Source organism: Styela clava, chromosome 11 (genome assembly GCF_964204865.1).
Source record: "Styela clava chromosome 11, kaStyClav1.hap1.2, whole genome shotgun sequence".
NCBI classification, from domain to species: Eukaryota; Metazoa; Chordata; class Ascidiacea; order Stolidobranchia; family Styelidae; genus Styela; species Styela clava.
Genome location: NC_135260.1, coordinates 16563179 through 16698389, shown reverse-complemented (window position 1 = coordinate 16698389; position 135211 = coordinate 16563179). Strand labels below are relative to the sequence as shown.

The 135211-nt window shown below is 35.0% G+C and overlaps 5 protein-coding genes and 3 long non-coding RNA genes across 12 annotated transcripts; 6 read left to right on the top strand and 2 right to left on the bottom strand.

Annotated features, from left to right (window-relative positions):
* The first annotated feature begins 8948 nt into the window (after nt 1–8948).
* On the top strand, nt 8949–19005 carry LOC120347606 (uncharacterized). Of its 2 annotated transcripts, none has more exons than XM_078118094.1 (21): nt 8949–9087; nt 9264–9502; nt 9667–9885; nt 10214–10349; nt 10471–10562; nt 11098–11263; nt 11984–12129; nt 12871–12917; nt 13086–13185; nt 13798–13950; nt 14132–14262; nt 14602–14693; nt 15054–15199; nt 15461–15516; nt 16347–16452; nt 17069–17224; nt 17541–17668; nt 17755–17846; nt 17942–18110; nt 18554–18639; nt 18760–19005. In XM_078118094.1, the coding sequence occupies exons 1-21, from the start codon at nt 9021–9023 to the stop codon at nt 18861–18863; spliced, it is 2631 nt and encodes an 876-aa protein (XP_077974220.1). In that variant the 5' UTR covers nt 8949–9020; the 3' UTR covers nt 18864–19005. The 2 variants fall into 2 exon arrangements, with proteins under 2 accessions (XP_077974220.1, XP_077974219.1); XM_078118093.1 differs by having other exon boundaries at nt 17538–17668.
* An 11823-nt stretch (nt 19006–30828) lies between these two features.
* Nucleotides 30829–49034, top strand: LOC120347880 (uncharacterized). Of its 2 annotated transcripts, XM_078118095.1 has the most exons (21): nt 30829–30969; nt 31150–31376; nt 31473–31652; nt 32038–32173; nt 33852–33943; nt 34100–34265; nt 35237–35382; nt 40379–40425; nt 40574–40673; nt 41190–41342; nt 41529–41659; nt 41958–42049; nt 43118–43266; nt 43484–43539; nt 46076–46181; nt 46936–47091; nt 47459–47589; nt 47673–47761; nt 47865–48033; nt 48454–48539; nt 48645–49034. In XM_078118095.1, the coding sequence occupies exons 1-21, from the start codon at nt 30903–30905 to the stop codon at nt 48746–48748; spliced, it is 2583 nt and encodes an 860-aa protein (XP_077974221.1). In that variant the 5' UTR covers nt 30829–30902; the 3' UTR covers nt 48749–49034. The 2 variants fall into 2 exon arrangements, with proteins under 2 accessions (XP_077974221.1, XP_077974222.1); XM_078118096.1 differs by lacking the exon at nt 31473–31652.
* A 1495-nt stretch (nt 49035–50529) lies between these two features.
* On the bottom strand, nt 50530–53175 carry LOC120347465 (uncharacterized). The gene is made up of 7 exons (XM_039417460.2): nt 52768–53175; nt 52305–52514; nt 52091–52151; nt 51913–52018; nt 51180–51501; nt 50858–50913; nt 50530–50799 (listed from the first exon to the last, which is right to left on the bottom strand). The coding sequence occupies exons 1-7, from the start codon at nt 52950–52952 to the stop codon at nt 50618–50620; spliced, it is 1122 nt and encodes a 373-aa protein (XP_039273394.2). The 5' UTR covers nt 52953–53175; the 3' UTR covers nt 50530–50617.
* Nucleotides 53176–56035: 2860 nt separating this feature from the next.
* On the bottom strand, nt 56036–65150 carry LOC120347661 (uncharacterized). Its single transcript, XM_039417717.2, has 11 exons — nt 64440–65150; nt 63659–63723; nt 63424–63525; nt 62811–62928; nt 62422–62485; nt 61113–61251; nt 60693–60804; nt 60001–60200; nt 59396–59500; nt 58729–58861; nt 56036–57376 (listed from the first exon to the last, which is right to left on the bottom strand). The coding sequence occupies exons 1-11, from the start codon at nt 64579–64581 to the stop codon at nt 57258–57260; spliced, it is 1299 nt and encodes a 432-aa protein (XP_039273651.2). The 5' UTR covers nt 64582–65150; the 3' UTR covers nt 56036–57257.
* Nucleotides 65151–66469: 1319 nt separating this feature from the next.
* Nucleotides 66470–129871, top strand: LOC144429940 (uncharacterized). 2 transcript variants are annotated; one of them, XR_013479189.1, is made up of 3 exons: nt 66470–67325; nt 128893–129048; nt 129755–129871. It is a non-coding gene; the product is annotated as an uncharacterized LOC144429940 (long non-coding RNA). The 2 variants fall into 2 exon arrangements; XR_013479190.1 differs by having other exon boundaries at nt 128893–129097; nt 129755–129852.
* Nucleotides 82806–95142, top strand: LOC120347682 (uncharacterized). The gene is made up of 2 exons (XR_013479067.1): nt 82806–82920; nt 94920–95142. It is a non-coding gene; the product is annotated as an uncharacterized LOC120347682 (long non-coding RNA).
* On the top strand, nt 113559–125932 carry LOC144429654 (forkhead box protein K1-like). Of its 2 annotated transcripts, none has more exons than XM_078117834.1 (13): nt 113559–113961; nt 115121–115226; nt 116238–116434; nt 116762–116855; nt 117419–117523; nt 118441–118542; nt 118827–119023; nt 120315–120458; nt 121006–121214; nt 121601–121684; nt 122239–122376; nt 123993–124088; nt 124291–125932. In XM_078117834.1, the coding sequence occupies exons 1-13, from the start codon at nt 113606–113608 to the stop codon at nt 124338–124340; spliced, it is 1878 nt and encodes a 625-aa protein (XP_077973960.1). In that variant the 5' UTR covers nt 113559–113605; the 3' UTR covers nt 124341–125932. The 2 variants fall into 2 exon arrangements, with proteins under 2 accessions (XP_077973960.1, XP_077973959.1); XM_078117833.1 differs by having other exon boundaries at nt 123990–124088.
* Nucleotides 129872–130156: 285 nt separating the features above from the next.
* On the top strand, nt 130157–131099 carry LOC120343526 (uncharacterized). Its single transcript, XR_013478827.1, has 4 exons — nt 130157–130249; nt 130411–130476; nt 130589–130672; nt 130930–131099. It is a non-coding gene; the product is annotated as an uncharacterized LOC120343526 (long non-coding RNA).
* The last annotated feature ends 4112 nt before the right edge of the window (nt 131100–135211 follow it).

Here is a 135211-nt window from a genome sequence, read left to right as displayed (position 1 = left end):
TTCTAGAATTTTTTTTATATTTCTAACGGAGGTGGCACAATGTACAACTTCAAAAGTAAAATAAGTAGGGTTGGGAATTTCAGTGAAAACACTTTAACCGTTAATCGGGTAAAATTAACCGGTTAACTGCAGCGTGACGTAATAATTTATAATTTCAGCTTGTTACGTCACAATGGGTAAAAGCAATTTCGCGTGATCTTATCCCGGTATCGCTCAAAAATATTCACAAATCGGGATAGTACATGATTGCTCTGCTGCAAGAGATATGCAGCGTTGTTCGGACTTGTGGAAGTATTTTAGAAAACCCGATTCCGTTATCAAACGTCATTTCAAGTGACAAATTTTTAGTGTTCGATGTACAAATTCTACTTCGAGATATCATAAAGAAAAATGGCATCATCTGCGCACTTGTTGGATGACATTGAATATACGATTTTGCAATAAAATTGTGAACAATATATTTCGACCGAAAACTGATTCTGAATTTATCATTGTATATTTTCGTAATCAGCAATCTTGGTACTTCAATTATTTTTGACATTTATTGCGATTTTACCCAAACAGCTAGTGATATTCATTTGAATTAAACGCCACAGGAGATAGATTTGCGATGACGTAATCATTTTTGAAGAAATTGTACAGTATTAAAATGATTTGTACCTGACATGTCAGTTAACGGTTAAAATAAATCCTAACCGGTAACCATCTAAAATTGGTTAACCGGTTACCCATTCCCAGACCTAAAAATAAGTATTTAAATAATGTAACATTGTGATACAAATGACCTGGACGACTCTACGCAGAATAAATAAATTGTCGTTATCTATGCCCCTAAATTTACAACTTGTTTTTTTTACAGCTGTTTTCCGATTTTGCTGTTAGACACAAACTCGTACGTCCTTTTCAACATTGTGAGCGATTCGCTGATAACCTAACGTTTTTTGGCTTACTATCAATTCTTCCTCCATATAAACCGACCAAGATAAATCAATAAATTGTTAAAGAAAGCCAATACCGGAGATAACAATATACCAGAAAATAAATAGAACTGCTCATGCCTAGAAATTCATGGACTTGAAACAATTTCGCTATATTCATGAAAATTATTCACTTCTAATGGCAAAACAATATCTTCAGGTTTTTTTTTTTTATATTTTTCTCAAAACCGATGAAAATTAATTAGCACTATTTTATTGGCAATGTAGGAATGTAGTGGCACGAGATTTGAAAACGTGCGTTTAGAATAGTTTTCGAGTTTATATCTTAATTTTGCAAAGTAATGATTACGAGAATTAAAAGGGAGAGGGCAGAAACCAGTGCAAAACTATTACGATAGCATATATACGTTTAGATGAGCATAAATATAAGGCACGATATATGGCCCCTAATTACTTAGACTTTAACGGGAAATGCTGTTCAAGAATGTCTTCAAATTCCCACCGCAATTTTTCATAAATTGATTGGTTCTTCTATATAACGCAGGTAGGATTTTTGCTTCATTGCATTCAACGATATTTCAAAAGGAACGTGCTAAATCATGATATTTTTAGCCTGAAATATTAAATAATATTTTTATTTTGTATCATTAGTCATGTTGATATTAACAAATTTGGTTTATTGATTTCCTGATTGTTCGTCCAAAAGTTTTTCGGGTGTGATATTGAGAGCATACGTATGCAATTACATGATCTTATAAACATATCTGTATATTGTGATAAGCATCATTTCTATAGTCATTTGATGTACATTTGAAAAGATTTTCAAAGGTGTTCTCAGCTTCCCAGCAAGTCTTGTCTGTTCTAAATGAAATAGTGTTTATTATATTTTTACTGGTTGCGAAAACGATTCCAGGGAAGGTTGATAATCAGGACATGTGACGTTGAGTTGGCACCACATTCATTGGACTTGAACACCTCAGATGGTTATCTGTGGGAGTGTTCGAACGATTAACAAAATCTAATGATTTTTTTATTATTATTATTGTAGAAGCTATTAACAAAGTTATAGGTTTCGTTTTGTTGGGGTCACCCCGTATCATAGTTGGTGGGTCAAGTACATTACTAAAGTTTTATCATGTGAAGAAACGCTTCAAACGCTTTTTCTCTTTCAATTTGTGAAGACGTAGGCTGAAAATCATTCTGATAAATGAAACAAATACTTGAAGCTGTGAAAAGTTTGTATTCTCACCTGGATATGACAGTTCATTTATCGGGTCGTATTTATACCACATATCACCTACTCCACATATCACCTACTCCACATTTTACTGAAATATTCAATTCATGCACACTTCTTACTAAAGTCCATCCACTGCCATCTGAAGTCATGTCACAGCACAGCACAACCTTAAATTATTTTTTATTTTAGTGATAGAAATAAAAGGATATCATAATATATATATTATAGTATAAAATTCTAAACAATCCGTAAATTATTTAAACAGTCCAGATTGATTTGATATGCATTATTTAGACTACAACAAACGAAGTGTTCAATGGTTTCAATGCGTGAATGCGTGCATCGACTTGTAGTTGACGGAATAAGCAGTCCCGTGAAATCTTGCGAATTTAAATTGTTGGATTTTAAAGCGGACGGCGTTTATTACATACAAACTCAGACAGCTTATCCTAAAATTCAGATGAATATATGTAATATTGTAAACTAACCTGATACACAATACAAAACACTTAAATAATATATAGGTGATGTAATTAAGTTTGTCACGAAGTAGATGAGGATATGATTGAGTGATATGAATAATGCTTTGTTTTGTCGAATGGTTTAGGCGAAATTAATCATACTGGTACTGGTCAATTTATACGGATACAATTCATCAGCGCAATAACTTGAAATAAAAATGTAAAGCATGTATTTCAAACGAATACTAATACCAAACTGTGCTTGAAATAAAGTACTTTTGAATATACTATGATATCCTTCGAATACTATCGATAAAATAAACATAACTTAAGGGTTACTGTGGCATGACTTCTAAAGGCGGTATATATATATATATATATTAGATTGAATTTGCGTTTAAAATACACAAAAAATTACCTTTATATCATGTTGACCAATTTGTACGAACAGACCAACCAACAGTTGGATTATGACGACAGAAAAAATGAGGCTCATTTTCAAAATTAGTATGAAAACTTGTTAGTACGGGTTCAATGACATAACAGGTAGGATATTTTTTTTAATTATAAGTATATTAAATATAAATTGAGATATTTTACCGACGACAATATAAAAAATTAATTCACTTTGGTTGTTTTTGAATCGAACTTCGCCTTCATACATATTTTCGGGTTCGTTAAATTGTTGCCACATTATCTGGGTTCTTTTTTCTTCGGATAATTGTCAAACCGTTTTTGTTTTGCAGTCCAATTATTACTACTCTTTAATAGGAAATATATCATGTTTATTTTAATTTCAGAATTTCAAGATGAATATTAGACATGAGATGGATTCCATCAATAAGGTGAATTACAACAACGGTTATAACTTTAAACCAGATGAAATCACCAAAACGAAGCGAATAGTTAAGTTTGGTTTCGTGGTTTCACATGGTCAACCTACAGTCAATTAGCATTCCTCTCCCTCCTTGAATAATATCAACCGAAAATCCTATTTGATATTGATATCTACAAGTTCTAGAGCTAGCATATCTTTAATATTAGGAAGTCCTAGAAGATAATTTTCATGTTTATTTGATACTTTTCGCATAACACCGAAAAATGTTGGAGAGGAGGTTACACTTTTTTAGCCACTTTGAGCCAATTTTTGCATATAAGATTAAGATTAGCATTTATTGACTAGGTGATCTATAGACAAGTACAACCTGTATATCGTAACGCTGTCAACTCAGACACGGACAAACATTAAGAGAACAATTACGATCTTAATCATAATAGCTAAATTTCAGATAAGTATTCCAGGCGAGTCCAGGCACTGTGACTTAGGCAGAAATGTGTCCATGACTTGGGGACATACGCAATTTTGCAACTTGACTATATGCACCAGTCCTGAAAACCAAACATTCCAAAAACGAATGTAAATCTCAGTATCTACGATGTCAAATCCCCAAAATACCTAATGTGTTCCAATTACATTATTTTTTATGTTTAAAAATAGATATATATTTCATCGATATAACACGCTCTACACACCCACCGAAATAAGACTAAGATTAAATATAAAGAATAAAACAGCAATGCACCCAATATAAAAGCCAAACAAGGTGAATTGGACTCGGACAGTGAATATCACAAGTGCACGCCTTTCTATACTGTAGTATAAATTCAAATTTATAAGCGCTAAGCTAGAATCTGAGTAGCAAAAACTTGAAAATACTTTGTCGAGGTTGTTTTGCCTTTGTGACGTCACAACAGTCCTGCGGTAACAATGATAATTCATTATGACGAAACAATTGCACAAATGTGCATATCGTACAAAATCTCCATTTTTATGGGTTTCGGAATTCTCGAAATGAAATCTGAGTTAACAGACAGGTGCGCAGCATTACATAAATACCTATTTTATAAAAGATTTCGAAATCGCCAAAAATCATTTTTCGGGTATTAGCCTGACGATATGTTATCTAAAGTAAGAACAAATATGATTGTTTAAGCCCCCCTTTTTATTTTCCAATTAGATTGAGTTATGAAATCACTGATAAACTTCAAAGTTAATTGCACAGAAGAATCCATATACAATCTCAGAGTGTCGTGTCTATACTGATCTGATCATCCCTATACCGCCTTTTAATATGTCTCAATTTAAGTTTTAGAAGTGCGATGATCGGGCTGCTCTTCCGATCACCACAACTTCAATTTGTGAGGTAAGTTGCCAGAAATATACAAGTAAAAACCTAAGAGTTGACTGTTTTCTTCCTTCATATCAACTTGTTGTATAAGTCATAATATTTTAGATGAGTTTTAAAAAAAAAGCTTTCTTCTTCTAGACCGCGATCCACGATCTTCAATCTTTATAGCCAAGCAAAAGTCGCCTTGGCAGAATGATTTTCAGCAAAAAGGTCTTTGTCTATGAATTCAACAAAAAGCCACTCAATAATTTTTAAAGATTTATTTTTTAGTGACACTGTTCTTGTGCTGTAGAAATGGTAATAAATATTGACCGGAGCACGATAATGTCGCCCCAATTTTTTGTTCAGATGATTAAGGCACGGTTATGTCAACTCAGCAAATTTAACCTCAAAGATGACGCTTTTACATTTTTTGGAAAAATTTGGAAATATTTTGCCCACCCTTAATACATTGAGTGTTTTACATTAAAGTTTTCGGCAATCCTTTAATTTCTGTAACTCGTAACTTATGAAACAATTTTCATTCTTTATTATATATTCTTGTATTTTGCGGTTTGTTATGAAGCATGTTATTTGCAATATTTTCCAACCCATTGTTTTATCAAGGAAGTTATTTTGCATATAGGAAAACCTACTTAACTAATTTGCACATATTTATTTACTGACAAAACAGCAGCCTACACAATTGAACTTTTTCTAAGAAAATGTTGTTTGATGGCGGTTGGAGCCAAGTTATATTAACTAAATGTTTTCTCATATGATTTATGTATTATTCCATAAGTTCCATGCAGGTGTCGGAATTCTGGCTCCTGGATAATTTCAACCAGACTGTTTTAGGATCCGTTCCGTACTTCACTCACAGTACTAACTGTGCATTGTATGTGAGTAAAACAAAAACAGTCATGAATCATGAGTTGGAGCAGTATGATTTATACAACAAATTGAGATGAAGAAAGCAAGCAGTCAGTTCTTAGGTTTTTACTTGTAGCCTATGTTTCTGGCAATTTACCTCACAAATTGAAGTTGTGGGGATCGGAAGAGCAGCCCGGGCACCTTTAAAACTTAAATTGAGATATATATGATCAGAGTTAAGAGACACGATTCACGCACCGTACACTCTGAGGTTATCATGTGTTCTTCTGTGTCAATAACTTTGAAGTATGGCAGTGATTTCATCTGGTTAAAATTTGACAACTGGGACAAGCTACTGCGGGACCAAGTCACCCCCATCTACGGGGACAGGATGAGCGCTGTAAGTTCTCCCATCATTTTATGAGTATAAAAACCATTCCATCGGTAACAAACAATCGGCAAAAGCGACAATTTTTAACGATAAGAAAGTGTCTTTAAAACCGGTCCAAGTCAAGGGATTAATAAATATAGACAAAGTTTATTTTGAAACCTCTTTCGAAAGGAAAGGCAATATTTACCCAGATAAATACAATGACATATTAACAGAAACTTCGGGAAAGCAGACAAAACCTAAAATAAGGTTTAAAACGTTACTATGGAGAAAGGAAATATAATGCAAAGATAAGGACACTCACTCATCGATCTCTCATAGATATCTATGCTGCTAGACTTTTACTGCTTGAACATATATGCAACACGCCGCGGTTTCTTGAAAGCAAAATGCTCAATAACGCGCTGATTAAAGTCATGCATCCCAGAAATAACGTCTCTGTGAATGGATAAAACAGCCAAGGAATTTAATCTATCTTGCTTTATTGTGTTTCTGAGATACGTTTTAATACGCTTCAGCGTGCTGAATGTTCGCTCTGAGTCGGCGGAAGAAATGGGCGTCGTCAAAATGATGTCCAGAAATTTTGCAGACGCCGCAAAGGTAGTTACTAGAGTGTTATCTATGAGGAACCCATAGAGCGCGCAAGTTGATGTGATGTTCAAAAAAGTTTGACTGGTGTATATACATCGCAATTCATTTTCCAATTTACCCACGTTTATCATGGGGTAAAATTTGGAGACAGTAGCCAACAAATGGATGGGAAATTGACGTGCAAATTTTGAAAAATTTTTGGGGTTCATCAAAGAGAACGCGGCAAGGTGTTCAGTGCGCAGACGATCTCCTATTTGATTCACCAGAATGTCACAGCATTCCTTTGCAGACAAAATCAAACGCTGCGTTGTTTGCCCGCGGCGTAAAGAAGCACCCGGATACGGGATACAGCATCGCAGAAGTCTGAAATACACGACTGCACAAACGCTCCATCGATTAGCCTTGACTGCAATGCGCCGTATAATACATTCACGTGATAGAATATTGTGGAGAAAAAATGAAAACTCACCATCTTCTAGCAGACGCTTTAGACCTGCCGCCTCCCTCACAGAGCGTTCGTCCCAAACCGGAGAGCATAAGTTTGAGCTATCAATTTTGACTTCGTGTTGTAAGACTGTAACACTTCTTTCAGTACAGCCGATATCCCGCAAGATTCCATTACATTTGAACCCACGTACATTTGAACCCACGACGATTGCACCGGCATACTATTGCACCTATGGAAATTTTTGTTGTTTTACGGATATTTTAACCCATACTAACCCTAACCCATGGGTTTAGCACCCGCATATAGATTGAACCCGCGAATATACACATGGGTTCAAATGTACGTGGGTTCAAATGTACGGTCACCATCCCGCAAGCCGTGCGATCAACGATTGGTACAAAGCTGTGAAATCTCTCGGTAGGTTTACCATCTTTCACAAACCGAAAAATCACAGCCAGTTGGGAAACGCACGTGATGTCAGTTGTCTCGTCAGACTAAATCGAAAGGAACTGGCAATTCTCAATTTCCAGAGCCAAATGTTGTAAATAAATTTTATACATTGAGTCTAGCAAATCATTTTGGATATCCTTAGATGTCCCTTTCGAAACAGTTGCGGCATCAAGATGATGCTCTCAATACTGTATCTAGGGATGCGGTGTATTCCACCATATCCAAAAATACCCCTCTATTAGAAGAGCCGGAGGACAGCTCGTGACAACCAATGAACTTCAAAACATCTATCAATCGACCGAGAACATGGCGGTTTTTCTCGATGTTTTGGTTGTGCCGACGAACAGAAACCGCGCGTCCTTCATCCAACTGTGCTGCAATATTAACATTTCCGATGTTCGGTATTTTACTGCATTGTCCAGATGCTCCATAGAAGATTGATGATCCCTGGCACGCTCGGAAAGATGTTTAAGATCTCCAAAACCAAATTTACACCAACGTGAGTCACGGGCGGTAGCAAAAAGTATGCAATAAAAACAAAAAAGTGCATTTTTGTTCTCGCTGTAACACAACCATTTGTGTTTTTTATACCAAGTTTCTGAGCAGAATGTACGCCGACGCTCTCCTCCGTCATGGGATTGTTCCAGTGAACAATGTTTTGGTTGATAAGGTTTTAATGATGATTTTTAACGTTGTACCTCTAATTTTTGTTCCAGCGGCAGCTGCGAAAACGGAGTGCGAAGCAGTGCTTCAACCTTATTCATTATGAGGTCTAAGGCTAAGAAATGCGAAGCCGGAAAGAAGTGAGGTGCTCAAAAGAAATGTGGAAAATCGAAAGCAAATGGACTAAAGGTCTCTAACTGATTCAAATAGCGAAACAAGCGACAAAAACGAAGGCGAGGAAACTATCAACTCTTCAAGCAACCAACGAACGAGAAGGAATGCGTGAATATGTCAACACGTTGTTGTAAGAAACTTCGGCATTGTGTCGTCATAATTTCGGGGCTAGCCCCGATCGGCCCCGATGATTTAGTAAAAGAAACAGAAAACAAACGAGACAAACGCGGCGAGTGGAAGATAAAAGAGAGAAAACGATATACACTGAGCAACCGGGGCAAAATCGGCGTCGCCCCGTCGACGTTCGGCGAAGGCTTTGCGAGCGAAAAATGAACCATGTCGAGAGAATATGGCTAGTGTAGACAGTCTGTGCAACAGATATTGAGATATTTTTCGAATATTTTTCATTATACCCTATTGACGCGCCGCCACTGTTAAAATGTATTACCGTTGTTGTAATCGGAGCTTTTACCTTGTTGATATAACCCATCTCATATCCAATATTTATGTTGAAACTCTAAAACTAAAATAAACATGATATATTTCCTATTAGACAGTAGTCTTATCTGGAATGTAAAATAAAAGAGTTTTGACAGTTATCCGAAGAAAAAAGAACCCGGATAATGTGGCAACAATCCAACGAACCCGAAAATTTTTATGAAGGCGAAGTTCGATACGAAAACAACCAAGGTGAATTAAGTTTTTTTAATATTGTCTTCGGTAGAATATCTCAATTTGTAATTAATATACTAAGAAAAAAATTTCACCGTACCTGTTAAGTCACTGGCACCGTACAAACAAGTTTTTATCTTATAAGTCCTATTTATTAAATCATATATGTTGTATACATTGTTATCGGGTCGAAGTCACCATTGGAAATGTGCCAAGACCACCAATCAGAGGCCCTTCACTGCCGAAAAATGAAAGAGAAGGCGGCTGCAGCAACAACCAAAACCGTCAGAATAAACCGTCGTCTTCGAATCGAGACGAACAACGTAAAACAAAAGTTTTGAAGATGGGCATCATTGTTTGCGTCGTCTTATCTGTCGTTATGATCCTGCTGTTGGTTGGGCTGTTCGTACAAAATGGCCAACATCACGAGAAGGTAGCCTACTTTTTGTATATATTAACCGCTTGAAACATGTGAGATGGTTTTCCGGCTTGACCGAGAACGCTCTCTGCCCATGCCAGTTGGTCTTCCGCTAATGCCATATGAACAATCTGTACATATTTTAAACGATTCAGATTGATTTGATCTATAATTTTCAGACTACAACAAACGGAGGTGGTGATTCAGACCAAAACAGTAGAACAAATACAACTATATCCAATGGCTTCATTTTCTCTTTTTTGGAGGAAGGCATGAATCAACTTGTAGTCGACAGAAAAAGCGGTCCCATGAAATCTTGCCGCGAATTAAAGATGTTGGGTTTCAAAGCTGACGGGGTTTATTACATACAAACTCAGACTGCATATCCTAAAACTGAGGTGATTTTATATAGTAATGTAAACTAACTAGACACACAATACAAAACATTTGAATAATATATAGATGATGTAATTAAGTTTGTCGCGAAGTATACCAGATTAATCATACTGGTCACATGCACAAGTATGGATGCAAGTGATGTGATATTTGTTTCGAATTACACAATTCATCAGCGCAATAATTCGAAATAAAAATGTAAAGCATGTATTACAAACGAATACTAACCAAATATTTACGTCTACAAACTGTGCTTGAAATAAAGTACTTTTGAATATTCCAAGATATCCTTAGTTTTAATTCTATGTAGAAAATAAAACATAATTTAAGGTTTACTGTGACGTGACTTCTAATGGCGGTGGATGGACTTTAGTAGCAAGTGTGCATGAATCGAATATTTCAGTGAAATGTGGAGTAGATGATATGTGGTCCAAATACGACATGATGATTGAACTGTCATATCCAGGTAAGAATACAAACACTTCACAGCTTCAAGTATTTGTTTAATTTATTTGAATGACGTTCAACCTACTTCCTCAAAATTCAAAAGAGAACAAATATAATAAACACTATTTCATTTGAAACAGACAAGACCAACTGGGAGGCTGAAAACACGTTTGGAAATCTTTTCAAATGTACATCAAATGACTATAAAAATGATGCATATCACAATATGAAGGTATGTTCATAAGATCCTGTTATTGCATACATATGGTTTCAGTATCACTCCCAACAAACCATTAGACCAGGGTAGGCCAACCTTTTTAGCCGACGGGCCATATTTAGTTTACTAATAATTGCGCGGGCCACTTAACATGGTAATTATGTTTTAGTTTTGCTACACTGACCATAAGTTAATGAAAAAACAAACAAAACCCTCGCACCGAACTTTCTCAATAATAAGAACAATAAAAAAACAGTAAAGTCAACAAAGTTTTTTCTACACGTAGACATTTTAGTGTGAAGTTTGGCACTGTTTTTGGCTAACAAGTTTGTCAATATTCGCTGAAAAGGACGATGTAGCAATGCGAAGCGAATTTTCCATATGACTGTCAGAAGTTAGTGACCACACAGGGAATTTACATGGTTCATCTGTGAAAAAACTTGCTTGTACGAGTACGAGCACATGTGGCCCGCGGGCCACGGGTTGGACGACCCTGCATTAGACGAACTGGGCTAATGATACACAGTAAAAATAATATTTCATAATTCAGGCTGAGAATATCATGATTTGGCACGTTCCCTCTGAAATATCGTTGTCTGCGATGAAGCAGAAATCCTACCTCCGTTACAGAACAACCAATCAGTTTATGCAAAATTACGGTGGAAATTTGAAGACCCTGTTTGAACAGCATTTCCCGTTGAAGTCCAACAAATTAGGTTGAAATCTTACTTTTTATAGTTTGTTTTCTTATTACGCAGTCATGTCTGTTCATGCAGCCTATTTTTGCTCACCTAATCGTTTTTATACCATCATAATAGTTTTGCACAGTTTCTGTGTCTGTCTTTCCCCAGGAGTAAATAATTTCGTAGCCTGATTTGAATATATTTGTATGGCGGCGGCATGTGACGTCATAATGGCGCACTGCGACTCACGCAGAAATGTGTCTATGCTATGGCTTGGGGACATACGCAATTTTGCACCTTAAACATATCCATCAGTCTTGAAAACCAAACATTCGAAGAACGATGTAATTTACAGTATCTACGATAATAATGATAATGAATATTTTTTATGTTTGAACTATATGTTTTATTAATATGACGTGCTCTGCACACCCACCGAAAATAAGACATCCCATAAGTATTAAATACCAAGAATAAAATGGCAATGCAAAATTTCAATAAAAGCCAACCAAGATTATTGGGCTCAGATAGTGGATATAACAAGTGTAACTTTCCTGCGCTAAGCTAAAATCTATCATAATAGTCACACAGATCTCCCTTCATGCGTTTTGAAATCCCTGGGATGAAATCTGTGTCAACAGACAGGTGCGCAGCATTACACGAATAACTATTGTATATATAAATAAAACTTGAACCCTACAAAAAATGACTTACGCAATTTGGTTGATCGATTCGAAGTTTCAATATTCCCAGACGCTTCAACTGAAGATATTCTTGACGCTTTGGCGAAAAATGCCGACAATATAAGAAGAAAAATACCAGATTGGTACGACTACACATATGGGGAAAATCCTTCTCAAATAAATGATAAAAAAATGTACACGGTATATGGAAATCAGGTAAGAATAATGCCAATTTATATATTACTCGGCATCTTCACCCACAGACGTGCGATAATGGTTGATAACTCTACCAGTTTCTTAGTGGTCCCAAACCGGCGCCGACTACTGTATATAGTTAATCGTATGGATGAATATAATGAATGATATTATTGAAAGTGTTTTTTTAATTACACTTCAGTACTGTACTAACGAAACCTATAGCTTTGTTAAAAACGAAACCTATAACTTTGTTAACGTATATAAAAATGAACAAAAAAAAAATATTAGAATTTGTTTATGGTTCAACTTCTGCATGATTATACCGCAAAGTTTCACGAAATCTAGGACGTTTTGCACAAACGTTATTTTCTTTCCAGAATATGTTCCAATTCTCCTCCTAGGCATTGGAGACAGACTTGCATCCGTTTCCGAAAATCGACAAATCCCTTGCACACACTCCTCTAGGAGAATTTTTCTGATTTTGTGGTAATTCCAGTTTTGAGTTCAACCTTCTGATAGACATTATCGTTCAAATACTCCCACGATTGAATATCTGAGGTGTTTAAGTCCAATGAATGAGGTGCCCAATTGACGTCACACTTCTTGCTTATCAACTTTTCCTGAAATCGCTTTCTCAGTCAGTAAACGACGTGATTTGATACGTGAGATGCACCGCTTCAATCTCGATTGATACATTAGTTACACAAAAGGCCACATAACGATCTTCCTTACTAAATATTGCTCGAAATTTCTTTACAGGTATACGTCACTGGCTGTGGATCTATTACTTACGGGCAGAGCAAAAAGTAAGACTATGAGTCTTTGGCTTCTTGATGAATATCCTTGTTCTAAGGATATTCTCTATACACTAAGAGTAAATCATAGTATTATACAAAAATATATATATATGACTCAATGTCCAAACATCGCTTTCAAAATGAGTCAATATTAGTTATTCCATAATTAACTTGCAGATACCAGGACTCTTTTTGTGCCTCCAGAATGATAAAGCCTTTCATGTTTGTATATGTTATTTCAAACGAGAGGCGGATACAAAGAAGCTTTTACACTCAGGTGAGTACATTCGACAATGCATTCGTATTTTGATTCTAATACATGCAGTTCGTGAAGTTCCGGTCAACTTTACCTCTTCAATACAAATGCCTAAAAATAATACGTCTTGTTCTCCAGCTTTTTAACAAAATTTTCCATGCTGGACATTTATTTTTTGGATGCATCTGATTTATAGAATTCTTTTTTTTAACTGCGTCGTTTTAAATTGTTTCATTCCAATTTTGCGACAACCAACAAAACTTGCAAATTCGTTCTCAGTACCTTTTTCATTATCAATTAAAAACCGGTAACTTTATTTTTAGTTGAACGAAACCCGTTATTATGGGTCTGAGATATTATTACTTGGGCGTCATTTCATTTCATTGACAAAATTAGACGATGTAGAATAAGCTATAAATAGCTTAACTCGAAATCACACATATATAGCTGAAACTTAAATTCCCTTGCCAGCATCGATGTCGTTAAGTTATTGAGAAGGATGATGATAGACAACAATAGGCATTAAACGCACCCAAGGCGGAAACCTATGAAGTGACATACACATTAGATCTATTACTAGATTGTTAATTACGACGTTATCTCGTTACAGGATATTAATAACAATTATTTCAGGTGACTTCCTATCGTCCAAACAAAAACGAAGCATTCATTTTCCTCAGCAATAACATTACCAACGGGGATTATAAACTTCAATATCATGCTTTGCAATTTTCTTCGCCGGATGTTCCAACTGCATGCGAATTTCATTTCGTTGTATCGAATATTGTAGGTTGATTTCTGTCAATACGTTTGTCGCATGTCGATGAAAATGCAGTACAGTACTTACAATTGATAACATTAGAACTACATGATGTAAAATGTGTAATGATTTGATATTTATTGTTAATTTACCAGGTGGCAGCCAAACGGGCACCAGATTTTTATTAACATATTTTTACTTTATCAGAATTGGGGATCCGTCGAGCCATCAAAATTTGAACGAACATATCAGAACAACCCATCAACTTATAGATATAACAGATATGGGATAGACGGATATCCTTCAAACGTCGTTTTGGGATACATTCTTTTAGCAAGGTTGTTAGATTTGATTGAACGATTAAGTAATGAGTAGAAATACTTTGAGTCAAATAAACAATGTTGATTCAATTGATGTTCGTGTCCACCGAAAACTCGAGCGGCGGACTATTGATATTTTTTTTCGATATATCCAATTACCATTTCCAATTTCAAAACTCAGTTCTTGAATACACGTATTTAGTTTGTTTTCAACGATACTACTAATTACATATTAAGTCTCATTGATATGTTATGTTAGACAATACTAAATGATTTCCATCAAAGCAAAGCAAATGGTTACCGAGTAAGGTTACTACATTTGAGCTAAAAGTTGAGAAACTTACGTATTTATTGCAGGGATAAAGGCAAAAACATATCCATAGAGCATACGGACAACGTTGCCAATATTATCCTGGAATCAATTATGACAGTGTCGATATTATTCAACGGTATAGTACTTCAGACATACAAGTTCCTTATATTATAGCTTAGAATTTCCGGCATATATACAAAGTAACCATCATCAAATAAGTTGAAAACGTCAACACAAGATTATCTTGTTTGTAAATTGTCTGCGGTATTTAATTTAACGTCATTTTCAAACGTTTGCTAACATTTTTTTTTCATCAGAATGCGCTGAAAATCAACATGATAAACACATTGAATCATCGATATTTCTTGCAAGTTTTATTTCCAAACTGACCTTTAATTTTCACTGATAACCAAATTGTTTCATTGTTATAATTTTAGATGCTGTTACAAGTTATTATTCAGGAATTCTAACAATCAATTAATTTAATCCCTTGCAGGTGACAGGGCAACAAAAATCATTAATGTCCTATACGCAAAGGCATTAAACATTAGAACAGCAATCCCAAGTTGGTATACCTATTCTTACAGACCATACAGTAGTCAGATTTACGATGATAAAATGTACAAAGCGTATGGAAATGGGGTATGTTCCTTTTTATGGTTTAATAATAATTAAAATCGCATCACAACAGATGTCCACCGCTACAGTCAGGTGAAATCGAATGAATTTTGTCTGGTAGACATTTATATTGAAAATTGCTTGCAAAGAAATCGGCAGATTTTGACCTGTTTATAAAAACGACATAAAACTGCTTCGTTGCACAAAATACAACAAGCTTAAACAGAAAAACTCTTAGTCAAAAATTTCATTTTGAATCAAGTACTTACTTTCAATTTATTCTAGGTAACCATTGGAAGTTCACTTCGAGGTTTTGGTTTGAATTATGGGCGAACTGTGAGGTAAGAAGTTTTTACAATTTTCTACAAATTGATTCATAACGTATATCTATGGTTGGGTTTTTGCTACATGCAAATTAACGGTTCCATTACATTTGAACCCACGTACATTTGAACCCATGACAATTGCACCTGTATGCTATTGCACCTATGGAATTTTTTTTGTTTTTCGGATAGTTGAACTCATACTAACCCTAACCCATGGGTTTTAGCACCCGTATATAGATTGAACCCGTGGATATACACATGGATTCAAATGTACGTGGGTTCAAATGTACGGTCACCAAATTAACTTGACTTGCTTTGTGTATTACATTTTTAGCACATCAATTAGCGATAGTCGCGTGAAACTGAACTCCTTTTGGTTCGGACAGAGTAACTTAAGGAAATGTCATTTGGTCTAGAGTGGTAGCCAAAACAAGGTTACTCACTTGATTTGTACAATTCCAAGAGCAACGTTAACACCAAATTATCAATAAAACACTGTCTGTATAATGTGCATAACTTTTAAACATTGCGTTCTTTCAAATAAAAATGTTGAGTGTGTGGGGTGTACCAGTTTTGAGTGAAGACAGAAGGATGTATTTCAAAAACGGTTGACGAGCACTGCATTAGAAGCGACGCTCTATGGTTACACGTTTGTGTTGTTTGATAAGGCGACACGTCTTCTATAAACACAAACACTCTGCGTTATCTTGTATATATCAATTATATACAGTAACTGAAAAAGACATTTCCTATTTTCAAATCTCAAATAACCTTCGAATGAATATAATACGCAAAAAGACAACAGATATATATATATATATATATGTAATTTGTTATTTATGCAGAACGGATGGGGATAGATCATTGATAAAAACCAAAGCTTCTGAACCGTTTATCATATTCCATGCCATCTCAAATGAAGACAGAGTAATAAAATATTACAGCACACAAGTAAGTTTTTCCTCCTCTTTCAATCAAGAAGTTATTGAAGGTGTTATGTTTACCGCAAGTTGAAAATCAGAATGATTTTATTTTAATATATATATATCTTGTGTCAATCACTAACGCCTTCGCATTCGTACATAAAAATTGCCACGCATTTTTGTTATATCATTTTCGGATAATTAGAAGCAAAGAGAGTCAATTAGAGATGCTAATCCATCGTGTAACATTTTGAAGCCAATGGATTTGAGGGTTTCAATGACAATGGAATACAAAGAATTTTCGTAACGTCCACAACTTTTCTTCGCTGTAATGCTTTATTGATATCACATCTTTTGAAAACGATTTTATTCGCCGATGAGTCTCCACGAGCTGTACAAAATTTTGAAATATTTCAAGAAAATTTACAGCTGCTCTCTATCAAGGTGTAACAGAATCTAGAACTAATTTACTAAATATTTTAAAGTAAGCCTATTGTACTGGGGTAAATTTCATCTTTCAAACACTAAAATTTGATGAGTATTGTTTTAATAAACTGAAAAGAGATTTAATGGAAGAATCATTTTTTTTCAATAATTATACGTATTTAGGACCACAGCATCAACAACAATACAATATTTTACAGATTAATTCACAGCGGAAAAACAATGCAGATCTCGTCAGTCAATTGCAGAATAACGTTACAAGAGGAAATTACAAACTACAGTATAATTTGATACAGTTCTCTTACGAAAATCAACCAACTCCGGCCGAATTTCATTTCACCGTATCGAACGTTGCCGTAAGTGAAGCACCTCTCTATAATTATAAACATCAAAAAAAATTAATTTTTGTTCTCCACAATATATCATTATTTTTATTTATGACCCTGCATCCGCAAATTTGTATGTCATAGATAGACATGGAATATATATCATGCTTTTATAATCGTATATAAAATCCGTATCCACTTTTCTCCCAAATTATAACTGACACCAAATTTCATTTGCCATGCACGAGCGCCAAAATGTATTTAATTCACATTTTTTCTCCTCAAAAAATGTTCATGTAAAATACAAATCATGACTTTTATACTCCAAGTTTACTTTGTTTAGAAGTGGCGTTCGGTCGAACCATCCTTGTTCAAACGCACGTACTATTACATCAATAGTGCATACAGATACAACAGGTTCCAAATCGATGGTAGCCCTTCCAACATCATTATGGGGTATTTGCTTCTGAGCAGGTAAAGGTTTTAGTGATGTTGGTATATATGAAATGAATATTGTAGTCCTAAATAGTTGACACGTTCGTGCTTGTTTTCTACTATAGACAAAATGGAAGTAATGTGACAACAAGTCAATCGGACGCTGTTGCAAGCATCGTATTGGACGCAATTATTTCCTTGGATGATCTGTTCAATGGTAATATTTATTGTTTCAATGCAACGCTTATGAGTGAGCGGTTATTTGATTATTTTATGTTAATGTTCTAATATTATATATATTATGCCTTTTAGAGTATCCTGAAGATTCCCTTCTGGTACCAATTAGTATTGACAAAGGCAGTAATGATCAAATCATGACCATGATACCCCCGGTTTACAGAGATCATATCGAACCCGGATATCTTCAGTTTCGGGCCTACAATTCAACCGGATATCCGAATGCTTTCTGTCCAGGTGTAAAGTAGGTGTTACCTCTTCATACCTTCGTCAATCGTAATTGTTTCACCAGCAAAAGATAATTTCTCTTTACTTCGCAATAAATCTTGCTGAAGCATGAAAACAAAAACATAAACCGAAACGACGAAAGTTCAAAATATCAGATATATATTGAAAAATAGAAATTGGTGAACATTTTTTTTAATCTTATCTTTTTTGAAAAAAAAAAAAAATTCAAGACTTCTGCACCTTTATATAGGCGGTCATACCTTGTTTTATGTTGTATTCGATAGAATGATACTGATAGTAGATAGTTTTGCACGAAATTTGAAATCCACTACATTTCATGTTTTCATCCCAAGTCTGTCAAACTGATAAGCGGAATATCCAACTTTATAGATGTTAGAAGTGGCCTTTAGCTGCACAACTAAAGCTCTCTTAATTATAAGACAGCAAATTATGTTTCAGAGTTAAATCGATATCACCTGAGTATTTTTGCATCGGGGGTTTATCGAACGACGCAACAAAATATGGAACATGTGGTGACTTTGCAGGTATCATATTAATGAGACTGAAGTGAATATTGTTAGCATACGCTAGCCGCTATTTATCAATATATCTCACAATGGGAGACGACAGCTCGGATATCAAGTTCCCCCTTTATTCATTTTTAGGATGGGGAGGAAAGTTAGATGACGTCATCGCCCAGTCGTCTGCAAACGGATCTGCTCATTCACAGAAGGATATTTCGTCTTCCATTCTTATATTCTATCGTTAGCATGTCTCTAAAATTTACAGTTTTTATGCCCATGTATTAATTATCAATCCGCCGTTTCGTGTTGTAATGTTGTTATATTTATGCTTCTTTTGTATGTCCAATTTTCATGTCATAACACAAAAAAAATACAGAATATATATATCTCTTAGCACCGTTAGCAGTTGATATGGAAATTACTTTTTCATACATACGGTGAGTTCAGTCCTCTTTTCTTTATATAATACATACTTTACATACGGGGCAGGGTTAGAGCAGGTGCATTTGAACCTGCAGCCTCAGACCCACCATCAAAAATAGGCCCACCGATACCAACGTACCATGAGACAATACAGTCACTTTGGTATTATCAGACTTCAGTCTTAATATGCAGCGAACGGATTTATGATGTTAATGAGAAAGTTTTAAATTGTTATTTTATTCAAGGTATTTTGTCGCATATTAGAATGACCATAAAATCAAAGCGCTTCAGGACAGCAGAATAACTTTGAATGTAATAACAAATTTACTGGATGGTCTGAATGAATGTATGGATATATTGAGATCCCGGTTTCGAAAACAGAAGAAAGGGTTTAAAATTGGTTTCCATCATTACGCTTGAGAAATTTCTAGATTTTTTTTTATATTTCTAACGGAGGTGGCACAATGTACAACTCCAAAAGTAAAATAAGTAGGGTTGGGAATTTCAGTGAAAACACTTTAACCGTTAATCAGGTAAAATTAACCGGTTAACCGCAGCGTGACGTAATAATTTATAATTTCAGCTTGTTACGTCACAATGGGTAAAAAGCAATTTCGCGTGATCTTATCCCGGTATCGCTCAAAAATATTCACAAATCGGGATAGTACATGATTGCTCTGCTGCAAGAGATATGCAGCGTTGTTCGGACTTGTGGAAGTATTTTAGAAAACCCGATTCCGTTATCAAACGTCATTTCAAGTGACAAATTTTTAGTGTTCGATGTACAAATTCTACTTCGAGATATCATAAAGAAAAACGGCATCATCTGCGCACTTGTTGGACGACATTGAATATACGATTTTGCAATAAAATTGTGAACAATATATTTCGACCGAAAACTGATTCTGAATTTATCATTGTATATTTTCGTAATCAGCAATCTTGGTACTTCAATTATTTTTGACATTTATTGAGATTTTACCCAAACAGCTAGTGATATTCATTTGAATTAAACGCCACAGGAGATAGATTTGCGATGACGTAATCATTTTTGAAGAAATTGTACAGTATTAAAATGATTTGTACCTGACATGTCAGTTAACGGTTAAAATAAATCCTAACCGGTAACCATCTAAAATCGGTTACCCGGTTACCCATTCCCAGACCTAAAAATAAGTATTTAAATAATGTAACATTGTCATACAAATGACCTGGACGACTCTACGCAGAATAAATAAATTGTCGTTATCTATGCCCCTAAATTTACAACTTGTTTTTTTTACAGCTGTTTTCCGATTTTGCTATTAGACACAAACTCGTACGTCCTTTTCAACATTGTGAGCGATTCGCTGATAACCTAACGTTTTTTGGCTTACTATCAATTCTTCCTCCAAGAAACCGACCAAGATAAATCAATAAATTGTTAAAGAAAGCCAATACTGGAGATAACAATATACCAGAAAATAAATAGAACTGCTCATGCCTAGAAATTCATGGACTTGAAACAATTTCGCTATATTCATGAAAATTATTCACTCCTAATGGCAAAACAATATCTTCACGTAGTTTTTTTTTAATATTTTTCTCAAAACCGATGAAAATTAATTAGCACTATTTTATTGGCGATGTAGGAATGTAGTGGCACGAGATTTGAAAACGTGCGTTTAGAATAGTTTTCGAGTTTATATCTTAATTTTGCAAAGTAATGATTACGAGAATTAAAAGGGAAAGGGCAGAAACCAGTGCAAAACTATTACGATAGCATATATACGTTTAGATGAGGATAAATATGAGGCACGATATATGGCCCCTAATTACTTAGACTTTAACGGGAAATGCTGTTCAAGAATGTCTTCAAATTTCCACCGCAATTTTTCATAAATTGATTGGTTCTTCTATATAACGCAGGTAGGATTTTTGCTTCATTGCATTCAACGATATTTCAAAAGGAACGTGCTAAATCATGATATTTTTAGCCTGAAATATTAAATAATATTTTTATTTTGTATCATTAGTCATGTTGATATTAACAAATTTGGTTTATTGATTTCCTGATTGTTCGTCCAAAAGTTTATCGGGTGTGATATTGAGAGCATACGTATGCAATTACAGGATCTTATAAACATATCTGTATATTGTGATAAGCATCATTTCTATAGTCATTTGATGTACATTTGAAAAGATTTTTAAAGGTGTTCTCAGCTTCCCAGCAAGTCTTGTCTGTTCTAAATGAAATAGTGTTTATTATATTTTTACTGGTTGCGAAAGCGATTCCAGGGAAGGTTAATAATCAGGACATGTGACGTTGAGTTGGCACCACATTCATTGAACTTGAACACCTCAGATGATTATCCGTGGGAGTGTTCGAACGATTAACAAAAGCTAATGATTTTTTTTTTATTATTATTGCAGAAGCTATTAACAAAGTTATAGGTTTCGTTTTGTTGGGGTCACCCTGTATCATAGTTGGTGGGTCAAGTACATTACTAAAGTTTTATCATGTGAAGAAACGCTTTTTCTCTTTCAATTTGTGAAGACGTAGGCAGAAAATCATTCTGATAAATGAAACAAATACTTGAAGCTGTGAAAAGTTTGTATTCTCACCTGGATATGACAGTTCATTTATCGGGTCGTATTTATACCACATACACACATTTTACTGAAATATTCAATTCATGCACACTTCCTACTAAAGTCCATCCACTGCCATCTGAAGTCATGTCACAGCAAACCTTAAATTATTTTTTATTTTTGTGATAGAAATAAAAGGATATCATAATATATATATTATAGTATAAAATTCTAAACAATCCGTAAATTATTTAAACAGTCCAGATTGATTTGATCTGTATGGTGGCCCATCGTTGTCACGTGTAAAATTTAAAAAAAAATGAAAAAAAAAAAATGAAAAAGCGAAAATAAAAAATAGTTGTGAAAAAACATAAAAATAATTGAAAAAAAAGAAATAAAAAAAAAATTGAAATTAAAAAAAAATTGAAAAATAAAACAAAAAAAAAAATTTAATAAAAAAATTAAAATTAAAAAAAAATTATGAAAAAAAAAAAAAAAAAAATTGGATAAAAAGAAAATAAAAAGGTTGACAACGATGGTCCGCCTCGTGGCCCATCGTTGTCACGCGTTTTTATTTAATTTGATGCTGCTTGGGACCAACGTTGTCAGGCATAATCCTACACGCACAAATGTGTTTCCTGGGTTTCTAACTCACTACTGATTTTCATGAGCAATATCCAATAAATTCAACATGAAAATGTTCTATAAATTCTCCATGCTACAAGTTCAACCACAAGTATGGTGGCCCATCGTTGTCACGTGTAAAATTTAAGAAAAATATGAAAAAAAAAAAATGAAAAAGCGAAAATAAAAAATAGTTGTGAAAAAACATAAAAATAATTGAAAAAAAAAATAAAAAATAAATTGAAATTAAAAAAAAAATTGAAAAATAAAACAAAAAAAAAAATTTAATAAAAAAATTAAAATTAAAAAAAAATTATAAAAAAAAAAAAAAAAAATTGGATAAAAAGAAAATAAAAAGGTTGACAACGATGGTCCGCCTCGTGGCCCATCGTTGTCACGCGTTTTTATTTAATTTGATGCTGCTTGGGACCAACGTTGTCAGGCTTAATCCTACACGCACAAATGTGTTTCCTGGGTTTCTAACTCACTACTGATTTTCATGAGCAATATCCAATAAATTCAACATGAAAATGTTCTATAAATTCTCCATGCTACAAGTTCAACCACAAGCAATATATTTATAATAATGATAAGAGAATATAGAATTGGATACGAAAATTTGTTTTTACGTGTAGAAGATAATTTAATTGGAAAATGCTGCTTAACTGCTCAGACACTCGTGCGATGCCGGTACGGTACCGTCTGACCGTACCGGTACCCATGCAATCACTCGTGAAAGAATGGGAGATACGGATAGTCTTGTAGAATATAGTCTACTGAAACACTCTCTGCGCCTGCCCCATACCGTACAGCCGTAACGTACCGATCCAGACAAATGATAAATCGCCCGTGCTCAACCATTTATTTCAATCCATACCTCGACTCACTATATTCTACTAGGATCGAGGTATGGATTGAAATAAATGGTTGAGCACGGGCGATTTATCATTTGTCTGGATCGGTACGTTACGGCTGTACGGTATGGGGCAGGCGCAGAGAGTGTTTCAGTAGTCTATATTCTACGAGACTATCCGTATCTCCCATTCTTTCATGAGTGATTGTATGGCTACCGGTACAGTCAGACGCAAAGCGACTATAACCGACTACCGGTATTTGGTAAGACGGTACCGGCATCGCGAGTGTCCAGACAACTGAGTAGTTAAGCAGCATTCTCCAATTAAATTACCTTATACACGTAAAAACAAATTTTCCGAATTTTCGTATTCAATTCTATATTCTCTTATCATTATTATAAATATATTACTTCTTGTTGAACTTGTAGCATGGAGAATTTATAGAACATTTTCATATTGAATATTGCTCAAGAAAATCAGTAGTGAGTTTGAAACCCAGGGAACACATTTGTGCGCGTAGGATTATGCCTGACAACGTTGGTCCCAAGCAGAAGCAAATTTTCTAAAAATAAAAACGCGTGACAACGATGGGCCACGAGGCGGACCATCGTTGTCAACCTTTTTATTTTCTTTTTATTCAATTTTTTTTTTTTTTTAATTTTTTTTTTTTGTTTTTTATTTCATTTTTATTTATTTATTTTTTTTTAATTTTAATTTTTTTTTTAATTATTTTTATGTTTTTTTACAACAATTTTTTTATTTTCGGTTTTTTATTTTATTTTTTATTTTTATTTTCAATTTTACGCGTGACAACGATGGGCCACCATAGATCTGCATTATTTAGACCATAGGTTCTCAAAGTGCTCCGTACGGAGCCCCAGGGCTCCGCGAGAGAAACCCAGGGGCTCCGCGAGCTATTCGATTACTCTTCAAAATACTGACTCAAAAGAGGCGGAATTAAATAATGACATTACTTATAAGCAGTGTCGCAGCCAGGATTCTTAAGAGGGAGGTGGTCTAAAATTGGAATCGGAAATTTCCGCGCAACATTCTTCGCGATTAAAAAAACGGATAACGAGATTTCTGTTGCGTAAAATATTCAATCCATGACCGATGGAGCATTTAACGTGTCTCGTCGTTATAATGTCGTTACTCACGTTTGATTCGAGATTACTATTATGATTACTAAAATGAAAGAATACTATTCTAAAATAACATAAAATATGTCATAAACTGCCAACTATAAATAAATTGGGGTCGTATTTTTGCGATCTTGGGATTTGTCAAACTTGATTGTTCTTTCGCACTTGAGATTATTTTTAAGCAAGATATCGCCGTTTAAAAAATCACAATGTCTGGGCAAAATACGAACAATTGAAAATTATTTTATTGCATTCAGCTCCGTCGGTAGTTTCAGAATGAAAAAAGGTACACCGCGGATCGCGCTCACAATTGATTGCGTGCGGCTGCGTCGGTAGTTTCAGAATAGGAAAAAAAAAGGTACATCGCGCGAACAATTGACTGTGTTTCGATTTCGCAGTTACTACGATGAAAAGCTCACATAACACCAACTTTTGTGATTTACAATGTCTATAAAAGCGTTTTCAATCTGAGGTAAGTCTGCTGAAACCTGCTGTGTCTGCTGTGATCTTCCATTTTAAATTTCAGTTGTAATATTTTAGAATGCCATTTTTCAATCAAGAAATTTGAGTTGTGGATTTACCTCTTTATTGATTATTATTTTTAGCATTTCGTCGCCGATGACTATAATATGGTAACATGTTTTTCACATTGAACTCATAATTCCCCATAAGAACAAAAAAGCAATTTTACGTCGTCATTGTGTAACAATACATGTATATGCCGAGGGAAATATTTGATTTAGGGAGAATAAACACCGGCGTAAAGATGTTTAAAACACGCCATGCTGACGAAAAAAATCGGCGATTGTAACAAAATGAAATCGCGAACGTTATTAACGGCCTTTTATGTCTTCCAAAAATGTCAAAAGAGAAAAGATTCGACCCCTAATTTATTAATATGTTCGTCAAGTGTCAAATTTACAGCTTTAGTATGAAATTTAGATTTATTTATGACTTGTGTTAACCCTATTAAAAAAGGTTCAGCATTTAAAATAAGTAAAGTACATTCAACTTGCTCAGGAATATCAATCTGAAAGTAACAATTTTAACATTTATTTTGGGGCTCCGCGAATAATATTCAACCTTTCAAGGGCTCCGCAACATCAAAAGTTTGAGAACCCCTGATTTAGACTACAACAAACGAAGTATTCAATGGTTTCAATGCGTGAATGCGTGAATCGACTTGTAGTTGACGGAATAAGCAGTCCCGTGAAATCTTGCGAATTTAAATTGTTGGATTTTAAAGCGGACGGCGTTTATTACATACAAACTCAGACAGCTTATCCTAAAATTGAGATGATTATATGTAATATTGTAAACTAACCTGATACACAATACAAAACACTTAAATAATATATAGGTGATGTAATTAAGTAGATGAGGATATGATTGAGTGATATGAATAATGCTTTGTTTTGTCGAATGGTTTAGGCGAGATTAATCATACTGGTCACGTGCACAAGTATGGACGCAAACGATGGGATATTTGTTTCGAATTTATACGGATACAATTCATCAACGCAATAACTTGAAATAAAAATGTAAAGCTTGTATTTCAAACGAATACTAATACCAAACTGTGCTTGAAATAAAGTACTTTTGAATATACTATGGTATCCTTCGAATACTATCGATAAAATAAACATAACTTAAGGGTTACTGTGGCATGACTTCTAAAGGCGGTATATATATATATATATATTAGATTGAATTTGCGTTTAAAATACACAAAAAATTACCTTTATATCATGTTGACCAATTTGTACGAACAGACCAACCAACAGTTGGATTATGACGACAGATAAGACGAGAGAAAAAATGAGGCTCATTTTCAAAATTAGTATGAAAACTTGTTAGTACGGGTTCAGTGACATAACATGTAGGATATTTTTTTTAATTATAAGTATATTAAATATAAATTGAGATATTTTACCGACGACAATATAAAAAATTAATTCACTTTGGTTGTTTTTGAATCGAACTTCGCCTTCATACATATTTTCGGGTTCGTTAAATTGTTGCCACATTATCTGGGTTCTTTTTTCTTCGGATAATTGTCAAACCGTTTTTGTTTTGCAGTCCAATTATTACTACTCTTTAATAGGAAATATATCATGTTTATTTTAATTTCAGAATTTCAAGATGAATATTAGACATGAGATGGATTCCATCAATAAGGTAAATTACAACAACGGTTATAACTTTAAACCAGATGAAATCACCAAAACGAAGCGAATAGTTAAGTTTGGTTTCGTGGTTTCACATGGTCAACCTACAGTCAATTAGCCTTCCTCTTCCCCCTTGAATAATATCAACCGAAAAACCTATTTGATATTGATATCTACAAGATCTAGCATATCTTTAATATTAGGAAGTCCTAGAAGATAATTTTCATGTTTATTTGATACTTTTCGCATAACACCGAAAAATGTAGGAGAGGAGGTTACACTTATTTAGCCAATATGAGCCAATTTTTACATATTAGATTAAGATTAGCACTTATTGACTAGGTGATCTATAGACAAGTACAACCTGTATATCGTAACGCTGTCAAATCAGACTCAGACAAAAATTAAAAGAACAATCACGATCTTAATCATAATAGCTAAATTTCAGATAAGTATTCCATGCGAGTATAATACATCTCACTGGTTTTCATTTTTGAAAGTTATTTCACAAAAACTAAGTTCTACATAATATGTTATCGAAAGTAGGAAAAAACAAGATTGTTTATATCCCTTTTTTATTTTCCAAATTAGGTTGGGTTTTGAAATCACTGATAAACTTCAAAGTTAATTGCACGGAAGAACCCATATACCTGGCAATCTCAGAGTGAACGTTCTTAGAATCGTGTCTATAAACTCTGATCATTACTATACCGCCTTTTAATATGTCTCAATTTTAGTTTTAGAAGTGCGGTGATCGGGCTGCTCTTTCGATCACCACAACTTCAATTTGTGAGGTAAGTTGCCAGAAACTTACAAGTAAAAACCTAAGAGCTGACTGTTTTCTTCCTTCATATCAATTTGTTGTATAAGTCATAATATTTTAGATGAGTGTTTAAAAAAGCTCTCTGTTGCTAGACCGCTATCCACGATCTTCAATCTTTATACCCAATCAAAAGTCGCCGTGGCAGAATGATTTTCAGCAAAAAGGTCTTTGTCTATGAATTCAACAAAAAGCCACTCAAGAATTTTTAAAGATTTATTTTTTAGTTACACTGTTCTTGTGCTGTAGAAATGGTAATAAATATTGAACCGGAGCACGATAATGTCGCCCCAATTTTTGTTCAGATGATTAAGGCACGTTTATGTCAACTTAGCATATTTAAACTCGAAGATGACGCTTTTACATTTTTTTTACAGTATTTGAAAAATTTGTATTTTGCCCACCCTTGATACATTGAGTGTTTTACATTGAAGTTTTCGGCAATCCTTCAACTTCTGTAACTTGTAACTTATGAAACAAATTTCATTCTTTAATGATCTTGTATTCTGCGGTTTGTTATGACGCATGTGATTTGCAATATTTTCCAACCTATTGTTTTATCAAGGAAGTTATTTTGCATTTTAGTAAACCTACTCAACTAATTTAACATATATATTTACTGATAAAACAGCAGCCCATAAAATTTGAACTTTTTATAAAAAAAATGTTGTTTGATGGTGGTTGGAGTCAAGTTATAATAACTATAAATTTGATTTTTATCGCTTTCGCTGCCAGGCCATATTTGACATTTTTCCGAAGTTTAAGAGACATGTCTTTATACGGCTATATTTTAATTAAGATCGTTAGAACGACAAAATAACCCCAAATATGAAAGTTGTGAAAAAAATTTCCCCAAAAAATTGATACAAAAAATAAAGCGCCGTTTTCCGAAAAAACAATAAAATAATTATGACGGTTGGGTGACCAAGATATTTACCTTTTCTTACAAAAAATCCCATGGTGTTTGCATTTGAATTTTTCGAGAACGAGACGGTAAAGTTAGCAAAGTAGTTATCCACAATTCACACAAACTCCTACGTTACAGAAGAAGTTCGTTCAAAAGCTGCACGAAACGGTAGTAAAAGCGTGAAAAAGCTATTGTGTATTGAAAATTACACACGGTGCATGGGTGGAGTCGAGCGTAAGGACCAGCGGATGAAAACTTATTTGTTCCCTCACAGAGGACTGAGATGGTATTTCCGAATCTTCGATGCCTGGATGAGAATTTGCATGGTAAATGCAAATATTCTGTGGAGTTCGGAAAGATGGAAAAGAATTGAAAGATTCTATCCAGGATATATGCCTTGACTTGTTAAAACTTCGCTCTGAAATAAGTTTGTCAAGCCCGTGCCAAAATGCCAGTAAATGCACCAAAGGCCAACCACTGGCCAACTCTACGAAAAAGATATCATGATTGCGTGCAATGTTCGAAAAGAGGATCTCGACGAACAAGAACCAAATATTTTTGCAGGGGTTGTGATGTTGCTCTTTGGCCCGCATCATGTCCAGAATCAAATCACATGAAAATACATAATCGTTGACAGCACCTTGCCATTGTCTACTGTTCCTTTACCTCAATTCCCTGTTTATTCACCCAAGTTTATTACTCATCGATCTTAAGATCGGTAAGTATGTTGATAGGTATTTGTCTGTATGTCTGTTTGTCTGTCTGTTAGATGAACGCGATATCTCACAAAGGCGAGGTTGAATCTGCTCCAAATTTTGCATTTGCATTCATCGTATCTCGGACCAGGAGCCTATTGGATTTGGATGAAATATGTCGTAAAATTAGCGAGTTATTAATTAATCGAAACCGCAGTTTCGATCGATAAGTCTTCGGTCTCCGACCGATATTCTCGTTTTATTGTTGTACGTTTTATATTTTCTACTGTTTGTGCAATATACAATCGGTCACCGCATCCTTGTTGTGTTTTATATATTTTGGGGTGAGGACCAAAAAATAATAGCCATTTGCCGTTTAACATTATTATTGCGGTGTCACAACTTTTTGTCCATCGCCTCGTTCTATCTGCTGGCGCCGACATGACGCCAGAATCGTGCGCTGCGTATCAACGTCAGCATACCTTAGGATATAATCGCGTATGAACCAGGCATAGTCAATATCAAATTTTTTAGTAAAATTCTTCCGTCTATTTTGCTCATTTTCACAAACTTTTCAAATAGCAATTATGTATTTTATTTTGTCAGTAAGCAAGGCAATTGATTGCAGATTTTCCCGATGAGAATATTGTTAAAAATGATCCATCCAACGTCGAAATACTGTGCAAGAAAGGGAGTCAGCTTTTTGGGCCACCATAGTGCCCCGTGGCAGCGAAGACGATAACGCTATAGGACTTATGTATTATTCCATGATTCAATAGATGTTCCATGTAGAATGTAGATGTTGGACTCCTGACTTTTGGGGATAATATCAACTAGGCTGTGAAATAGTAATAGGATCCGTTATGTAGGTACCTCACAGTATACTAACTGTGCATTGTATTTAAGTAAAACATAAACAGTCATGAATCATGAGTTGGAGTAGTATGATTTATTCAACAAATTAAGATGAAGAAAGCAAACAGTCAGCTATTAGTTTCTTACTTGTATGTTTCTGGCAGCTTACTCCACAAATTGAAGTTGTGGGGATTGAAAGAGCAGCCCGATCATCGCACTTCCAAAACCCATTTAATTTGAAATATATTAGGTGGTATAGTGATGATTGAAGTTTATAGAAGCGATTCTAGCAGCGTACACTCTGAGATTGTCAGGTGTATGGGTTCTTCTGTGCCATTAGCTTAAGATAACTGAAGTTTATCAGTGATTTCAAAACCCAAACTAGTTGGAAAAATAAAAGATGGCATATTTTTCCTACACATTTTTCGATGACATATGCAGAATTTAGTTTTTGTGAAATAACTTTCAAAAATGAAAATCAGGGGGTGTGGTATATTCGCCTGGAATACATATCTGAAATTTACCTATTCTGATTTAGATCATATTTCTTCTCTTAATTTTTGTCCGAGTCTGAGTTGACAGCGTTACGATATACAGGTTCTACTTGTTTATAGATAGCCGAGAAATTATTTTCAAACTGAAACGTAGCCAATAAGTGCTAAGCGCAATCTAATAATACTAATATGCAAAAAATGACTCAAATTGGCTAAAACAATCTTGCAAAAATGCTGTCCCATACAATTAAGGTGAAACTTCCTATCCTATATAGTTTATCGGTTTTATGCGAAAGTATCAATTAAACATAAAAACCTATTCTATAAGACTTCTCAATATTATTGATATGCTTGCTAAAGACCTTGTAGATATCGATATCAAATAGGTTTTTCGGTTAATAATATTAGAGAGCAAAGGGGTAGACTATTTGAATAGGATGGCCAGGTGAAAACAGCGAAAATCAACTTAACTCTTCGCTGGTACGTTATTTAAACAATCGGTGTTACAAAGTGGAGAGCTCATTTCAGTGATTTCATCTGGTTAATTAAAAGTTATGACCGTTGTTGTAATCGGACCTTGTTGATGGAATCCATCCCATATCTAATATTTATGTTTAAAATCTAATATTATAATGACCATGATATATATATTTCCTATTAAACAGTAGTATTATTTGGACTGCAAAATAAAAACAGTTTGACAGTTATCCGAAGGATATAGAACCTGGATAATGTGGCAACAATCTAACGAGCCCGATCATATTTATGAAGGTGAAGTTCAATACCAAAACAACCAAGGTGAATTAAGTTTTTTATAGTGTCGTCGGTAAAATATCACTATTTATAATTGAGATCTTGATCAAATAATAAAGTTTCACCCGACCTGTTATGCCACTGACCCCGTCCGAACAAGTTTTTATATTCTTAATCCTATTCGTTAAATCATATATGTCGTATACATTGCTTATCGGGTCCAAGTCACCATGAGAAATGTGCCAAGACCGCCAGGCCCTTCACTACCAAAAAGTGAAAAAGAAGGCGAGCGGAGAAACAACGCAAAGCATCAGAATAAACCTGCGTCTTCGAATCGAGAAGAACAACGTGAAACAAAACGTTCGAAGATGAGCCTCATTTCTGTCGTCTTATCTGTCGTTATCCTACTGTTGGTTGGGCTGTTCGTACAAATTAGTCAACATGACATAAAGGTAAATATTTTTTGTGTGTACTTTAAACGGAAATTGCATCTAAACAATCCGTAAGTTATTTAAACGATCCAGATTGATTTGATCTGAATTATTTAGACTACAACAAACGGAGTATTCGATGGTTTCAACTCCTCTTCTTTGGAGGAATGCGTGAATCGACTTGTTGTTGACGGGAGAAGCGGTCCCGTGAAATCTTGTCGCGAATTGAAAATGTTGGGTTTTAAAACTGACGGGGTTTATTACATACAAACTCAGACTGCTTATCCTAAAATTGAGGTGATTATATGTATTATTGTAAACTAACCTGATACGCAATACAAAACATTTGAATAATATATAATTGATGTAATTAAGTTTGTCACGAAGCAGATAAGGATATGATACAGTGATATGAATAATGCTTTGTTTTGTCGAATGGTTTAGACAAGATTAATCATACTGGTCACGTGCATAAGTATGAATGCAGACGATGTGATATTTATTTTGAATTTACACAGACTCAATTCATCAGCGCAATAACTTAAAATAAAAATTTGAAAAATGTATTTTAAACGAATACTAACCAAACAATTACATCTACAAACTGTGCTTAAAATAAAGTACTTTCAAATATACCATGATATCTTTTTAATTCTATCGATAAAATAAAACTTAATTTAAGGTTTACTGTGACATGACTTCTGACGGCGGTGGGTGGACTTTAGTAGCAAGTGTGCATGAATCGAATATTTCAGTAAAATGTGGAGTAGATGATATGTGGTCCAAATACGACCCGATAAATGAACTGTCATATCCATGTAAGAATACGAACTTTTCACAGCTTCAAGTATTTGTTTTATTTATCAATATGATGTTCAACCTACGTCTTCACAAATTGGAAGAGAAAAAGCGTTTGAGGCGTTTTCTCACATGATAAAACTTCAGTAATGTACTTGACCCACCAACTATAATACAGGGTGGCCCTAAAAAAACGAAACCTATAATACGAAAGGAATAAAAAAATCATTAGATATTGTTTGTGGTCCAACTCCTGTTTGTGGGTAATTGCACAAAAGTTATGTTCTTTCTTCTTGTGCATGTCCTAATTGTACATTGGATGGACCATTTCTTACAACTGTACTTTGCATAATATGAAATGAGGGTAACTGCTATTACAAGCCGACATGCCCATAGGATACAGTACATCCCTTCAATTGTTATGATACGTACCGTGACATAGTTTTTACCCCTTATTACCTATGAATTGATTATTAAATAGTCGTTCCACCACTCAGTTTGACTTATTTTTATGAATCTTATGATAGTATATTCTATTAAGCAAAATAAGAACTTGGTTCGTATATATACATTCTTTGTGGTGTAATATAGTATTATAGTTGAAACATATTTGACCCCCACTATAATCTCATGTTGTTTGACTTACCAGCAATCATAAATTTATTAAATACCATTGCAGGCCGTCTTGCCTACTCCATTAAGAACGTTGTTGTAACGTCCATCATTTACGTGTTTGTCCTATTCCTGGATTATTGACTTGACATTATATTCTTATCAATCCATTCTTGTTTATCTTTTGCTTTATATGAAGTGGTCAGTTCAGCCATGGCATTTAATATTACCTTCATGTTTTTGTATAACCGTTGTTGAATTCTCTAGTTCATTTATTCGTATTCTTTTCGATTTTTTTAAACTCTTGTATGTTAAACTCTAGGACTCCAGCACCGATGCACTTGAATACAGTACCAGCAATGTTTGGTAACATGTCCATATACTATTTCCTCCTACCATCTGAGTTTTAATAATTTGTTTTATTAGTCCAGTTGTGTGTGTGCACAACAACTAGTAGGTTTTCGAACTTCTGAAACTTAGTTGCGCTATCTATAACTTCACAGCTACCATGGTTCCACTCTAACCTTGAAACCTAGTAGTCACCTCACAATGCTACCATTGTCGAGTTTAACTGACGATGCTAAGAATCGTTTTCATTCTGTGGAAACTCGCGACTGCTGAATATACCAGTTCGTCTAGTCGTGTTTAGTGTTTTTATTACATTTTATATATTGTTCGATTTTTTGCTCGTGTTCTGTTAGACTTTTCTGGGTACCACTGCTCGATAACCATTTTTTTGGTTTCCCGTGTGTCCCTTCACCCTGGAATGCTATTTTTCCTATATATATCATTGAGGAAAGACTTGCATCCGTTGCGCAAAATCGTCAAATCACTCGCACACACTCCTCTAAGAGGATTTATTCGATTTTTTTTGCCATTTGCGGTTTTAAGCTCACCCATTATCCATTATATGATGAATGTTCTGATAGACATTGTCATTCGAACACTCTCACAGATAGTCATTTTAGGTATTCAAGTCCAATGAATCAGGTGCCCACTCGACGTCACACTTCTTGCTCATCAACCTTTCCTGAAATCGCTTTTTCAGTTATAAAAATATAATAAACACTATTTCATTTGGAACAGACAAGACAAACTGGGAAGCTGAAAGCACCTTTGGAAATATTTTCAAATGTACATCAAATGACTATAAAAATGATGCTTATCACTATATGCAGGTATGTTTATACGATCCTGTAATCGCATACGTATGCTACCAATATCATCCCCGAAAAACTCTTGGACGAACAATCGGGAAACCAATAAACCAAACTGTCTAATATCAACATGACTAGGCTAATGATACATATTAAAAATAACATTTAATAATTCAGGCTGAAAATATCATGATTTGGCACGTTCCTTCTGAAACATCGTTGATTGCAATGAAGCAAAAATCCCACCTCCGTTACAGAACAACCAATCAGTTTATGAAAAATTACGGTGGAAATTTGAAGACACTGTTTGAACAGCATTTCCCGTTGAAGTCTAAGAAATTAGGTTAAAATCTTTCTTTTTATAATTCGTTTCATATTAGGCAGTTATGTATGTTGGGGTCATATCGTGCCGCATATGTTTGCTCATCTGATCGTATATTTGCCATCATAATAGTTTTGCAATGGTTTCTGAACCCGTTTTTTCCTTTTGAATGTCGTAATCATTAAGACATGAAAAGTGTAAATACAGAAGTTTGTCAAAAACATATTCAGTATAAACTCGAAAACTATTCCTAACGCATGTTTCTAAATGCCGTGCCACTTCATTTCCACATTGCCAATAACAAAAGTGCTAATTCATTTTTATCGCGAAGATAGTGTTATGCCATTAAGAGTGAATAATTTTTTAGCCTGATTTAAATTTATTTGTATGACGACGTCATGACGGCGCACTGCGACTTACGCAAAAATGTGGTTATGCCTTGGGGATACACGCAATTTTGCAACTTGACTACATCCATCTGCCCTGAAAATCAAATATTCCAAAAAGTATGTGATTTGCAATATATCTACGACGTCAAATCCCAAAACAAGTTATCTTAACATTATTTTCTATCTTTGAAATATATATGTTACCAATATTCTAAAGCGCTCTTCACACCCACCGAAAATAAGACACCCCATAAATATTGAATACAAAGAATAAAATATCAATACAAATTTTATATATAGGTCAACCAATATGAATTGGGCTCAGAAAATTGATATCACAAGTGTACACTTTCATGTGCTAAGCTAGAATCTATGATACACAAACTCGAAAAATGCGTTGCCGATATTTAGTTCGTCTTTGTGACGTCACACTGGTCACATGAATTTTTCTTTCTATGCGTTTCGAAATCGCTGGCATAAAATCAGAGTCAACAGATAAGTGAACAGCATTACATGGATAACTAAAAAAACACGAGCCACCAAAAATTCACGCAACTTGGTTATAGCGATATATTAATCGATTCGAAGTTTTCATATTTACAGAAAGTCCAGCTGAAGATATTCTTAACGCTTTGGCGAAAAATGCTGACAATATAAGAAGAAAAATACCAGATTGGTACGATTACACGTATGGGGACAAATCTTATCAAATAAACGATAAAGAAATGTATACGTCATATGGAAATAAGGTAAAGCTGAGTAAGATGCCAATTTATATATTACTCGCCATCTTCGCCTGCAGCCGTGCGATAATGGTTGATAGCCTTCCGAGTTTCTTAGCTTTCCCGCACCGGCGTCGAGTACTGTATACATGTACAGCTGATAGTATGAATAAATATTAGAACAAAACGCTTGGAAGCGTTTCTTTAATAAATAATAAAACTTCAGTACTGTACTGACCAACCATTATTGTACCTCGAAGTTTCACGAATCTACGACGTTTCGCACAGAAATTATGTTCTTTCTATAATTTGTTCCAAATCCCCTCTTAGGCATTGGAGACAGACTTGCATCTGTTGCAAAAAAACGAGTGGAGTTGGTAACGTGATATACATATACAGCCAAAAATATACATATAACGCCAACTGAATATGCATATAGCGCCAACTAAATATGCATATACAGCCAATAGGTATACAAATACAGCCATTTTGGTGATGAGCATACACAACCAATGTCTTATGTATATACAGTCATTTAGATCACTCAATAGTCGCATAATGACAAGTGAAAGAGGAGCGCATACAAAAGTCAATATTTTATGCATATATAGTCAAATTAATAGACATATACCACAAATCGAATAATGTTCATACACAGCCAATGCAATATGCTTATATGGACTACGCAATATGCCTAAAACAGCCACACAAGTAATGCACACAAACATCAGTGTCATATGTATATACTACAAATTTAATATACCTATGTATACCATGTAATGTTCATATAGAACGAATGTCATATGTACTAATTATCAACTCGATATACATACATATACAGGTATATTTGAGTGATGTACATACACCGCCAATCCGTTTCATACCCATGCACCTACTGTATATTATGTACCGATGCGGTTGCATCTACAAATCGCAGCTTTGAAGTCATATTGATATAATGAGTGCGTCAAAAATGACTCTCAAAAACGGCTTTTGATGGAAGTTTCCACACTAGCCCCTGCATGTTATTAGTGCGTAACGATGCGTACAATAGAAAATCTGTTTTTCAGTGAACTATTCTTTGGCCATTGGCAGTAAACTGTCTACAGACCAATCAGATTGAAGTTGGTGCAAACTATCATTCCTCACGTTACATATTGATTAATCAAGAAAACTCGCCAGAATATTTTTATAGGATGAGACCATGTTCGTTGACGAATTGGGGTAGTGTGCTTACGCCTACAGAAATGCTAAAACGGCTATTGATCGAAATATGAAAAATGACTTACAACTAGCGCAAAGTAGATGTAATAAAATATCATGATATGAGCATTATTCAGCGGCAAGCCATCACATACTGGTTGCGAATAATAAGACATAAAGTTGTCGGTGTACGTGGTTAAAAAAAAATTATATTATTAAATTAATCTTAAGCTATCGGTTTGTTAAAAAAAATAGATTCAGCTGAGAATGTCATTTTTTATGCAAAGGCCATTGTAACAGAAAAATGTGGAAATGCCATTACCATTAGAACAAGAGAGCAATGCTCAAATATATGGACACGTAGAACAATTTTCCAAAAAATCATATTCGGTGACTTACCAGTACCTGTATAAACAACGCACCACATCACAGGAATCAAACAGACAAAAACACGGTTGTCGCAATCAAACAGACAAAACCACGGTGGTCGCAAATTGGTTGTCAAAGATATTATCGACGTATTGGAAATGCGCACTCCCCTATTCTCCCTCCTTTAAATATAGAAACGCGAAATCTTTAAAGATGGTTAAAAGAAACACAACTCTACCCACCTGCCAAAGTTCATCTTTTGATCTCTTATTGGACACGTAGTGGACATAACGATCGTTTCAATATTATGTTGTTGTTGTTGTTCTTGTTCTTTGACACGTTTTTAAAAAGTCGCTTTTCTCTTCGAATACTGGACCAATTGCTTTGAAATTTTCAGTGGTTAAAGATTAATATTTCCGCTAGAAGGCTATTACTTTTATTTATTTCAAAATTTTGCGTGAATTCTATGAAATTTGATATTTCGTCTAAAATTTTGCTGTATTATTTTTTATCCATGGGAACACGGATTTTAGTCAGTGTCATGACTGGCTGTACGTTTTGATTCTGCAAAATTCTTGCTACTGGAAATTCAGAACTTTTTTGAGGGTACCGTTAGCGTCAAAGGTACCGGTAAGGACTGATTCGCTCTGGTCTAACGTGTCCATATATTTGTGCGTAGCTCTCTTGTATTTGTATGGGTTTTCAAGCTTTTGACAGCTACGATTTAGTTCAGTGTCACCGCGCTACCAGAACTTCTCTATCTTTAAAAACATTGGGCTTCTAATTGCATTTCTGATCGTCATATATTTTAAGAACACGGTTATTTCGAACAAAACTCGTCAAATTATAAACAAAGCACCACATCACAGCAATCAAACGGACGAAAACACGGTGGTCGCAAATTGGTTGACAAATACTGACATAACACAGTATCAGCATTTGCAAAGTTATAACTGTATGATTTAAATATTTATTCAGTTCAAAATTTTGTCAGGCAAGGATACCGGTACCGGTATGCCAATTTTAGTTTTTGTCCGAAGTAGGCAAATCTGGTGAATGAAATTCATTTCACTACCGCTACTAGGCATTCTGACATTTGATATAGGCTATTCCAATGTTCGGATACCGGTACAAATTTTGGTTTTCGTCCGAAGTAGCCAAATCTGGTAAAGGAAAATCATTTCACTACCGGCACCAGGCATTCTGACATTTGATATATATGCCAGTGTTCGGCACTTACCGGTACCGGGTAACAGCGTATGGTACCGGTGTTAGAACTGAGACAGAGTTACCGGTACCGTACGGTATTAGGACTAAAATCTTTTACATGTTTATAATACAATACCTGAATAACCGTATTGGTCTAGTTACGGTCTACATACCGGTACATACTTGGTCTACATACCGATAGTGGTTCACAAGACTTACTACAGTCTACAAATATACTGACACCAAGCAAGCAGTCCATGATTTCGAAAAACAAATACCGGTAGCGAAGAGCGAAGCAGTATTTACCTTTGACGCCACCGGTACCCACAAAAAATTCCGAGTTTCGCGTAGAAATAATTCACAGAATCAAACCGGACAGCCAGAGTTCCCATGGATAAAATAATACAGCGAAATTTTAGACGAAATATCAGATTTCATGCGAAATTTAGAAATAAATGAAAGTAATAGCCTTCTGGGGAAAAATTTTACCTTTAACCACTGAAAATTTCAAAGCAATTGGTCCAGTATTCGAAGAGAAAAGCGATTTTTTAATGATAATAATGACGAAAGAAAACAACAACCACAAAATTTTGAAACGATCGTTATGGCCACTAAACGTGTCCAAAAACGTGTCCAATAACATGATGATAATGCTGAAATAGGCTTTATATACACCAATCCTGGCAACTAAAAAACAAGGAAATTAAGATATCGTAAAGCATTGTTTCTCAATTTTTTGGGTTGAGCCGTCTTTGCAAAAACTCTCTGGGCATGCCACACACCATTGAAAATCAAAAGATAGATACTCCGAAAACCAACGTTAGTAAGCTTGATAGAGCGCGAGGGGTCAGCAAAAACTTTCATTTGTACAAATTGTGTTTGAGACCCATGTGGGGCCAGATATTTAATCTAAATGCTAATGTCGTATTTAAGTTGGCGCCTATTGGATATTTTTCAAGAACTACGCGCACTGGCAGTTTTATGTTTTATATTTCCCACCAAGCGTTACTTTGATTATTTTTTGGACAGTTTATTGCCAATACCCAAAGAATAATTCTACGAAAAGAGATTTTTAGCCAGCGCATTTCTCGTGTTTTCAACAATCAGCTGATCTGGGGTATTATGACATCGTAGATTTGGCGGCTATTGGAATGTTTCTGAAGAACTGAGTTGGCACCTATTGAATATTTCTCAAGAACTACGCGCACTGGCAGTTTCATGTTTTTTATTTTCCAGCTGTTGTGGGGTATTATGATATTAACACTGATAGTTTTATGTCTTTTTGTCGCAATCAATATGTATGTATGTAAAGCCTTACCCCCGTTTTCTAAGACCTTATCGATCACTAGTCGCTTTGGAGTTTTACACTTTTTAATGCGCTAATTATATAAACGACCGGTAATGTACATATAATTCGAAGATGCAATCGCATATAAATAAATTGTATTCTTACGAAATGATCTGGCAGTATTTTTACACCACCTTAATGGCTGTATTTGTATATTGAGTTGGCTATATATGCATATGAATGACACGTTACCAACCCTATCGCCGAAAACGTTGAATCACTCGCACACACTCCTCTAATGGGAATTTTTCTGATTTTGTGAAACTTTCGACACAAACAAGCATGCACAAAACAATCTATAGGTCCATATTCGTGTCCAACAATAACATAATTCAAAAGAACGCTGCCAAATTTTATCGACAGTGGACACAAAGGTGAAAATGACTCTCAAAGCGTGTAGTTTCTAAATAATATTATCCTATTTTCACGGTATATTCGATTTTTTGTGCTTGTTATAAAAGTAAACTACGCCGTATTTTAGTCAAAAATAAACCTGTTTGGAAATTTCACGCCAAGTGAGGAAACATGAGGGAAGATTGATTACGTGTTCTTGTCTTTATTTTTTTTGGCCACGTATTCAAGTTTCCCAAATATACATTTCTTGCATACTTTCATATGACTCGATACTCGCGGATATGACTTTGTGAGTCACACTTGACCAGTAAGGGCTTAGCTGAGCACAGGGTTTGTCTGGCGGACAAGTGTCGCGGAATAACACGTGGCGGAAGCAAATATTGTGATGGACTATTGGACCCCATAGTAAATAAAAACAACAACTTTTTAGAGACTTCTTCCATCTTTAGGCACTGATGTAATATCGATTGGTCCAGTAGTTGCGAGAAAGGTGAAATAACGATCTTCCTCACTAAATATTGTTCCAAATTTCTTTCCAAGGTATACGCCACTGGCTGTGGAGATATTACTTACGGACAGAGCAAAAAGTAAGAATACGAGTCTTTCGCTTCTTGGCGAATATCTTTATTCACACTAAGAGTAAATCATATTAGTATACAAAAATATATTTGACTCAATGTCCAAACATCGCTTTCAAAATGATTCCATACTAATTACTCCATATTTGACTTACAGATACCAGGACTCTTTTTGCGACTCTAGAATGATAAAGCCTTTCATGTTTGTATATGTTGTTTCAAACGAAAGGCGGATACAAAGAAACATTTACACCAAGGTGAGTACATTCGACAATGCATCTGTTTATGGTTCTAATGCAGGAATTTCGTGAAAATGATTCCGAAACTTACACACCACTGGATCACGACTTAATCTTTTCAATGCAAATGCCTGAAAATAATACTCATCAAATTTGTTGTACAGTACCTTTATTTCGCGTTACACGAAATGACGAAACTGACGTAAATGACCGGCGGTTTGGAAACCACTGGTGCAAAATAAGTTCCGGTAACTTCTAATCTGCGATTAGTTTTAGAAATTGATCTATAGTGAATTGTATTCAAATTTAGATATGCCCTTTAATCAGGTACACATAGCTGAAACTAATATTCCAGTGCCGGCATCGATGTCGTCAAGTTATTCAGAATGATTATGATAGACAACATTAGGTAGGGTAAACGCATCCAAGGCGGAAAACCATGAAGTGACATAAACATTTTTAACATTAGATTTATTACTAGATTGTTAATTACAACTTTGTCTCGTTACAGAATATTAATAACAATTATTTCAGGTTACTTCTAATCGTCCAAGCAGACACGAAATATTCATTTCTCTCAGCAATAACATTACCAACGGGGATTACAAACTTCAATATCAATCTTTGCCATTTTCTTCGCCGGATGTTCCGACTGCATGCGAATTTCACTTCGTTGTATCGAATATTGTGGGTTGATTACTGTCAATACGTTTGTCGCATGTCGATAAAAATGTAGTACAGTACTGATAATAATTGATAACATTAGCACTTTATGGTATAAAATATTTAATGATTTAATATTTATTGGTAATTTACTAAGAGGCCGCCAAACGGACACCAGATTTTCACTAAACTTTTTTTTTTTATTATCAGAATTGGGGATCCGTTGAGCCATCCAAATTTGAACTAACATATGAGAACAACCCATCAACTCATAGATATACCAGATATGAGATAGACGGATATCCTTCAAACGTCGTTGTGGGATACATTCTTTTAGCAAGGTTATTAGATTTGATTAAACATTTGAGTAACGAGTAGAAATACTTTGAACCATATAAACAATATTGTTTCAATTGATGTCTGTGTCCACCAAAGCACAAGAAGCGGACTATTGAAATTAGTTTTCAATTTACTTATTATCCACTTCCAATTTTAAAACTCAATTCTTGAATATTCGTACCTAGTTTGTTTTCAAAGATACTGGTGACTACTAACCAAGTCTATATTGAGATGCTATGGTTACCAAGTAGAGTCCCTACATTTGAACTAAAAGTTGTGAAACTTACATATTTATTTCAGGGATAAAGGCAAAAACATATCCATAGAGCATACAGACAAAGTTGCTAATATTATCCTGGAATCAATTATGACAGTACCGAAATTATTTAACGGTATAGTACTTCAGACATACATGTTCTTTATATCAGTGCTCTTCAATTTTTTTTGTTACTGTGGAACCCCTGATAGAATTTTTCGTTTTTTATGAAACCCCAATCAACAAAATTAATAAAAAAAACACGAAATACTCACAAATATTTCTACTTCAACAACGAAACAGCATTTACTTTGCAATTTTCTGAATCGTGGCTCCACGGCGCTCAATGCAATTCTCACACTCATGTATACACTCTTTGAACAACTTTTTTTTTTGTTCCTGATAGTTGTTAAAGCAGAAAATGCTGATTCGCACAAATAAGTGTCCAAAATCCAAAAATATTTCTTTCCATGTTTTTCGAAGGTTTCCTCCAAATTAATATTATTACGGATATCTAGGATTCATTCTTACTGTTGCGAAGTGAAAACAAAAGGATTGACAACCCACTTCAGCGATTGGAGAATCTCGGATTCTTCTTCAGGAAAATACTGATTGAAATTTTTCTTCAATAGCTTTAAATGACCCAACACTCAGTAATTGCTTTATTTCAGCTGTGTCCTCAACTTCGGAGTAATCACTTAGAAATTCCTCAAAAAACCAAAAGGAAGAATATTTTTTTTTCAAATTTACTGGGCCAGAAGTCAATTTTCCCCTAACGCGGAACCCCTAGGGAACCCTATTAACTCACGAAATCCCACTGAATATACTGCGGAACCTTAAAGTTCCGCGGAACCCCTGTTGAAAATCACTGCTTTATATCATAGTTTAGAATTTGAGGCCTATATACAAAGTCATCATCATGAAAAAGGTTGAAAACGTCAACACAAGATTATTTTGTTTGTAAATTGCCTGCGATATTTACCATAACTCTATTTTCAAATATTTGCTAACAATTTTTTCATCAGAATGCGCTGAAAATTAACATGATAAAAACATTGAATCATCGATATTTTCTGAACGTTTCATTTTCAAATTGACCTTAAATTTTCACTGATAACCAAATTGTTTCATTCTTATAATTTTAGATGCTGTTACATGTTAGCATTCAGAAATTCTAATAATTAATTTATTTCATCACTTGCAGGTGACAGGGTCACAAAGATCATTAATGTCCTATACGCAAAAGCATTAAACATTAGATCAGCAATCCCAAATTGGTATAACTATTCTTACGGATCAAGTAGTAGTCGGATTTACGATGATAAAATGTACGCTAGGAAGGCAGGAAATAAGGTATGTTATTTGTTAATGGTTTAATAATTAAAAGCGCATCACTACAGATGCTCAACGCTGCAGTCAGGTGACACCAATCTTTGATCAAAATTAACATAGGCTAAAAGTTGAAAAAATGTCACTTTCTTTAACTTAATAAATCCGAGCCAAAAGTTTCAAGTTTCATTTTGAATCAAGCGCTCCGGTTATTCTGGTTAATGAATTAATATTTTTTTAGATAACCATTAGAAGTTCAATTCGAAGTTTAGGTTTGGATTATGGGCAAGCTGTGAGGTAAGAAGTTTTTATAATTTCTCGACTTTATTTTTCATTATACTATCTGATACTAGATCAGCAATTCTTAGCATGGGGCAAATTTCATCATTCTTAGGGGTAAGTTTCGTTTTTGTGAAAAAAGATTTAGAATAAACAAAAACCGCATCTATTTGCGAATTCGGTTGCGAGAAACATTGTGTTCTTATTAGACTAAGATGCGAGAAATAGGTATTTGCCTATTATTGGATAAGCTGATGTATATCCTCCTGCGCGACAATATCGCGACTCGTGCAGAAGGCGATTCTGGCAACGATTATCGAGACCGCCGGCGGATTGTCGCTAATTCATGGTTGGAGTATGTTAGCTCGACAGTGATTCGTTTCGGGTAAAAATTAACAAAGTTCTAATTAAACAAGCTATATAAAAATTTATAAATTTCAAGTTGGGAAAAAACATGCATGGCAATAGAGATTTGATAGGTGTCAATAAAAGGGATCAATAATTCGTAGCGCGTTTAAGTTGAAAGTTATTTTTAAAAGCTCCGCGAGTTGGGAAATATTTGAACTGTAAGAAAAATTCGATAATGAGAGTATATTCCTATATTTCGTCTGGATTATATCAAGATTTGATGTAAAGACAAGCTACCGCTGCAATCAGCAGTACCCTGCAGATGTGATACGTAGCCCAAATGTTTTGGCGCGGAAATGCACAATTTGTAACATTCCTAAGCTGAGATAGTCCCTGTACCCTTACCGGTAAACCGACAGGACTACACTCTACAGCAGGGATCACCAAACTGCGCGCCTGATCCGGCTTGCGGCGTACTTTCGTCTGGCCCGCAATAACACGAAAATATGGCGAAATTTATTCCATGTGACGTTTTCCCGAGAATCGACTTCCTTGTTTATTGCGTAACATCAGCCAATCAGCAAAATGCGAAAAGTGACGTAACAATACGCCTTTTCGCATCCGCTCGCACAGATTTTCAGTCGTAGTTGTGAATAATACCAAGTTTTTGCAATTTCGAATGCTATTCGTTAGTTTTTAGTTGTGTTTTGAAAATTTAAATATGATTCAAATAGGTCAATCATCATTTTGCCTCTATAAGAATTATAGGTCGATAGTTTTAATCAAAAATTAGTGTAGAAATATCTGTGATAAAACAAAAATTCTCTACCTCGTGGCGCGTGCTTTCGGCGAAACTGTTGCGCCGAACGTGCACTTCGCGCTAATAGTACTGTAATCCCACGCGTACTGCTCCAATTTCAAAAGTCAAATTAACTTTTGTGCTGCTTTAAATGCGGATATTCTTGACAGCAATGTTTTGCTAACAGCTAATCTCGGGATCGTTGTATAGATCTATAGAAATTCTGTATATTTGTTTTGCTATTCTGCGATATAGATAGAATTCAAATCTTCAGAAATGTTAAATTTACGGTATGTTGTTAAATAAATCGAATGGATTTCCCAACTTTTGTGAATTTATTGTATTGCATTGACGAAAATATTTGTCCAGCCCGTTCCAACACAGTTTGAGTCATACCTGACCCGCGGTCAAAAATGTTTGGTGACCCCGGCTGTACAGATACTGGAAAGTTACCGAACAAGATTTCAAGGGAATCATTGATAAAATATTTCGTGCAGCTCTCCGTGACTATATATTTGAGCATAGCTCTTTTATTATCAGTAGGCCTATATTTCAACTGAAATTGAAATTCAACACCTTTGAGTTCTTTGTTATTTCACCAGACATTAAAGATCTGGTTGCCAAAAATCAATACCCAACCGTCGCATTAATGTGATTGTTTTTTTTTTCTTGCTGAAAGCAGCTTCCTGACCAAGCCTTTCTGTTCATTCTTGAGTTCTTTATTGATATAGGTGTTTAGCTCCTATTTTTTGGAAAAAAAAAGATAGCTTTTAAGATCGAAATGCATGGAATGCCCCCGCACTCTTATCTCCCGCTTACTATGCTCCCACTCCACGCTTCCCCTGCTTACCACCACCCGTCACTCTCCCATCGCAACACTTTCTCCTTCCCATTTTGTTTCCTACGTCTTCCCGTCACCCTCCCACCAACATTCTCTTTCCCACTTCCATTCTTACCTCCTCCTTTTCTTACCCCCACCTCTCCTTCTTCACCGAACCCCACTCTCGCATTTTCCACGCCGAACTGAAGCTCAACGAAGAGAAGAAGATGGGGTAAGATAAGAGAAAGACTTTGCGTCTGAAGTTGAAGCTCTTTATACCTAGCTTAACGAATTTTTAATAAAAAATCATCAATGGCTATATTGGGGATAAATCTAATTCGCTGAAGGGGTAAATGATGTAAAAGAGTTTAAGAACCACTGTACTAGATCGACTAGAAGCTCCTTTATACAGACGCTCCATGTCTACACTTTTGTGTAAAACATGAGTACATTGCGCTATCTTTCATCAAATATAAGAGTAACTAAAAATGAAAATTTACATTTGCAATACTAAAATCTCAAATAGCCCTCGAATGATTATAATATGCAAAATGACAACAGATATTTGTAATTCGTTATTTATGCAGAATGGATGGGGATAGATCATTGATAAAAACCAAAGCTTCTGAACCGTTCATTATGATCCATGTAATCTCAAACGAAGACAGAGTAATAAAATATTACGGCACACAAGTAAGTAAGTTTTTTTTTCTCTCTCAACCAAGATGTTACTGAAGGGGTTATGTCTACCGCAAGGTAAAAATTGAGAGGCTTTTATTTTACTATATATCTTGTATCACTGAATAACGCCTTGGCATTTTGTACATAATAAATGTCATGCTTTTTTGTTATATATATCATTAACAGATAATGAGAAGAAAAAAATAAATTAGAAATACTGAACCATCGTATAACATTTTAAAGCCAATCGATCTGATGATTTCAATATCGTTCAATATTTTGCACTTGACGATGGAATACAATGATTATTTGTAACGTCCACAACTTTCTTGCTGTAATGCTCCATCGATATCACATTTTTTGAAAACTATTTTATTTCCGATGAGTCTCCACAAGCTGTACAAAACTTCAAAATAATTTACAGCTGCTTTGTTAACCCGGCGTTCGGTTCATCCCGCATCGCCAGTCCTGCTTACCAAGAGTGGCCCCCTGGGCACTCGCATTCGAGGCGCCCGACTCCAATTAAGCGAGCCGGGCTTCTTACCAATTTAAAGTTTGAGAATAGGTTATTTCTTCCCCAAGGCCTTAAAGTGTAACAAGAATCCCGAATTAATCACTAAATGTTTTGAAGTACTGTACTGAGGAAAATTTCTACTTTCAAACACTAAAATTTGATGGGTATTGGTTTACGGAGATTCAATGAGAAAATCTTTTTATTTAAACGCATTCAGTGTCGTGGCATCAACAACAAGACAATATTTTACAGATTGAGTCACATCGAAACAACTATGAAGACCTAATCAGTCAATTACAGAATAATGTCACAAGAGGAAATTACAAACTACAGTATAATTTGATACAATTCTCTTACGAAAATCAACCAACTCCGGTCGAATTTCATTTCACCGTATCAAACGTTGCCGTTAGTGAAGCACCGATCTATAATTCTATATACATCAAACATATGTAATTTTTACCAAAACTTCGCCCTACAAAGGAGGGAATTTATCTCCATAATATATATATATATATATAATTATTTTTCTTTATGATACTGTATTCACAAAATTGTGTTTCATAGAATATCATGCTTATATTCTGGTAAATGAAATCCGTATTCATTTCTTTCAGAGCTAACAAGTAACAACTCCATAACAAATTCCATCAGCCAAGCACGGACGCCAGAATGTATTTTTTTTATATTAATATATATATAATATATATTACCCTTCAAAAATCATTGACGTAAAATATTATAGAATTTTATATTCTATCGTTACTTTGTTTAGAAGTGGCGTTCGGTCGAACCATCCTCGTTCAAACGCACGTACTCTCGCTTTCATGCTCCATACAGAGGCAGCAGGTTCCACATCGATGGTGGACCTTCCAACATAATTATGGGGTATTTGCTTCTTAGCAGGTAAAGGTTTTTGTGATATTGGTATGTGATGAAAAATGGTGGTGATAAATAGTTGACACGTTCGTGCTTGTTTTCTACAACAGAAAAAATGGAAGTGTGACAACAACCCAATCTGACGCTGTTGCAAGCATTGTATTGGACGCAATTGTGTCCTTGGATGATCTGTTTAATGGTAATATTTATTGTTTCAATGCAACGCTTATGTTATGAGTGAACGATCATTTGATTACCTTATGTTATTGTTTAATATTGTATATATATATTATGCTCTTTAGAGTATCCTGAAAATTCCCTTCTAGTACCAATTACTATGGACAAAGGCAGCAATGATCAAATCATGAACATGATACCCCCGGTTTACAGAGCTCATATCGAACCCGGATATCTTCAGTTTCGGGCCTTCAATTCAACCGGATATCCGAATGCTTTCTGTCCAGGAGTAAAGTAAGTTACCTGTACACAATTTCGTTAATTGTGGATGTTACACTAGCAAAAACAATAGTTTCCATACACATCACAATAATACTTGCTAAATCACGAAAGCAAAAACATAAACCGAAACGACGAATATCACAATATCAGATTTTATAAAATTGCAATTTGATGGAGAAATTGAAAAAAAATGTTTTTTTAATCTTGACTTTTTAAAAAAAAACAATGAAGGCGTTCATACCGTGTTTTATGTTTTATCCGATTGAATGATACTGGTAGGGGTTAGTTTTGCATGAAATATGAAATTCATTACATTTTATGTTTTCATCCCAACTCTGTCGAATTCCTAAGCGGAATATTCAACTTTATACATGTTAGAAGTGACTTTTAACTGCAGAAATAAATTTCTCTTTATTATAATTTATGTTACAGAGTCAAATCGATATCACCTGAATATTTTTGCATCGGGGGTTTATCGAGCGACGCAACGAAATATGGAACATGTGGTGACTTTGCAGGTATCATATTAATGAGGTTGAAGTGTATATTGTCAGCATACGCTATATATCTTACAATGGAAGACGACAGACCGGATAACAAGTTCCCCCTTTATTCATTTTTAGGATGGGGAGGAAAGTTAGATGACGTCATCGCCCAGTCGTCTGCCAACGGATCTGCTCATTCACGGAAGGATATTTCGTCTTCCATCCTTATATTTTATCGTTAGCATGTCTCTAAAATTTAGAGTTGTATACACATGTATTAATTATCAATCCGCCTTTTCGTGTTGTAATGTTGTTACATTTATGCTCCTTTTGTATATCTAATTTTCATGCTATAACACAAAAAGAAAATACAGTATATATATCTATTATCTTATAAAACAGTGGTTCTCAACCTTTTATGGCTCGTGATCCCCTCCCGAAAACTTTTAGCACCCATAGCCCCCTGGTTTGTCATTCCAGTAGTATTATAGAGTTATTATTATTGGTAGATTGCAAATCCCATTATGTTCAAACAATTCATGCTCAACAAAGAAAAAACACTCTGTGTGATTATTGCCTTAAAACGAAATGAAGCTATGAAAAGGAGTTCTTGTTCTTGTTAAGGGAAAAGTATAATCATTTTTGTGTCTAGCATTGTGCCCCCCTCCAATTACTCTGTGGCCCCCTTGGTGGGCCAAGGATCCTCAGTTAAGAACCTCTGTTATAGAAGTTGATATGGAAATTACTTTTTCATACATACGGTGAGTTCAGTGCGTTTTTTTTTCATATACGTATATATATCTACATATTTTATTTACGGGGCAGGGTTAGAGCATGTGCATATTGACCTGCAGCCTCAGACTCACCATCAAAAAATAGGCCCACCGATGCCAACGTACCATGAGACAATATAGTCATTATCAGACTTAATGAGCAGTAAACGCTTTTATAATGTTAATGAGAAAGGTTTCAATTGTTATTTTACTCGAGGTATTTTACCGCATATTTGAATGACCATAAAACCAGTCAAGCGATTCAGGACAGCAGAATAAGTTTGAATGTAACAACAAATTTACTGAATGAATATATGGAAATATGGAGATCCCGGTTCGAAAAACAGAAGAAAGGGTTTAAAATTGGTTCCATCAATACGCTGAAGAAATTTCTAGATTGCAGCGTACGTTCGCCTCTAGATTTATTTTTATTTTTAACGGAGTTAGGCGCATGTACAACAACTACGAAATTGACGAGAGTATTAAAATATTGTAAAATTATAATGCTGATGACCTGGACGACTCTATGCCAGATAAACAAAATGTCGTTATCTATAACTCCTCCAATTTCCAACTTGATTTTTCATTTTAAAGCTATTTCCCGATTTCGCTGGGAGACACATAGGTCTCGTAGGCCTAAGACTTTTTACGAGATAAATGAAATTCCGTGCTTAAACAACTTCTTCAAGATGTCGTTAGACATCAGTGGCTTTTGTAACTGACCTAATTCGTAGTGAAAGGTGCGAGAATTCGCCATATTATTCTAAAAGGATTTCTGGACTCCTAGCTGTAGTAGGGTGCTTCACGTCAGCACTGGTCGGTTACTGGTATCGCTTCTTCCACCATCAAGTCCTTGCTTCTGAAAACAAAAATAAATGGCGAACTAATCCGATACCCAACATGAACTGATAACCGGACGAGAGGCCGTTGTATGCCATATGCTTAAGCCATCTAACCGGCTTCCTTCTTCCTGAGATAATATGTAAATATTTATTTCATAACTAGCAAATTTTCACCTGCATTTCAAAGTGGATTTTTTAGTATCAAATTTTCCATAGATTGATATATGAATTTGGCTTTTCGCCTGCCAAGAACAGTGCATGAAACAATGAACTACATTCTGTTTAGCCTCTCGCTCAAATTCTGCACCTTACTAATGTCAACAACCTTACATCAAAATTTCTGCAATGCTTTCTTTTACGAGAGCAAAACGAACAAACCCTATCCCAACACAAAGCAACAGAACGTACTTTCCTGTGTAAGTGCGAAAGAAACAGTGTTTATTGAACAAAAACAGGACCAATAATGTATAATAAAAAAAGGAAAATGTAGGCCTATCTAACAAACCCCGCACTGAAACTTTCGCGCTTTCGATTTGACAGTGTTATAATCACATCCAACACATTCTGTATGATACCATTTGTCACAGAAATCACATTGAACCCAAGATACCAGTTTTGAAGATTTACTGTGAGTGTTCTTTATCTTGCATTCAAAAGAAGCACAGCGATCTTCAAACTCTGTAAATAATATTCATTATAAGACTGCTGATAGCATAATAAAAGTTTCGTAACTCACCATTTTTTGAGCTTTTCCTCTTTGTAAAACAACTTCTACGTTTTCTTTTAGTTGGCCTGAAATAGAATTTAAAATCTAAACCGAACGTTTTAACCGAATCACTGAATTGTTGTAGAAAGCTAATACTAGTGATAACAATATACCAAAAAATTCGATAAACGAAACTACTTGTGCCAATGCAATTCCTAGACTTGAAACAATTTCGCTAAATTCATGAAAGATTAAAAAAGAGGCATTAATTCACAGATACTGAAATAACGCATATCAAACCAAAATGCTCTCACAAATGTGACATGGGCACTTATTATTTATATTAGTCTACCGTTTCATCTTCACTTTTGGTTGATTCGACTTTATATTTCCAGCAATTCCATTGCCCCTAGTTTCCCCTTCCACATTTTCTTTCTCATCTGATGAAAAATTTATGTTGTCAAAATGACATCCTGAGAAGGCCAATAAATTGGATACAGTCAGAGGTAATAGCTGATCCTTATGTGTGTTATTTAAGCAGCATTTTTTCCCAAAATCTCCGTTTCTGTGTTTTGCATATGATTTCGAAGTATCGTCATGTTGCATTGTTGTTGTTGTGTCACAGCTTGAATGAAATGTGGAATCGGAGATCAGCCCAGCATCAACTTTGCTCTCTATGGTTTAAACAGAGGTTATTTGATATCAATTGATAGTGGTGCTGAATGAATGTTAAAAGCATTGATGCTTAACAGATTCAACCTAGCTTGGATTATGGAAGTTAAGAGCTGAATCGAATTTACTTACAATTCAATACATTTTAATATAGCTTGGCCTATTCGATTCTGAAGAATCAAATATGAGAAATGAATACTCGAAAGAATTATGAAAAAAATATGATAATATTATTACTTTTATTGTGCTTCCACTGACTATTTGGTGAACGAGAAATTTTATTAATAATATTAAAATAAACACTGCATAATTCTCAAGATTGATAAAAACATGAAATCTTTTGGAACATCAGCTATTTTCCTTATTTTTGCACAAAAAAAGTAATAAGGAAATGAAAAAAAGGGTTTTCATACTTGTTTCACAGTGATCATGTTCAGAAGAATGAGGAATGGTTGAATTCAAAGAAATCATTGACTTATGCACCAATGTCCTATGCAGCGGAATGCATGGTGTGCTTGTCTGAATAAAAAAGAAACCCATTATTCAAAATATTTTTGAACCAATGATATCTCGCGAAAAAATATAACTCACATAGGGTTCATTGTCAATACCTTTAGCCAAAAGCAAATCATCTTTAGACGTTAGCTGGAATCTGTAAATAGATACATAGCATTTTAGGTGATTTAGATCTACAACTTTTGTTCTTTTTCAATACTATGTTATATTTTGAGTAAATTTAGTAATGCTGGGCAAGTCTTTATATAACAAAAAGAATTTATTGTCTTCCAAAAAGCAATCTACTTACTTGAATGGAGCTCTATTTTGTATAACAGTGGATCCAGGTGTCAGAACAACATCGGGTGAAAAACAGCCAAAAGTTACAATGTCACCAATCTTCAATTCTGTTTTAACCATTGGTTCAAGCATGATGTTATTTACCAGTGTTCCATTTAAACTCTTCAAATCAGTAACATACACTTTATGTCCTTTTGAAACTGTCACTTTTGCATGTGACCTATAAATCATAATAGCACAAATTCTATTATTCATGATTTGTGAATTATGATAAATATCGCATTGGCAGATATGGTGCTAAACATTCAAGTTGTGTCTTGAGTCATGTTGGTAGTCCATTTTTTTTGTAAAAATATCGTTAATCTGCTTTAATTTCCGGAATAATATAAAAATTTTATAGAATTTGAGTCTATATATGCTGATTATAATAAGTAAACAGATGTTACAATATTTAATTCAACCAATAAAAGTACCTGGATAAAAATCCCGGCAAGATCGGCGTGTCTAGTTGAAGTTCACAATCAGGATGTCGTCCAACCATGAAGTCAACATCATCATCAACAACTGAATTTTTCCCCGATAATATAAGTGCAGCATTCGCCTGGTCCTGACACACCTGGTCTTTGCATGGCAACTGTTGGAGAACAATCGTGGCCATTGCCGAATATGCAAAAATTACCAAATCCCACCACCGACGACCCCAACATGCGTGATTGAAGGAAAGCCTATAACGTCGTGGAATAGGGGAATCCCAATATCCGTTGTGTCGAGTGCTGCAAGCGGAACAAATAACCGAAGCGAGACTGGTTACTTATGCCCACTGCCCACGTTTACAAGTTTCACCGCAGATCTGGAAAGATTTAGAGAAGCGGTTTCTCCATTTTGTATGTCGTCGTTTAGTTTTCCAAGTGTTAGTAATCCGAAGGCTCCAAAGTCACTGCTTAATTGTTTCATTTCGGCCATAATACAAATTATGTTACCAGGTATCACATTAGCGAAACTATTATTCAGAATTTTTAAAACAAAATTTTACACAGTTATAGGCATATTTATCACCATTTCACAATCACGCTTTAGGAAATTATTAAAAATGTCTTTACACAAACGTTGCATTTGACTGCCAGCAATGCACACAGGGGGCTGGAATTAAAATAAGCACGCGCTTTGGCACCAAGAGAAAAATGGCACAATGGACCTTTCCCCGAGCATCGACTACCTTGTTTACTTCGTGACATTGGCCAATCAGCAAGATGCAAAAAGTGACGTAACAATGCTCCTTTTTTGAATCTGCTCAGACACTTTTCTCACTCAGACAGATTTTCAAGCGTGGTCGTAAACATTACCTCGTTTTCGCGTTTTTGAACTCTATTCGTTAGTTTCCAGTTGTGTTTAGGAAATTTAAATATGAATCACATAATTCAATGATCACTCTGTCTTTCTAGGAATTTTAATTCAATTGCAGTAGTAAAAAATCAGTGTAGAAATAGCTGTGATAGACTAGGCTAAAATTCTCTACCGTTACTTTTAAAAAACAGATTGTTGTATGCGATGAATCATAATGATAGTTTGAAACACATACCCCATTTTACAAGCACAAACTCGCAAAAGCACTCTTAAAATAGCCCGAAAATTTTGCAATGGTAAAGTATGGGAATAATTTTTCGGGGGTCATAGGTCGAGGAAAGGTCCATAGAAGTTTTTATACACGAATTTTTAATGGTGCATCAGTGTTTAATAAAAATAACTAAAGGCTTCACATAATTTCCTTGAAAAATTGAGTCCGTGGTTCGAATGTCTTTGCGATAGTGCAGGAGTGTTCAACCCGCGGTTCGCGAGCCGAATGCGGCTATTGGACCGGTTTCATGCGGCTCTTTTAGCCCTGGTTAATTTGAGTGAAAAGTAAGATGCAAACTATAACTTATCATTTTCGATTAAACATATTATGATTCATCGTGCATTCGTCTTGGTCTCTGACTGGTTGGCCACCACTGCGCTAGTGGATCCGAAGGCTTATAATGCAAGGATGCTGTAGCAGGAATAAACATATCATACTATGCAATTCAAGAGTCCTGCTGCCCCCGAACACAAATGTATTTCTATAGCGTTTCGTCTGATCAAAATCAGATTTCCTTAGACAAGCATTTCTAAGTAAACTTCAACTAAAGTCGTAGTTATTTATCGACTGTATTTATCGCTTTTCTATTTAACCAAGGAAGATATAATGGCACTTAAGATATTTAATTTGCAACCAATTTTTGGTAACTCAACGAAAAACTTACAAATAATCACCGAAACATGAATGACCTTCAGAGCAAAAGAAGTGTCCTAGCGGTTTCACAAATTGCAACTGATGGCTGATTGGTCATTTGTATGGAAATACACAAGAAAATGGATGCTTAGGGATACATCCGAACGAAGAGTACATATATATATATATATGAATCGTTTTGTTATTTTATTGTAATTATAAATCTTTTTGTTAGTACTGTCTTTTTTATTCTTCTTGATGTGTAAGAATCGACCTTCTCGTTAACTACTGAGCCGATTGATTTAAAATTTATAGTGGTTTAACCACTGAAAATTCCAAAGCAATTGATCCAGTAGTTAATGAGAAAAAGATTTTTCTACGAAAAAAGGAAAGAATGAGTATCTACAATTAACATAATAATCCATATGTCTACTTTGTGTCAAACAAGAAGAACGACAACAACGTATTAACAAAACGATCTATTTCGCGTTCTTCGAATTTGCATTATCGATTCAATTACCTTTGGTTATTGAGTCTTCACTACCAATTAACATATTCCGTTATCGATCTAAATATTTTTTTTTTGGTCTCTGCTTCCAAATTAAAAACAGAAATTTCGGCGATCTGGTTTTTCATAAGGAGGATTTTATATATTTTAAAAAGGGTTAGTTGAAAGTACCAATCTATCCCTACACTATCACACGGAATTTGGGTCCGGTGACTCCGGTCTTTCCATAAATTATATTTCGGTATTAAACGCGCACTTCCTCGACTGGCTAATGATTGTTAGCTAATCAAAATCGTTTATTATGGTGTTATGGTTATTTTCAATAATATTCCATACTATAAAAGTCATTTTATAAAAGGAAACTTTAAAAGTGTGGCTAATGATCCAAAATAAAGAATTGGGGTACGGCCCAAATCATATACTCGAATGGTCCGGATTCGGACCGCCAGTTGAGTAGCCCTGCGCTAGCGTACAAGAAGGGTGTTTACTAGTTATTTGTCGCCGAGGTCTGATTATGCGTGCACGTTGGTTCTGGGCAGTGGTGGATACAAGTCACGAAGCATTCAATGCTTAAGATTTAATTTTGGTCAGCCAGCGACAGAAGGCTGTCAAGTGTAGACCGGACTGCTTTCGGATGATCAAGCTTTTCTCCATTTGCACAAGCTCTTTCGTATTGTGCGTTTATAGCAGTGATAGGGTGATACAAACGGACCACATTTCACAGTGGAAATTAAGTCCTGAAATCTTTGGAGGTCATTAACTGTGTCCCTGATCAAGTAAGGTTGAAGACGTTTCTTCACTCCTAAAATTCAACGATCATTTTAATCACTAAATTTAATTTTATGTGCATTAGTTTCATTGAATTCGTTGGTTTTACTTTATATATCTTGTACCATACCGTATGTGTGAATCATAGTTTTCGAACTGGAGTTTTGTATGGTATGTTTCTTTAGGGTATAATGATAATTTAAGATCCTTGCAATAGTTCGGAATACAAAAATATTTTTTTATTATTAAATCAATGAAGTTCCGGGAAAATACTAATCCAAAGGTGTAGAATGACAAACAAGGCCAGCAAGGAATGAATAGAGTAATCAAAAACCTACAGCTTAAATGGAAATGTGTTGAAATTAGGTGTAGGTAACATGCTTTGAATTTGTTGGACAGTTGCAATTAAAAAATATAAACAAGATAATAATTTTTAAATTGAACCAACAGGTGGCAACTAATTGTGTAAAATAAGATAGAATTATTGAAAATCCTCAAAATACATTATTACAGACAAATTAGCACACATAAAAGACAAATAATACTCTCATTGCATGGAATTGCAGTGGCTGTAAAATTTGTATATATATATTCAAGTATAAAATTAAAGATAAAGTATACAGTTTTTTTATAGCCAAATGCAATTATAAATTAATCCATATTTTGCAACACATTAAGACAGTACATCAAATTATTAATATCCAAATGCAATAATATGTGCCATTTTATAAAATGATAGATTGATCGTTGACTTATATGAATAATACTGAATAAAGCTTGCAAACTATCTTGTTGAGGCAGTCCGTTAGTTATAGAGGAAACAAATCTATAAAACAGTGGTTTTCAACCTTTTTGGTGGGGCGGAATGTAAATGAAACATACCAGAGGCTCAAGCAACCCCTGTGCAATAGTTTAATTGTCTTATGAATAAATAATAATTCGAAACTGTATACATATTCCAACCTAATACTGGCAAAACAAAATGATTTTTGAAGCGTAGCAAGTTTAATAATAGTAGAAAACCTAAAGAAAAATATATGGGGTGACTAAAAAAATGGAACCCAGGTCATTTGAAATATATTCAATGGGTTCTGTTTTTGGATCACACCCTGTACCGATACCAATATAACCTCTTGGATTTGATGTAAACCTGCGAAACCCCCGGACTGGCCTGGCAAACACTAGGGTGCCACAGAACCTTGGTTGAAAACCACTGATTTAGAAACTAGAATCCCAAATTAAAAGTTCTCTGGGAAAAAATGATGAATAATATATCAAATATAAATGTGGCCTACACTAATCTGTACTATGATTCTGTAGTGATGTATAATATAATTAATGATTTCTGCTTTTTATATTCTACTAAATTAAGCCTGGAACATGTTGGTCCATTTTATATCACTGCACATCTATTAGTTCATAAAGAAATGTGTCATGTGCTACTTTTTATTAATAACTTCATTTTTGAGTCTTTCCGCAATCGATTTCCTAGACGCCAGAACTTTATCTTCTTTCGTGTCTGACTTTTTATTATCACTTGTAGAAGGTTCATCAGATGCTTAAAACGACAAGAAATGTTGTATTATGAAATTACCAATATCATTAGCTATAAATATTCAGTTAAAAGTGATGACCAAAAAACAGGCCACCCTATTAGTTGCATTCTATACAATTAGAATAACACATAGTTCATTATTATAATTTCAATCAATGATAAAGCCTTCCTCAATTGAGATAATATGGTATCAATGCTAAGTTATTCAAAATAAAATTGAACCATAGTTCTAATATTTCAGGAATGCCGATTACAAGAAGTGAAATTTAGAATTGAAGTTTATAAAAATCGAATGTTGTCTGCATGAAGAGCACGATTAAATTTTTGTCATCGATATCAACAAGACACAGAGCCAATAATTCATGTTATGATAGAAACCTGAAGATTCAGTCACTCTTGGCTTGTATCAAATACAATCAAGCATGGTCTCAATATTTATTCCAATAACATTGAGATGATAAGGCAGGGGTCGGGAACCTTTTTGGTCGTAAAGAGAGCCATAAAAGGTACATATTTTCAACTGCCTTTCCGTGCAAGACATATAGCATTTCTTCACTTAATCAGGTCTGAAATTTTTACCTGAAAGTTTTACTCAAACACATACAATGTCAAAATACATTTAATGTGACTTCTGATGCTGCATGTTGTCGATGCGGGCCTAGAACGGCTGCTCACATGCAGCACAAGTTAAAATCTACGATACTCATCACCCTTCTTTCATTCAGGCATATCCGTATTATTTAAAAAACTAGCTTTGCTAGTCCGATTTGAATATGACAAATACTGTAACTAGTATGTACAAAGGGACGAAAAGCTTTATTGTATTGCTCCGCGACTCTATCACTTTGTGATGTCAAATATGTTTCAGAATCCCCTAGTTTTGTCACAATGCCTGTCTGGCAACTCTCTTAGATAATATAAACCTGCGCTGGGCATGCGTTCTCAAACATATTGGCAAATTTTCTGCCAAATTTGACTATAAAGAGTTTGAAATCTCGTAACGATAGTAAGCTTAGCCATAGAATACTAGATTTTTCTGGGAGCCATATGCCGTCACCAAAAGGGCCATCCATATATGGCTCGCGAGCCATGGGTTCCAGACCTCTGTGATAAGTTATCGTTTTCTAGTTATACCGCAGTTAATATAATTTCTGGTTAACAACCATTCATAATAGGATACACACAAATATTGTAATAAATAATAATAGATTACGAATCACACACCACTTAATCAACAACCAAAAATTATGTGACTAAGTAAGAGTGCATTTTTTCGAGCAGTTACGATGAAGATAGGAAATGAGATTTTCACCAAACATATATATCAAGTAAAAACTCAAGGAAACAGTACTCACTTTGTTTTTGTTCAATATATTCAGATAGTTGTTTCTCTCTCTCTTTTCTTTTCAATGCGAGTAATTTATCACGTTGCTCTTGTAGATAAGCTTTACGTTTTGCTAATTCTGCAGGATCAATTGCACCATGTTGCTACATAAAATAATGAATTAATTGTGGTATTCAAACTCCATGTATGATATCAATCAGAGGCCGAATAATATCAAACATAAAGAGATTGTGAGATATTTCAGTACAAACTAACTCAGTGAGCCCAAACAGCACAAAGCATTTTTTCTTTCACCTTTTTTTGAGATATTTGTCTTAATGTTAGAACAGATGATTGGGATTAATAATGATTAGAAATAAAAGCATAATTCATCAGCAGTTCAATTAATACAATAGATTTAGATGATAAGACAGTTCAAATTACAAAAAAGTGCTGACATTGAGCCACCTTTCTGAGCCTCAATCAAAAATGAATTATGAAAGTGGTAAAAGTTAAACATGATTCTCCTAGTCAGTAGATTTGGCTTGACAAGAATAAAACTCCATCAAATAAAAAAGTACCCACACTGAACTCCAATGCTAATAGAAAGCAAAGTTGAATACCACATTCTGAAAAATACTTTATTAATCTACTTGGGTAAAAAAGAATATTTAATTTACAGATTATATTATACTCACCGCTTTGCTTGCACCATTAACATTATGAGTTGGAGATTCGGTAATTCCCTTCATTGCACCATCTAACCAGGCAGCTGCAGCCTCAGAACTGGACATTTCTTTTTGCTGCAAAATGTTAAAACAAAAATAATTTCATAGATATCCTTTGTAATCATTACCAACAAACAACAATAATATTAGACTAAGATATGATATATTTTGGTGCATCATTTTGATTAAAATAGAACCATGGATTATTTCATCCTAACATATATTTAATTATTTATATTTTTCAGTCGTGGCGGCATTATTACCATAAGGAAGAAAGACTTTCCGTTAGCAAATAGGGTATTAAAAACTCATTAAAGATCTCAAGATCGTCTGTCTATCTCATCAAACACTATGATCTATAGTTGTAATAAATTTGCTTTTATCTTTACGTTTTTTTGTATTACAGGGGAGTTGGCGGCTTGATGATGGTTTATAGAGGGCTGTAAAGAGGAACAACGATTCTTAAAAAACGGAGAACCAATGCCAATCTACTTCATTTTTAAAATACAACACAATATTTGTAGAAATTTCATTTTTGATCAGTGATGTTTAAACACACTACTACTCTAACTAACCGTTCTTAAAGGAGGAAGATCATTTGCCTTTGATGTCGGTTGTGGTTTCTTGACTTCAGCATCTTTAGGAGTAAAAGCTGATAATGGGGACAGTGAAGCTACTTTAGATTTATCTGCCGGTTCGCTGTATGAAGGTGCAGAATCGAGAGACGACGCAGAAAATCCTTGAGGTATATTCATAGTATTGCCGCCAATTTCAACTTCAAGATAAATTGGTTAAGAATTATAAGACCTTATGAAAAGCAAACATCATGCAAAAAAGAATCATAGAGTTTGAAATTTGATTTATTTTTTGATAATTTTTTGACTAATAAATCTAAGAAGTCTTGCGACTGAAATAAATCATCAAATCAAATGTCACAACATTCAACAGAATTCATGATTTTATGGCAAATTAGCTTATTAATAAAAAAATTTGTTATCTGAATTCTTGAAATATGTTTCGCGTATGTATGCAATTTTCCATTTCAACTCCATTCATTCAGCGATATTTAAACACAGTAAATTCCAGTTTAAGTAAAAATGAAGAAGTACAGAAGAAAATCTAACACTTGGACTGATTTAGAGAACTTCTAAGTTGCAAGTTTTTATGTCAGTTTATTTGGCAGCTTGCTATTTAATTGAGATTGAAATCAGTTTAATTTAATTATAGTGATCCTTCAAAATAGATTGTTGCAAGTAACTCTCCTCACCTGGTTTTGTGAGGGATATTGATTCCCCAGATTTCTTTGTAGAAAGATGAGTTTGAGTTGCACTTGCATCATTTGAAAGTGACATGGATGATTCCAGTGATAACCTGATCGCCTTTAAATAAAAAAGCGTTCATTACCAATCATTTGTTAACAGGTTCAAATCTCATAGAAGCTGATTATATGCTACAAAAGTGTCTTGACACTTGACAGTGCTGGTCCTCTATGTACATCCATGCAGAACCATCCAGGTCCAAGAACAATTAAACAGTCAAATATTACCACTACCGACCTGGACTAGTAGCCGTACAAAAAATGTGGTTTACCAAATGATTAAACCATCAAATCTCCATATTCAGGAAAAATAGAAAAAAAATGTTGGAATGAGTTTTCAAAATAATGAGATCAAGTTGATAAACAAACCTCTTGGAGGAGTTTACGTTCCTCTTCAACAAGAGCATTCAATCTTTCCATCTCCATTTTAGAAAATTGTATTGCGAGTTCCATATCTTCCTTCTCTTGCTTTTGCAACTTCCTATTTTTCAGAGAATGCTTGGATTTCCTTCAAATATGAGATAGGAATAAGGATCAAAATATGCTGACATGAAATATAGATAATGTATAATCACCAATAAGGTGATTTAATTACCTTGAACATGATTTCAGCAATAATTTTCCAACTGGTTTGCATGGGTGGCCATAGATAAATTCTATCAATCTGTCTTTAATTTCAGAATCTACAAGTGAACGCCCTAACATAGGCTTATTTGAACAAAAAAGCAATGCAAAATATAATATGTGTATATGAAGTTGGTATTGGCAGGAAGTGAAGAAGGAATATGTTATATATCGCATTTTTATAAAATAGCAAATTTTGTGGTAAAAAATGGCAGTCACAAGTTCTACAGACTTGAAAGTAAATAAATGTCTTTTTGTAGGTCTGCAGTGGTTCTCAACCTTTTTTCATTCGTGGCCAACTTTATTTGCACAAAAATTCCTTAGCCCATCTACTTTCTCATGCAGGGGAAAAACTACAGGAAAAAACAATAATTTCTTTTCGCAAAGATAGTCACATCCACTATAATAATTAATATGAGAATTGCCACTCAGTAGCAAAAAACAGCATCATCATTCATTGCTACTACAATCAAAGTCCAACTAATTCATCAATGAGAATATGGTCAGGGACCGAAGACTTATCGATCGAAAGTTAGGGGTTCCCCCAAAACAGAAACTGCGGTTTCGATTCATCCACTCTCACTCCACAGCGACAACGTGTGTCCCATCACTAATTAATCAATAACTCGCTAATTATACGACATAATTCATCCAAAATAAATAGGCTTCTGGTCCGAAAATTTGGAAGAGATTCAACATCGCTTTCATGAGATATCACGTAACATACGAAAGTGTCTAACAGACAAACAGACAAATACCTATAAACATACTTACAGATCTTAAGATCGATAAGTAATAACTCCAGCCATTTTAATCAATTTGTGGCCTTCCAGAAAATGTTTCTGTGGCCCATGAGCCATGGCCGACTGGTTGAGAATCGGAGATGCTTACATCTTCACATAACTACTGAGCATTTAGAAAGATCAGTCCAAAGCAATCATACTTATCTAAAAAACCATAGTTTCCCTCCACAATCAATATTCACTGACTAGAACAAACCCACATCCTATATTCCTATCCTGTTTATATGTATTTAAATGTAGACAACTCTTACTTGAGCATTTTATCCATGGCTTTTGTATTTTCCTCAGTATACATAAGTTCATTCTTCTCAGAACCTGATAGTTTAAATACGTAAAAAACAAACAATGTTGTTTGACCAGATGATGATACTAGATAAGGTAATACAAACATTGAAGTATTTACATATTTCACATTATCTAGAGCTAATAAGTGATTTAACATATTAAAATCTGTTAACAAACCAAGTTTGACTACAAGAAATTTGGAAATGGGTAGGTGTGAAGTATCAAACCAAATATAAGTCAAAAGAATTAAGAAATCACATTGTTTTTGGTCAATTAAACTGTGTGAGGCATTATCATCTCATTTCACCACAATTAGAATAACTTTCACAATGAAATAGATTCACCGATGACTAACCTGCATAATTTTGTTGAAGCATATTCAACGCTTCTCTTTGTACTTCAGCATTGTATTTCAGCATTAGTCGTTTAAATAATAAAAAATCATCAGCAGCCCAAATATATTCAAAATTGCCCTTAAAAGAAGAATAAGTCTTGAACTGCTTTCCTAACCAGGGTAATTTATGACGGGATTTTCATATCTATCTCGGAGGGTAGGAAAGACAATAAAATGGCTCAATCATGTGACGTACCACAGTCTCTTGTCCATTATAGTATATACAATTTGACTTGTCCATTATAGTATATGCAATTGGACACAATTATAACCGCACATTACATTGAATGACAGGTGCAAGTTGAAGCTATTTTAGACACTTTTATTTACCTGCTAGTAAATATGCATGAAGCAAATCTTACGTGTTTAGATATTTATGCAACGGATAATTCAATCAATTCGAATCAACATCAAATAAATGGGTTATTTCAAAGTTGTTTGAAAAACTTTCAGCATGCAAATTCAAAAATTTCTCAGAAATGCTAATAACTTATTAATAAATAGGCTACATAAGCGCAACAGGATACATTTTTCACAGATGAAATTTAACAGCCCCCATGAGACAGATACTTACATCTAACTTTGCAATGTCTCTGTTATTTATAGAACAAGCTTCTGAAAACTGGGATTCCGTTAACTCTAATTCCTTCATGTACTTTGCCAGTAATTCCTCAACCTGTAATATCCAAATCCAATATATGAATCAAGAGATTATTAAGAATTAAATCATAATTTTAATTTAAAGATGTTACTAATTATTGGGAAAAAAATGAAGACTGTGAGCATAAAATCATGAGTAACTTTCTTACCATTTTTTTATATCTTTGATGAATTTCAGTATACTCAAATTTATTTTCTTCGCTGTCAATAAATTCTGTGAAAAAAAAATAGCATAATTTTGTTCTACTAATTATAGTTTAGATTTTACAAGAGTCAGTTTACACTGGTGAACTAACTTGTATATTTCCATTACAGTATTACCGTAGTTATTTAGAGAACATTTATTTTTATTTATAGAACAGCTAAGCTAACAAACTATCGATAGGCCATATTCCACTTGTCCGTCAACTGTGGGGAACCCTCAAGCTTGCCACAATTATTGTCATACCAAACTGCCAAAGGGTCACTCGCATTAAATATAAGGATAAGATATCACTGGTATCCAGAAACGGAGAAATCCGACAAGGCAGCTTAATCATATGGATTTCGAAGGCTTCTCGAGCGGTTACAAGTCTATGTCGGGTATGGGATTAGTTAGTCCTGTGGCTGGTGTATTCAGAACGCTTAGCACTCAACTAGTCTCTCACAGCAGCACAGTATTACAGTATCAAGACATCAGAACAGTCAGAAAGTGACGAGCTGGTTAACTTACAGTCTTAAGTTAGTAACCACTATTCAGACTAGATAGCTAGAAATCAAACTTGTGTACCTAACCGTTTGAAACCACAATAAAAAATGATAATTTTACAATAAAAGGCATTCTTATTGTTCTTAAGACATCACCACACTGCTTCAAGAGAAATGATCTCCTAACTCTGTAGTGAATAAATGGTATTATACATTTGTGCTATGTAAATAAATTTTACCCACCTCCACAGCATTCTTCTACAAAATTTAAAACTGGAACCGTCCACATTGGACTTCTCAAATATGCAACAATGCCTTCAACAATCCACGAAGTGTCTTCATTTTCCTTTTTGATTGATTTCTTGGAACGTTCTTTTTTAAACATCCTAACCTCCACTGATTCCACCAGTTACGGTACCGGTACTGAGTTACATGCAATGATAGGAAGTCTTGAACATCACAGAATGCAGAAACAGGAACGGGCGAGAGAAACAGTGAACGGTAAACGCAGAAACGAACAAATCGACAACCGCCCTTATACCGTCAGACCGTACCGTACGGTACCAGTATAACTAGACTATCCGAAAAGTAGGCTTACCGCGACTATGCAAATACTGAAATAGGTCATACAACACGGCAGATGTTTACTGCGAGGTCACCTGCTCACGACAAAACTAGCAAACTGGTTGCAGAGTACAAGGAGCAATTTCACAAAAAAACAAATAAAGGTAATACTACCAAATATCAAAATTGAAAATAACCCAGTCAGTCGGAGCAAAAAAGAAAGAAGTACGGTACCGGTACTGGCGCAAGTTTAATTTTATTAAGTCGAGTTAATTTTTTCCAATCAGTAAAAAAATATCACAAGCTCAAATTACGAGAATATGATAATTTATACAGTTTTACCATGAATACTGGAAAAGGGGGGAAGTCGCGGGGATAAAAGGCTGGTTATAGAGCAAGGGCTTTGGTTATCGAGCAGCGACCAGCGACGCACAAGGTTCAAATATCTAATTCAAAAAGTTTGTTTGAAAGAATTGTACAGTTTTGAAACTACTATCATAAGGCTTTCATAATATGGTAATTCGATTAATACATGTGGAATGCCTATACAGATCTTGGACAGCAGTGAGTGGACTGGAAAAACGTCGTATAACATAATCTTCTTCCAATTTGGCATCCAAATTGTCCAATTTCTAGTTCTACAGTCCTGCGAATTCGGCACTGAAATTGTCGTGAATCAATAGGTAGATATACATATAAGTTTAAAACCTGTATATATCGCAACTTAGGTCACCAATAAAACTATACCCTAAAAACAATTTGACCACTGACCAAGGTTCCCTCTAAGCCGCGCAATTGCGCAGTAGCACCAGAACATTTTAGGCCGCGAGCCGAGGCCATTTATCTTTCAGTTTCGTAGCGCACATAAGGTAACTACCTGAAAATGATTTTAAAATGTTCCTTAGAAATTTAGTAAAAAATATTGCCTTGTTCCCACTTCCAAAAGCTGCACGTTTTACAGAAAAGACGTTTTTACTACAATAAATATGTGTTACCATCTGTCCTATTTTCTCTGCTTTTCCGGTATCAGGGGCCAATGAACGCAGACTTCTGCATGACGTAACAATTAAATTAGTCAGCTGTAGGTGGATCCCCAGTGGTCGGATGAATATCAGATGTACTACTACTGCTCGCTTTTGCGTTGAGTAGCCTTTCCATAGTTTTTTCAGTTATTATTTGTGCATATATACGCTCATTGAGTACATCATATAAAATGTATTATGTATTCAAGGTATTTGTTAGTATTTAGTGGTATTTTTACACTCATGCTGTTCCAAATATGATTTTCTTCCTCATTTCAGATACTGTACTACAAAAGAAAACGGCAATGTTCCACCAATCCGACCTAACGCAGGCTCTAATCCCTGCTGCTATCAGTGCTATAAAATGGATTAAACAAGAAGTCTTGAAGCGTGAAGGTATAAGAGAATCATAATAGTTGCAAACAGCTTAGATGGGCTATTTATTGGACACGTAGTGGACATAACGATCGTTTCAATATTATGTTGTTGTTGTTGTTGTTCTTGTTCTTGTTCTTTGACACGTTTTTAAAAAGTCGCTTTTCTCTTCGAATACTGGACCAATTGCTTTGAAATTTTCAGTGGTTAAAGATTAATTTTTTCGCTAGAACGCTATTACTTTTGTTTATTCTTAAATTTTATATGAATCCTATGAGATATGATATTTCATACAAAATTTCGTGGTATTTATTTTTACTCATGGGAACACTGTTTTACACTTATTTCAAGCGGTTTCGCGATCGATTGTCTTGCTCAGTACTACAGCTACTGTAGGTCGGTACTGGTAAGTTGCCATACCGGTAGGTACCGTAACGCAGTGAAATTGACTTATTCCTTCCGCGGTATTACTAATGCTGCAATGCAAGTTTTATAGCCTATCGTATGCGGAACGGAATATCAGACCTACAGGTTCGGTACTGGTAGCTCAGTACGTAAGTACGAAACTGGTACTGGTGCCGGTGTCTTACCACAATGAAATTACCGTAACTTATTCTTTCACGGTCCTACCAGTGCAGTAATGCAGTAATGCAAGCGTTGTAGCACTTGTAGCCTACTATATTTGTTTATTTTGATGAGAGTCTACTGGAAACAACATACAATTTGAAAGGGAAGAATTGTTCTGTGATCAATTATCTGTCCTAAAGTGTAAACAACATAAAATTTGCAAGGGAACAACTGTTCTGTGATCAATTACCGTACCAGTATATGGCCTACAGTGTACAGGTAAGATGCTGGCTGACTGCTAACCGGTACTGGTAGCTCAGTACGTAAGTACGGTACTGGTGCCGGTACCGGTGTCTTACCACAATGAAATTACCGTAACTTATTCTTTCACGGTCCTACCAGTGCAGTAATGCAAGCGTTGTAGCACTTGTAGCCTACTATATTTGTTTATTTTGATGAGAGTCTACTGGAAACAACATAAAATTTGAAAGGGAAGAATTGTTCTGTGATCAATTATCTGTCCTAAAGTGTAAACAACATAAAATTTGCAAGGGAACAACTGTTCTGTGATCAATTACCGTATATGGCCTACAGTGAACAGGTAAGATGCTGCCTGACTGCTAACTCAGTACCGCTTTTAAAAAGTCACGTTTTTAAAAAGTCGCTTTTCTCTTCGAATACTGGACCAATTGCTTTGAAATTTTTAGTGGTTAAAGATAAAATTTTTCTCCAGAAGGCTATTACTTTTTTTTTCGCTATGACGTCATCAAAATTATGTGACTCTACGTGTTCATATATTTGAGCATAGCTCTCTTGTTCATATTGAAATACTTTAGCACTTTTCTGCAATTGGAACTGCCCATCAAACTCATGTTGAATATAAAATGGATTAAACAAGAAGTCTTGAAGCGTGAAGGTATAAGAGAATCATAATAGTTGCAAACAGCTTAGATGGGCTATTTATTCATATTGAAATACTTTAGCACTTTTCTGCAATTGGAACTGCCCATCAAACTCATGTTGGAGACTTCATTGAGGTTTTCAATTCATTTTTTTCTCAACTTTGAAGATCTTTTGAGGTTAACGAGGCATTAATAAATAAAGCTGAGGAATTTGTTTGTTCACTGTATGAAGAGGATATGAAGAATGTAAATGATACCAGGGCACGTCTATTTAACACTGGCAAACATAAGGATTATACTCTCCCACCCAACAATGATTCACTAAAGAAGCATGTGGCCCTCAAATCAGTTCTTGAGTTGGCAAACTGCAAGTGTAAGAAAAATAGTCTTGAAAGAAAAATAAATATAAATAATTTATGCAAGTGTGCCAAAATCAACTTAAATTGCACAGATTTCTGTTTTTGTATTGACTGCAAAAATCACGGTACACTTTTAGAGGAAAAATCGATTTTCGAGATAGTGGATTTCGAAAACAATTCAGAAGAAAGTGAAATAGATATTGCAGTTGATTTAATAAGTATCATTTATTTGTTAGTGTCGTAGTCCTATTTCTAGAAATAATATTGCCTTTGTTCAAATACATAACCACATAAACTAAAAAAAGATTAATTGTGATATTTCTGTTCACTATGTTATGTACATTTTGTATATTCATTTATAGTCCGGCAGAATCGGGCATTAACATTGTTTTGGGACATAAAGTTTTTTTTATTGTTTAGATATAATGTTTATGACATATATAATGATACCCAGGTGGGTGTGGAGTATGTAATGTTGAGCAATTTATTTTAAGTGGTTTTAAAGTGTTCGGTCCAAGATGACGCACATCCTGAACCCCCACCTGGTAAGCATACAATATTCAGGTTGTGCGCCATCTTGGTACGAATACTTCAGGAGCGCCCTTTTGTTAAAAACAATTATTTCATAACTACATGGTTTAGTTTTGCATACATAGTAACATTGAATCTCCTTACAATGTCAGAAATTCAATTTTAGTAGAATAAATGGTAGCTTATTTCGCTAATACAAGCCAAGATCCATCGACAGTATCTAGCCACTTTCTATTGCGCTCTTCAAACTACATTTGCGTTGCCGCGCGCATTTCGTTTTCCTAGTTTAAGCTTAGGGACTTGGGAAATATTTTATTAGTTGAATTGGATTGGAATATTTGACCTCGTCTTTCACTCCGAACAAGGAACAAGGCCATGTAAAACCATCCACTGGTATCTAAAGATGTGTAACGTGTTTTCATTTGGAAGAACCGCAATCTTTCAGAGCTGCATTGATTTTGGCAAAATTAATATATCCTTGTGGAGATAGAAGGTATGCGAAACCGAGATGTGCACCTGTTATGCCAACATAGCTGAGTCAAACGTTTTGAATACTAGTACATCACACACATTTTCCTGTGTGCTCCGGTTGTACGTAGTAACGCGCACATTTTTGCGCATATGCATCAAATTCCACTTGATTATTGAGCTATAGGTTTTTGACGAGTTTTTGTGTATGATTCCATTCCATAGAATTTGTATGCTGTTCTAAAGAATATTAGTTTCAGCTTTTTCATTCATTCAAACCGCGTGTTGAAAGTAAGTTTTGTAATATTGCGTGTTGGTTTCCAACATCCTTAAATCGGTGATGCCAGTAAATCTTTAATACAAAAAGATCAGTAACATCTGCAATAAAAACAGCAGTACCCACTCAAATGACAGCTGGGGGATGGATACTCTTAGTATCTGATCCATCGCGTGCCTCTTACAGTCTTACCAGTTTACATAAGTGCCAATTGGTATCTGCGCTCAGCCTGAGAAAAAAAGTTTCGGACTGCAGTTGGCGTGACGAAATGTTTTTAAAGTTATATTCTACAATAAGATTATTTGATTGCATACTACTGAAAGTTCCGCCTCATATGTCTTTTCCCATTGCATTATTTCTTTACTGATATTCGATAATATGACGCTCATCTGACATAGTTCTTAAAGTGTGTAGATGGGTATAATCTTTTCCACGCTGTTCAGATGGGAATGCGCGAATATATATAGGAATTGCTAATATTGGTTTGCAATGCGATGAAATTCCATCTTGGCATTTCTGCTTCTCGCAATTGCTGCGTATACTTATCGGGGAAGTTCTGTGGCGTGGTTATCAAATGAGAAAAAAAAAACATGGGAGTATTTTTTCTACTTCTACTCTACTACTATCAAACCTTGACATTTTGTGAAACCTTTTTTTCATGCAACCTTTTTTTAAAACATCCCCAACAACCACAATTAATTCTGTTATTAAACTTCCGAAACAAACACATAAAATCATCAACAGATGCATATCACCAAGTAGATATTGCTGAATTGATCTTTAATTTACCATTTTTCGTTTTCATTTTTCAATTCTTTTTGGTAAACCTGTTATCTATCGTAAATACAGCACATTTGACAATGTTATAGTGTGACTTTTTTGGCCTCACATTTTTGATATTTGTAGTTAGAGCTCTTGGGGCTCTGTCAAACAAAGTTACATACAAAATATTGGTTGTAAATTGCAAAACATGATCATGTTGTTGGAATAACTTGGCATTTTACCACCCGTATATCATTCATTGTTGAGAATATTAATAAAGTCATAAAATTTAAAAATCCGTTTTCATGAAATTTTTGTTGTAGCTGAATTCCAGGGACAGCATGACAACAGGCAAGAGAAGCATGGTCGCCTTTTTTAGCTTATGACAGGGTTTCTTAATAGGGGACACCGTCCTCCTTGGAGGCCGCTGATCGGTTATCTGGGAGCACGAACAAACAGATGGAAATGCGAATTTATAATAACATATACATAATAATATAATGTTTTTTTATAGAAGAGAAGAAGTAAAAGTGTTGAGAGTCTTTGGTAGTTTGAAAAGCATTGGCATGGAACATAAGAATGAACTACATTCTTTCCCAGGGATATACTATAAAATGTAGCAATTTTTTTCATTCTTGTTCTTGTGATATCATTATCTTTCACTGCGTCGTCGTGATCATCCCGCTGCATAACAATTCTCGCTAACAAATAATTGACTGTTCTCCACCGGGTGTATATCCACTTGAACCACTGGCGACTGCATTACCAGGCTTGTATTGTTAATTACAACAAAAACGAGTATTTTGAAATAGTACTCTTTATTTTACGCGTATGTTTCGACAGTATTTTCATATACTGTATATGGGTCGCGACCCAAAGCTAGGCTCAACAAATACCTAAAAGTTATTGATTTTATTTCCTAGTAAATTTGGTGCTTGCGTAGTTTGTTCACCAAGATTGCGCACAACCTGAACATAGTATTGTAACAGGTTATGGTTCAGAATGTGCGTCATTATGATGCTCAGGTTTGACGAAAAACACTAATACAAATATCTCAATAAATACCTAAAAGTTATTGATTTTATTTCCTAGTAAATTTGGTGCTTGCGTTGTATGTGCACCAAGATTGCGCACAACCTGAACATAGTATTGCAACAGGTTATGGTCCAGGTTGTGCGTCATTATGATGCACAGGTTTGACGAAATACACTGTTACAAATATCGAGCCGTAAAAAAAATTGCTCAAGGCTGCAAACTCCACACCCATGTAGAAATGATGGGCAATGACCCCAAGATGAATAATCACAGATAAAAAAACTTTATGTCTGAAATCAAACTTGGGCCAGAAAGGTCCCCTTATCTGCCGGACTATTAATTTTCTTGACTTTTCCGGTAAATTTCTAAGTGAGAAATAACTGATTTATTTGTGTTTTCGTGCTCACGATGTTAATTTGTGACTTCATTGCTTAAAAATAAATAGTTTGATAGCTGCTATAAAATGAATGTAGCTTTTTATGCTGTTCTTGTTGTAAACTGCTTGTGGTTATTACATAAAATTTATTCGCTAATGTGAATCAGCGTTGTTGGTGTCGCTGCTTTCGAGGTCACTCGCGACTCCTGTCACAGAATTAAAGTATTTTTTGTTGTTGGTTACATGTATGCCATATTTTTCGTAATCTACCTAATAAATTATGATTGACTGAGAAAGTCCGATTTTGGTCAGGCAAAACATTACAGGAATACATTTGTGTTAGTGATCTGTAGGGCTCTCGAATTGCATAGTTCTTATGTATGTGTTGTAAACTTATGGTTATTGAATTTCCGGGAACCTCTTATATTCAATTTTGCACCAGGATTGTGGAACAAGCTGTAATGCGTTCAGTATGTTCTTTTTCACACCAAACTGAAGAATTTATTTAGTTACCAGATGTGCGCTACGAAACTCATTTTCTGGGCGTTTTCAAGGCTTCGTCTCACGGCCCATATCCGTGGTAAGGATCTACAAGTGTTTAATAACTTTAATAACTTTACTTATACATTTTTCAACAACGTCTTAGCATAACTTAACTATGAATAAATAAACAGGGCTATGAAAAGGCTGCCCAACTCAACGCAAGGTCGAGCAGTAATAACTAATATTCATCCGCTCGCTAACTGCTGATTCGATTCAATTGTTACGTCATGCAGAAGTCATTGTTCATTGTCGAAAATGTAGAGAATATAGGATACATCGTAGCACATATTTCTTGTAGTAAAAGCGTCTTTTCCGTAAAACGTGCAACTTTTGGAAGTGGGAACAAGGCAATATTTGTTACTAAATTTTTAAGGAACATTTTAAAATCATTTTCAGGTAGTTACCTGATGTGCGCTACGAAACTCACTTTCTAGGCGTTTTTCAGGGCCTCGCGGCCTATTTGCGCAGTAAAATCTCATTCTCGCGCAGTTGCAACATTTCGTTTTCAAATCGTGGCTCATATTTCATATGTCATTTTTATTAACGCTCAACTTAAAAATGCTCGTTTTATGTTTCACGCGTATCCTGGTAAACACTAGTCATTGTGATGTCACACACCTGTCTGTCACGAATACCTTGATTTTTGTATGCCAGCGTGGGTCGGTTTTTAAAATTTTCATCGCGCGCTCTGAATTTCGTGTTGTCGACCCGGCTAAATCTTGTTATTCGTAGTGTAATCAAACAGATGAAGATATGGGGAAATTTAGAATTTTAATAGGTATCAAATGTTGCAAAGCTGCTGCCCATTGTTTGTTACAGGGAATTTGTTGGTTGCTCGTACTGTAGCCGTATGGTTCGGCTAAACCGTAAATATATGGCTAAACTAGTTGGAATTTGAAGAAGGGCTGAGTTTAAGCGAGTGCTAGCACTGTTGGCTCCTAAATCTCTAGATTGGTACACACGTGGCTATGAGCTTATACTGAATGATACCGATGTTATATAGCGATGTTGTGAGTATGTTTAACCAGAAATTACTAAAAAAAAGTTTTAAGCGTTTTCATATTCAGCATATTAACTAAAACCAATAATATACTAGTTTTCTTTATCTGACGTTTGTGTGTGAAATGTCTATTCAGGGAAGTAAAGCTAAAAATAGGAAAATTCATTTTAAAGTGGAATGGCTAAATACAACAGTGAAGTGTTCGACACTAATTTGCAATCTTGATACCGGTATGCATAAGCTAAAACAACTGCTGAACTTTGTGAAATTTATTGCTATTCCACGTCAAGGAATGTGATAATCCACAAAGTTTGTCGGGAAGTGGCACCTGTTAGTGATTTGGAAAAAGAAAATCATGGGAGGGAATAAGAAGTTTATTTTTGTTTAAAACGCCATTTGAATAATAAAAAGCACATTGACGCACTAGATGCATTAACGATTAAGCGAAACGTGGAAGCAAGAGGAGGTTGTTCAAACTTTTTCACCGCAATACCGACCGCTGAAGAAAGTGAAGTTTTGAAAACCCCATCAAGTGAAATGAAGCCTCACATAGATAGTGTTCCACCACGTTTTAAGCTGAATTCATCAATATTGTCCCGCAAATTAATAAATAGTCGCATGTCAACATACACTAAATTGCCACATTCATGGTGAAGCAAAAAATATGGCTTCGAATTTTTGATAAGCATAGACTTTGTTGCCAGGGAAAAAAATCATTCGGAGCATAAGACAAGCAAAATTTCATACTCTGATTTTGATGAAAGCAATGATATTTCAACAACAAAAATGTCGAGACTGTACATCAAGTATTGTACTTTGGATGATTGTCGCTTGATTCAGCAATAAACATGGACAAAATGTATAAACCTTGGAAAGGCACGAAAACAAAAAAAGCTGTTTGAGTTAAGCGTGTGCTTTGTTCGCATTCCGATGATATATAATAAGCTACTATTACTACATTTCACAAAGTTTGCAAATAATTTAGGATTCTGCTCAGCCTTAAAATAGTCTTGCTCAGTAATAACAATATTTGCGCAGTGTGAAATTTCTTAGAGGGAACACTGCCACTGACCCTTCAGGCCGCGAGACGAGGCCGTTTACCTTTCAGTTTCATAGCACGCATAAGGGAACTACCTGAAAATGATTTTAAAATGTTCCTTGGAAATTTAGTAACAAATAATGACTTGTTACCATTTCCAAAAGTTGCACGTTTTACGGAAAAGACGCTTTCACTACAATAGATATGTGTTACCATCTGTCCTATACTCTCTGCTCTTCCGGTATCATGGGCCAATGAACGCAGACTTCTGCATGACGTAACAATTAAAATTGGGCAGCTGTAGGTGGAATACCGTGGTCGGATGAATATCAGATGTACTGCTCGCTTTTGCGTTGAGTTATACTTGAGTAGCCTTTCCATAGTTTTTTTTTCAGTTATTATTAGTTGAGTTATTCTAAGAAGGCGTTAAAAAGTATATGTAAGCTATTATACACTTGTATATCCTTACCATAGATAGCATTTTTAGTTGAGCACTAGCTCATAAAACTTTGTTAAATGGGTACGGTAACTCCCAAGGTCTGAAGGTAGGCTAGACCTAGAATAATATGTCACAAACAAGAATATTTTCGTGCTTGTATGAAAGGTTTATGATTAATTTAATGACGATTATTGACTATTCAGCAGACTTATACTACTATATAGAGGACTTGCACGGGTCACGTGACTTTGTTTACTGGACGGCAAAAAAACAAAAACGTCCATTTGGCTTCTGTCAGTTGCAAGTCGGATTATACGTTTCCGTTTTGTTTGGCTGTTGAAAATGGGTATTTCGTATTGTTCCGTTGTCTGTACGTATAGTATAGACGACGAAATGGATCTTCAGTTATATTCCACGGTTTTCAAAAGATCCGGAACGTGGCGCAATGTGGATATATATACATCTATTGGCAGGACTGCTTGGTTTCAAGTTCAGAAGTCATCTCGCTTGTGTTTCACTGTTTGCAGACAGCACTTCGTTGAGTGATAATGTGCCATTTTTAATAACCATTTTCAACAGCAAAACAAAACGGAAAAGTATAATTCGACTTGCAACTGACATGAGCCAAATGGACGTTTTTTATTGCCGTCCAGTAAACAAAGTCACGTGACCCGTACAAGTCCTCTGTAGGCTACGGCATATTTGATTCAGAAAATAATGGCTGTTTCTGTAATGTGTAACGTAATACATACCGGTATGTCTTACGCTGGGTTGTAATGAGGCGTCATTCTTCCTCCGCGTACAACTGAATTCAAGAATCTCCGAAGTTCGAATAGCTTCATTTTTTCAATTTCGAAATGCAAATAATATAGAGGTGCTATTTGAAAAACAAAATCTGTAGACCTGAATCAACGCCTGGAGAAATTTGAAATAAAATGGCAGTGGATCATAAATCGGCAGTGTATCATAATGTGACTGGAAGCCGAGCGAAAAATATATTTCTTTCAGAATGGCATGAAATTTTCGCCGAGCATCGACTTCTTTGCAACCACGACAATTCAGCAAGACGTCAACAGTACGGTAATTATTAAAATTCAATATTCAATTCCAATTCAGTAAAATAAGTTCACCGACCCGCCTGCTTTATCAAATAAAAGTGTGTGCTGTCATATGTAGAATATGGGCCTACGTACAAGAAATATGGTCAACGCGCAATGAGAAAAATTTAGTTGCTTTTCTGCTGTGCCATGCGCTGTTTTCAAACTGCTCCTGGGCTTCGGTTTGATTGAAATGTAGTGGCAATTTTATGTTAGCCATGGAAGCGTAATAATGAAAAAAGTCACCATAAATTTTGGTGTTTTTCAAGTATAGTTATCGTTCAATCTGTTTTAAAAGACGTCACGGATAGGAATCTCGAAAGAAGTAACTAGTTAAAAAAAGTAAGTAAGTAACGAGAGAGCTTTGAGAAACGTACACATTAATATGACCTGCAAAAATTTAGTATTCTATTCTAATATAAAAATTCCATGTCAGTTTTGAAGATACACATTTCACAAATGTACGCAATGCAAAAGGATTTACTTATTCCGTTAAAACACGCATGAGGAGATACAGTATTCTTTTGTTCTGCCATAGCCAAACGAAGTATCGTTTTCAAAAATTTCAAAAAGAAATACATTCGCCGTTAGGATGTGCTGCGAGGACGTTAAACTGAAATCGCCATTCCGCTCTACGTCATGAAAATTTTTTGACGGTTGTGTGGTATACCATAAAAAGTGAATGTGTTCGTCTTCGCGCAATGTGAAATACCATAGTACTATTTGTTGTCACAGACGTATGTAGGTGACCGCCACGTAAATCATCTTTTAAAAACGATCATCTGTCCCGATCATCATCGAATGGATAGGCTACATGCAAGAAGCTTGTCGTGAATGGGTTTCATTATGTGCTTTTTTGCTCTGTTCGTCTTGGCAAATTATTGTCGCTGACTCTTTATACATTTTTAATCACTTTGTGTTTGACAGTGTACACTGTTTCAATACGATATCTACCATGATGTTCAAAGAAAATATGTAAAAACGATCAGAGAATAGAATGTATTTTTTTCGCTTTTATCCACCTATAAGGATTTTTGTATTTTTTTTCTGTAGTTTGTTTTTGCATACTATATTGTAATTTTTATATATTATTGGACACGAAGTGGACATATGGATCGTTTTATTATTATGCTGTTGTTCTTGTTATTAGTCATTCTTTCCTTGCTTGTTGTAAAAAAAATTCTCATTAATTACTGGACCAATTTCTTTTAAATTGTCAATGGGAAAAGATTGAGTTTATCGCTACAAGGCTATCACTTTAATTTATTTCAATTTTTTTAATAGGATTCGTTTTTGTGTGCGATGACGTCATCAAAATGACAAATCGTTCGTGCTATTTGGTGGTCAGGCGAAATCGTGAAAACTGAGGTACCGTTATTCTACTGTAGAAGATTACATGCCAATACTACTTCGTTTTGGTTTTCGTGTTCATATATTTGATTATCGTTCCATTGTTAATATAATAGTTCTGTGGTTCAATTTGCAAAATTTACTCGTGACATTGGGAAGCAGGATAATGTCGAATCTGACGCATGTCTAGATTTATAATCATTTGTCGTTGTATGCTGTATCCCTGAAACATTCCAAAGTCCACACTGGTTTTTCAGACCGGCATGACATTGGTAAATGCGCACTGATCATGTTTTCATTAATGTCAGTTCAGATAACATTGTGTAACGACACCACAAATACTCTTGCCACATATAATTTTCTCTAAAAGTTCCTATTTTGTCTTGGAACATCTGCAATAGAACAATAATTGAATTTCCAGGTATGGATGAAAGTACCACAGACGAAACGAATCGATTTGTGTCAAGAAGATACAATAATCTGACATTCAACGCACCGTCTTGTCTCATCCCATCAGGGCGTTGAATATTTGATGGAAAACAATGGGAAAACCCTTATTTTGCTATTATCCTTCTTTTGCTATTCTGCATCTGACGAGCATAGATCAGTCACGTTAATTAGAGATTATCCATAACAAGTTTAATGAGCAATCGTCTTTCCCTATTATTACTAACGTAACAACAGCATTTTTACTACTTCATTAATATTTTTTTGATATATGTAACATGGGTGTTCAATTTGTTTACCAGTGGTGATATCTCTATTATTCTTAACAGATTAATCGGGGTTCAAATTTAATTTTTAATTTTTTTTAAATTTACCCACTATTGCAATTAATTTGTGCATACACAAAATGTGTAATTGCAAAATCACTAATAGTCAAATATGTTTTATACTCATGAAGATTAGTTTATTAACGCATATAATTTTTCAACTCTAGATTAAAAATATATAGGGCAATAGTTGGTGACAGTACCGAATTGAATTATTGGTTTTAATTTGAGAGAGTTTTCTTTTACTGAACCCAACAGTCGGAATTATTATTATTTTTTTTCTCTTATGATATGTGTGTTGTGCATATATATGAATGTTTGCGAGCCACGTCGTTCTTTCTCCAATTGAAATTTAGTTATTCTGTGTTCTACAATGGGGCTTACATTGCTTTTTCTTACAGCTGTATTCTGACGTCGTGAATTTGATGTTTTTTTAATCCACCATCGAAGGGGATTAAGTGTTTTGGCGACGACTGGATTAGTCGTGAATGAAGATAATCCCTCATTGAGATTCTCCACTTCACTTTCATATCAAAGTAAACGAGAATTACTTCGTACGCTGCTCACAGCCACAAAATCTTAGCCTGCTCATTCGTATTGTAACATGGTCCATGGATTCCACTACCATTTATGTTTGGTGGTTTTATCGTTTGTATACGCTTGTGTAAAAAAGAGATTCACCGGGAGGGCTAGCCGCGTCGTTTGTTTATGGTGGATCAGGTAAATCGCCAATGTGCAATAAACTATGGCCGGGGCCTTCGCTCGCACCATGGTAACATGGTTATCTGAAAGCATCGAAAAGTAGTACACTTCATCTCAAAGACGCCATAAAAATCTCAACGATTGCTAGCCACTTCAAAATTTGGGTGATCGGGGTGTGGCTTGATAAAAATAATATTTTTGAACAACGAGTATATTAATGCTTTAAAAAAATTGGTACATTTCCCGCTTTACTATGTGGCTATGACAAATATCAAATAGTGAGTATTTCACAAATAAAATATTCACCGTGAATGCAGAAACATTGCCGATTGGTTAGTGCTTTGGTTCTGGGGTTAATAAGTTCAGGCCAAATCTTTTCATTGTGCTTTTTTGTTGTTTACAAACACCGGCCATATGGCAGGCGGCAAGATTGACTTCCCTTCTTTTGTGGGCAGACGCCCGTTCCGAAAGGCTGCAGTATGGCATTTCATTTCCCCAATATACCAACAATGGGAGAAGCATTCATGCTAAGCTTCCATAACTAAAATTACAGGTATTGCGACTCACTTGAAACACGAAAGGTTTGGAAGATGTTATAAGCGTTGCTGGAGAGTGGAAACCCAAATTCACAAGTGTATAGTATCGCGTGAAGGTTGAAATATGTTGTATTGTAGCTTTATGTATCTAGTCGTCGTTTGTGTGCTTTACATATCTTGTATTAATATTTGGTGCCATAATTGATATGATGAAAATCAAAATCAAACGTACTTCACAAACTCTAGGGCCTAGGCTGATGTTTTTATCATTTAAACACGAATCAGGACGACACTATTGGAATTCATCCCAGCGCTTTCATGCCCAGTATATGCCGATGGGAGCTAACAACACATTACCATATCAATTTACTTTCCCGTCACATTTGGTGGCGTGCTTCCCATTATCGTTTCCGTGCGTGTGTGTTTGATTGTGAATTATTAAAAATTTGAGATGACTTCATGGTCGTTATTTGCCTTGCTCATATCCACTTAGAAGTATATTCCAGTTTGAGACTATTCCTAAAAACTGAGTTAGTTTCTTTGTATTTATATTGTATTATGATCAGTAATTCCTTGTACTTAATTGCGGCTATTGTTATGTTAATATCGAAAGGCCCAATATATCGGTTTTCGATGTGCAATTTCATTTTAAGCATCATCGTTTCTCTTTTCATAATATCAAAAAGAATATTTGTTGTTATAGGTTGCGGTCCCGAATAACTATTGTAGTATATATTCTCGTTCGTTATCACACAACTTTGGTCCGGCTGATATTGTTTGGACAGGTCCCCAACTGTCTGATATATCTGGTTATTTTGGGGAAATGAAGAAAAATTTTAGGTGTACAACCATGTAGTTGCAGACTCTTTGTTCATTGAAAATATAGGTTTAAATTTAGGGTAACTCTGTAATAAATTCACATCTTCCAGTTTATTTCCGTTTTTGTAAGATCTTGTTTTTTGAGGATCTGATATAAGACGCTGAGATTTGTTGTCCCCGCATTCACCAGTCCCCGCATTTTTCTATCTGACATGCATTGATGCGTGCTTTTACGTATATGGTATTAGGACCCCCGTCTTTTATTTCATCTTTTCGTAGTGTTTTTCTTTTTTATAGTCCATATTCAAATTAAAAATTAGGCGCCAGTTTTTCAGGTATTTTTTCTTTCTTGTTTATGAATTGAACTCTAAATATAGAAGATGATTCAGGGAGTTGTCCAAATGTGAAGATGTTGTTTACCAGGTGTACGAGTTGTTTCCATTAGTTCGAGGTGGAGATTTATACTTGTTCATTTATTTGGTCTTGGAATCCCCACTCAGAGTAGAAGTTCTTGATTTTAGTTATGACTTTCTCTATTGGCGATCAATTAATTCCATTTATGGTATTGTTGTCCCTTTTGGTCACTTTTATCCTGCTGTAAAATATTTTAGTTGGCTTTTCGCCTTGTCTTGTTCCATATTAGCCAGCATGACGTCCCTTTGTCTTTGATAATGAAGATATTTTTTTTTAGATTTCTTGTTAATTGGTCTATTTTAGAAACAATTCCTCAATTACTTGGTCCAAACATCTGCGCAAAAGTTCTATCTTTGTTTTGTTTAGCTATTTGAGGTTAAATAACCATTGTTAATGGTAGTCCTCTGTGCCAGTTTTTGTTTGCGCTCTTTATTTTGCCACAGTTTAATTGATCAATTACCTCGGTCGCCCAATGAATAGCCGTTCATTCTTATTTTCATTGGCCAGGATAGATACTCGAACAATTTATTTTACATTGGCATGACTTATGTTTACATAGTTTATTTCTTTTTTATAGTAATAATAACGAATATCTGATTAATTCTGTATATGTCATTCATATTATATCAAGAACAGCATATTTTCCCAACTTTTTCTTTAATTTATTAGCGGTTATGCGACACAAAGCACTAACGATACCTTTGACCCCTTTATTTCGCGTGAATCGTGCCCAGTTTTCTCATTGTGGTCAGATGGGAAGAATAGACACTGCCACAATAATATCAGAGCAGAACAATGTGACTACGTTTGTCGTACCCTATGTCTATAGAAGCACGGAAGTATAATAAAGTATTCGTCTCTTAATTTTTGAGTATTTAGGACACTACGTGGGGTCGTTTGTTGCTGGGACGGGAAATGATTTTATCGAAACTGGGAAATCATTTTTGTAAGCTTGTAATATAATTGGTATGTATAAATTTTCGTCAATCAGTGATATTCTTTGCATGGTAATGTCTTAGTAATTATTTGACAGGGTGAACACTTTTGAGCAGTTTGCTACATTTTATTTGCAGTGTATATTATTTGAAAATGATTGGTATTATTACTTATATAAAGGGTGAACTCTGAATGGAACGCTTTATTTACAAAGCTATGTAAGTTTCAGGGCTCAGTATTATACTGTTATATTGGTGTTTAGCATTCAGTTCAACGAATTGAACCGCTGACATTGTATTGTATTCTTATTAGAAATGGTGTAAAATATTGGGATCTTTTGTACATAGCCCCCGCCAAAATAAAGACATATCATTATACCATTTTTTTACTCGATTCTAGGGTAGCCACGTATGGAGAGTTTGTGATTGAAGCATTTATAGTGTTTTGCGATCGCTTTAATAAAAAGGAACATATTATAATAGACATTATTGGGCGCTCCAGAAGTATGTGTACCAATATGAAGGTAACTAATTTTGTTCGTCTACTTTACATCAAGTTGTGTAAAGGGACTGAAGCCTATGGGCAGCGGGTACATTCACAGTCCCCGAACTCGTAATAGAACTAAAATAAGAAAAATTGGAATAAAATTATAGACTAACCCTAACCTGGAAGTACCCATTATACTTTATCCTATATCATGTAACAAATGTTATGACTATTACTTTTTTCAAGTTTTTTGTAGATATATTTTTCAATCAGGCAGCTACAAAGGCTCGCGGCGAGGCCAGTTACCGGCACAAGTTATGGCTTTATCATCATTAAAAAGCATTGTAAGGGTGTTTGCGGGTTGAGGACCATTCGCGAGAAAACTTATATATTTAACTGTTAATCTCACTTAACCTTTAAGTATCTTTAATGGCTTACCTCAAGTTTTATATCTAAGTAATATCATACTTTTGATGGACTTCTAATGTATAATATAATTATGTATTTTGTTTCGGGCTAGTTCAGTCGCTGCGGCAGTTTCAATAAAGACAGTAGATAGTAATTTCCGGCCGTAGTCATGAAAATTTTAGTTAAAAACGTCATCACCGGTTGCTAAAATTTTGTTAAATTACGTTTATTTTTCAAATGACTATTTTGTCAAAATTTGTCATCATTATTACGTTTATTCAGGTGACGAGATGCACAAGTCATTTTGTAACATCAATAGCGTCACTAGAACAAGCTTCTGGCGCAAAAAATTGGCCAACCTCCCGCGTTGTTTAGAAAGGACAACACCACACCTCATGTATCCACATTTATAAAACATTCATTAGATTGACCGATGTCTGGGAACGGCGATTTTGTTTACGTCTGTGGGAGAAACGGGGCTTTATCGTGTAAGAGATCAAATTTGGGGTCAACCGGGGGCTGCATTTTCCTTATCATGGCGGTCGTGCCGTTTTCTCTCAATATTGTCGGCTTGGACATCCAAGATTGTAACTTAACTATACTACCATGTTTAGTTCATCACTAATTCATGCTTAGTAGTATGTTACATATTTACATTAACGTTAGACGGGTATGTGTTGTAAAAGACCCCCCTCTGTTTTCGATTTAATATTAGATGAAAAGTTAAAGTTTCCCACGAAATGATTCGACCGTAATTGGATGGAATGATGATCTGATTATGTTGATCTGTTACGCCGCTAATTTGCATTTTCTCTTCCGTATGGAGCATAAAATGGTTGTGTTCATCGTTTATATTATTACTATATGTATTTCCCAATGATACAGTCAGTTGATGTAATGGAAGTATGCAAGTTTGAACAAAGTATTTTCAAATGGCGAAACAGGTGAGTATTAAGTTTTACTTAGATTTGATTTTCTCTTAGACCATAGCAAGATCAGAAATTGTTGTGGTTAGGGCAAAGAAGACAAATTTAGAAAGGATTTGCAACCATTTTATAGGGCAAAAAAATTGCAACTTCATAATTTCATTCCAAAATATCGTAATAAACCGATATAGTTAAATAGGTAACTATAAAAACTGCAAAACTATTTACTTGTAACACTCAGATTATTTACTCCTAACCCAATAATCCCTATTACATAGGCTTGCCGAAAATTGGTTTGTAGTCTTATCATATCATTGTAAAAAACTTTTAAAGTTAAACGTTTGGATAATTATTTCCAAATATAATTTGGTATTATTGCACATTCGCTGTTGTAATTTCCACATTTTATTCTGATGTGACTGTCTTCATGACAAAATGAAGCAAAGTTGAAACCCATAAACAATGCATAGTTTCACGAGAGTGCAGCGAGAAAGAGAGAGTGTGTTACAATGTTCATTACCTAGATTCATATTAGTCGAGTTTAAATTACATTTAAACTTAAAATTCGCGTCGTATCGGCTGTTAAACACAAATTCTTTAAACATATCAAATCCTTAATATTCGTTGCTGGTCCATGCAATGTTGACCAACATGAATAGTGGTGTCAGGGGTTGGATTCTTCAGACCTAGCAACAACCCTAGTCTAAACCAGACATTAACTGCTATTCCACACAATTTATGTTATTGGCCACCTGGCGACGACATGACGAAATAATGATGGTGGGGATTTGGAAAAAGGTGCGTCGATGTGCGGGGGATGACTAATAAATGGAGGTGTGAATAAGATTCGTGAGAATAAATACAATAGCCGACAATTATTGTCGCAAAGTTTATTTGTTAATTCTTGGCAAACTCGACCATGTTTGAATCCATCTTAGATAAGATTTATTGTCGATGTTTACTTGATCAAGAGTAACACGGATTGTTTTGTAGATGAGAAAATATAGCTACCGTCCAGGTAGCATCGAACACAACAGAAAGCCTGAATTAAAAATATTCTCGTTTGATATTATGACGATTACAATAATATCAGCATAGAACCTATAATTGTATCGTTTGTTCTTTTGTTATACTGTGTATTTAGAATATTTTCGCATCATATTTTCATTCAAGTTATGTTAGTGTATCGCTCGTGGATTGGGTGGGAACAGTACGTTGTATCGGTGGAGCCCTCTTAGATCTCGTGAAAACCAAACACGACGAACAATGGAAGGGAAATTGACAGTAGCACCAAAATCCTTTTAAATGTCCATAACGTCCATATCGGGTGTCAGAGGCCCAGTGCATTAGTGCATATCTTTTGTCCAAAGGTGTGAAAAGTCTTGTACGGCTTTTGTTAACCGTGAGAGCTTCCTTTTCTTGTAAAGATAAATAGACTGGTTGTTTTTATGGGAGATACAAGACAAATAAATACGCGAGATAGTATCGAATTTTTCTTTTCTGTATGTAACAGTGTGTGAAATACCCAATGCGGCTTTTGTATTTTGTGATTCGGCTGAGATTCGTCATAAGAACGTAGCTCATAGATACATTCCAACGCTTTGTCTGAGGGTGTGAAAATATTTGTAAAAATTGGTGGGAAGTTGATCAGAAATTGTCTTTACAAGACAGTACTCAATTAATAGATTAGTTAAACAAGAGGAGGTGGGACCTTCTTGATATTTACAGGTAAGGCTAATCGGAAAAGCTGATAGTTGACTTGTCAATACAAGCGTCATTTGCGCATTATTACAATGAACATGTTGTTGGAAATATTGTTATATGTTTACTAACTAAAGTAAATAGCAAAAGCCAGAAATGTTACTCGCTTCAATAGGTTATTGTATCGCGCTTATGTGCCAAGGAATTATAACACGCGTAGAAAAGCATTAGAAGTATTCTGCTACTAGTTTTATGAAACGACATAAATCTAATATTAGGATTCGAATAATATTTCCAAAAAAATCGAAATATTTTCTGAGTTTTATACACTTTCAAAGACAAGTCCTCATGTTCTGTGTGGGTCATTTTTCTTTCAAGGTTAAAAAAAATTATATCATTAGGAAAATGGATTTACTCTCGCATACAAACAAAATGTTAAAATCTTATTATATTAATACATGATGTGTTGTGAATTTAATTTTAAAAAGTTATCTAGATAGATATGTTTCAATATGAACGGGGTGCCCAGTTAAGTTGAGTAACAAAATCTTTTAATTAAGTTGCTTTGGTAATCGTCTGCGTAAGTGATAAACAAAGTCAAATATTAAGCATTGACGCTGCCGTATAGATAGATTTACGCTACAATCTGCGAAAGAAATGTTCAGTAGACATTAGACAATTCAACAGTTAAAGGACGGGATTGCTAATTTCAAACTCATTTTTTCATTTAAGTTTGCTGCGCGCAATTTAAAAAATACTTGCAGAAGTGTTGCATGAAACCACTTCCAAACTGAATACTGTGAATTTATTTATAGATGTTTTTGGATACCGATTACAAACGTGACTTGAAACAATTAAAGTCAATATTGTCAAAGAAACATCTAAGTGAAATGAAATATGGCAATAGCCAAGTATCGGTAAACCACTTAACTTTCCTAGCAGACGGTAAACTCTTCACTGAATGAGTGTGAAGTAGTTATATCATATGGTTGTACAAATCGAAACCCCAAATATAGAGATGTAATAACAAAGCAAGCCACTAAAATGGTAGACAAATACAGTAAAAATCAATTTGTCTCCATCTAAATTAACACTAAGGGTAATTTCGCCAATTGACGGAGACAGAAATTCGTATATTGTGATTAATGTTGCCTTTCAAAAATATTCTACCGGTCAAATTATCCACACTTATGGGGTGATGTAAGGATCTAATTGCTTGAAAAAGCTTTCAAAAAACTTTATGAGGGTTAATTGTGTTACTTTCCCATTAAAATTTAAGTAACCATACTAATAGAATTTTAATCCCCCAAAAATCATATAAACAAAATAGGGATCACTTGTTTCGGTAAATTAAGTTTTATCAATCTTGGCTCATGCCAAATAGCATATTTTAAAATATTTTATCAGTGCTTCGAGGTTGATTTTATATAATTCTAGAAAGAGTATATATATATATATTGCACTGTTGAAAATGTAGCAAATTTAACTTTTCTGTTCAATGTTTGAATTGAATGTTTCATATAAATTTAAAATATTCTAGGAGAATCAACATGCTATTGTGATTTGAATCTAGTTCTAATATCATTAACTTTGCGATATTTTTAAAAGCATATTTTTATATACATTGCAGCAACAATTGCCGTTTAACGCAGTATTGTAAACACACGCCTCGCGCCTCCGTAAGTATAATTGGGGTAATTTTAAAGGGTTGGGTAAGCTGTCGAATCATCTCTGGATACGGATTAGCGGGTCTGTAACCGGATTTGTAATAACACGTATTGTTTTTGTTGCGCGTTGCCGAGATGACTGATGGGACATTGCGGGCATATATCATAAACACACCCTTCTGGTTTGTACTCCTCTTTGTCTGGGCACGAAGCAACAATTTTGAAATACCATCACGCTTTGCCACGGTCAATATTATAACGATCTATGGTCATGTCTGATCAAATTTGAGTTGAAATTATTTTGATTTCGAAGATCAGAGGTTAAAAAATTTATTTCGGTTTGCTAATTTATGTCGATTTTGGTTCGAAGTTTCAATTTCGAAATGACCTTTGCCTAATATGCACTAGTCTATATGGATTTATCGCGCTTCAACGAAACTATCTATTAGGTCATGTTTAATACGTACTCTCAAATTAAAAGGATTTTACTGATGCAAATTATTTACATTTCAACACTTTTAAGCGTTGATCTCAGATATTTCATTGAGTATTGATAATAATATTCTACGCTTCATCGAGTGTGCGACTTTTTCACTGGATAATTTCCTATTTAAACATACCGAAAAACTGGTAAAGCAAAATAAATGAGATCTGGAACTCACGGACGATGTTCAGAAAAAAAAATTACGTTTTTTCAACCATTGATATAACAAATTATGCGAAATATCACCGTTATTCAATCTTACTATTTGATGATGATGTAGGGCGTTCAGCAAGTCGTGATCTATCAGCATCGCAAAACTAAAGGAATTATTTTTAAAAAATTTACAACCCAAATTTGATGTACATTGTGAATCGTTCACTAATGAACTCAACATACTCGTTTGAAGTATGGAATTTATGTACAAATCCTTTAAATCTGGTGTGCTTCAACAGATGTTTAGCAAATCCAGTTAATCCCACTGGCGACATAATTTGCCTCGTGCTTTGGGGTTTTTGCCTGTTTATTTTCCACATAGTTCAAACTAACATTTCCCGAACGTTAGCCTTTTCAAAAATCGAACCAATAATAAAAGCGCTTCACAATCATATATTGGATGTATGTAATCGTTTAAGTCATATGTGCCTCGGTGAAATATCAAAAATACCAATAAAATACAAGAAACTGTATTTTTATTTTTTAAACTAAAACTGTGCACAATCACAGATGTCTAGTATTATTCCTATTCAAATTCCAATTCCATGCATTTCAAAAATGAGATAAATTTGGGTGTCAAAGAAAACAAAACCATTTCCTAAAAAGATTTAGTGTTTGATGGAATTAACTATATATATATTGCTACAAGCTTATATCACGTATAAAATATCTCATTCAATTTTGTGAGGCAATGTTTTGTGGCAACACAACTCCGCCACCCACGTTAGTGATCTAGAATTGACACCAGTAAGCCAATGTTTCGACACAACGACACGTGTTGTAACAACTCGGATTTGCTATTTCTAGGTGTTGCCAACCATGGGTTCCCACGCCCTCAAACTTGGGGGCAACTGGAGGAAAACAATTGGACATAGGTTTCTAAGATACAAAGTGACATGAACTTTGTCATTTTAGATCTTTCAGTAAAAATCTCACTTTACTAATTAATCCCATCGCTGTTAGAAATAAGTAAATTTGATGTAAATTTTGACGTGCATTTTCTTGAGAAATACGTTTTTTCTTTAAAACTTTTTCTCGCCATTTTGCATTTTCTTTCTTTAAATCATGCTTGATATAAGTTGCATCAAATATAAGATCGAATCACTCTTAACTACAACTAAATTGTATGGTAACTCTTATTGATTATTTAAAGAGTAAACTAGTAGAAATTTAGCTATCGTGCATTGTTGACACATGCTTGGAAAGTTACAGCGATGAATGGCGGTGATCTTCGCATTCCAATTTGCTTTTCAAAATTTGATTCGGGGTTAATTTTTTTGTCGACTAGGTGGAGGTCATTTCCACAATTAATTGTGGTGACGTTTTAGCACCCGCATTTGTGGGTATTTCCGATTGAAGGAATAGAGATCAGTTTCACTAGAAAACCGAGGAATGTTTAAAATCCTTTCATTTTGTCCAATGGATCTGTTTCAGAGATATACTTTAATATTAGGTTAACAGATTCCAATAGCTTCATAGGCTACGTGACACTGAATAAGATATACAAAAAATTAGTAGCAACTGCAAATTAGAATTTTCAATGTTACAATTCAGTTATATTGTAAAACACTGACCAAGAAGTCACTACTAAAATGTCAAGTATGTAATACTGCGCATCAGAGATAGTAGACTATTTTGTTTACTTTTACTATTAGCTGATGCATTGCTTCGTGCGTACGTAGTAGTCTTGTATATTGTCGTTAAATTGACGAGATAGAATACTGATATGCCTTAATTTCATTTCAAATGATTTAAGATTCAGTTATTCTTTGCCGCGATTTTTGCTTTGCATGATTTTGGTAGTTTGTTTCAGATTTTTATTATAAATATTTAGTTTAGTTTTGTGGAATATTCTAAAGTCTAAACCATACCATAGAATAGAATATACCATAGAATATTCTATGGTTTTATGCAACCGAAAATATTTTTGACAACTTTGCTAGAAGTAAAATAGAAACAATTTAACGTTGGATTTTAACCAAATGTAACGAATGACTTAATGTAAAAAGATGGGGACTCCAGTGCAAGTTTTTCTATACCGTAGTTTATGTATTGCGGTTCTTTACACAAACACACTTCGCGGTTGTATCATCGTGATTGTAGAGTTTCCAAGGCACGCCCCCTATACGGCCAATTGACTTCGTAAAATTTAGCCTTTCGCCGCGACACTTTGTCCGTCACGTGGCGTTTATCCGTTTGGATTATGTTATGCTTTGCATGAATAACATGGTCCTCATGGGTCAAAGAAGTCATATTGTGTTATCGACACACGCTATGAGTTCCAAATTTGCTATACCGGCGACGTTTATGTTGACCTTCAGCAACGTGAGTCGACATTGAGAAGGAAATGCTTCCTGATGTCTGTCGGGGACCTGCATAAGCGCCCCAAAGGCGGCTGTTGGACGGGTTGCCATTTGGATCCTGCCATCCTGAACGATTTTTTGATTGTGAGGCATCAGTGCGTATGGCAGTGTTTGTTACATCGAGGTCGCGTTTTGACTACAACATCACTTATAAAGCACATTGATTTATTTGATCTGCCAAATATGTGCTAATGATATAAGATAAACCTTACGTACGATTTTAACATCCTCGCACATGATCAAAGGTAGCAACTACAAAATTAGTGTCAACCGATTATTTAGTGCCCACTGACCCCACCACACACATAATAACCAGTTCTCATGAATATTCATGTCAAAATATCACGACAATGTGTCATATATATCCAATTATGATGGATTGTGACTTCCTTCTCAACAAAAAGAAAGGATTTCTATTTTTGTGTAAAAAAGATGATAATAAAAGATAATTTACATCTTTCCGGATTTTAATGTGAAGTTAGCATTTGAAATAGAAAGCGTGAATAATTACATGTCATCGCTAAAAACGCATTTTCAATCTAATTTTATTGTCAGTTCCAGCGCAGTTAGAAAAAATGATTCGTACGTTCTATGTTTAGCTTTTTAACCAAGCTTCTGTCTATTCTAGTTTATATCAAGTAAGCCTTTATATAAAACTATTATAGAAAAAGGAAGAAGGGTTAGAAAAAATGTCTTAGGTATATAACGACATTAAAACAATTAGCAGATTTATGTCAGGTCATTAACAGGTGCATATGATACTTAAAACAATAGTATTTCTATACTTTTGCTCAAGCTGTGAAATTATTGGAAATAATACAATATTATCTACAATGATAATGCTTATAAATTAAAGTCAATATTTTTTCATTTTTTCCCAAAAAGCAAGGAATCTACAGCAGACAGTTTATATGTATATTATAATGCCATCTTCTGTGATTTAGAGGAAGGGAAAAATGTCAGAGAAAAACTGTTAAAGCCATGTTTTTCAGTGGGTGATCTGAAACAGAGCCAAATCGGAAAGCAAATTTTCAACAAGTTCGTAGTATCAGATGACAAAAATTATTTTGACAACAAGAAAGGTCCTGAGAATTTACTATATTGTCACAATCATTCATAACTCTACTTTATTAAATATGACATACAAGCTCTAGTGCAATGTGAATTCTAAAAATGAAATTATGAAGATTCGAAATTACTTAAGACTTTATATTAACATGTTGTCAGAGCTTTGTAGCGCCATCGAATAGGGATAAATTGGCGATTTTCACAAGTAATAAAGAAAAATTTTTTTGTATTAAAACTGAATAAGCCGAGCATCCAGCTCTTGACCTTGTGTAACTAAATTCAAGTGGTTACTGTCAATAATTTAGTAGCAAAGGGGAATCCCGTTGTGTCGTATTTTGGAAATAATCCAGTGTGTAAAATTCCGCAGTACATTTTATCACATCATTTTTCGTAATCCAGGCACAATAGTATGTTGCAAGAATGCAGGCGCAATATGAGTTGTATGGAGTGTGGAAAAATGTATTCTTCTATTCCATAAAAAGGCATATTTTAAACATTTTTTTAGACCGTGCATTGATAATATTCCTACAAAAATCTGAATCTATGCAAAATTTTAAATTTATTCTTTCAATTCTTCTTCTTACTTCTATACTCCTAATAAATTACGTGACTGAATACGATTCTTTCAAGACTGACGTTTACTCTTTAGCAACAAATTATAAAATTTGTTTATGTTTCTTCAATTTTTCTATAATTGCTGAAAAGTAAAACCAAACGTTTAAAAGCACCATCTAATTTTAGTTACAATATTTACTTTTTGGTTTTTAAAATCGTTTATAAAATGCAAGAATAAGTTACAATTACATCATCCAAACATTGTTATCTGCAATAGCGTAAGTACTTCAACTTGATCCCCAATGAAATGCGATCCTTAAGTAGATTTCTTTTTTCTGACTTGCTGCGATGAAATGTATTTTTATTCTTTTCCTCGCAGCAATTTTTAATTTTTATAGTAAGTTTTTAAGCGCCAAAATCAGTCGGCAATTTCTGACTGACGGGTACAAATGCTTACATTTACATTGAGATTGGGTAATGGTAAAATTAAGACGTTTCTCAACCAGTGTGAGCTTCGGTTATTAGTACTGCATAAGTCATGGCCAATGAGGAGTAAAATGATGTTATGATATAGAATTAGCGTTTTGCAAAATTTCATGGAAATTTCTTGGTTTCATAGAAATATTGTGCTTACTTTAAAACATATTAGACATAATAGTTCGATAATAAATAAATATTACAATTTTATTGTACTTTCTATACGATAATATAATTTACGATTCGCAAATTCCATTGCATACCAACACGAACAAACCACGTTAGGACATTGTAGTATTTCTACCAATCGTACAATGTGTTGCTTTCTTATTTTAGAAACATTTTCTCCGTTTTATAAAGTTGATTTTTTACAGAGAATAGTTACAATATACATTTATTGTTGATACTTTGGAACGGGAATATCTAAATGAACGTGCGGGTCGACGTAACAAAGTTTACCGCGACATACACCTGGAAATCCCATTAACACGATGTTACGTTGTGATTGACAAATAGGCGTGCGAAATGTTTTATCGCTTATGAGAATAAAATACAAACTTGTAGATGATTAAAAGTTTTTTAGATTAATTTTTGATCTAGCACGGTTCTGAGAAACGGATTTCTTTCATGACGCAAACGTGGTTAATTGTGGTTTCGTAAAATGTATCAGATGTCAATGAACAACGGAAAGAAATGTGGGGTCAAAAAGAGACATGTTACACTGATTTTGCAAAAGCAAAAGGTGCTTTATATGCGTGGACATTCAATTCGGAAATGCATATTTACATATATAGTAATAAGTTTTATTTAAAGAAGAAATTTATTTTAGTTTGTGCTATATTTTTTTGTAATCCAATACAATGCAAAGAAACTGGTAGTGAAGATCGTTACGCCCGCTGTTTTTAGCGCTTTTATTAAAATTCATATATTTATTTCAAATTCGTATATTTATTTCTCATTGAAGATTTAATTTAATAACATTTTTCTTCAAACTAATCATAGTTAAGACATTTGCACTAAATAATGAAACTTCATGCTAATAAGAAAATCGATACACAAATATCATCAATAAAATTTAGAAATTTCAACAAAAAATTCCAATTGGGGATTAATTCAATGTGCAATTGTGGATTTAATGTTCATCTTTTGGTATAGTTTGGATCATATTCAATTCATTCCAAGTTACTTCCTTATGTGAGTTCAACGCCACTGCCTCGTTGTTCGTAACTGTCAACGATTTCCTAAATATTATTGCCCCCTATTGTCCCATCTCCGTTAGATACGTACTTAATGTAGATGTCTTTATAAATCGATTACATTCAGCTTGTTTGCCAAGTGACAACAAATGAGCAACGACGGATTGCATTTTATCAAACAAAGTTAGGTCGGAGTTGCTTTTCTTGTCGCGTTAGGTGTGAGATATCGGTGGCAAGGACAAATAAAGATGATAGGTAGTACTGGAACAACTGATTTTCGAACGACACGCTTGCAAGTACTGTAAGTTTCGTTCGTATTTTGTACGTAGTTGAGTGATACACAGAATGTAATGCCATTACATGTGTCAAGATATAGGTCTATTCGCAGTTCCGACTTGAGAAAGGAAGCGTTTAGAATTAGTTGTACTAGAATATATATCATTGCGTCAATTGTGACGAACCTATTCTCTGAGAAGAGATTTTAATATTGGGACTATATTTCTAAAAGTGTCGTACTTTGAGTTTCAGGGAAATAGAAAAAAGCGTTGTTGCTTTTTCGTCATAAATTGTAAGTTGGCCGTGTCGTGATCTCTTTTATATATTTTCATCGTTATTATTGGAGGTGTTTTTGTGATGGCAACCACGATGCCTCGTACTCTCTATATTCTCCTATTCCCCAAATTGATTGTGCTCTATATACATACAAAATCGTTTTTATGATCTTGCTGAATGCTCATTCTTAAATAGTAAGAGTTCCGATATAAATGCTAATACGGAGGAGTTGTGTACATATAGGTACAGCACAGGTGATTGCACGAAGTTTTATAGACTTGGTGATACTAAATTGTAAAGCAATAATGATGTTCGGAGTTACGATGTTGAACGAGCCGCCATTAATCATCAACCGCCTTTTACAAGGCTCAGTTGAGGTGAATAATAGCAGGGTATATAGACTACAGTCAGATTCGTGACGCGTGCAAGTTGGCGTACGAATAGGATTTAGCAAGTTTCAAACGACGGAGTGAACGGTGTCTTGCTCATTTGCACTTCATAAACCGCAGCACGGGCGCATAAACAGATTCCTCGCTGGCGCCAAAGCGCTGTTTCACGTGGCGAGGTAAAGTCGATTGATTGCAAAAGAAAGAGTCGTGATAAAACGGGCGAACCTAAGGCTAAACTACTCGTCATTCTTGGAAGATCTCAGCTGGCGAAGGGGGAAGATTTATTTTAAGAAATCGGCAGAAGTTTCCGCGTATTGCGAATCGGTGGCGAAACTTGCCGTCAATAAAAACGGAAATTACGGATTGTGGCGCCGACTCGAGTGTTGCGCTGTATGTAGTCTCAGTATATAAATTTAATATTATATCGTGGGTAAGAAGATATTCTAATATGAAGGTTATTAATTGCACAGATAACGTTGTTTGCCTACTTATCAATAAAGTCCGCGATTCGGCAGCATATAAAAGGGACAGTACCGCCATGAGCTGCCAATAGCAGGTGTTGTAAGATTGGTAACCTCGACCCCGGTTGAGATTATAATCGCAGATTTATCGCTGTTGCTGACGGTTCACACATTTGAGTGACGGGGATTTGTGTACCCCGGTGTGAAGTGCGTGTGTTGAATATTTGATGGCTCAGCTAACAAACATGACATAATTCTAAGTTGTGCATATGCATGTATTTGTTGGTGAAGTCATACAAAGACCAAAATGAGCCATTTGTTAACTCGTCCAGCCTTTCGTTACCGGTAGTGAGAGAATGTTTATAATTCAGGTCTAACTAACTGGGTAGTATAGTAAAATATACCTATGTTTGAGAAGAAATGAAAATAATCAAAATAGCAGCATATTATTTTGGTGTCGATTTTTTGCTTTTAATGAATGGTTACATTGAATAAAAATTTAGAAAAACGATATAGGAATTAGAATGTATTATAAAACTAAGAAAGTTTAGTTATGAGAGTTTTATTTTTTTTTAAACAATTTTGTTGTATTTTTCGTATCTATTACAAGTATCGTTGTAAATTTTATTGAGTATTCTGCTTGTGTGAAAATATTCGTACTATTTCATGTATCTATATATCTTTTATGTGCAATATAAATATTTTTAACATACTTTTCAATCGATGAAACGTGACTTTGGTCAGTTTATTAATAGTATTAATTTTCTTTATTTTTCACTAATGGCTTTTTAATATTTGTTCTGAGCAAGCAATTTCGTTTGATGAACTTTTGTTCCTAGTCAGATGTGGTTGATGTATAAGATACTTTAACAATCTCTTTATAATTTTCAGATATTATTGTAAAATCTTATCTAAAAACAAATATGCTTGCAAAGACACTAATGAGTTTTGTCGTGTTGACGATGTTTGCATTCGACCAGACTACATCTGTTGCACTCAGAGAAAACTATTTCAAATTGCTACCGGAATCAAGTAATGCACTACCGGTACTCGACATCCCCGAAAATCCTCCAAACGAATACGATCCCAAAGAGTCGGATTTGGACCCAGATAGACTTCGAGAAAAACTGGGGATATCTTACAAACCGGATTTTATGTCGCCTACTGAACCGGATCCATACATGTACCCGAACGTCGGAACGTCTCCCCGTTTTGCCGAAATCGATAGAAATAATGTTCGGCCGTTTGGAAAAATACCATCGAGATTCCGTAAAATCGATTTCAACCAACCCAATGGGAAACCTGTCATAAAACTCAGCAGAAGACAGAGGAGAAAATTACAAGCATGGCTGTGGCAGGCTACCACATGTCCTGTCGTATACAAATGGAAAAACCTTGGCCATCGATTTTGGCCTCCCTGGATCAGAGAAGGCCTTTGCGACACTTCTCGTTCATGCTCAATCCCTGCCGGAATGGGTTGCCAGCCGTCAGACTCAGTCATGATTACAATTCTTCGTTGGCATTGCCAGGGATTTAACAGCAATAAAATGCGTTATTGTACTTGGATAAAGGTTCAATATCCCATTATATCTGAATGTAAATGCAAATGCTGAAATCGCATTTCAATTTCAGACTATACCAAAAAGCACAAACGACCGAAAAGGTTGGCGCGGAATGAAATGTGCAATATTTCGCGGAGAATGATGAGTAAACGTAGTAAACACGTACAAGCTAAATCAGCGAAGACTTTTACAAACGAAAAGACAAATCCAAATTGACTTCGGAAGCCGGGCGCCACGCTCCGTGGGATTCCAGATCTAATTCTGAGCGAGAATTACGAAACACAGCGGGGTTGACGGCGACGCGATTTCCATTAATTAAATCCGTAAAATTTAATTATTACCCAAGTATGAATGCACATAAATGCGACTCTAGTTGCACTTTTATCCCAAACTTTCTTGTGCCCTGTGTACCGTTCCGTGATTCTTTTTATGGCAACAAAAAAGGGTTTACTTTCGCCAGCAATACGTCTACATACTAACAGCAAAAGAATATTATTTTCTCATTTAAGCATTTATCCAGAATTTGACGTTTCAGTAAAGATTATTAGAAATTTCCTTGAATATAATTGCTTACAATTGTTCATACGTTTATGTTAAAAATAATCACAAAGTTGAACCGATATTGTAGTGAATCGAAATCACAACATGTTTAAAATAAAAGTAGAAACTGTAAGACAAGTCTACTTACTACCTGCATGAAATACAAGTATTTTAACAAAAACAGATGCAACAGGGAGTTAGTGAATTTGTTCGCAGAAGAAACCATAAATAATACCCCATACTCCAGGTACTGGGTATAAATTTGAGTTTTCTCCCAAAGCCGTGAACGAAATTCTTCCCATATTGTGTGATATAATTTTCAGTTCCAAGAAAATACTTCCAATACATTTTCTGATCAAGGTTTTACTTGATGGATAAACTTTAATGTAGTTTTTGCAAGATGTTCAAGCGAATAATAGGTATCTTTGTAAAATCACAAAATTGACATATGTTCTGATTAAATCGACGTTTGTTTTAATAAATTATCAATTAACAATTTGTTACAATCTTACATTCAACCTTTTTTCTAATATCCATTTTCTAGCTTGAATTCTGTTGATTTTATGTAGAAATTAAGCACTTCTGTGCTATGTTCTTAATTCAAAGTTTAAGGCAACAAATGCTTGTATGGAAAATTTTCGACCTGTAAAGCAAATTGTTCAAAATTTGAAATTTGTTTAGTGAAAATAAATAATAGATATAAGTGAGTAAACTACTCCTTCAAAATACTAATACCTTAACATCACCCGATATTTAGAGTAATATTTTGCTGTGATGCTTTTTTTAGCAATTCAGCATAGAGATTCAGTGTTATAGATTACCGTTACCAATTTCTTCAAAGAATTCCTTATAATTATTACAAAAGTTTTGTTACATAAATTTCCCCTTCTTGAGATATTACAAAGATGTTTGCGATTTATTCAACCTATTTTATTATCACGTTTTGTTTTACCTTATCACCTTTGTTTCCTAATTTCTTCATTTTTTATTAAGTTTTGTTTATATTCTCTGTATTTAAAGTCTTCAACGTTTTTTCTTATGGAAAATGAAATACTTATGAAAATATTATTAATAATACAATAAAAAATATCTGATCTCTTACAAGTATTAGTTTTGGGGGTGGTTTATTGAGTTTTATTGTTTTGTTGAATATATTTTTCGTTCGGCAATATATTAGATCTTTCTCCACATTACAATTTTCGTAAATGCACGTCGACACAACGTGAGTTGGTCAACCAAGCAGTGTTTTGGACGAGAACTGTGATAGGAAATATCGGAAATCTAGAAATGACTTCTACATTCTTCTGAAATTTAAACAAAATCTCAAATGAGCATCAAAGCGCATTTCATATAATCGATCAGCCTTATCCTGTCAATTTTTATTTGTAATAATGCTGTTTGATCGCACTTTTTTCTAGAATATGGTGACACAGTGTTTGGGTAACAAAAATTTAAAGAAAAATTCACTTCCCGCCGCCTTTAGAAAAGAAAGTGAGTCAACTTCTTGGGTTTCAATCGTTGTCGTTTTAGGGCGCGCGAGCAAAATGGCGGGGCTTCAAACTTGGGACAAATGAGTTCACAACTTACGAAGACGTCTTCAACTCTTTATGTGAAAGAATTCAACAATTCCAATACAAAATCTGAATGTTTGTCAATTCAAAATTGTTCGTTTCGTTTCATGATAGTGAGTGATAATTCCTTGCCGATTGAAAGCGAAAAATATAACGAAGTTTCTAGAATACTAATCTAAATGAATTCCAAATATTAATTAAATTGAATCGTCATTCTAAAAATCTATTATCTTGCTTTTAACTAAATCGAACCTGTCAACCATCAGTACAATGTTCCAACCATTTATATCGAGATAAGCTCCAAACTCAAGACAATGTCGCATGTCAGTCAACATTTAACTAAGTGTTCAGATAATGTCAACTTAATTTCTAACGCAGATTTATTACCAAATTCGAATATCCAAATAATAAACCATGCAGGGCTTCCCAGTAGATTAGATTGCATTTGAACAGCACTGGGATCACCCCGAATCGGTCATAATATAACTTTATTGAAATCAAAAGCGCAGATTTGCGTTCTACTTTCTGAGTTTATGCATGATGGTGAAGGAAATTTCGAAACTATAAATATTTTTTAAATCCATGTAAATTATTGCAGTGACTGCTAATATAAAACTTGATTTATGCAGAAAGCATGACAGAACACACCTTAACAATAAACACGATCTGATCGAGTATAGCCCATCATCGAATAAATTGCCTTCCAATTTAATTGTTAGAGATGGCGTTTTTTAATATATTGCGGTTAGTATATTATATTAGTCGTTTTATAAGTATGATTTTGTCTGATAAAGTGCAACATTATTACAAGTCGTATTATAGTGGTTCAATTTACAGTCGGTCCGTGCAAGAGTAGAAAATACAAACATCTTTACCAACAAAGTAAGATTTTTGTCAAAAGATAGATTGTAGAATATTGTGAAGTCAAAAGTAGGAAAGATGAATTTTACAGTGTTATACTTTCTTCTCATCACAATACTTTCTTCCGCATTTTCCGCTTTGCTAAAATTATATTCTTTATGATTCTTTATATTTCCGATTAAAATATACGACACGGTTCATCAATTTCTGAAGCATTCTGGTCGTCGTTTCCGATGGCACTCGATACAGACGGAGAGGCCGCCTGATAGATTTTCCCACGTAAAAAAATCAAAACGTTTATGGAATACCGCTCAGATTAGTCGACTTCGAAATGGCGGAGAAATCTTCAATAATGATTTTCAAGCATACTTAGATTTACTAAATCAGCTTTTTACGTAAAAGCAGTTGCGTTGATTAAAATAGGGTAGGGCCAGCTCAACTTTAAAAGAGTTATTTGAAGATATAGTAAACTACAAAAGTCGACTGCTGTAGACGGAGTAAGACACCATTCGCTTTTGACGTAGGGTTACAAAAAGATTATTTTCAAACAATAATTTCATCATAGTCTATTTTGGATTTAAGTTTCTATGTACACCCAACGTAATAACGTTCCTCATTCAAGGTGCGTGGTTAAATATAGCGTGGGCGACGAGGTTAGAAGGTCATGTTACGTATGTTGCGTCATAATATTACGTGATCCATTGTACAAATCTTTATTTCATCATATTTCAAAAATAATATACAAGAAAAAAAATTATGTCGTGTTGAGTTTTATTCAACGCTGTCATGATTGCACATTTTACTACTCCTACTGAATCATACTTATTCATTTTTTATGGAATCAATTATTTAGATTCAGCAGAATCTGTGGTTTAGTTTTTATTTTCCTTGTTATGACCGATTAGCTTCCAAAACGTGTCCAAAATTCCAACACCTGTCGACTCATGTTATTATAAACATGCCAAAAAAAAAATTCATTTTTCATGTTTTTCCAAGACCTTGTCGTATAGCTTCCATATTATTAGGCTGTGTTTTGGGGGCTTAAACACGATCTAAGTTCTCGTCCGCAAACCTATCATTTACCAGGTATGATCCCATAAATTAGGCTTCGCTTGTCACCTACCCTAATCAACAGCTAAATTTCTTTTGGTATTACCTGGAAGGTATCATTACTGCTGGTCTGGTTTGTTTTGGGATTAAAAGTGCTTTTTCTTTGAGAGCAGGTTGGCATTGAATATTTTGTTGATTTGAAAGCTAAAACTTCACAAAAATGGAGTTTTGAATCTGCCTCGCCAGTTTGAAGAATTTGTATTATGATGGAAATTCTATGAAACGTTTAAATACTAGAGCAAATGGGTAGATACGTTTATATACCCTTAACTGCTGTGATAAATTTGTATGTCTCACAAAAACATTAAGAGGAATTTCACTCGCACAAAACCTAGTGTGGGAAAACCGCAAAACTCTGATAAAACAAAACATACATACATCTTCCTTAATTGCGCGCAAAGTGAACCGACATTGGCGTAATGTAACCCGAGTAGGCCTAACAAACATCCTCACACCGTTCAAGAGGTTTAATCAATTTCGCAAATAAATCCACGAACATTTTAGTTGGTTAATTGTTCTTTTGTGGTTTGCAAATGCGATATGTCTGCTTGTTATATCAACTGGCAGAGAATGGGATAAGCCGCATAGAATAGAGGTGACGATTGAAAAGCCTTTTCAGCCATTTACCCTCTTGATAGTGACAAAGTGGATCAGACGTTCATATAGCCTTGGTAGTGGCATCCGTCCGGCATCCCGTCTCGTCGCAAAACTTCAGGGATTAAATATTGAAAGCTGAGGAATTTCAGTCAGTATTGTTTAGACATAGGAATCGAATCACAATTTGGTTCTTGAACTAAAGAAACGAGTCATGAAGTAGATGGTCAGACATGGCCCTATTTGCCTAGTGGCATATAGTATGTTTTAAGTTTGGCTCCGGACTATAGAAAGAAATTGTCCTGCCTGTATACGATTGATAAAAATATATTTGTTCCTGAACTATCTGACTGAATAAAAATACATCACGACATTTTTTAAGGTAAAGGAATACATTCAGGCGTGCCTGTGCAAACATGTTTCACATGAAGATGAATAGAGAGAACTCACACAGAAGTCCCGCTGTCTCGTGCCTCGTGATTTGTCCACTTCAAAATACGAATTAAAAGGGTGCAATTTAATAGGCGTCTAAATATTACCTGCTTAATTCCACCATTGCCGAAGGAACTAAGTACATGGGACTAATCAGGATTTAACTACGTACATACTCACTCAAAACCAATGCAATGCGTGCAGTGTATTCAATGCATCAGGAATAAAATGGGGATAGAACTGATATCATTCATAACTAGATACTGATTTAGGTAATTTTTCTCTACCTTGAGAATGTAAAACATTGTTTATTCAAATATTTTGCGAGAATTAAATATTTTAAATAAGATCCGATGTGTTTTCAGACATACCAATGTGACATTTTTGTGACATAACAAAGCTTTGGCCAAATAAAACTACATTCTTGTAAAATAGGAAAAGGGGGTCAATAAAACTAGCCGAAAGTAAATGTAAATCAACCGTGTAAACAAAATATCCGGGGCGACAGACAACGGAATATCAAACTTGTCAAATGATATGATTTTCATAAATCCATGACATATGTCGTCCTGACATTAGTGTGTACTTTGTACATCTTGCATGGATTGGCTGTAGAGTGTGCTTGGACAAACGCGATTTACCTGCGGCCCAAGTGCACAGAATACCCATTTATCCTATATTTTATAGCTGATATTTTTGTGCGATAACGTCGGATTTCTTTAAATTTTAATTAGATTGAGCGCAAGGCGAGTGTGACATGAAAACAAGGCGTGCTTTATCATATGGACTGCTTAAAAGTGACGCAAATCTCAAGTCAGACGATTTGGCGCCATAGCCGATACGGTAGTACACCGGCGTTTCATTCGTTACATTCAAACGCAAATCTAAGCGGCGCCTAATAATCATACTTTATTTGCCTTTTGTCCAACGTGACCGCAAAATTTAATAGGAGCTACTGTTATTATTAGTTATTATTAAGCAGTTTTGTTTACTGTTTACTGTAGGCAGCAAAATCTCCACTTTCGTACGTGTCACGGCGACTTCCGTTGGGTATGCTCTTTATTAAACGTTCGAGTACAGCGTAGGCGGCTCATGTGATAAATTGGGCGATGTGAGACGGCGAGGAACCGCCGCAATCTTCAGTCTTAATGTTCGGAGCAACGTTGTGTGTATAAACGCGGTCATCGTGAGAAGATTATTAATTCTGTCTAAAATGATAATAATAAAGTCGAATTATAATAGCTTAATATATTACACGTCCACTATCCATCCAATAAAAAAGTTATTAAGTTTATTGAGTGTACTTAGCGCGGATAGGGCAACGCCGTTCAGATTTATTGACATTTGCCGCAAGTCGATTTGCGTGAAGGGACCAGTGAATGGAGTGCGACCAAGCTAGTTATAATCACAAAGTGCTTTGATGGCTGTGGTTTCATTAAACTGGACTTTCTGTGTGAACACTCACGGTATTCTGTTTGCATTGCATAATTCCACAACATCTTGTGGTATACATATAGGATATACGATTGAATTTCATAGGACTAAATCAGGCCTGTGGTCAAAATTGCTATAACACTCAGACTATTATAAAAACATAAATTTATTGAACGTTTTGCGGATTCAAATAGAATTACCTTTTAAATTCGACGACCTTTTATGTTTATCTATGTTTTATTTAGTCACAAAACTATAAAAAATATGCCATACATACATGACGATATGCATAACGATACATGCCATAAAGTCATAAACTTTAAACACCCTTTACCCCCACGTTTGTTGTAGAACTATTTTACACCGTCACAGTTAATCCGGGTTAACCAGTAAAACAACAATTCTTTGAAGATCTCGTTAAAGACCTAAGTACCATCGGAAGATATTTTACGACAAAACTAGCTAAAGTGTGATTATTAGGCCAAAGATAGAAATCACCTGAATTGGCTAAGTAGAGTATTTATTGAATTGATGAAGTCTTTCCCAGTAAGCATGATTAGACTGACGTTAATGAGAAACGCCTCATGAAGTTTATCGCTTATTGTACTTTCTCAGGATTTATATTAAGATTTTTATTTGTATTAATTTTGTTTTGTTGGTATATTTAGTCGGAGAATTTTACAGGATAAGTACCGGACTTAGTTTTGCATACATTCAATTTAATCATCAAATTTGCTAAATTTGTCATACATCCGACATCGTCATCTTCAAACCAAGCGACTTATACCAAAACTGAAGAAACCTTCTCATATTCGTTGATAATTCGATTCAGAGATTTTCTCATTAATATGATTATTGAGTTTAGATGTATGAATCCACGAGCCTGCACTTGTTGGAACCATGATCTGGTCATAACGTGTAAATAAAGCTAGTGCACAAGTACGGTCGACAGTTGACAAATTTGTTATTAACTACTGTGTTATCATCTCACACCTGTTTCAATGGCACACATAAGAAACAAACGGGTAGAGTTGACTACCGTACAATGTATTTAAAGTATTCGGTGTAACATGGTTTATTGAACAGCAAAACAAATATCATCCATACAATTATATTTAGAACAGTGGCTGTTTTAAATACTAAAACATAATTATTCATTTGCATTCCACGTTGGGAGAAGAATATTGTAGTCTGAAGTAGACTAGTACTAACAGTCAACAAAAAAAGGAAGAAGTTATGAAAGATTTAGATTTTTGAATACGACACTCCGGAAGCTTAAATTATGGAAAAGAATTTATTCAAATTTTATAAATTCTGATCAGAGTATTGTGTTGATCACCGTTAATCAAGTCATAAATGATACCTCAAACCGATTGAGAAAGGTGCGCACATACTCCACAAAGCACAGATTATAATCGAAGTTGAAGGCAGGGAAGAAAGGGTGATAGAATTAGAATTAGGAAAACGTGTAAAAAAAATAGGAACAAAGAGTTGGACGAAACAAAAAATATGAAATACGGAGGGGTAAAAGAAGAAAAAAGGAATGTAGAATGAAACACCAAGAGTGATATTACATGAAAAATCATCAATGCGATACACATTGAAATTGTCAATTCAACTCTGTCAATTGTCAACTCTGAATTACATCATAAATATCATACTCTAGTAATTATGTTACATAAGTAAGTTTATTCAGTAGAGCTGATTGTATTATGGGATGCAGCAAAGGTCGGGGTTAATGCAACAGATAACATCAACCCATGGAAATAAAATTAGCGATCCAAGCTTAGTCAAGCATGACATGAATAACTTCGACTATGTTTTCCTTCGCGGTTGATTATTGTCTTCGGAAGGTCAAAAATCAGCAACAAATTTGAAATGTTGCAAGGCGCGAAACGCCATCCTAAATTCAGATAAATGGCTCAATTTGTACTATTTTTACCCAAAGAAGATCCAAAGCTTTTAAAATTCGCCACAGTGCTCATCTGACTTGTTTGAAGCGTCACCAATTAACATAACATTGGTGTTGAATAGAAACGAGACGCTAAATGATGTGTGGTTTCGTCTGAAATACCAAAAATGATGACCATCTAAAATCAAAGTTTTTGTCTGCTGCTCAACCGAGTATAAACCACTGTTCCGACTTTCAAGTGTAGCAAAAAAATCACAAGAATAAACAAAGATATTCGAAGGAGATGTGTATTCCTGCACAAATATTATCAGGATTTTTAAAATATACATTCACGTGCCTTAGAAAAGATAACATTACACTGGTTGTTAGGTATCGGTTCCAAGTTCAACATATTAGGTGTATTCGAAATTAATAACGATGAATAAATAGTATGATGAAATAGTGTTCCTGTTACGTCGGAGTTCATTTTTTCTCAACGCATACGTGCCCGACAAGTCACGTTCTTTCAGTGTACGTCTTTTATCTAAGTATTGAAAACGGGAACATAAGAGAAAATCACGTCAAAAGTTGATGTGGATGCTACTTCTAAAAGTTATGCTTATGATGACAATATTTGAGTGGCAACATACGTTGATTATAAGAGGTGAAGTAAATGAAGTGAGCAATGTAGCATCAACATCAGAGACGTCCGGATAATTTCTCGCCTCGGTAAACACAAAAAGATCAAAAGAATGCCTCGCTTTCTTCCCCATTTTATTCGGAACTTCGCTGTCGATAAGACATCAATTCATAATTGCGCTTGCGTGTCGTGAGATCGTTCAAATAAACCCGAAAGCAGATTTGTGTAAGTTACTTTAAGCCATATACCTAAATGACATATTTGGTGTTCGGTGCCCTCTCACTTTACAATTATCTATCGTGACATCATACACAGTAATGTAAAGGCTTTGATAAACCAAAATCAAATATTTTGGTCTCTGATAATTTTACTATGTTGGATGACGTATTTTACGTCGGTGGTAATCATGACACAGATTAAATAAACTAACGCCTCGGTTCTAAAGAGGTTATTTATGAATTGTGCCGGGGTAAAATAATTTGGTCAAAAATAATCATAAAGGAACTGATTTACTGTGATTCAGGGCAACTGCAGAACTTTGTTCACTTCGATCTAATCGGTATTTTCCTTTTTGTTTCTTCATGTATCAATATTTCTTTCTTCAAATTATTCTAGTTAAATATAGTTCACTATTCAAAATCACTTTTCGCGTAATAAAATAATTCAAGGGTTCTTTGGTCTTGTTTAAACGTCAAGTGCGAAATTTCACTCAAATATTTCCCGATGATAAAAGTAACCGACAATATTTTGTTATGGACCAACGCAATACACGCGTGCGCGGTCGTTGGTGGGCTGCATCTCTAGAATAAATGTTGCCAAAATTTGTTTATATACACGTCTATCATGTGCGACCACCACCACTTAGACTTATCACCACATCATAGAAAAGAAGTCGGAAAATATTATTGAAAAGTCCAATATTTGTGAACGGACGGATTAACTCGGTCGCAAATTCCGGAAGATAATATCGTGACCTTCGTGACTGCAGTGGAAGTTACGATCAGTTTTTTCATTATATAATATGCTACATAATGGGAAGCCACCAAGTCGTCTTAAAACTATCGTTTGAAAAGTGATTTAAGTTCGAGTGAAGGTTTTGTATTTTTTTTTTGCAAAATTGTATCCAATAACTAATAAACCTACATGTGGTCAGCTAAACAAAATGATGAACAATTCCATTGAATAAAAGCTCAATTGTCTCAACCTTTCATCTTTTGAAAAAAATTATATTACCATTGAGCGACAAACCTACATTTTTCTATAACAGGATTAAAAACTTTTTACCTCTCTGATGTCTGATGGTGGTTTCCACATTCTCCATAATCATATATAACAAAATTGTGTGAAAACGTCTTTTCATTGAAAAAAAAGAAATTTAATAAGGAAATAATGAGGAAAAGTGTAGAGATATGTAGTTGACATCATAGAATCGATTACTATATTGCGTCATTCTTATTAGTGGGTAGTTCATAAAGAATTGTAACAAATGACTAATATTCATTTTATAATTTGTATCTTATTTGTGGAGTAAGAGGTATGACTTCATCCTGGAAAGTCTACGTGACTTTTATCAAAAAGTTTCAAGTTTTAAAAGGGTATGCGGGTCGGAAAATCGGAACGAAAAAGTGTCTAACGGAAAAATTTAGCATCTCGCATCCTAACGTGATGAAATGCTGTCACATTTTTGAAATGCCGTCGCAGAGAAGAGACTTTATCGATTGATTCGGTGATTATTAAGTATTTCCAGTCGTCACGGTGGCGGGAATTGACCTCAAGGGATTTATTCGCTGTCTGGCATAAAATAAATGTCTCCATATTTTGTCCATCATATTTCCTCTTTTTCTGTTTGTTCTGGAAAATCATAATGGGGTTTGTATAATCAATTCTTGTAAATGCGGCGCCACTTCCCGCTGGGAAAAGCTGGACAATCGCATAACTTGGTCTCGCGGAAGAGTGGACCTCATTAGCAAAACAACGCAATCATGCACGCAACTTTTAGTAATTTTTATTGATATAAATCATGTTAGCGACCAGCGTGACGAAGCATTTCGAAGTTCCTATTATCCCACACAAAGTTTATGTGAATTTCTGATGAGCCATCGTAATACTTGTTCTATTCTATAAAACTGTGTCTATGTTCGGAGGGTAACGTGATGGAGATAAATGGAGACGAACAGTCCTCAAACTGGCCAATATACACATTTTTCACGAATTGGAAAAAAATTAGAAAAGAAAAGTATATTTATAACATATTCAAAGAAAAACTTCGAGCATAGAGACAATTTTACCATAAACAAAATTTAATCCCAGAAACTGATGAATTTCTTGAGAGAATCCGTTTCTTTTTAACATTTTCGAATTATTTTCATAATTCCCTAAATTGCATCAGACGATCTATATAGAATAGGCTTAATGTGTGACAATGGTTGATTTCCTTTGGGCTGTCATTATTATCAACCAAATAGTACAGGACTGTAATAGTATGCATAATATGATAGTTTTACAATTATAAACAATTTTGTAAAAAATTGTGATACTGACAATTGTGATTACCATGAATAGTTGTTTTACCCTGAAAGCTGAAACCCTTAAAATAGAAGTAATAAAACATGCATAGCCGATGATTTCACAGCTTCCCTTCTCATGCTCGAAATATTTGTTGGGTGAAAACCAAACCAGTTCGCATACGCTTTTGATGAAACGCAACAATATGCTCTTTCTTCCGAACGTACGCTAGATAAACAGCATGTTGAGATCATGACAAAAAGTTTGGACAATAATAGATGAAAAGAACTCCACGATTCCAATATTTACATTGACTACCACAAGTATAAATCGTGTTGAAGTTCTATTCAATTCAGAAATTCCACAGAATCACTATCAGACACATATTGAATTATATTTATAAAAAAGTTTGAACAAGTATAAACGTATGTATGAAAACCGTACTTTATTCACGCTTATATTATGTGTGATTTTAGCAAAATATTTTTCATCGGGAAATTAAATTTCTATACCAAGGTTTGACTAATATTTGGATTTTGTGGAAAACCAGTTTCATGAATGTTCGTCTTCATTTATCTTTCACCATCACGTCGACCCTTTTTCTCATTGTACACACAGAGCAGTACGTGACCTAAACAAAGAACTCATCACCAATGGTCAATATACTTATATATGACATGCCATATTATAATACGTCATTTTTGATACCAGTCGGTGAATATAAGGTAAACAGTTCTTATCCGTTTAAGAGTATTTAATTTTCTTTTTTAATAACAATTTTCAATTGCCTACTCAGAGATCTGTTATTAACCGTTGAAACCCGGGTAAAAATGTTTATAATTGTTCCATCAGAAATAAGTTTTCAATATATATAAATTATTCACTGCAAAAAAGTACAACCGAAATTTTGAAAGGCAAAATATAAATGAATACTTTTTAAATTCAAATGATTCGAGGATAAGGCGATAAAAAAATAATAGGGTGATGTCGACTGCGATCATCAAAAATTCCACAATGATATGAGGCAAAAAACGATCATCATTTATCACCTGGCGATCAGTTTTTCTCATGATCCTGGCGCGACATCTCGTGGTTCAATATTGCTTTCAAGTTTTCTTTTACCAACGGATATTGCTCGAGAAACCACAGTTAAGAGTTTTGCGTTGGCAGTGTTGTAACGTAGGATGCAATAATTATCTCAGAACCCGTTTCGGAATTCAAAATCAAGGGATTGTAAACACACAAAGTAGAGGGTCCCCCGTTTTTCAAAATATTCAGATCTACCTCGGTCAGAAAACGTTACAGAAATATATTTGTGTAAGTGTGCAGCGAGACTCTTGAATTAAATAGAATAGTCATTTTCTCTCTTGCTATAGCATCCTTGCGTTATACGCATACGGATTCACCTGCGCAAAGGCATAGAGCAAGGAAAGGTAGTTAATTTCACGTAACCCCAACTGTCAATTATTTAGATTTCGTTACTGTCTGCCAGCCGGGTTACCAGCCCAATCAGGAACTTTGATGGAGAAGAAAGTCGTAGCCGACCAAACATTGTGTGAACCACGCAGCGTAATCCAAAGTGTGGCGAAGATTGTATTCCAAACGCTTAGTAGCCACAAGCAAGCGGACCTTGAAATTGCGACTGTAACGAAATTAATTTTTCGCACACAGTATATAAATCAACCGTTCAAAATCGTCGCCATCAAGAAGATGTGACCACCATCACCACTAGGCTTTCTGAAAGCAAACAACTATCTATGGCCGTCGGTATGTTCGTGCAGTGTAGTGCAGTTTTCCAGTGATTTCGCCAAATGGTGTTAGTAGACATGGTTGATTTCTGTATAGTCCTCTAGACCCGGGGTGCACAACACGGGGCACGCGTGCCAAATTTGGCACGCCATACGCTCAAGCATGGCACGCGAACGGTTTTGTTAACAAATTTCTTTTATTTAGGATATACATTAAAATATCACGTTTATATCAAAATCAGCAGTTTTTCAGAACATTAAATTGTTTCAATAAATAGATATTCGTTAATATGTATTATTATTAAAATTTGTTTGACGTGTTTTACGGGAGTTAATTTACAATACGAAAAATTGTGCGTGGCACGCAACAAGATTATTTTGAAATATTTAGCACGTGTCCTCATTTGAGTTGTGCACCCTTGCTCTAGACCCGGCACTTTCATGTTCTGTGTGTTGTGGGCTTGTGGCTATTCTGACAATGTGCGGGAGTTTGTTTTGAGCGTCTCACGTTTTACGTCGGCCCATGAAAAACGACTACAGGTCTTGGCGCATGCTATCTCTCGGATCCCGGCCCTTCAGTGCAGGAAGTCGTTCATGTTTTGCTTAGCGCTGGGTTGATCTGGTGGCCTGGCATGACGTACGATAGCTTCGCTGGAAATCATTGATCCAGATGCTGGCATTGTAGTATTTTTCCAAGTTTCTGGCCCCGTGCCTCTCATTTTCTCTCTTTTGATCGTGGGTCGTGGTTAATTTTTACGGTTATCCAAACCAAGTTTCTTATATTGTCCATGATCAAACGACTCTGTAACTACGATTAAGTAGTAATTTTGAACATATGAACCAGTTTGCACACGCCATCTCGCAAGAACCGCCTTCTGGTAGAATAGGCTGCAGTAGACCTACACTTCTCCCCGAATACTACTTTGCCGAATACTAGATAACGAGGGTTCTCCTGAGTCTTGGTTACTGGTAAGTAGTAATTAAGAACTATATAGTCTCTATCTACACTACCGTTTACATCTAAATCATCAACTCATTCTGCACGCTGGCCCCGCAGCCAACTGCCAAGTTGTAATGAATACAACGAAGTACATCACTGGTCTTTTTGAATGGTGTTTGTGGTTGTAACGACTGTTTCCGGCCCTTCGGTTTTCTGGGTTTTGCAGGGAATTATAATAATGTGTGGATGTTTCATCAACTTCTCATGTATACAAGTTTAATGCTGTAAGAACAAAAGAAGCACTTGTGTAAGCACCCTGTTGTATAGTAGTTTACTTCGGAATTTGCTGAATATTCTGGTAATGACAGAATCGTCGTCTCCGTCTTCACTTATCAAAACTCCTGCTGTGTTGGTCTCAAAATGCTAACCTTCGTTGACTTTATGGATCATATGATTATCATCGCAAAACATAACTGGATATTGATTCAACTGAAACGTTCCACACTGAGCCTGATTGAGAGGGTGGCGGCCCTGGCGAATTTTTGTTGGCATGGAATAAGATATCGCAGGGAGTCAATTGCAATACGTTTGATAAAATAGACCAACGAAAATCAAAGCACTTATAAAATAAATTTGAGTTGGGTTGCGCGAGACTAACTTTCTATCTTTTCTCTATATACGCCCGGATCCGCATGCGTATACTGCAAGGATACTGTAGCTGGAATAAAGATGACTATTCTATCCAATTAAAGAGTCCAGCTGCACACCAACACAAATGTATTTCTGTAACGTTTCGTCCGACCAGAGTTAGACTTCTTTAGACAAGCAGTTTTCAACCTTGTAAAATATTTCGGAAAAGGGCAATACCGGCCTGGTTCTTTAGGGTTTGCCTTCTAAGAACCTTCCAATAAATTAGTTGTGAAGTTCCAAAAAAGTTGTGAAAAGTCCATGCGGGCAGCGCAAATACATATATATGTCTATGGTGTGCCACAAAAAATCCGGGAATGGGCCCCAGGGGGCTTTCTTGTAATCATGAGAAGTATAGTGGAAACAAATCATTTGTCACCAACTGACGGCAACAGTGTGCATTGTCAGAATTTCACGAAGTGGGTTCACCATAAAGAAAAGGGACACTGACAGGTTAAGAAGGAGGCGAAGAAATTATTTGTTTGAGTTGCCAGGAAAGCTACAGCTGAATGTATCAAATTGAAGGATGGCGGCGTACATCGCCTGATACAACATAGTTAAGAAATGAACCGATTTCTCCAAAAAACGAGGTAACGTAGAGTCGTAGACTATCATTAGTAAATTATTCGAATCATTTATCAAATATTGCAGCTCATATTGGATCATTCAGAACGAAAATCAAAATCAAGGATGTGCAACATTTTTTGTCGGCGGGTAGCAAGCCTTAACTGATGGAATACATTAGTAACAAGCCGTAGGAAAAGCAAGAGGGACGAATGTGGCTATCGCTTATCCTTACAGAGGGCACCGGGCAAAATGGAGAAAGATTTAAGGCAGCAACAAGAGCAAAAAAATATGTATTTTTACCTCTGTGAGCGCCTTTTAAAATATGAACTGTCTGATTAAAATTTTATGCTCGATGAGAGTTGGCAAGTGTCACACTGAATGTCTGGCGGCCGAGTTGCGACTCACGGCCGCCTGTTGCACACCTCGGATTTAGAATGTTGACTGATGAGCAATATTATTTTCATCCAGTCGTTTTCAATAAGCGAAAAATATGCTCCAAATTTCATGGTAAAGCTAAAAGTAAGTTTCTTGGAATATTTTGAAGATCATCGATAAGGTTCGAAATGGAGACTGGTCAATTTCTTTATTATCGACATTTCACCTAAATTCAATTGTAACCGTCCCATAGCCTATGCGCGCGCTGGCGACACAAATTGATTTCGAGCTTGCTTTCGAATAACGTTTGTACACCGAATAAATAATATATTGCGCCAATCTCTGGGAAACCTCGAACGAAATCGAGTCATGATGTCGTTTTCATATAGCTCTACCTCTTAAAGGAGACTTGGCCTGGCTAGGGAAATCTAGATTAATTTGCGCTATTGTCCTCAAGCTAACGTTGGTTTGCTTGGCTCGCGGAAACAATCCTTTGACTCCTTAGTTGAATCGCCGCCAGGTTAATGAATTATTCGCCCATTATTTTATTTGAATATACACTAGAGAAACTGGAATCGATTCATGACTTGAATCAACAAAGATTCCTTTACCGACTCGTGAATCTAATGACTAGGGAGGCGAAAATTGAAATCAGGTATCCAATTGAGATTCAAATGTGTTGCCACTCAGGTAGACATACTTTGACCTGTGGTTGCAGTGTTTGAGTTTCTAATCAACATTTGTCTAAGCTTGATAAGAGTAAAATTTAGTCAAAGTTCAACATTGAAATTCCGTGCAACATTAAAGAATTCATTAACTTATTAACAAAATTAGTTTGTATTGCATTGAATACAATTTTAAAAACTTATGCCTAAAATCTAAACTACGGAATAATACTATTTACTAAAATTAGTTATTAGTGTTTGAATCTCATTTTTCTCAAGAAATTGCACTTTCTAGGCTTCCAAAGATGCCCTGACACAAATTAGATTTGCTGTATGTAAATATTACACCGAAAAATTTACCAACGGAGCAAAAATAAAAACTAGCAATCATAAAATATAGATAATCCCCAATTTATGAAAGGCATATAAAATGATTTGTATGATACTTGATTAGCAGGCTGTAAAAATTTTGTATCAACGTTGCTCACAAAGTACATTTATTTTAGTAATTTTTTTCATTAAATTTTCGTAAAACAAAAAAAGAAATTGCATAAACTAAAATTGCCTGATGATTGCAAGGCTTCAACGATTTGAAGGGTCACGAAAGCACAAATGTACAGATCTACAAAATTTACATACGTATCTCTTCATGTTGTAAACATTTTAGTTAGAATTTAAATAAATAATGACCCTATTTAAAAGTTTGTTTTGATTTCGATGTTTGTTTTGCTATTTAGTGGATGTGGTATTGTATGAATCACTCGGTTGATCATTTTCAAAATAAAGTAGAACGTCGAATTTATGGGCGAATTGTGTCGGTCATTTGTGTTTGACGAGCTTAGGGCTACACACGTCTATGAATAGTTTGAATTCTTAATGAAAGTTTAATCGATTCTGGTCCAAAGTATAAAAAACGCGAATAGAATTTCGGTTCGGTGTTTAACTAGTAACCTTGCTGTACTTTTTTAATTCACGTCTCACTTCATCAGTTGAACTTTGTCTATTTGGTAAGTAATATTTAATTATTATTACGCAATTTTTTACTAGTATTAATCAAATGATCATATCAAAATTTGATTTGTCTCATCTAAAGTAAAGATTATAATATCGATTTTATAGTGTTTTAAAATTGTCAGATTTATTAAGAGATTTGAAACTCTGTTGAATTAGGAGTTAGTGTTATGCTATTTTAAAAATGACATTCCACGTTTTGTTTCGAAAACGCAGTTTTGACTATACTACGGTTTCAGCGAAAAGAATGTTGGTATTCTGATTGGGACATACATGAATTTATTCGCATAGTGCTAAGAAGATTGTTATTATCAATATTACGTTAGAATATTTGTTTTGACTGTGTTCTGGACACACGGTGCGCTAGAAAGTCTTTGTTTACAATTTTTCTCTCGCCACAAGAGCTCGCCTGCAAGGTCACTCGCAACGTGGCGGCGAAAAGTTATGTCGACTCTGCCTGCAAATAACGGCGCTGAAGCTTTATTGGCGCTCAATGCATCGGCGGAGAACAAGATTATGAATTCTGTTGATGTAAATGGTCCAAATGGAGCTTGTGTTGGGAAGATAACAGGGGCAGATTTTGAGTATTTTATATGGAAAGACAAGGCAGTCATAGGCAGAAACAGTTCTCATGGACAAGTTGATGTTAACATTGGTTTATCTTCTTACGTTTCAAGAAAACACCTTCAGATCTTTCGAGAACGCAACAGATATTTTCTAAAATGTCTGGGAAAGAACGGAGTTTTCGTTGATGGTCAGTTTCAACGACTGGGAGCCGAGCCACTGCCTTTAAAACCAGCGTAAGTGCGATAATCTTTCGGTGTGTCTGCGGTTTGTTGACAATCGGGCGTTGATGCGATCACTAGAGTGTGAAGCTTCTCCGCATTGTGATTGGTGTAGAGATATCACGTGGTGTCTACACGTAAACAAACGGAACATGTCTGCTCGCCTCGTGTTTACATTTTGTCAAATTGTGAATGACTGACTGCAAGTTACCGCTTGTCATAGACTACTTCTGTACTTACGTTAAAACCATGATTCATGAAAGGCACACATATTTCAAGATTTTGTTTTAATTACTCAAGCTTAAATTAAAATATTCTGCATGAATAAGTCTGGCCTGGAACTAATATTAAATTGGTATTGTCATTCAGCCATTGTTATTTTTATCTTTTTAATAATAAACTGGGGAGGTCTGGAATACACACACATAGACAACAGGCTTTCACGAAGCATACAAATATTGGTTATATAATCCTATTGTAGAATTGCTCTCATATTGATCCAGTCATCAAAACTGACTAGTTCTGTAGTTGTAATCACCAGATCAACATCAGATGTCTAGAATAATAATAAACTGGTTAGCTTTTCCCCATTCCCAATCAGGCCTGGTATCTGGGGTTCAGCATGTGAAAAAGCTTTCAGATTGGCATTCTACGCTGTTTATCTTGATACAAATAGAAGCACTAATTCTTTGTTATTCAAGCAAAATTATTCCAATCTGTAATGCCCTGTATATTTTCTAGATCTTCTTGGCAGGATTTCTTTTGGATGATATCCCGTTAAACTGTATAACTTAATAAAAACAAAAAATTCTTACTTCAAATTCATTTAGGGGCATGAACTAAAAATTATTTGCAAATCTCACAATTTCTTAGTACGAGTGGACTTTCCTATCATAGTAAAGTTTATTTATTTCGAGTAGTAAAAAACAGTAGCATCAAAAATTTATTGATAAAAAATATGCTTGGTAGCCTGCAACAAAATTTTTTCATATTTAATAAAATCCTTATTTCGTTGGCTCATCGGCGTTCCGATAACTGGCCAATCTAATAAATATATACATATGCAAGTGCCATTCACGCCAATTCCGATTTTTTATTTTGTTTATGTTGATAAAAGTTTTAAAACGAAATTCAATCTCCAAAAAAATAACTTTACAGTGATTTATTTTTTCAGGTGTACAATTCGATTTCCCAGTACCAACATCAGATTATATTTTTCAATTGTCAAAGCAGAAGAAAAACCTCATGATGCTCTCATCAAGCTTGCAGAGGAGAAACCTGTAAGAGTTCTGACGTTTCGCATACTATTTGTAGAGGTTACGCAAGACTAACTCCCATTCCCTCCTCAATGTCAATGCGCTAGTGGATCCGTATCGTATAATGCAAGGATGCTGTAGCAGGAATAAAAATATCATACTATGCAATTCAAGAGTCCTGCTGCACACTCACATAAATGTATTTCTGAAACGTTTCGTCAGACAAAACATTATATAAATACATTTGTGTTAGTGTACAACAGGACTCTTGAATTGCATAGTTTTAAATACTGTTACAATTTTATGACTCAAATCGGATAATATGGAGATAGATGTCGGAATTACCTAATTATTATTAACCTGGTTTGTAATCTGCCCAAATAAACTTTTATTCATTTAAAATGACTTCATATCAACTTTGGTAAAGAGATTGATGTTTGATGCTGTCTTTTTTTTTATTTTTTATCTCTGATAAAAATGCCTTTGTGACATCATTTAATATTACTCTAGCTGAAGTGCATTCCTTTCCCATCAGGACAAATCTTGTTATGTGAAATAGCTAAATTACTTAAAGAGTTTGCATTTCCTAATTCAATGATTAAATTCTGATGTTAATATTTTGATATAAACAATACGGTGACCGTACATTTGAACCCACGTACATTTGAACCCATGTGTATATCCACGGGTTCAATCTATATGCGGGTGCTAAAACCCATGGGTTAGGGTTAGTGTGGGTTCAACTATCCGAAAAACAAAAAAAATTCCATAGGTGCAATAGCATACAGGTGCAATTGTCATGGGTTCAAATGTAATGGAACCAAACAATACATCCATGTTGGCTTTTCTTTAATATATTTAGCTATTAATGTCAGGTTTTTCAATTAGTTTTTATTTCAGGGAGAATGTGCCTACAGATGTGCATTTTTATGTATCTGCACATACATTTCTCAATTATACACATTTTAGTTTTTGGTAGGAGCGTCTCACTGCTGAATCTTGTCATAATTAAATCTTTTATTTACTTTATTGTAGAATATCCCTGAAATTCCAGTACCTGCTTTACCTGAACTTGAAGAAACAATAAAGCTTGAGACAGTTGTGCAAGATGTGCGAACGTCACCAATATCGAAACCATTTTTACCAGTTCGGGAACCAACACATTTTGTTCATAATCCTTTTGCAAATAAGGCATATTTGAGTGCTCCACCATCACCTACTGGAACAATAAGGTAATCAGTTCTGTGACATATAATTAGTTACTTAATTTGTATTGTTAAAGTATTGCAACTTTATGGTATGATCTGTCATATCAAACTTTTTACGCCATGAGTTTATATTAAATAATTGATCGAAGAGATAGAAAAAATTCATTTTGTTATTGTTATTGGGAATTGTGGAAGCATTTTCCTCTTTACATTACTTAAACCAACCCACACATTTCCTAATATGTACTCCATATCTTTAAACTACAATTCCTGATGGTTTTTTCCATACAACTATGTTTAATCATGATGTAGCAGTGATATATTTTAAACCACATGCTTCTCTTTCTACAGTGCTGCAAATTCATGTCCTGCAAGTCCTCGTGGGGGCACTAGTCATATGAATATAACAGACAATCTTAAGATGGCTGCCGCTTATGCTGCCAAGGTAATTTTTTTATTTAGTACTCCTGAATTTCAACTTGAACTATTGGGAATATTTAAAACAAGGTTTACCGGTAATAATCTTAACAATTTACTTTGAGATTCTGAATTATATGGATTCAGAACTTTTTAGATTACATTCGTAGGGGCTTACGGCTAGGGATGTAAGTTTTAAAATTTTGAAAGAACACCGGTCCGGAGCAATTAAAAAAGGGCTTGATTTCATTCAAATAAAATGATCCAGATAACATGAGGCAGGCGATTGAACAACGCAGCGACGTTGCCTAAACTCCAAAAGCGTTCTTCGTTTTTCTTTCACATGCTTATAACTTTCCCCAAGTCTTAACATTCCTGGGGTTGTTATTGTATACCATAAGTGAGGTGCTCACCTGTGTGTGGGGCAGCTGCTTAGGGGTACTGTTTTGATTTCATTTATTTGTATGTATCTTTTGTTTTTGAAGACTTAAAGTATGGAAGGTACATAGTATGATTGCTCACCGACAGGTAAATTATTGAAGCATGAGATTCCTAATTTTCATTCAAATATACTAATATATACATTAAAAGGTTGTACAAGAACGTGGCGATAGTCTTGATGGAAATCACGGAAACGACAGTCCGCCCAGAGATGATCAAAAACCCCCATATTCATATGCTCAACTTATTATACAGGTATTTATGTTCATAGCTGATTGATATATCACATTTTTAACCAATTGAATACGATAAATATATGGAGTATACCTGTAATTTGTGGGTTATGAAAACACTATGCATTTGAATTTACTGCTAGATATGATTTTCTGTGTGGTTATTAATAGCTCTTATATTGGTAGGTTTTGATAGCATTCTTATTGACCATTGAGATTGACCTATTAACATGAAGCAAACTGTGGTAGTCTATGAATCACAAAAGAAGTTGTTTACTTTAGTGTGCCTTCTTTATGCTCGATTGGACATTACTTGCTCTATCTATAAAATTGTTGATTTTACCACAATAGTAAGGAAATAAATTAGATATATACTGAATTACAATGAAATACTCAATATTGGATTAAATTATTCACATGTTAGCAGTTTTATTTCGTGCTCTGCATTGATACATACAATCAAAATGCTTCGAATTGTGTTCTGAATAATTTAAACATTAATTAATGTATTTTGTGCCTTGTGCAAGTTGAATAAAACGAATGGCAGTTTTTCATTTGTTCAATTAATTTTGTCATGAGGAAAACCACAGTAAATCAATAGTGTGTTGGATGTATAAAAATTTTGGGTACTCCCATAGTATGTGTACCAGGTTAGGGTTAGGCCATAATTTTATTTCTATTTTCCCTATTTTAGTTCTATCATGAGTTTGGGGACTGTTTGTGTTAGCCAAATGAATATACCCTCTGCCTATAGGCTTCCGTCCCTGTTACCTCCATATTGGTACACATACTTCCGGAGCGCCAAATTTTGTGTACTGATTTCAAGAATAATGATATTTGCTTAGTGATTTGTATTTACTTCTCAGAAGTATTTTGAATTATAGTAGGTTGTCTGTGACATATCCTTATGTTTCATCAGTGTTTATACTTTCTTTGCAGGCAATCACATCATCAAAAAATAAACATTTAACATTGAGCGGAATCTACGCACACATTACAAAACATTATCCCTATTATAGAACTGCTGATAAAGGATGGCAGGTCAGTGCTTCAATTATTAACTGAATTAAGTATTCATAATACTTCTTTCATTTTATTAAAAGGCTATACTGCCTCATTGTTTTATATCAAATCTTGCTTGAGGAAACTTTTGGGTTTGAATTTTCACATTTATCTAGACTACAACCACATGAATAGGATAATGTTTATCTCTCCTCATATTTTATAGAAAAGCAATGTTCATTTTGTGCTAGATTTGTTGGACTGCCCTGAATTGAGTACCTTTATCCTTGGCTAAGTTGAATCCAAATTTTTCTTTTCTACAGAATTCAATAAGACATAATTTGTCGTTAAATCGTTATTTCGTGAAAGTTCCAAGATCCCAAGAAGAATCAGGCAAAGGATCATTTTGGCGCATTGATCCTGCTTCTGAGCATAAGCTAGTTGATCAAGCATGGCGAAAGCGACGCCAACGTGGTGTTCCATGTTTTAGAGCTCCTTTAGGAAACATCTCAGCTACCAGGTAAGCTGCTGGATTGTTGTTCCCCCTACCATCATGTGATTTTTGATATATTTCTGCTCAAATAATGCCGCTCCAGAAGTGTGTGTATCAATGTGGAGGTAACTAATTTTGTTCGCCTACTTTACATCAATTTTTGTAAACGGACTGAAACCTATGGGCACCTGGTACACACACTACGGGAGTACCCAAATAATGCTAGAGTTAAGGCTTCATGAACATTCGTGACGAAAAAAGACAAAAACGTTACAAATTTGGAAGACCATCAATGCCTATATTCTGACGCAATAATGATTGTGGCTTTTTTTTCCAATGAAAATTGTTTCATGTTTACATGTACGATATGAATAAACTTACTTCATAAATTTTTCACTGGGCCATACTTGGTATACGCAAATATATTATCAGGCTGATAACTTGTGTGTAAATATTGAAAAATCTCACAATATACTATATCTCACTCTGCGATGCCTCGTAAACAAAGTGCTTTGTGTATTGTGTAATACGAGATAAAAAACACTCCATACTCATCACATTTCAAAATCATTGATGTGTGCTATTGTTAAATAAATTGTCATTCATGAATCGCTACGCAATTTCCATTCACCAATATAAATATTATGACCCTGTGATCAAAATATTTGGACAAGAAATCGATATTCAAAGATTAAAAAAAATGTTTGTTTTTTATGATAGATATCACTTCATGGTACTCCCGTAGTGTGTGTACCAGGTTAGGCCATAATTTTATTCTGATTTTCCTCATTTTAGTTCTATTATGAGTTCAAGATCTGTCTGTGTTAGCCAAGTGAATATACCCCTAGTCCATAGATTTCAGATCCATAATACAAGTTGATGTAAAGTAGGCAAACAAAATTAGTTATATCCATATTGGTACACACACTTCTGGAGCGCCAAAGTTTCATTACAATGGCAAGTCTTAAATAGCCAGAAATAGATTTATTATTAGGCATGTTATTTTATTTACAAAAACTACGAATTGCTTACCTAATTTATTTTTCTTACTCTACCAAAATGCATTGGGTTGGCACGCTTTTACACATACATTAGCATATATCATGTTAAATACGTTCGGAATACCAGACTTGTGGGCAAATTCCAGATATACTATATAAATTTGATAACAGAATATTGCTCTTGTTCAGCAAATTGCCTTGGAGATGTTGTTACATGTGAATATCTAAGTATTTTGTGATTTGAGTAGATATATTGAATGTGAGAAATCTACCTGATTTACGTTGAACATCCCTGACTAAATTGTCTTTATTTTTAGATCTGCTCCTGCGTCCCCAGTTCACCCTCATTCAATTTCTCCGCAACCTCAACCCCAACCTTCTGATGTGAATAATGCACAATTATCAACCACTGCCATACAACAATTATCGGAACAGAAAGTTCAATTCATGCAAGTTCCACGGTTAGTATTCTAATAGAATCATTATTTGTTGATAACCTGTATTTTATGATTTTTGACTACAGTCTATCTGTGAATTACGGTGACCTGATAGCCACATCCAAGTTAGGTGTTAGACTGCATTGGCATTGCATATTATTGCATAAATCTTGGGTTCAAATCTCAAGCCTCTACCTGCCCCAGAGTGTAATAAAGTAGGTAGGCTATAGGGACCACAAAGATTCTTGTCTTTCCAAATAAACACACATATCGTAAGATATCAGTGTTGCTTGTATGAGCCCTACTCTGAGCGAAAGCGTGATAAGTGTCTTGTATAAAAATATTGCACTGTTCAATTACATTGCAGTGAAAACATTCTTTTAGTTGTGGTGTATTCTGAAGCATATTAAATCTCTAATCTATGCCGTCCATCCAAGCAGTCTTATCAACTTTCTATCTTCAAGAATATGAATGATTCTTATCTTTTGCTTAGAATATAATCAGATGGCCTTGAATTGAGACTTGGAATTCTGAGCTTTTTTTCTTTCATTTTTTGATATTTTCTTTTCAGTTTTGCTCAGTCTGCACCTGGATCACCAGCAACAATGTCAAACGCAGTAATATCAACTGGTATGGTGATCGGTGGAAATACTCTCCCTGTTATCAGTTCATTGACGACTGTTCAACAACAAAAATCATCAATCGGTGCAAAACCTGCTTTGCCAATGGTTTCTGCTGTTGGAAAAGTCATATGGCCAATAGATGTGACAAAACCTCACAGTAAGAGAATGTTACTATGCAAACGTAGGCTATTTGTGGGCTTGATGGTCTTGTGGTTTATCATGTTTGCATCAAAGGTCTCATGCCCATTGCCCACCATCAGATTGGAATTGGAAATCAATTCGAAATGATTTCAATCAATTTTTTGTTTGAATATGAGCTACTTTTGCATACATACCAGCGAATCGGTGATGATATTCAGTCTTTTAAATTCGAAATAATTATTTCGGGATGTTTTATTATGAATAGAAATCCTGGTAATATGTAAACTATTTTTCTTGAATTATGTTTTAGAAATTTGAATCAAACATTTCAAATCTAAGTTTTCAAACATTTTACAAAAGCTATGTCGGAGTTGTATGTCTGTAATCAATTCTTTATTGCAGTGGCATTTTCTGGAGGTCATGTTGTGAAACAAGTCGGTAGTAATGGTGTGGTTACAAGTGATGGCCTTCTAAGAACCTCGTCAGGTATGAAAAGTCACGTCAAAAATTGAGTACTATTTACAGTTCATCTTAACTATGGTATCATTAATGATTTTTTTCACATTCATGAACATGCAATATTGTACAACATCAATAATAATAGCTCAGTTACAATTTTGGTTTGTTTTTCCTGAATATGTACTTTTAATATTTTGGAATTATTGCTGATGAACTTTTTATTAATAAAATTCAACATAGGCATATGAACATAATTTCTTTTTCATCAACTAATGGATTAATATTTGCATACAATTCAGTTAGAGAGTAACTCAATTTATAAATTGTATTTTAAAAATAATACAAGTCTATTGTGAAACTTCTCTTGTATATGATTTTCTGTTCCAACCCAAGATGTTAGTTTTGAATTGTATTCAATATACCTTTTAGGCAGAGCAATATGTGGTCATTATGAGCTCGGGTGTTCTGCACTTATGTGCCAAGCTTATATAATGCATAAAATGTGTCAATATAAACACGACAGGCATTCCATTTATTTTTTTGACAAGTATACGATTAAATTCAATTTTTTTTCTCTTCAGATCCTCAGAAGTTGTCCATAGTCATGCAGCAACCTCAACAGGTTGTCATGGTAGCTGGACAACAACCTGGTGCTCAGCCTTATCCAGTCAGTCTGGGAACTATCATAACACCAACTCATATGTCTGTTGGACAACCGAGTAAGTAAATGCAAAGAAAATAGATCGTCATATTAGAGCATGCTTTACTATCCAGTTCACCTGTGGCAATGCCATAGATCAGAGATGGCCAACATGTCAGTCGCGATAAACTGGTTGATCGCCTTTGGTCAGATAGTCTATCGCGTCTGATGTTAGGTGAGTTTACAAACATATGAGGTGCGGCTAAAATGAAACGGGACTGACGTCACAGATTGCGCAACACGATTAACCATCGGTAATCAACACTTTTGCAGTGTGGCGTAATATGTGTTCTTTGTTTAACAGCTGTTTTGACACAATATCGCAATTATTTTTGCTTTTCAGGATCCATAAGTGAATGTGATAAATTTCTTGTTGAAAAAAAATGCTGTGCGAGGTCTGATTGAGTTTTTTGGCGATAGGGGGTTCAATTGCAGAATGACGATTGAGCAAAGAATTAACATTAAATTTTGTGTCAAACTTGGAAAAATGCATGTCAACTCGGCATGCATTCAATCGTTGAGCTTTCTGCTCCTCAGTCAACTCAAGAGCCTTTGGCATCATTTTGGCACACACCTTTCGCATTCCCAAAGTGTCAACCAAAATGGTGCGGACCGTTTCTTTGTCCATCCCAATTTCGTTGGCAATGACGCGAATTGTTAAGCGATGGTCACTGCCTACCAACTGCCAAACCTTTTCGATGTTGGTATCAGCCTCTCTGACCTCGGATCATCCTCCACATCCTCCCTGCCTTCCACAAATCGCTTGTGCCATTCAAAAACTCTTGTTCTGGACATGGAAGAATCTCCATAAACATCACGCAACATCTGCAAAGTCTCAGTCGCCGTTTTTCCAAGTTTGACACAAAATTTAATGATAATTCTTTGCTCAGTCGTCATTCTTTAATTGAACCCCCTATCGCCAAAAAACTCAAGCAGACCTCGCACAGCATATTTTTTCAACAAGAAATTTATCACATTCACTTATGGATCCTGAAAAGCAAAAATAATTGCGATATTGTGTCAAAACAGCTGTTAAACAAAGAACACATATTACGCCACACTGCAAAAGTGTTGATTACCGATGGTTAATCGTGTTGCGCAATCTGTGATGTCAGTCACGTTTCTTTTTAGCCTTACCTCGTACCCCAAAAAATTGCCTTTAACCAGTTTCATGCATCGCCTGTTGTGTGTTTTAAAACAGAAAGATGCAGTACTGTAGATGCGCAAAATACGATATACACATACAGTACAGCTGCCAAGGTTTAGAAATAAACGCGCCGAATATAGTTTGTCTTGACTGATGAACGATCCTACAATAAGTTCAGCAGTATGCGAAAGGTATTGTCTCACTCCAAGAGTAGTGTGATAAATTTTATTCGCAATGATAGCAGTGGCATCAAAATGCCCAATTTGTTCTAATTCTAAATAAATGTAACATAAAAATTTAAATTTTTCGGGCGATTTCATTAAGAATGCGGCCCCAGAGCCGTGCTTATTGGCAGGGGTGGAATTATTGTATGCGTTTGTGTAGTCTTTTGCATATTCAGTAACTGTACTCATTTCCTTTTGTGTATGAACTTAATACAGATCAGTCGGTTGCGAGCTATTATAATGTTTGATACTTTTATTCAGCAGTTATGACACAAGCTGCAGCTCCTGTATTATTGAAACGACAATATTCAGCTCAACCATCTGTCCCTTCTGCAGAAGATGTAAAAAGAATGAAACTAGGTTTGTTGCAAAGATGAATTACACTAATAGAAATAGTGAGAATATTCAAATGCAATAATATTTAATTTAATAAGTTCGTTTTTTTATGAAAAATACAGAAGTCCTCTCATTTTAAACAAAGAAATTGGCATTAGAAATCTGAATTAAACAGTTATGAAACTAAAAAATGTTGAATTGTTACACTATTCATTTAATATTGCAGAATCTGAAGTTCAGCCATCAGTTATAACAAAGACAGAGCCAAATCAGTGATCAGATGAACTGGTGAATAAAATGGCAATGTTGGCTTCTGGTGTCAAATTGTGTTGGCAACGGAATGACTTATTGACTTGTATATACCTGCTGCTTTGCAAAATAGTAAGACGGACCATGTGTGGTCTTTCATAATAATGTATATGTTGAGGAAGCTATTGAAGGATATGTATGTTGGACTATGTTTTGGTAGTCTGGTAAAATGGCAAAAATGCCAAATAAACTGGAAGTGTTTGACGTCAAAATGAGCAAACTTTCAATGAACTTGACAGTATTAGAGGTTTATGGAAATATCATCTTGGAAGTTTAAATTATTCCTTGTGTTAAATGAATACAGATCAACTATTGGTAAGAGATTATATTATAGAAAGTTTAGATTGATTTGATATCTCTGGGCTATTGACTCCAGTGTGATATCTTTAGTAAAGCAATTATTATTGGAATTGTTCCATTGTTTTTGCAAGTGCCATGAATTTCAGATCTGGTGCTATGTTCTGTAATACTTGTAGGAAATTATACCAACATGCTGTACAGAAGGCACAATTTGAATTTTTTTCATGCCATGTTTTTTTAGTGTATCTGCATACCTCTGATATATTTTCATAAGGGGGGAAAGGATTTCTTATTCACAGAGTTTTTGATTCAATGGATTCTTAGTTCATATTGACGGGGCCCAAAGATAGACTACATCTGTCTATCTTTGTTTTCCCATTTGGTATGAAGATCACAGACTTTACTGGAACGCTGAAAGTGTGTTTTTGTTTCTTTTGATCAAGACGATTTATTTTTATTCTATAGAATTATTAGCCATTTAATTGCTAGTTACCACTGTCTATAAAGGATTATGTGGCTCACCTAAGACATTGAAAAATTTAAATTTTTAATATGATTTATTGTTCTATAATAGTTCTTTAAATCTTGTTTTTGTTCAGTTTTGTGTATAAATTACCATCTTTTATCCTCGGCCAAATAAAATCTTCATAAACTCATTGAAAAATTTGAACCTATCCTGTTTTCTTTGCCTAAAAATATGTTCGTTTTTGGTGCTTATCGCTTCTTTTTTTTTTGTAAACATTCTATATTATGTTCCTGTTTGAATTTCTGCATACATCTGTTTAACTATCAAGTGCCAATATTTCCTATCTTATATTGGATTATGGTCAACAGCATGACATAGGCCAAATTACAAAATTCTTGGATTTTCCCTGCAGTATAGGCAAAATTTAACAAAAAATAGTAAATTTGATTTGGTGATTATTTGATCAATTTGGATTCTCCAACGTATGTGGCACTGACAGTCGGTTATGTATATATCTCCTGCCTCAAAATATATTTGTAGACAGCCCAACAAAAATATCCACATCTGGTAATATATATCAAAGTTACTCCATCAAAATGCTACTATTTCTTGAATTACAACAATTTATTATGAATACTTTTCTGTTGATAGTGATTTTCAGTTTTTGTTTTTTTCCTTTTTGATCTTTGAGACCTATTTTTTTGGATTTTTTTTTTTGTTCGAATTTGTTGCATTTAATGTTTTCTGCCGGCTAACTTTCATTAATCTGATATAAAACAAATTCGAAGTCTCACTCTTGAAAATTTTCGTAAAGTATGGACATCGAAAGGTTGGGGGTGAGATTTTAGTGATGTAACTTGCAAGTGCATTTAGCAAAGCTGTAGAGAAAGGAAATTTGTGTTTTCTAGTGATATGCTCGCTAGTGATGGTGCACGCTTGCTAATGATCGTATTGGACATGAAATGCACATCTGTTGTGGAAAATTGCCTTTGCTCTGCAAAAAGGATTTACATATTTATCCCGGGGGAAAAGAAGACTATAAGACTGCTTAATCGCATTGCGAACCACGGCCTCTTGTCCTTTTACCGGTCCATGTCGGGTATCGGATTAGTTAGCCAGTTATTTGTTTTCAGAAGCCTGTTCTTGTTGATGAAGGAAGCCGTAACCACCAGATGGTGGACTGACAGATAAGCTCTAAGGACCCTAATATTTCAAAGCACTACCTCCTTTTTTGCTGCTTTTACAGCCTACCGAAAAAGTGAAATGAATATCTCGTAACCACGAAGATACAGTTGACTACATTTTTCGATTGGCTTCGAAATCGATCCTTGAATAGGATTCGTAAGCATATGCCAAAAAAAAAAAAATTGTTCTCAAATCTAGAAGCAATAAACATGTAGGCTACTCAATGTAAGTAATATATATATTCACGCTCACACTTCCGCCGAAGCATCTCCCGTAGGTTTGGGCGTGCTGACTTTCGAAATGCTCCATACTTGATCTTCCATATCTGACTATCTCGGAGGAGAGGGAAGCCGATAAGACGTCCAATCAGGATATGGCGAACCACGCCTCTTGTCCTGTTGCCAGTTCATGTCGGGTATGATATTAGTTAGCATGTTATGTATTTGAGATCCATGGACTTGATAGTGGAGGAAGCCGTAAACGACCAGCGGTTACGTGAACCACCCTACGGCGACGAAAAATCCAGCAATCCTGTCGTACGTTATTGTCAGCACGTGATACCAACCTGCGAATTCACGCAGGGTAATCAGAGGTAATCGAATACCCATTCAATTGCTCTAGATTTAAATGTTGAGAAAACCGCTTCGTGTGCATCTGGTCGCTGGTTAAAGATTCCTCGTTATTTTGAACTCAGCCACGGTAAAAAAATCGTTGACACACTGGACGGTAAATCAAAATCTTTCTGATGATTTGAACATGCGACATAAAAGTGGCGACATCACAGCACCCGCGTACATTTGCACCCGTACGTTTGCGGCCGGTCCTTTGCGCTCTTGAAAGCTAGTACCCACAGACATTTGCATTTGCACCAGTGCTGGGATTCAAATTTTTTGGAACAGGTTTTCTTTTGTGTCGAACTAACTCACCAATAACAGGTTCCCTTGTAGAAAATGTATATATGTCACTACGGAAAATTCATTGACATGACATGCTTTACATATATATATCTATGACATAGGTTCCAAACGCCAAGCACAACGATAGTCGTCAGATGCGGTGACAAACAAAACCTAAGGACAGTCAGTGAAATCATATTTAATGGGCCTTGATAAAAAAGTCTGCTTTAAATAAAAACGAAATCGCAAAGGGGATAGGAGACCGCAAAATTGAAACGACGCACTTCCACGGGATTAGGTAAAAAAAAATTGCGCTATCGACTAAGTCATTTTTAAAGGAGAGCGCTTATATTAAAACAATTTATAAAAATTAGGCTTGGTTTGATTTTCGGGGAAACACAGTAGAATCACCGCGCTTGAATAACAATGCATATTCTGATCGTAAGATCCGATTTGCGTGTGCTTGCATAACAATGCCGGCAAATGATATGTATACGAATCAAATTCATTTTACTGTTCTATGTTGTGTACGCTCTGTTACGTCGGGTATCCTACATGCAATTTCGTAGGCTGCAGTTTATTTATTTGCTGAACATGAGTGATTTTTTTAGCATTTTGAAGAAAAACCAGGCAGAGATGAGATAATTACATATTAACGATGACAAAATTGTGTTTCATTATCAGGGAGCATATTTTTCGTGTAGGGGCGCCATGATTTTTTTCCATGATAATTTGGCGCCACACAAACCGCTGTCTTATGCTAAGTTTGATCAATAGGAGTGAACAATTCCGTATAAGGACCATGCCGTCGGTGGCCAGACATCGTAATTCATCATTTAGGCCTGCAAAAACAAACATTGAGCCAAGGCTGGACTTGCTATGCAGCAAAAAGTATTCGCACCCATTACACTGAATAATTGAGTAACGTTAATCTGAATAAATATGTGCTTGTTTTTGTAATTGAGTAGGCCTACTAAAAGTTGAGAATTAGAAGTGTCAATAAAACATCAAAAATGCATATTTCGAGCTGTTTAGCATTATTAACGCGAACAAGGGCCGCGGTAAATTTTAATATAATAAAAGGGGGCCGCGAGCTCAAAAGTTTGGGAAGCCCTGAGCTAGAGGTACATCAGAACTGAGAGTATATATATTACATATACAGAAAATGTGAGCAATGCGAATAAAATATATTTAATTCAAACTAGTTCATTCAAATGTTACTGAATCAGGATATTTTATGTGGAACTGCCACAGATTTGTATCGTCACAACATGAATTGATTTTTTGTGTGTATCCTGTGCGTCCTCTGACTCAGAGAATCTTCACCCAAATTATAAACAGTTCATTTTGACGTAAAGTAAACATAGAAGGATAAAACAAAACAATGAGTAAGATTCTACTCAAGAACTATGAAATGAAAAAGGGCCTTGGGAGGAATAAAAGCAGCACAATAGAATATAGACTATAGCAGCATTCACATTGCAGCTATGTGAACAACAGTTCATTCTATTTTTGGTTGTTTCATTGAAATAAACTTCTAATTGTTGATAATATAGTTGAGATGTTTTGAATAAGGCGTTTTAAAGAACCTTTGTTTGATACATATAATACAGATGAACTTTTATACAAAGCAAACCCATATACGAACAACACGTTTTCCTATTTGTTACAGGTTAATTAGAAAAATCACGAAGCGTTTATGGTCATAATGAGCATGATTTCAATTGTTGAATTACTCTTACTATTGTCATCAATTGCACTGATAACAAATGCAAGTCAGTTACAGAAAAGCTGTATTTCAGAGGGCATGGAAATCGATGCTGGAAAGGTACGGTGGAGATGAAGATAACAACTCAAATTGAGACTAAATTATAGAAGTGTGTTGAACCCACTTGTTTTTGCTGATTTTAATGAAAAACATGACTCTTTAAGGGAATACTAAAGTAATTACTTCCAATCCGTTATTAGTCAAAACCATTTTTGTGTAACTAGTATTAAATTCTAATCAACCAATGCTAACATACACCGTGTTTCCCAAATATAAGACAGGGTCTTATTTTAATTTTCTTTCGAAAAATAACACTAGGGCTTATATGGGAGGATGCCATTTATCAAAAACAAAATTACGAAGTAGAAAATTACGAGATTTTCAAATATACAAAATATGAAACCCGATATCCATTCACTTAAAAATAACACGTTTTTATTAAACAAAAAACTGCCATTATTCAAAATTGACCATATCATCATCCTCTGGAATGTCATGCCAGTCACTAGATTCATAAATTCCAATGAAGATTTTACTCATTGAACCTTTTCCTTTCTCACGCGTTTTAGTTTAACCATTTGAAACGTGTAAGAGTGTTTTCTTGCCTTCGATTAGGTCAAAACAAATTTCACGCTATCGGCTAGATCTTATTTTAAGGGTAGGGCTTGGATTAAAATCATTTTTAAATTTGGGCTAGGTCCTCTTTTCAGGCTATAGGACTTATTTTCGGGGAAACACCGTAATTTAGGTTTTTCCCATTTTGTAGTTATCAAAAACTACGTGGTATTCTGGACTGATGAAACAACGTCTAAGGTCTCTTGTGCCTGATTCACTAATATCACGTCTACAGAAACTGGATTCCAAGCTGTTTCAAAGGAAAATGTGTCCAGGTAAATATATGGAAACAAAAAGCAAAATCTACAGAGTATAAATGTGTTACAATAAGTAAAATATTGTTGAAAATAGCTAAAATTAAAAATAAATTATTTACCTATAGTGATTCTTCTACATTTTCATATGTTGTTTAAATTACCAAATCTACCTGAGAACTCGTCCAAGAGTCTATTGCATCGGATCTGGTAGCACACTAATTAATAATGCTTTCCAATAAATTCTCGAAAACACAATTATAAAATTAGATAACAGGTTGCATAGAAGGACAATTTTTGTAACACCGTTTTATTTGCCAGATATGTTGAATTTGAATTTCATGTTGACTATGAAGGAGATGGAACTTATCATATTAGGAAATCAGACGATGGTATGTTGTGTACACAAAATGTATCCCAATTGAATGCTTTCAAAACGTTGTGGAAAGTTATTGATTAGCATAACAATGAAAAGTACTAGTAAACTCTTTTATTATTTTCCTTCTAATTTAAGACATTTGTTAATTTTTTGACACAAATTGAACGTTTGCAGAATTTATTCACCTCGAGCACGGAGAGGAAATGAACGGACTTGCGAATGAAGCGGTGTCAAATATGGGTAAAATTACTAATACATGTACATATATAATATAATATTCGATATATAGATAAATTATTATTCTTTTGTTGGTCTGCAGTTAAACTCATTTAATTCTATTTGTTTTAATCAGACAACCTTTTAGACAATGCAGCTATAGTTTTTCTTTCTGACTATGAAAATTATTTTGCGGCTTTGTTATGTCCACTCGACAAAGGTATGAAAACTTATATCAAACTTTTTAAGTACTGGAAGATATTGTAAATTAAATTACCAAGTCGGAGTATTTGTTGTTGCATCATGAACTAGTACAAATACCGGAATATAAATACTCCTTCCATTGAGTTCAAACGTTTGTTCTCTACCCATTGTGGACATGAACAGCAGTCTCGTTTTGCCTTAGCCATATATATATGCAAGGTCTGGTGATATCAGGATCTTATCGAAAAAACTTGTGTGCTTTACTTTGTTCAGATCATCAGGTGATTCGTGGATTTTTTCCAAGTCCAAATCCAACTTTGTGACAGGTTGCAGCCTTCATTAACGTCTTGCATGATGTCGCAATATCTGCAATATTTTCTCCTTCAACATGTCCAGAAACTGACTGAAGTCATTATTTGAGCTAACCAACTATTATTTATCAATGTTAGTTACATATCTATCTATATATATATATACTAATTTCATCAACAGTCCTCGATGTTTGCTATTATTCAGAATATTGTATTTTAAAAAATAACGCTGATTACGTTGTTTTATAATTATCTAAATATATTTTATCACACCCGTATATGAATGAAAATAATGACTCGTAACCTGTAAGATAATATCACTATTTGACAATTTAGCCATTGATAAAAAAAAATGCTAAAAAATACGTTAAATATAATTACTATGACCAAATTTATTGTTAATTAGGTTTTGATTTGGGTATTTTGAGAATTTCGAAAAGTATTGATATTACGTAAAGCGGACTTGCCACGAATTAGCTTAACTTGGGACAAGATTGTGTTGTCAGTTTAGTTCATGCGATGTGACTGCTATACGTTTCTTGATATAGATGCCGTCGGTAAAAAGTAATGGTCAGAAGGATTGGCAAGATTTACACACAAGCCATTCACAGATTCTCTTCTCATTCACTCACTTCTCTTTTTATTCACGTTTCTATTGCAAAATATACTAATAGTTTTAAAAATTCGAAATCTTCTTTACGGTCGATAGAGTATAGTCAATGATTCGAGAAAATTCATTCCAGTATATATACATGCTCTTATCCTCTACGTTCATAATGGTCTCCCGGCAGCTTATGCATATACGTACGGTTTCACAAAACATTTTCATGCTTCCGAGTCTTATTCCTCTGTTTTAAATCATTTCTATTTTTACATATCAATTTGTCGTACTATTTTCAACTTGACAAGCTGGATATTCATCAAGTACATCCGCTTGCTGTTGCCAACCTCCGTTGTTTTTTTTCAGAGCTCCAGAAGTATATGCACCAAGATAGCGCACATCCTGAACATAGTATGTGTACCAGGTTATGGTTCAGGTTGTGCGCCATTTTGGTGCACATACTTCGGGAGCGGCGTTTTTTTGATCCTGCTTAAATATAATTTTATCAAAATATTAAACCACATTACAAAATATCATTTTGTTTTAAATTTTAGCATGAATATCAATCGAAAACAAATTTAGCACTTTGCCTTAGCCATGATCCATCACAATTATATATACCAGCTTGTCAACAGGATTTCGCAAGTAAAACCAGAGCCAACCTATTTTTAGAATGAGAGCTAAAAAATGACAAAGTTATTAGTAGATTATCAGTAGCATTGTGCATTTCTTTATGTTTATATATTTATTGGTATTCGTTATTCACCATATACTTTCTTTTCATATAGTGGGTAAATTATTATTTACTGATAGCCTAATAAACAAATAGTGATATATAATTATCTATGATTTACCCTATGTGGGATACCTTGTGACATCAAGATGCCAAAGATCAGATGCCCAATCAACGAATGTGAATTTGAAACAGAGGATGAGGTCTCTATTGTTGCTGCATTGCTGAATTTACACGCTACCACACACAGCGCACAAAAAACTCAACAACCCACAACCCAAGTTGAGAAAGTAAAACGTCCAACCATCACATCTTCTAGCTCAACTGAAGAATGGACATATTTTGAATCAAGATGGACAGACTACAAAGCTGCCACAAAAATATCTGGCCAAGACATACTTTTCCAACTATTGGAATACTGTGACGATCCACTGCGCAAAGATCTAACTCGCACCTCACCTAATCTTACAGGAAAATCAGAACAAGACATACTGAACGCTATCAAAGGAAAATGCCATGATCGCCAGAGTCAAGCTCGCCAACATGAAACAAGACAGAGACGAACCAGTAAGAAACTTTGGCGCCCGCATTCGTGGCCAAGCGACAGTCTGTAATGCAGTCAAGATGTGAATTATACAGAAGAAATTATGCGCGACATTCTCTCTAGAGGAATAGGTAACTCCGACTTTCAACTAGATCTTCTTGGGGACCCGAACCAAAACATGACCCTGGAAGAAGTCTTCAAATTCGTCGAAGCCAAAGAATCGGGCAACAGATCCGCCTTCAGACTGTTCGATTCCCAGTCCACAGACGCCATCAGCTCATATCGAAAGGGGCGCATTCAAGTCAAGCCCACATCCGATAAGATGCAAGCCACATGTACTTACTGCGGAGAAACAGGACACGGCAAAAGTTCTCCACTGAGAATCAAATAACGTTCCTGTCCTGCTTTCAATCAGACTTGCTACCACTGATTGAAACTACACCATTTTGAATCAGTTTGTAGAGGCAAAACATTGTCAAAAATGGTCAAACCATCACAGGAACCTGATGACATGGAGAACTCTATGTCCAATTCATTACGCTCAGTTTACGAGAATTCATCCAACGGAATGGCTCTGGACCACCACCAATATGTGCCAAAGATGGGAAAAACGCAAGTCAGATCCACAGCTATTTTTTGATATTATGATCGACATACTGCCATCTGTCTTTGCTAAATTGGGGTTTAAAAAGAATTTCAAACCCCAACAACAATGACTGCGACCAATAACAAATGGATACATATCCTTGGCGCCCTAGTTGCAAGATTTTCAGGAACAACTGATAACGGGAAAATAGTTCGTTCCCGTCAGATCATTTACATTACCGACAGCTCGGACAAGCTGTTCTTGAGCAGGAAAGCATGCATTGAACTTGTTTAATTTTTCAAAGATTGGCGGTGTCGACAGGGAAATGACATCAATTAACATGACGGACAAAACTTTGACAGGGACTAAGAATGGTGACATATAAATATGCACATGTCCCCGCCGCAAACTTCCCCCACCAATCCCAACGTCGTTACCATACTCGCCGAATGGGGAAAACCGACAGAAGCTACAGGAGTATCTAATCGAATAATACAAATCTAGCACTTTCAACTAGAGATGTACCGATGTATCGGTATCGGGTATCGGTATCGGCAATATCGGCCATTTTTACGGTATCGGCCATGTATCGGTATCGGTGAGATTAAGGCCGATATTTCCGATATATTTACATTTTGATATGGTCCAGAATGTTTTAAAGATAAGTTGGAATACTACTTTTTAATTTATTTTTTGTCTGGAGAGATCGTGAGCTATGAGCCATACATGTCCCCACCCCCGCGAGAGAATAGGATTCACGTGTTTTTAGCTATTTATCAGCCAAATTAGCTCAACTAATTTGGCTATTTTCGCTGTCAAATTTTTATATTGAAATTTTTAATATTACATAGTAATTATGAAGAAATATATCAACACGGCACATAACAAAAAGCAATTAGACGCCCAGTTTTAAATCATACAGTGGAATTGGGGTCCTTATTAACGGCACATGGACTTTTGGCACGGGTATAAATTTTGACTGTTTGTCGTCAAGTACGAGTGTCATTCAGTCCGTCGACATCAATAAACTAAATTCCGACACAATTATCCCTCTACGCAGGTATATATAGATATATTGACATGACCGCCTAGCCCTAGCCTATCACAAAATATATGATAGCAATTGTATAATATTATAAAATAGTAAAGTAAAAAAATGTCCTCGACGGTTATAGGTAGGCCTTCTTTTGGTCGGTGCTGATTGATATTCTTTCATGTTGGCTTTGACTTACTTATTGCGTCGACGATTACGATTAGCGACGAAATGAAATATTTGAAAAATGCTTTTAATTTGATCTTAGGACGGCGGCTCTAGAATGTGTGGGTGATATTCGATATTCTTTTAAACACGAATAACGATTTTTGAAGGTCGCGATATTAACATTAAATTCATATTGGACATCCCGGCTTATGAGTTTCAATTGAACACCGAGATTACTAGCGTTACTGTACAATGTATCTTAATCTGTTAAAGCATATGGATACCAATCATTAATTTCATATTATGCGACATATATATCTTTTTTTTCGATCTGAAATATTGTGTACTATGAACAACGCTCAGAGACCATTGTTTTAACCCGTCTGCCCTACACAACACACCTAATCAAGTAATATTTACATAGTATCGGTATCGGAATATCGGTAATATCGGCCTTTTTGTAGTATCGGCGTATCGGTATCGGTATCGGCGTTTTTAGCTGGTATCGGATCGGTATCGGTATCGGCGACAAAAGTGGTATCGGTGCATCTCTACTTTCAACACCTGCAAACACCAACC

Coding starts and splice junctions, on each gene's coding strand:
- LOC120347606 (XM_078118093.1), top strand. CDS start 9,021: ATGTGGCAACAATCCAACGAACCCGAAAATTTTTATGAAGGCGAAGTT. Junction 10,563..11,097: donor ATGCATATCACAATATGAAG/GTATGTTCATAA, acceptor TTCATAATTCAG/GCTGAGAATATCATGATTTG. Junction 12,130..12,870: donor ACACGGTATATGGAAATCAG/GTAAGAATAATG, acceptor ATTTCTTTACAG/GTATACGTCACTGGCTGTGG.
- LOC120347880 (XM_078118095.1), top strand. CDS start 30,903: ATGTGGCAACAATCTAACGAGCCCGATCATATTTATGAAGGTGAAGTT. Junction 35,383..40,378: donor ATACGTCATATGGAAATAAG/GTAAAGCTGAGT, acceptor TTTCTTTCCAAG/GTATACGCCACTGGCTGTGG. Junction 42,050..43,117: donor AGTACCGAAATTATTTAACG/GTATAGTACTTC, acceptor CATCACTTGCAG/GTGACAGGGTCACAAAGATC.
- LOC120347465 (XM_039417460.2), bottom strand. CDS start 52,952: ATGGCCACGATTGTTCTCCAACAGTTGCCATGCAAAGACCAGGTGTGT. Junction 51,502..51,912: donor ACATGATCACTGTGAAACAA/GTATGAAAACCC, acceptor TTTAAACCATAG/AGAGCAAAGTTGATGCTGGG. Junction 50,800..50,857: donor GAGGAAAAGCTCAAAAAATG/GTGAGTTACGAA, acceptor TATTATTTACAG/AGTTTGAAGATCGCTGTGCT.
- LOC120347661 (XM_039417717.2), bottom strand. CDS start 64,581: ATGTTTAAAAAAGAACGTTCCAAGAAATCAATCAAAAAGGAAAATGAA. Junction 63,724..64,439: donor TGTAGAAGAATGCTGTGGAG/GTGGGTAAAATT, acceptor TTTTTTTCACAG/AATTTATTGACAGCGAAGAA. Junction 60,805..61,112: donor AACGTAAACTCCTCCAAGAG/GTTTGTTTATCA, acceptor TTTTATTTAAAG/GCGATCAGGTTATCACTGGA.
- LOC144429654 (XM_078117833.1), top strand. CDS start 113,606: ATGTCGACTCTGCCTGCAAATAACGGCGCTGAAGCTTTATTGGCGCTC. Junction 118,543..118,826: donor CTGCTGATAAAGGATGGCAG/GTCAGTGCTTCA, acceptor TCTTTTCTACAG/AATTCAATAAGACATAATTT. Junction 122,377..123,989: donor TATGTCTGTTGGACAACCGA/GTAAGTAAATGC, acceptor ACTTTTATTCAG/CAGTTATGACACAAGCTGCA.